This window comes from Microcaecilia unicolor, chromosome 1, assembly GCF_901765095.1.
Source record: "Microcaecilia unicolor chromosome 1, aMicUni1.1, whole genome shotgun sequence".
Classification (NCBI taxonomy): domain Eukaryota; kingdom Metazoa; phylum Chordata; class Amphibia; order Gymnophiona; family Siphonopidae; genus Microcaecilia; species Microcaecilia unicolor.
The window spans coordinates 18402697-18539818 of NC_044031.1; the positions used below are offsets into that span (position 1 = coordinate 18402697).

The following is a 137122-nucleotide window of genomic DNA, read 5'->3' on the forward strand; positions in this document are numbered from 1 at the left end:
ATAATCTATTTCAATGAGACCCATTCCTTCATCTCAGGCAGTGTACAGTCTTCACATACACTGATCCCAATAAATGTTCTTGTCAGCAAGAAGGAATTTTCTCATTGGTACATCCAACATTTTAAGGACTTGAAGAGGTCAGTCTACAATTCCAATGCTGAATGAAAAAGCAGGAACTGCCAGCTGATTAATGGCTTGTATCTTATTCCTTTATGTTAATACACTCTTCAATATCAATTTTAGTCTCCTATAAAGCAAAGTTACTTATCTATAGCAGGTGTTCTCCAAGGATAGCAGGCCAATTAGGTTTACATGTGGGTGATGGAGCCCAGTGGGGAAAATGCTACCTAGTGTAGTTTCACTTTAAGAGTTTGAGGCAATGCTCCCACCGCGCATGTGCCTTTATGCCCAAGTCATGAGTGTGGGACTAGCAGTACTATATCAAAGCTAATATTAGATCCAACTACTAGGGCAGGTGGGAGGGTATGTAAGACTAACTGGCCTGCTATCCTCAAAGAACCCTTGCTACAGGTAACTTCCCTTTCTTTGAGGAGAAGCAGGTCATAATAGTCTTACCAATGGGAATCCCTAGCTCCCAGGCTCACCAAAAACAATATGAAGACAAAAGGTACTCTCAATGCTGAGACCATAAAGTTAATTAACCTGAAACTATATTCATACGTTGTGAGGATGCAGCCTGGAACACAATAGGAGGGTGGGGTTGGATTCTAGATCTCAAACAAATTCTTCAAGACCCCGGCTGTCACGTTGGGTATTCAGCTCAAGGCAGTAATGGGATGTGAATGTGTGGACTGAAGACCACATTGCAGCCTTGCAAATCTCTTCAATAGAGGCTGATCTCAAGTGGGCTACCAATGCATCCATGGTTTGACATTATGATCCTTAACATGACCCCCTAGAGTCAGCCCAACCTGGTCATAAATAAAAGAGATGCAGTCTGCCAGCCAGTTTGAAAGTGTGTGTTTACCGATCGCTACACCCATCCTGTTGGGATCAAAAGAAACAAAAAGTTATGTTGACTGTCTATAGAGCCTAGTCCACTCCAGCTAAAAGGCCAAGGCTCACTTGAAGGCCAAGGTGTGTAGTGTGCTTTCACCAGGATGGGTATGAGGTTTGGGAATGAACATTGGCAGGACAAATAACTGGTTAAGATGGAACTCCAACACCACCTTAGGAAGTAAACTTAGGGTGGGTGTGGAGAACTACTATGTTGGGATGAAATTTCATGTAAGGCGGATCTGCTACTAGGGCCTGAAGCTCACTGACCCTGCAAGCTGAAGTAACTGCCACCAAAAAAAGATCTTCCAGGTCAAATACATCAGAGGACAGGAATCCAGTGGCTCGAAAGGGCAAGTGCATGTGGCATATAGCATGCATCTGCAAGGGGACATACATGTAGGTTGAGTTTGGGTAGACACCAATGTATACTGCCCTAAAGCCATTAATCTGAATTATTTGTACTTAGATCTTATTGAATAAATTGGGGCTTGTGGTGAAATAACATGCATTAATGGCCGTATCCTGGACGTTGGGATACAGAATAAATCTCTTGTTCTGCATTACGAGGGTCAGAAAACAGTCCAATCTCTATGGTTCTTCAGATGATAATTACAGAAGAAGCAGGAACCACATCTGTCTAGGTCAGTCAGGATCATGGTTCCCCAGTCTTGCTTGAGTTTCAGCAAAGTCTTTCCCACTAGAGGATGGAAGGATATACATACTAAGACCTGTCCCCCAATAAGGAGAAAGACATCTGACACTAGTCTGTCATGTGATCTGAGCCTGGAGCAGTACTGAGAGATCTTGTAATTCTGAGTGGCAAAAAGATCCACCCAGGGAGTACAGGCAATGCCCATGTGAGAGACCACTCATGAGGTTACATTACTCTGCTCAGTCTGTTGGCCACGCTGCTGCACTTTCCCCAAGAAGTACATGGTTCCGAGGACTATTCTGGTTCCATATGCTTATGGCCTCCTGACACAGAGGGTAGGATCCTGTACCCTTCTGCTTATTGACATAATACATTGCAACCTGACTATCCATTTGAATGAGTACAATTTGGTTGAGCAGCCGATCTCTGAAAGCCTTTAGAGAGTTCCAAATTGCCAGGAGCTCCAGGAAGTTGATCTGCAGCTGCTTCTCCTGGACTGTGAAGCCCGTCTAACTGAGCTTCCCATCCTAGGTTGGATGCATCTGCTGTCAACACCTTCTGGGGTGGAAGAATTTGCAATGGTAATCCCAAGGTCAAATTGGACTGAATTGTCCACCAGAGGAGGGATCGATCCAACTCTGGGGTGATTTGGATGATATCTGCTAGGTTCCCCTTGGCCTGATATCAGACCACTGGGAATCTAGGTCCATTGGGCAGATTTCATATGCAGATGTGGCGTGGAGGCCATGTGGCCTCCTCAGCATCTGCCAAGCTGGGACCTGCTAGCAGCTGCGAACTCGCTCAGCAATGGCAACATGAATGTCTGACCATGCCAGAGGGAGAAAGGCTCGAGCTTGAACTGTGTCTAGCAGGGCTCCTATGAATTCCAATTGCTGAACTGCTGGTAGATGGGACTTTGGGTAGCTGATGATAAACTCTAGTAAATCCAGTAACCAAATGGTTCTTCGCATTGACTCCTGAGCATTCCTCTTTGATGTGCTTTTCACCAATCAATCATCCATCCATCCAGGTAGGGAAAAACAGACTCCCAGTCTGCACAGCGATGTTGTGGCTACTGCTAGACACTTTATAAATACCTTGGGAGCTGATGCGAGGCCAAATGGCAGAACGTGGTACTGAAACTAATGTGTTCCCACCCAAAATCAAAGATACTTCTTCAGGATATGAGTAAAGGTATCCTTCAACCTGGGGATAAAGTGCCCAGAGAAACCATTCTGAACTATTCTTTCACCATATATGTATTCAGGGCCCTTAGGTTTTTTGATGGGATGCATCCCCCCTCCCCCATCATTTTCTTTGGCATAAGGAAATACATGGAATAGAATCCCTTCCCTTTTTCCCCCTGGTGAAATGGGTTTGACCACATGGACTTTGAGAAGGGCAGAGCTCCTCTATAAGTATTGCCTTGTGTGGAGAGCTGAGGCAAGATGCTCTCTGTGGGCAATTTGGAGGTTTATTTTGCCAATGCTGAGCATAACCGAGACAGACTATTTGAAGAACCCACCAATTGGAGGTTACAAGGAGCCATCTTTCTTGGTAAAAAGTCAGCCTCTCCCTAACTGGAAGATCATCCGGAATGGTTACTTTGACGGCAGCTATGTTCTCCTGGAGCCAGTCAAAACCTCATCCCCTGTTTTGACTGGGGAGCCGGCTGAGGTTTCTGCACACGCTGTTGATGAGAGCAAGCACGCTGGGGCCAGACTAAGCGTGGTGAGAAGTGTACCTACGCCTCTATGAGAGTGGTAAGATGAGGGCACAGGTGTCTGCCGGGAGAAGGTGTCAATGGTATCAGTATGTTCTTTGATCAGGTCAGTGATCTCTTCCATCTTATCCCCCAAAAGGTAATCTCCACAGCAAGTAGCATCTGCCAATCTCTGCTGGACTGCATGGTCCAAGTCAGAGATGCAGCCATGAGAGTCTGCCCATGTTATACTCTGAGTAGAAATCCTGGACGCTATATCAAAGGTGTCACAAGTGCCCCGGCCAGAAATTTATGACAGGCCTTCTGCTTCTTGGTCAACTGGCAAAGTGAGTTGGTCTGCTTCTGAGGGAGAGTATCCACCAAGTCAGGCATACTGCACACCAAGGACCACAAGTACAGGCTCATGTAGAGCTGGTATGATTGAATATGGAGATAAGAATCGAAGGCTGATACATCGTACGCCCAAATGAACCAATGTCCAAGCTTCTCTGCCTGGGGAGCTGAGGCAAAGTCCCTGGAGCTCCTGGCCCACTTGAATGTGGATTCAATCACCAAGGAGTGATGAGGCAATTATGGCCTGTCAAATCCAAGTGTACTTTGAATCTGATACGCAGTGTCAATTTTTGGGGGCATAACTGGGACAAAGGGGACTTCCAATTCTTCACCAGAACATCTCGAAGGATTCTGTGAAGAGGGCCAGTCACAGCCTCTCTAGGAGGTGAATTGTTGTCTAGAACTTAATATTTCAGCCCTGGGCTCGTCCTCCATCTCTAACTTAAATAGGGAGGGCAGTCCCCATCTCTTTTATAAAAGTGGGAAAAGAGAGACTCTGATGGAATCCCAAAGGACTCTTCCTCCGAGAAGTACCTTGGATCATCATCAGACTCCCATGAATAGTCCGAACCAGAGTTAGCAAAATATTCCGATGGGAGGGTCAAGTCCGCGCCTGCCTCGGATGAGAGGAACCATGTCCACTCCCAGAATGGAAACATTTATTTATTTATTTTAAAAGCTTATATACCATCTATAACTAGGTGGTTTCCATAAAAACATTCATAATCATAATTCTCATAATCAATAATTCAAATGCAGGTTCACCCCTGGACTTTGGCAAATCTTCCTCCACAGATGTCAAGGGAGTACCTACCTGGGCAGGTGTTGACACCAATGCCCCATGTGGCACCGGCATTGGTGACTGCACCATAGGCTGAAGGCCCTGCAAGGCAGGGAGTAGCAGGCTAGCAAAAGCACCCCTGGTGCCGATGAGATCTATGCCTGTAGAAGCCCCGCCAAGTGCTTTTGGACCATGGCCCAGATCCGTTCATCAAGGACCGACATCTGTAACGGCAGGGGCACCGAGTCAGAGACAGCCTATTGAATTATCCGTTGTGGCGGAAACTGGGTCCTGGCTACCTGGAGACCAGCGCAACAGCACCTCTTCAACAGAGGAGTGCTCCTCCTGGTGCCGATGTTTCCTGGATGTTGATGCCTTCAATGCCCTGGATCACAGTGGATGGAGCCGAGACACAGTGGATGGAGAACCACTCAATATGCATCCACTTCCAGTGTCTGAGATGGGTCTAGTAGTCATTGAGCCTAATGTTTCTGATGCCAGTGCAGACGTTAAGGCCAATAATGATGCTGTCGTTGACAATTTGGACCTGGCTCCAAAAATCTTCTCTTTTTGATCCTCTCTTTTCTGCATACCAGAGGTGTAGCGAGACTCGGTTTTGGATGGGCCCTTCAACGCACATGTGCCGCACCCTCCCCCCCCCCCCAACCACACCACACCACAAATATCTTCCCATATATTTTTTTAAGAACATAGATTTTTTTTCACCTACCCCACATCTCCTCCCTCTCCGTAGCATCCCAGAATCTGTGCTCCTGTCTCTGAACCCTGTCCCTCCCCAGTTTATTGTACAGGCGTCCTCAGTGTCTGCAGTGATTCATTCTCGCTGCTTCTGCTGGCGCCACAGGCTTCCATCTGCAGCGTCCCACCCACGCTGACATCATTACCTACTTCCTGTCTGGTGGAATGCAGCAGATGGAAGCCTGCTCAAGCAGCAAAAATGAATCTCTGCAGGTGCCAAGGATGCCTGTACTGACACCAGAGAGGGACGGGGTTCAGAGACAGAAGCGCAGATGCTGGGATTTCGTGGAGGAGAGGGGGGAAGAGAGCAGTGTGGCACTGCCGCTGGGTGGGCCTGAGCCAAGAATGGTTGGGCCTGTGCCAACCTGTAGCTACGCCACTGCTGCATATGCAAACAAAGAACACAGTTTAGAGAATCGTGGTCTGGCCCCGAACACTGGATTCACCAGGAATAGGTGTCAGCCCCAGAGATGGTCCTATTGCACTGGGTACAGTGCTTAAAGTCACTGGGAACTTTAGATGACATGGAAGAATGGCTGAAACTAAATTAAACGACTCAACGGTGAGGAAAAAAGGGGCAAGCTCACCTGAAAATATTTCGAGTCATGTCTAAGTAGGTCTTCAGAGACAAAGAAAGAAAGAACATTTTAAAATGGAGAAAAAACTCTAAGGGTACAGGAAAGGTATATTTGGTACAAAATGAAAATTATTAGGAATAAAGCCAAGAATTCCTGCGAGCGAAGGCACTAGATAAGAAGAAACCAATGTGCTGAACTTCAGATGAATGTGACCTCTCTTCACCGCAGATGAAGAAAGGCTGTTGGTCCCTTGCTTGTGACTCAGGCAGGAAGGCACCTGTGCACACGTGTTGGGAGCACTGCCTCAAACTCAAAGTGAAAATACATTAGGCAGTGTTTTCTGCACCAGGCTCTATGGATGACGTCACCCATATGTAAGGTTATTATGGCCTGCTTCTCCTCTGAGAATACTTACGTTTTCATTCACTGATTTATGCTTCGTTGTTGCTCCTTCCTCCACTCCTAGATATTTAAATACTACTTTCTGTTCAAGTTCCTTTAACTCACAGTTATCAGTCAGTCTTTCCACTGTGGATTTTTTGGTGCATTTTCAGATATGATGAACCAACGAAACTTGCATTACACTCAGAACAAGGAAAAGGATTCTTTCTGCTGTGGATTATTTTGTGCCTTTGCAGATCTGATGACCAACTGAAACTTTTATTACACTCAGTACAAATATAAGGTTTCATTCCACTGTGGATAATTTGATGCCTTTTCAGATGTGCCCGCTGAAGGAAACTTTTACCACACTCATCACAAGTAAAAGGTTTCTTTCCACTGTGGATTATATTGTGCCTTTGCAGATCTGTTAACCAACTGAAACATTTATTGCACTCAGTACATATAAAAGGTTTATTTTCACTGTGGAATCTTTGGTGAATTTTCAGATATGATGAACGAGTGAAACTTTTATTACACTTGGTACACATAAAAGGTTTCTTTCCACTGTGGGTTATTTGGTGCATTTTCAGCTGGGAGGACCAAGAAAAATTTTTACCACACTCAGTACACATATAAGGGTTATTTCCACTGTGAATCATTTGATGCCGTTTTAGCTGTGAAGGCCAAATGAAATTTTTACCACAATCTGTACATATAAAAGGTTTGTTTGTACTATGGATCAGTTGATGCCTTTTCAGCTGCGAGGCCCAAGTAAAACATTTACCACACTCAGAACATGGAAAAGGTTTCTCTCCACTGTGGCTTATTTGGTGCATTTTCAGATTTGATAACCGAGTGAAACCTTTACTACACTCAGAACATGGAAACGGTTTCTTTCCAGTATGGATTATATTTCCAGTATGTGCCTGATGTGTAATTAATGATTCGTTATGACAGAAATCTTTGCTATATTCAGTATATGGAAATGGTTTAAAATCAGCACGAATTCTCTGGTTTAATTTCAGATTTTTCTTCTGTTGTAAACTCTGTTCACACTGAGAGCATGAAATGAGTGTCTCCATAGTGTCAGTTCTCTTATCTAATAAGACATGATAATTCATATTGAAGATTATTCCACAGTTGTCACACAGAAAGAATCTGTTTTCTTTCCTCTCTCCTGGGGGAAGTTTAGAAGGCACTTGATCACTGTTACTATTTTGGAAGGGACTATCTGTTTTCAAATGTATCTGGTGCTCAGGGATGTTTGTGAGCTCCCCGTCACTTCTCTCACACTCAGTGACTCCGTCTGGTGAGCCTCCTGCAAGGTCTCTGTGGACCTTTTCTGATTCCTGCTGATGATTCATTGTGTTTATCCTCTCAATCCCATGGGAAATATTCTCATAGACATTTCCTGATTGTCTTGGGATTTGTTCCATTTCTACAGGAGGTTCTTCTCGATTCTGCTCTTGCTTCAGCTCCTGTATAACCTCATTATCTGCTGGATAGGAAAACAAGAAATTAATCATGCATTACTTCTATGGAAAACTACTATTGGTCAAGGAACAGAATTTGTGTCTATGTTCTATAGTGCATAACTGTAAGGAAGTATAAATGTTATGCATAAATGGCTGCACCTGAATTTTGGAACTCTAGTATTCTAGAATGACATCTTAGCACATTGATGCTGTTATACAATTGGCACTCTGCGTGTGGCATTGGCATACCTGATTGGAGGCATCAAGTTATAGAACTGCCCCCCATATGCAATCTGTGATGTTTAGAAAATTCCATGGATTAGCAGAGGTGTTCCTAAACTTTTCAAATATGACATTTCACATCATTAAAAGGGCTATTAGCAGAAATTTAAAGAGAAAAGCACACCCCAGTGGCCTCGTATATCTTGGAAAACAAGGTACACATCCTGAAATGTTTGTTAGTGATTTCAATTACCCCAATATGGACCGGATAAATGTTACATAAGGGAGGGTAAAATTCCTAGGCATAATAAATGATTGCTTCTGAAGCAACTGGACCAGGAACCGAAAAGAGGAAGATGGAGTACCGACCTGTGCGCCTTTCAAGAGGAGGAACAGGCACGATAGCCCCTATCCTTAGCAGGTCTCGCAAACACTGCAGAACCGCTGTCCTCTTGGCCAGCGATACACAGCGGGACTCCAGAAAAAAGTCTGTGATGGGAGAGAAGAATTCTAGTTTGTAACCTTCTCGCACCACATCGAGGACCCACTGATCCGAAGTAATTCTGGCCCACTCTGGAAGAAACAGAGAAAGCCGACCACCAATCTGCTCTCCTCCCAAGTGGACCTGTGCCCCATCATTGGGAGGCCCGAGGAGCCCCCTGATGAGAGGGGGGTCCAGCCAGACGCTTCTCGATGCGAAAGGAAGAACGCTGCCCAAAACGAGGTCACTGAAAGGCTGTGTTGGACCACCCCGGGCGATACCGTCGCGTCTCTCTGAAACGTGACCTCAAGACTCCTTTCTAGATTTTCCCCAAAAAGCAATTTCCCTCAGAAAGGCAATTTAATGAGCCGTTGCTTAGAGGCCATATCTGCGGTCCAATGATGGAGTCACAGAAGACGCCGAGAGGAAACGGTCCAGGCCATGAGTTTGGCTGAAGTACGGACCAAATCATACAAGGCATCCGCCAAGTACACCAGCCCAATATCCATCAGCGACATCTGAGGAGTTCCTGGCATATCAGACTCCGAAATCTAATTCATGACAGAATGTAGCCAACTGAGACAAGCTCTAGCCGCATAAGAACTACAAACAGAAGCTTGAAGTGTCAAAGCAGCCACCTCAAAGGCACATTTTAAAGAGACCTCTAGCCGTCTGTCTTGCATATCCTTAAGTGCCACACCACCTTCCACTGGAAGAGTAGTCTTCTTAGTGACCGCTGTCACCAGGGCATCTACCCTAGGTAGAGCAAACTGCTCTAAATGGTCCGCTGAAACCGGATACAGTCTGGCCATAGCCATGGCTACTTTCAGCCCCCCATCCGGATCCGCCCACTGGGCTGAAATCAACTCTTCAATAGCTTCATGTACCGGAAAGGCCTTAGAAGGTCATCTGGTACTAGCCATCTTGAGGTTGACCGCCTGAGAAGCTGCAAACTCAGGGTCCTCTATATTCAGGGCTTCCAGCGCCTGAGAGATAAAGGAGGACAACTCCTCCTTATGGAAAATCCTCACGGTGGAAGAGTCAGTGAGGACACCATCCTCCATGTCCTCTACCCCCATCTGCTCAGAGCAAGCCACCACGGATGAAGCTGCAGGCGACTGTATGCAGGACCCCTCCTCAGACCCCAAAGAAAGCCTAGGCTTTTTAAGGGAGGAGAAATCCTCTGGGGGAAAACCCAAAATCTCTTGGTTACCCCCAGACCCCCTGAGAGGATCAAAGGCCGAAGCTGTCGCAGCCGCGTGAGGGGGAGGGCAAGAGCCTTTTCAACAAAAACGCCTGATGGAGTAGCAAAATAAACTTTGACGAAAACCCCTCCCCCGCAACAGAGGTTGCAGCCATGGCACCTGCACCACCGCCCACAGTGCCTGACGGCCCCCCTGACTCCCCTACCAGCGGAGAAGAAGCTTTGCCCAAAACCTCTACCGGAGCCGGCTCCGTGACTGATCGCAAAATGGTGCGAGAATCGCCAGGCTCTGGGTGGGAAAGCACGCTCTCGGGGGGGGGGGGGGGGGGGGGGGGGGGGGGAACGGACACACCGCTCTGTCGAGTCCTGCCAAATCAGCGCACCCCACGCTGCAAAGGCCCGCTGCTGAAAGCCGTTTCCCGCATTGGGAACAGCGTTTTACCGCCTCCGCTGCCATCGCCCGCCCCCGAACAGGAACCCAGCAAGACTTACCCTGGACCGGGAAAGCACGGGAACTGACAGCTCAGCCGAAGAAAAAAACTCTCTGACTCCACTTCGAGGCAGGCTCAGACAAGCAGGCAACAGAAAACAGGACTCGGACAGCAGTAACACAAACCTGCTCTCAGCAAAAACACACTTCCCTGTGCTTCTGTTTCTCTTTTAAACAAATTCTATAGTTCTCTCTCTTTTTTTTTTTTAGTGAGGAGGCAGAAACAAACAGGGAAGGAAAGGAACAGCAAAAGCCTGTTCAGAGGGAATTTGAGGTGCAGCAGGGACCCAGCAACTGCGTATGCTGCCAAAGGGGACACCACCAGTCCGCCACCCCGGCTCAAACTGGCCACCAGCCCAGGAGCACCCTCAGAGGCCTTGGGCCCAGGAGCTGAAGAAAAAGCCGTCCACCACCTGCTGAGATAGAGACATACTAACTGAGGAAGGAGCTGGCCGTCTGACATCACTGCCTTTAGTTTGTTTATCTCTATCTCCACCTGCTGGTAGGTGGACTTAACCCACTAGTTCCTGGATTCATCTGCTGCAAGTGACAAGGAACATGAGTTCTAAGCCTAATAAAAAAGGGGGGCCTTTTACAGTGAAGCTGGAAGCTCATCTATGGGTGGACGCATTGCATAGAAACAGACTCCTGGTCAAACTCCAGCTTCGCAGAAAAAGGGGTTTCTCTCAGCCGATGTAAAAAGCCTAGATGATGTAAGGACCAGTGATGGACATATGTATATTATAGTGTATTATTGCTTCTTTTCCTGGTCTTGCTTGGATGTAGGACCAGTGATGTAATGATTGTTTATAGGTATTGTTTCTTTTATAATCACTGTATGTAGCTTAATCATTGTATATATATATATATATATATATATAAATCATTGTGTATCTTAGATTTAGAACCTCTAATAAAAGTCTCATTTACCTAATACGAATCCAAAAGAATCCACAGTAATTACTGAGTAGTCTGTGTCAGTGAAGCAGGCTGTAAAACCAGGGCAGAACAAGCAGGTAGGAGAAGGTATGGGCCTCTTCGAATAGCTGTTATTTATCGTCCCCCTGATAAATCCCTTTCATCCTTTCTCAGCGACTTTGACGCTTGGCTTTCCTTCTTTCATGATCCTTCCTCCCCCTCCCTCATCCTTGGCAACTTTAACATTCATGCCAATGATCCCTCCAACTCGTACGTCTCCCAGTTCCTCACCTTAACATCCTCCTTCAATCTTAAACTATGCTTCACTTCCCCTACCCACCAAAATGGTCACTGTCTTGATCTTATCTTCTCCTATAACTGCTCTCCCTCCAATTCCTTTACCTCAAATCTTCCCCTCTCTGACCATCATCTAATAACCTTCACACTTAAACTTCCTCCTGCCCAATCCTAACCAATTTATCTAGAAATCTCCAGGCCATTGACCCTACTACCCTATCCTCCAATGTCTCGAACCTCTTCTCTACCACTACACCATCCAGATCTGTCAATGATGCCGTCTCTTCCTACAATACTATTCTATCCTCTACTTTAGACACTCTTGCACCTCTCATGCCCCGTCCTATAAGATGTACCAAACCCCAACCCTGGCTAACCCCTAAAATCCGCTACCTACGTTCCTGTACCCGTTCCGCCGAACGCCTCTGGCTGAAATCTCGTGCCCTTGCTGACTTCACACACTTCAAGTTCATGTTGACCTCCTTCCAATCTGCTCTCTTGCTTGCCAAACAGGACTACTACATCCAGCTGACTAATTCTCTCGGCTCTAACCCTCGACTTCTCTTCGCCACACTAAACTCTCTCCTCAAGGTGCCACCACCCCCAACTCCCCCCTCACTATCTCCCCTGACCATAGCTGAGTTCTTCCCACGACTAGGTTCAGAAGATAAATCTTGAATTCTCTACCAAACCACCCCGCCTCTCCCTCCCCTTGTCCATTCCCCTATTTCCTCAACCCCTCCGTCCTTTTCCTCCTTTCCTGAGGTCACTGATGAAGAAACATCACATCTTCTCTCCTCCTCAAAACGAACTACTGTTCCTCTGATCCCATTCCTACCCACCTTCTTAACACCATCTCTCCTACTTTCACCCCTTTTATCTGTCATATCCTCAATCTCTCTCTTTCCACTGCGACCGTTCTTGATGCCTTCAAACATGCTGTGGTCACACCGCTCCTGAAGAAGCCTTCACTTGACCCTACCTGTCCTTCCAACTATTGACCCATCTCCCTCCTCCCCTTCCTTTCCAAGTTACTTGAACGCAGCGTCACTGCCGCTGTCTTGACTTTCTCTCATCTCATGCTGTTCTTGACCCACTCCAATCTGGCTTTCGCCCTCTTCATTCAACTGAAACTGCACTTGGCCTGTTCCTGGCCAAATCCAAAGGTCTCTATTCTATCCTCATCCTTCTCGATCTATCCGCTGCTTTTGACACTGTTGATCACAGCCTACTCCTTGAAAGGCTGTCTTCATTTGGATTCCAGGGCTCTGTTCTTTCCTGGTTCTTCTCCTACCTCTCGCTTCGCACCTTTAGTGTACACTCTGGTGGATCCTCTTCCACTTCTATCCCTCCACCAATCGGTGTACCTCAGGGTTCTATTCTCGGTCCTCTCCTCTTCTCCATCTACACTTCTTCCCTTGGCTCTCTGATATCATCCCATGGCTTTCAATACCATCTCTATGCTGATGACTCCCAAATTTACCTCTCTACCCCTGAAATCTCAACCAGCATCCAGACCAATGTTTCAGCCTGCCTATCTGATATCGCTGCCTGGATGTCTCAACATCATCTGAAACTTAACGTGGCCAAAACCGAGCTTCTCATCTTTCCCCCTAAACCTACCTCTCCTCTCCCCCCCTTTCTCTATTTCTGTGGATGGCACTCTCATTCTCCTTGTGTCATCAGCTCGTAACCTTGGGGTCATCTTTGACTCCTCTCTCTCCTTCTCTGCTCATATTCAACAGATTGCCAAAACCTGTCGTTTCTTTCTCTATAACATTAGCAAAATCCGTCCCTTCATCTCTGAGCACTCTACCAGAACCCTTATCCACACTCTTATCACCTCGTCTTGATTATTGTAACTTGCTTCTCACCGGCCTCCCTCTTAGCCATCTCTCTCCTCTTCAATCAGTCCAAAACTCTGATGCGCGGCTCATTTTCCGCCAAAGTCGCTATGCTCACATTAGCCCTCTCCTTAAGTCACTTCACTGGCTCCCTATCCGTTTCCGTATTCAGTTCAAGCTTCTCTTATTGACCTATAAGTGTATTCACTCTGCCGCTCCCCAGTACCTCTACACTCTCGTCTCTCCCTACGCCCCTCCTTGGGTACTCCACTCTGTAGATAAATCTCTCTTATCCCTCCCCTTCTCCTCTACTGCTAATTCTAGACTCCGTTCCTTTTATCTTGCTGCACCTCACGCCTGAAATAGACTTCCCGAGCCTGTACGTGTAGTCCCGTCTTTGGCCGTTTTCAAGTCCAAACTTAAAGCCCACCTCTTTACCACTGCTTTTGACTCCTAACCACTACTCACTTGCCCTATCCTTTATCCTTACCTCTTTATTCCCTTACCCTTAATTGTTCTGTCTGTTTACCTGTCTTATCTAGATTGTAAGCTCTTTGAGCAGGGACTGTCTTTTTTGTGTATGGTGTACAGCACTGCGTATGCCTTGTAGCGCTATAGAAATGCTAAATAGTAGTAGTAGTAGTAGCCTAGGTCCACCTGTCTACAGTGCACTGCGCCCACCACTATACTACTCCAGGAACCCGCATGCTGCTCTAATGGTCCTGGTTATAACATCTGAGGCTGTCATAGAAGTTGGCGAGTAATATTTTTATTCACATTTTAGAGAGGTAAGGGGGGGGGGGGGGGGTCAGTGACCACTGGGGAGTAAGGGGGTCATCCTTGATTTCCTCCAGTGGGTGTCTGATTATTTAGGGCACCTTTCTGTGCCTTGTTCTTTATAAAAACAGGCCTAGACCAAAACGTTGAAGTTTTCACCCTAGACATTTTCGTTTTCTTTCAGTATGGCTATAAAACGTCCAAGTGTTAGGCCTGCCCTAAGCCTGACATGCTCCCTTGTGATTTGGACCCACTGCAGGTGAAATGCATAGATAAACATTTGCAAAATAGGTTTCAAAAATACCAATTTGTATGTTTTGAGAAAAAATCCATCCAAATGGTGCTTTATGACACTTTTTGGACGTTTTTCTCTTTCGAAAATGAGTCCCTTAGTCTCCCAGAATTATAAGATGAATTTTATTTAGAGACACTCACAGGAGGGCTAGGAGATGAACAGAATACAAAAAAGCAACAGAATTTAACTTTTGTTATTGTTGCTGTAAGAATTGTTAATTTAAATGTTATTTACATTTATTTATTGTATGATGTAATTATTTTCTGTATTTGAATTATTATTCTGTACACTGCTTTAATACAATTGTATTAAGCGGTATATAAAATTAATAAATTCATACCACCTCCTCTTATACACAAAAAGTAGCACATATGAGTTTATCTTGTTGGGCAGACTGGATAGACCGTGCAGGACGTTTTCTGCTGTCATCTACTATGTTACTATCAGCCTTATTTTCGAAAGAGAAAGACGCCCATATTTCGACCCAAATCGGGAGATGGACGTCTTTCTCCCGTGGGCATCCAAATCGGTATAATCGAAAGCCAATTTTGCTTTTGCAGGAACGACCAAAGTTGACGGGGGCTTGTCGGAGGCGTAGTGAAGGCGGGACTGGGGCGTGGTTATCGGTCAAGGAGAGATGGGCGCCTTCAGCCAATAATGGAAAAAAAAGGTGGTTTTACCGCAATTTTGGGGCACTTTTTGTGGACCCTTTTTTTTCATGAACAAGTCCCAAAAAAGTGCCCCAACTGCCCAGCTGACCACTGGAGGGAATCGGGGATGACCTCCCTGGACTCCCCCAGTGGTCACTAACCCCCTCCCACCAAAAAAAAAGAACTTTAATAAACTTTTTTGGCAGCCTGTATGATAGCCTCAAATGTCATACCCAGCTCCATGACAGCAGTATGCAGGTCCCTGGAGCAGTTGTTAGTGGGTGCAGTGGACTTCACCCAGGTGGGCCCAAGCCCATCCCCCCCCCACCTGTTACACTTGTGCTGGTAAATGGGAGCCCTCCAAGCTACTACTACTACTACTATTTAGCATTTCTATAGCGCTACAAGGCATACGCAGCGCTGTACAAACATAGAAGAAAGACAGTCCCTGCTCAAAGAGCTTACAATCTAATAGACAAAAAATAAATAAAGTAAGCAAATCAAATCAATTAATGTGAACGGGAAGGAAGAGAGGAGGGTAGGTGGAGGCGAGTGGTTACAAGTGGTTACGAGTCAAAAGCAATGTTAAAGAGGTGGGTTTTCAGTCTAGATTTAAAGGTGGCCAAGGATGGGGCAAGACGTAGAGGCTCAGGAAGTTTATTCCAGGCGTAGGGTGCAGCGAGACAGAAGGCGCGAAGTCTGGAGTTGGCAGTAGTGGAGAAGGGAACAGATAAGAAGGATTTATCCATGGAGCGGAGTGCACGGGAAGGGGTGTAGGGAAGGACGAGTGTGGAGAGATACTGGGGAGCAGCAGAGTGAATACATTTATAGGTTAGTAGAAGAAGTTTGAACAGGATGCGAAAACGGATAGGGAGCCAGTGAAGGGTCTTGAGGAGAGGGGTAGTATGAGTAAAGCGACTCTGGTGGAAGATGAGACGGGCAGCAGAGTTTTGAACCGACTGGAGAGGGGAGAGGTGACTAAGTGGGAGGCCAGCAAGAAGCAGATTGCAGTAGTCTAAACGAGAGGTGACAAGGGTGTGGATGAGGGTTTGGTAGAGTGCTCGGAAAGAAAGGGGCGGATTTTACGGATGTTGTAAAGAAAGAAACGACAGGTCTTGGCGGTCTGCTGGATATGAGCAGAGAAGGAGAGAGAAGAGTCAAAGATGACCCCAAGGTTTCGAGCTGAGGAGACAGGGAGAATGAGAGAGCCATCAACAGAAATAGAAAACGGGGGGAGCGGGGAGGTGGGTTTGGGGCTATGGTAATGCTGTAGAGTTGTGGGCAGTGGGTTTTGGGGGGATTTGAGGGGCTCAGCACCCATAGGAAGGGAGCTATGGACTTGGGAGGTATTTTACTTTTTGTTTTTACATTTTACAAGTGCCCCCTAGGGTGCCCGGTTGGTGTCCTGGCATATGAGGAGGACCAGTGCACTACGAATCCTGGCCCCTCCCACGACCTAATGCCTTGGATTTGTTCGTTTTTGAGCTGGGCGCCTTCGGTTTCCATTATCGCTGAAAAACGATACCGCCCAGCTCAAATCCTCACAAATCCGATGCATTTGCCCCGCACAAACCGTATTATAAAAAAAAAATGGACGCCCATTTTTTTTGAAAATACGGTCTGTCCCACCTCTTCACGTACCCGTTTTCAGACATAGATGCCCATGGAGATGGGCGTTCACGTTCAATTATGCCCCTCCACGTTACTTTGTACTGTATGATTACTCTCCTGTGTTCTGTAATAGCTCCTTTTATTCTGTACAGTATTACTCATCTGTGTTTGTAATACCTTCCTCTTACTCTGAACAGTTTTTATTATTACACTAGTAAAACATGCCTGTTTCTGACACAAATGAAACAGGCGCTAGCAAGGTTATCCTTCGAGTTCTAGCTTGGCCCCCTCCCTCCTCCTTCCCCTCCGATTCCATGCCCCCCTCCCTCCCTCTCCTCCCCTCCGAGTTCCATGCCCCCCTCTCCTCCGAGTTCCAGACCCCTTCGCCTCCCTCCCTCTCTCTCCTCCCCTCCGAGTTCCAGGTCCCCCTTCCCTCTCCTCCCCTCCGAGTTCCATGCCCCCCTCTCTTCTCCGAGTTCCAGACCCTTGCGCTTCCCTCCCTCTCTCTCTCTCTGAGTGGCAGCCTGACCTGTGTTGCCCTCCCTCTTCTCCCAGTCCTCTGCCTGCCCCTCGCTTTCCTGCGTGCCGGCCTGAATTTAAAAGTTCTTACCTCGGGGTCCGGCGGCAGCAGTGAAAGTTGAGCAAGCACAGCGCTTCAGCCTGCTTTCCCTTCTGTCTCAGCTCTGCCTCTGGTCCCGCCCTTCCCGAAATAGGAAATGAGGGCGGGACCAGAGGCAGAGCTGAGACAGAAGGGAAGGCAGGCTGAAGCGCCGTGCTTGCTCAACTTTCACTGCTGCCGCCGGACCCCGAGGTAAGAACCTTTAAATTCAGGCCGGCACGCAGGAAGACAAGGGGCAGGCGGAGGACTGGGAGAAGAGGGCGGGTAACACAAGTTGGGCTGCCACTCGGAGGGGAGAGGGAAGGAGGCGCGGGGCTCTGGAACTCGGAGAAGAGAGGGGGGCATGGAGTTCAGAGAAGAGGGGGGGCCTGGAACTCGGAGGATAGGGGGGGAGGGAGGGGGGCGATTCTCCCGCGATTGTATCCTCACCTCCAACGTTCTGTGGCTGGCTGGTGCTGGTTTCTCTTCCCTCTCATTGATCCGCCCTCTGACGTCATCACGTTCAGACGCGAGGGCGGACCAATGGGAATTGTGTTACGAACCCAGGCATCCAGATGTAGAACTTTGGAGGTGCAAATTATTATATAGGATGTGTTCTGTGATATATCCTCTTACTCTGTACAGCATTATTACTAATCTATATTCTGTAATACTTCATCTTACCCTGTACAGTATTATGACTCACCTGTGTCTGAGTGAGTAACTTCTCTCTCTCTTGTCTCCTGGGGATCCCAGACATATGTTTCTTCCTCTTGTTTAATCCTTGATAACATATCAAGACTTATCTTTTCATAGCCTGTTTCCATGAATAAAAATTATTATTACATTCCTTACTTTCACAGAAAAATAGAAAGAAGTTCTCAAGGGAGAAACAAAAGATAGATCTATTACTGCCACACATCATAAAGCAGAGGGATTTGGGGGTTACTATAACTCATTTCAAGTACTCTAGTAGTGGAACAAGTCATGAGAGATTTGTTATAAAAATGTCTACCACTTAAGGAAGGGAGGGGGGCTGTGACTGTTTGAAATTGGCCATGCATATTTTCAATAAGCTGCACATTATGAAATCTCTTAATATTAGGAAATGATTTAGGAGTCTCTAGGGAGTCATCTGAAAATATGACTGTTTAGCCCTTCATCCCTCAGATGCAGATAGCGAAGATACTTACCTGTAGCAGGTATTCTCCAAGGACAGCAGGCTGATTGTTCTCACATGTGGGTTGACGTCTGAGTCAGCCCAGGAACCGGCATTTTGCAAGCAAAATATTTAAAAAATTGCCAGATTCTTCTGGCGCGCATGCGCGGACGAGTTCCCGTCCATCGCGCGTGTCCCTTCAGTTAAATGAAAAGCATATAAATAAACAAATAACAACTCCAAAGGGGAGGTGGGCGGGTTTGTGAGAACAATCAGCCTGCTGTCCTCAGAGAATACCTGCTACAGGAAAGTATCTTTGCTTTCTCAGAGGACAAGCAGGCTGCTTGTTCTCACATGTGGGGTATCCCTAGCATCTAGGCTCACTCAAAACAATGAACAGCGGTCAATTGGGCCTCGCAACGGCGAGGATGTAACAAAGACTGACCTGAAACTAAAGCAACTAACTGACAGTGCAGCCTGGAACATAACAAAAAAGGGCCTAGGGGGGTGGAGTTGGATTCTAAACAACAAACAGATTCTGCAGCACTGACTGCCCAAACCGACTGTCGCGTCGTGTATCCTGCTGAAGGCAGTAGTGAGATATGAATGTGTGGACTGATGACCACGTTGCAGGCTTTGAAAATCTCTTCAATGGAGGCTGACCTTTAGTGTATACTCTAGTGGATCCTCCTCTACTTCTATCCCACTGTCAGTTGGTGTACTTCAGGGATCTGTCCTGGTACCTCTTCTTTTATCCATCTATACTTCTTCCCTTGGTACTCTGATCTCATCCCATGGTTTTCAGTATCATCTTTACGCTGATGACTCCCAGATCTACCTCTCCACACCAGAAATCTCAGCCGAAATCCAGGCCAAAGTACCAGGCTGCCTGTCTGACATTGCTGCCTGGATGTCTCGGCGCCATCTGAAACTAAACATGACCAAGACTGAGCTTCTTATCTTTCCCCCTACACCAACCTCTCCTCCTCCCCCATTCTCTATTTCTGTGGATAACACTCTCATCCTTCCCGTCTCATCAGCTCGTAACCTTGGGGTCATCTTCGACTCCTCTCTCTCCTTCTCTGCACATATTCAACAGACTGCTAAAACCTGTCGTTTCTTTCTCTATACCAGCAAAATTCGCCCTTTCCTCTCTGAGCACACTACCAGAAACCTCATCCACACTCTTATCACCTCTCGCTTAGACTATTGCAACTTGCTTCTCACAGGTCTCCCACTTAGCCACCTCTCTCCTCTTCAATCTGTTCAAAATTCTGCTGCACGACTAATATTCCGCCAGGGTCATTATGCTCATATTAGCCCTCTCCTCAAGTCACTTCACTGGCTTCCTATCCGTTTCCGCATACAGTTCAAACTCCTCTTATTGACCTATAAGTGCATTCACTCTGCAGCTCCTCAGTACCTCTCCACTCTCATCTCTCCCTACATTCCTCCCCAGGAACTCCGTTCACTGGGTAAATCTCTCTTATCTGCACCCTTCCCCTCCACTGCTAACTCCAGACTCCGTTCTTTTTATCTTGCCTGGATTAGACTTCCTGAGCCGGTACGTCAAGCTCCATCTCTGGCCGTCTTCAAATCTAAGCTAAAAGCCCACCTTTTTGATGCTGCTTTTAACTCCTAATCCTTATTCACTTGTTCAGAACCCTTATTTTATCATCCTGACTTTAATATTCCCTTATCTCTTGTTTGTCCTGTTTGTCTGTCCTAATTAGATTGTAAGCTCTGTCGAGCAGGGACTGTCTCTTCATGTTCAAGTGTACAGCACTACGTACATCTAGTAGTGCTTTAGAAATGATAAGTAGTAGTAGTAGCTATGGAAATCTTGGCCACTCCATTCCAATCTTTAGGAAAATCCAAAACTGTACATATTTACATATGCTCCTGTCCTTTACCCATCCCGTAGTATCAGCAATAAATTCAAAGCTGCTCCTGTTCTCCTGATGTAACTCCTTCAGGCACAGACCCTTTAGGCTATCCTTCCAGCAGTGCACCTCACAGGGTTACACTCCGGTCTTGGGCAGTCTTCCCCTGTCCTGGTTCCGCTTCCAGACTGGATTCTCCTTATCCACCTGAAGCTCTATCTCCCTCTCAGTTGCCACTTATAGGGGCAGCAACTATTCCTGTACTTAATCTTGAACTTATTCCTTTCACTCCAGGAGCCCTCAATCTCCCCAAGGATCCTGGCAGGGGTACAGGCAACCAAAGACCTCTTGTACCTCTCTCCTCCAGACTCTTATTAATTTCCAAACACCACCCCTTCACAGGGAAAACCACTTTATCTCTACAACTTATTTCAACACTACTCCCTTAGGCTGGGTTTCCTCCCACCCGGGACATCCCAACTATCCAACCCACTGGCAGGGACCTCCCTCCCCCTAGGGCCTCTGGAAAAATGTATCACTGCTATTTTAGTAATACCCATATCATGGGGTATTACAGCAGCATCACTATTCAGTGTTTTGTTGCATTCTCCCACCTTCTCTCTTGCATGCAGAGAGAGCTGGCTGAGAACAGACTCCCAGATTGCAAGGCAAAACTCTTGTCCAGCACATCTGAATACATTATTTTGTCCTTGTTTGATTGCTGCATTAAAGATGATTTTGGTTTAAGAGTTCTGAGTCTTCTCATAGTGATGTTCTGTACTGTGGTTTAAGCTGCAGCCAATCACAACTTGTGAGAGAGTAGAACACTTGGTGTTATGACCAGGTATTATTTTTTCTACATGTGTGGTAATAATGAAGATTTTAGTACCGTACTGTTTATCAAATATAATGAAGGTTGATTGGGAAAACAGTGGAAACTATTATAAAGAATAAAATTATGGAACATGTAGACAAACATGGTTTAAAGGGACAGTCAGCATGGGTTCAGACAAGGAAAGTCTTGCCTCACCAATTTACTTCATTTCTTTCAAGGCATGAATAAATGTGGATAAAAGTGAGCTGGTTGATGTAGTGCATCTGGATTTTCACAAAGTTTCTGACAGAGTTCCTCTTGAGAGACTCCTGAAAAAATTAGGAAGTCATGGGATAGAAGGCAATGTCCTTCTGTGGATTAGGAATTGGTTATTGGACAGAAAGCAAAGGGTAGGGTAAAGTGAAGATACTTACCTGTAGCAGGTATTCTCCAAGGACAGCAGGCTGATTGTTCTCCCTGATGGGTCGGCGTCCACGGCGGCCCGGAACCGGCAATTTTTCCTAGCAAGAATAGGCAAAACTTTGCCAGAGCCTTCCAGAACGCAGGGCGCGTGCACTGCGCATGCGTGACCATCTTCCCGTGCAGCGTGCGCAAGTACCTGCTCAGTTAAGTCAAAAAGCAAAGAGAAGAGAACTCCAAAGGGGAGGAGGGTGGGTTTGTGAGAACAATCAACCTGCTGTCCTTGGAGAATACCTGCTACAGGTAAGTATCTTCGCTTTCTCCGAGGACAAGCAGGCTGCTTGTTCTCACTGATGGGGTATCCCTAGCACCCCAGGCTCACTTAAAACAACAAAGGTCAACTGGGCATTGCAACGGCGAGGACATAACAAACATTGACCTACGAAGTAAACATCTAACTGAAAGTGCAGCCTGGAACAGAACAAAAATGGGCCTGGGGGGTGGAGTTGGATTCTAAACCCCAAACAGATTCTGCCGGGAATCTTGCCGAAAGCAGTAATGAGATGTGAATGTGTGGACTGATGACCACGTCGCAGCCTTGCAAATGTCTTCTATAGTGGCTGACTTCAAGTGGGCCACCGACGCTGCCATGGCTCTAATACTATGAGCCGTGATATGACCCTCAAGAGTCAGCCCAGCTTGGGCATAAGTGAAGGAAATGCAATCTGCTGGCCAATTGGAAATGGTGCATTTCCCAACAGTGACTCCCCTTCTGTTGGGATCGAAAGAAACAAACATTTGGGCGGACTGTCTGAAGGGGCTTGTCCACTCCACATAAATGTAGCCAGTGCTCTCTTGCAGTCCAATGTATGCAACTGACGTTCAGCAGGGCGGCTATGAGGACGGGGAAAAAATGCTGGCAAGACAATTGACTGGTTCAGATGGAACTCTGACACCACATTCGGCAAGAACTTAGGGTGAGTACGGAGGACTACTCTGTTGTGATGGAACTTGAGATAAGAAGCAAGCACTACCAAGACTTGAAGCTCACTGATTCTATGAACTGAAGTAACAGCCACCAAGAAAATGACCTTCCAGGTCAAGTACTTCAGATGACAGGAATTCAGTGGCTCAAAAGGAGGCTTCATCAGCTGGGTGAGAACGACGTTGAGATCCCAAGACACTGGTGGAGGTTTGACAGGGGGCTTTGACAAAAGCAAACCTCTCATGACGCGAACAACTAAAGGCTGTCCATAGATAGGCTTACCCTCTACACGACAATGATAAGCACTAATTGCAACTGTAGAAGGTATTCAAGCAGGGTCTGTGTAGGACAAGAGCGAGGATCTAGGGCCTTGCTGTCACACCAGACGGCAAACCTCCTCCATTTAAAAGAGTAACACCTCTTCGTGGAATCTTTCCTGAGAGCAAGCAAGACTCGGGAGACACCCTCAGAAAGACCCAAGGAAGCGAATTCTACGCTCTCAACATCCAGGCCGTGAGAGCCAGAGACTGGAGGTTGGGATGCAGAAGTGCCCCCTCATTCTGAGTGATGAGAGTTGGAAAACACTCCAATCTCCACGGTTCCTTGGAGGACAACTCCAGAAGAAGAGGGAACCAGATCTGACACGGCCAAAAGGGAGCAATCGGAATCATGGTTCGGTGGTCTTGCTTGAGTTTCAGCAAAGTCTTCCCCACCAGAGGTATGGGAGGATATGCGTACAGAAGGCCCTTCCCCCAATGAAGGAGAAAGGCATCTGACGCTAGCCTGCCGTGGGCCTGAAGCCTGGAACAGAACTGAGGGACCTTGTGATTGATCTCAGTGGCAAAAACATCCACCAAGGGGGTGCCCCACGCTTGGAAGATCTTGCGTACTACGCTCGAGTTGCGCGACCACTCGTGAGGTTGCACTATCCTGCTCAACCTGTCGGCCAGACTGAGGGTCGGTACCTGAGATTGCCCGGTTGCACCGAGTACACTTCTTGAAGCTGCTGGGAGCTCTCGATGACATGGCCAATCGTCCAGATAAGGGAACACATGCACTCCCAATCTGCGTAGAAACGCTGCAACTACTGCCAGGCATTTTGTAAACACCCTGGGCACAGACGCGAGATCAAGGGCAGCACACAATACTGGAAGTGCTGTGCCCCCAGATGGAATTGAAGATATCTCCTGTGAGCTAGAAGTATCGGGATGTGTGTATAAGCATCCTTTAAGTCCAGAGAGCATAGCCAATCGTTTTCCTGAATCATGGGAAGAAGGATGCCCAGGGAAACCATCCTGAACTTTTCTCGGATCAGGTATTTGTTCAGGGCCCTTAGGTCTAAGATGGGACGCATCCCCCCGTTTTCTTTTGCACAAGGAAGTACCTGGAATAGAATACCAGCCCTTCTTGCCCTGGTGGAACGGGCTCGAACGCATTGGCGCTGAGAAGGGCGGAGAGTTCCTCTGCAAGTACCTGCCTGTGCTGGAAGCTGAAGGACTGAGCTCCCGGTAGGCAATTTGGAGGTCTGGAAATCAAATTGAGGGAGTATCCTAGCCAGACTATTTGGAGAACCCACCAATTGGAGGTTATGAGAGGCCACCTTTGGTGAAAAAATTTTAACCTCCCTCTGACCGGCAGATCGTCCAGCACAGACACTTTTATAGCGGCTATGCTCAGCTGGAGCCAGTCAAAAGCCCGTCCCTTGCTTTTGCTGGGGAGCTGCAGGGGCCTGTCTAGGGCTGAACAGAGAGAGACCGACAAGCAACCACTCTCCAATCGCGGAAAAGAAAAAACTGAGCAGGTACTTGCAAGCGCTGCATGGGAAGATGGCAGTGCATGCGCCCCGCGTTCTGGAAGGCTCTGGCAAAGTTTTGCTGGGAAAAATTGCTGATTCCGGGCCACCGTGGATGCCGACCCATCAGTGAGAACAAGCAGCCTGCTTGTCCTCGGAGAAATGGCCATTTTTCTCAATGAAGGAGGGTGAATAGTGGAATGCCACAGGGATCTGTACTGGGACCAGTGCTATTTATGATCTAGAAAACAGAATAATGAGTGAGATGATTACATTTGCAGATGACACAAAACTATTCAGAGTTGTCAAAACACATGCGGATTGTGAAAAATTGCAGGAAGACCTTAGGAAACGAAGACTGGGCATCCAAATGGCAGATGAAATTTAATATGGACAAATGCAAAGTGATGCACATTGGGAAGAATAATCCAAATCATAGTTACCTGATGCTAGGTCCACCTTAGGAGTCAGCACTCAAGAAAAAGATCTAGGTGTCACTGTAGACAAAATGCTGATATCTTCTGCTCAGTGTGTGGTGGTGGCCAAAAAAAGCAAACAGGATGCTAGGATTTATTAGGAAAGGAATGCAAAATAAGACCAAGAATATTATAATGCCTCTGTATCACTCCATGGTGCACCTCACCTTGAGTATTGTGTTCAATTCTGATTGCCGTATCTCAGAAAAGATATAGCGGAATTAGAAAAGGTTCAAAGAAGAGCAACCAAAATGATAAAGGGGGTGGAACTGCTCCCATAGGAGGAAAACCTAAAGAGGTCAGGGCTCTTCAGCCTGGAAAAGAAACAGCTGATTGAGGTCTATAAAATCCTGAGGAGTGTAAAACAGGTAGAAGTGGATAGATTTTTCACTCTTTCAAAAAGTAGAAAGACCAGGGGATGCTCAATGAAATTACATGGAAATACTTTTAACACAAATAGGAGGAAATATTTTTTCAATCAAAGAATAGTTAAGCTCTGGAACTCGCTGCCGGAGGATGTGGTAACAGTGGTTAGCAATCTGGATTTAAAAAAGGTTTGGACAAGTTCCTGGAGGAAAAGTCCATAGTCTGATATTGAGATGGACATGGGGGAAGCCACTGGTAGCGTGGAATGTTGCTACTAACTGGGTTTCTGGCAGGTACTTGTGACCCGGATTGGTCACTGTTGGAAGCAGGATACTGGGTTAGATGGACCACTGGTCTGACCCAGTATGGCTATTCTTATGTTCTTAATCTGCTTAAATTAATTCTGCTTGGGCATTTTATTTTGCTGACAGCATCCTGCTTGTCTTGGTTACTTCTCCCATTTCCCCTAACCTTCAGCCTTTACAATCCTACTTTTCTGTCCTGGTGGGATGGCTACATGCCTATACTTTAGTTTGAAATCCAGATAAAACTGCTCCATTTTGGAGAGAGCCGTTGCCAGAGGGATCAACATCACGTTGAAGAGGGTAGGTGATAGTGGGGAGCCCTGTGGCACACCACAGTCTGCTTTCCAGTGAGATGATAGGTTAGAGTTGGCGTGTACTTGGTAGGATCTGGATGTAAGAAAACCTCTCAGCCAGGCTAGTACGTTACCACTTGCACCAAAGTAATCTAGGAGCCACAGTAGTATGCCAGTATTGTACGCCACATTGAGCCTGCCCATGGGCGGGAATACTGTGGGATATAAATGCCATAAATAAATAAATAAATAAATAAATAAATAAATAAAACTGTTCCATTTTGAATTTCAGATCCTCATCCTAAACTGTCCCTGGTCCCCTTCGACTCTGAACTCTCATTCCAAAAGCACATTTCACAGGTCTTGAAACTGGGTTTCTTGTCCTTGTGCCACCTCTGTTCCCTGCATAGTTCAAGATGGAGGATTCATCAGCATGTTACCACCGGCATCCCAGAGGAAGACTTTTGAAACAGAAATTTCTGTAGGACGTTGGGAACTTACAGTGTATGAGCGACAGAGTTGCGAGTTGAAAATTCAGATAAGTCTGCTCCTGTTTGTTTCTCTATTTTCCAGGGTGGATTTGAGTAAATGAAGTTTAAAGATTCCTCTTCACTCAACAATTAGGAGTTCGCTTTTCTCCTCCATAAGGTGGACTCTGGCGACATAGGACATTAGTAGAGCACATTATTATTTTTGGTTGTGATTTCAGATTGCACTATATATTTATGCAGTTAATCAAAAATCTGGAGTGCCGTTTGGGGAGTGTCTCATGATGTCTAGAGCTTTTCAAGTGAGCCACTTGTGGGGCGGCCTGACTCACTGAAGTATTGCTCAGCTGTAGGTACAGCCTATACTGAACTCTCCTTCGAACGCTTTAAGACTCTCATAATATTGGGATTGACTTTTCGTTGTTTGATTACTATTTTTGTCTCTCCCTTGGGATTCCTTCAGTTGAAAAAGGGGCAAGGCACAGCAAAAATGAAGGGAAAAATCCGGCCAAAATCAAGGCCTAAAAGCGGCCGAATGACGACAAAAAAAGAAAGGAAACTTAAAACCGGGCAAAATATTTAAAAAGGGGGTTCCACAAATACGAACAAAATAAAAGATGAAAAAAATTGCCAAAAGGCACAAAAAAGCTCTCTGGACTGAGCGAAAGTGAGGAGACGGTAAAAAAAACCCCACCCTCTCCTTACCAAGGTAGAAAAAGAACTGAGGAGACCGTGTTCTCGCGGTGGGCTGGAAGGCACTCGCATATGCGTGGTGGAGCGTGTCTCGTGCTCCACAAAGTTCTACTTATGCTTTTCATAAGTCCTGGACCGGGCGACACGGGTCAGCATCACCCACTTGTGAGAATCTATAAGCCTGCTTGTCCTCAGAGAACTTTCTTATGCTGTACAATATTTATTATTCACTGTATTAAGTAATACCTCCTATTATTCTATATAGTATTATTACTCACTTGTATTCTGTGATACCTCCTCTTATTCTGTACAGTATTATTACTCACCTGTGTCTGAGTGAATAACTTTTCTCTCTCTTGAGTAGTGGGGATCCTGGATGTATGGTTCCTCTTCTTTAATCCTTGAAAATATATCATGATTGATCCTTTCATAGCCTGTTTCCGGAAATAAAAAATAACATTAGTTGTATTTTCCTTATATTCACAGAAAAATAGACAGTGGTAGTTCTCAAGGGAGAAGCATATGATGGATCTATTACATAAGAATCAGGACTGGCTCAAGGGACTGTGGCACCTTGAGCCAACATTTGTGTCAGTGCCCCCCCTCCAAGTCCGAAATCCAGTATCTCCCCTTTCACTCTTTTCCCCCTTCACCCCCCCCCCCCCCACTGATGATTAAAAGGCATCAAAATCCTTCCCTTCCTCCTACCCTGTGGATGCTGAACTGCAGGCAGAGGAAAGGGAAGAGGAAGGGAGAGATGCTAGACTGGGATTTTGGCACCTCTTATCACTGGCGCCATAGGCCAGTACCTCACCTGTTCCATAGACTGAGCCAGTCCTAATAGCCATAAAAACAGCCATAGGCACCCCGTTTAAGACACTTGGGGAGACTAAGCCTCCCCAGCCCCAAGCACTAACCTCCCCTCCCTGCCTGAGTCCATGGCAGCAAGAACAAATACGAGTGATGATCTTCCCTTCCCTGCTGCTGTCTCCCTGACTTGGAGGCTGCAAAGAAAATTAAATCATGTGTGGGGCCAGAGTCCTGAGAGTGCCACTGCTGGCTCTGCTCATTTCCCTCCTCCTCCACCCTCCCCAAAACAGAAAGTTACATCATGGGGGAGGGAGGAGGGTGACAAGCAGAACTGGTAGCGGCACACACAGGGCTCTGACCCCGTGCATTATTTAATTTCCTTTGCAGCCTCTGAGTCAGGGAGACAACGGCAGGAAAGGGAAGACCACTGTTCCTATCTGTTCTTCCCGCTGTGGACTTGGGCAGGCAGCGGCCAGATGGAGATATCATTAAGTGAAGGGGGTGGAGGGAGAAAAAGAGATGGGGCAATGAGATGATAATGAAGAATGGGACTCATGGGAGAAAAGAGAGAGAAGGACTACTGGGGGAGGAGAGAGACAGGCGATGCTAGATGAAGAGGGGGAGCGAGATAGAGGGGCAATGTTGGGTGGGGGCAAAAGAGAGAGAAACAGAGATGATCCTGGATGGCTGGGGGAGAGAGAGGGAGATTTGGTAACAGCGGTTAGTGTATCTGGGTTTAAAAAAGGTTTGGACAAATTACTGAAGGAAAAATCCATAGTCTGCTATTGAGACTTGTCCTGGGATTTGTAGTATGGAGTGTTGCCATGATTTGGGTTTCTGCCAGGTACTTGTGACCTGGCTTGGCCACTGTTTGGAAAACAGGATACTGGGCTAGATGGACCATGGGTCTGACCCAGTATGGCTACTCTTATGTTCTTATGAAAGAGAGAGAGAGGAAATCCTGGATAGCTGGGGTGGGGAAGAGAAAGAGAGAGAGGGGATCCTGAATGGCTGGGACATGGGTAGGGAGGCGGAGAGAGAGAGAGGAGATGGCATGCAAAGAGACAGGAGATTCTGGATGGAGGAAGAGGAGGAGAGGAGATGCTGCATGTTAGGGAGAGGGAAGAGAGAGAGATACAGAGAGAAGATGCTAAATGGATGGGAGGAATGAGAGATATAGACAAGAGATACTGCATGGTAGGGAGAGGTGAGAGAACAGTTAGTGAAAGCCTGAGGGAATAAGAGAAACAGAATGGGAGGACCTAGGTGAGGGAAAGAGATGGAAAGCTACAGGTACTCTGAAGACTAAACTAAGCGTGAAAAAAAATTATTTTAAAATTTAGGGTGAAAGAATGAGGAAGCCATGTTAGACCACATTAAAGTTGATAACTAAAAATAAAACGATACCAGGCTAAAACCTGGATTCCTCAGGTAAGCAAACTATCCTGATCTGAGGAAGGAGGTTTTGGCCTCTAAAAGCTAATCAAAAAATGTATTAAAGGACTTCCGGTGACGTCACGCTCTGCAATGGCGGTCTGATTGTGGAGCTCCCGTCTTCCAGCCCGAAAACGAGCTAATATAAAGAGCAAACGATCCACAAAATAAGGTGGAAGCTGCGAGAGAGTGAGGCGAAAGATCCGCGAATCGTAAGATGGCGGAAACAAAACTTAAAAAGGCAGATTTGGCGAACTTCGCTTACCGCCAACGGGAACATGCGTCAGAGATACAGGCCGGAGAGCAAGAAGGCCAAGAGAACGCATCTAGCCCGAACTCGCCGGCGAACCAGAGAGAGCGGGAAACTGAAGGTCAAAACGAGGTCCCGCCGGACAAATGGGAACAATTAAGTACATGGCTCCAGGATATAAAAAAAGAAATAAAAGAGATGCGGCAAGATTTTGCGCAACTGAGCGCGGATTTGAGGGAAGAAATCAAAGACTTGGGGAATCGAGTCAATGAGGTAGAAATGGGGCTAGAAGAACATGCAGAAACTTTAAATGAAGTAGAGAAACATGTGGCAGAACACCAATCGGATATGAAATTTCTAACGGACAAGGTGGAAGACCTTGAAAATAGAAGCCGACGCTCCAATATTAGAGTGCGAGGCCTACCGGAGCTGCCTGAATATAATAATTGTGAAAAAGTAGTGCAAGCAATAGCAGCCCAACTCCTCTCCACAGCTGACCATCCAATAGCCCCAGAAACTATCCGACTAGAACGAGCACATCGGGCGTTGGGGTCAAGAAAGGCAAATACCCCAAAAGATATTGTGGCCTGCTTCTCGGAGTTCAAAGTGAAAGAAGAAGTTATGCATCAAGCTAGAGTGGCCAGCCCAATCACATGGGAGACATATCCCATTGAACTGTTTCAAGACCTAGCAGCTACCACCTTAAAACGGCGTGGAGAATTGCGCCCGTTGACGGAGAAGCTTAGAGCAGATGGAATAAAATACAGATGGCAACATCCGTTTGCCCTAGTATTTTATAAAGAAGGCAAACAACGTAAGGTGGCATCGCTAGAAGAGGCTCATGAATATTTGGGCCAGGAAAAGATAGATAAAGCATCGACGCCAAAACCATCATCTGGATTTCAAAGAAATATCAAACAGAAGTGGCAGAGAGTCTCAAAAGGTCGTGGAAGGCTGCGGAGACAAGCGTCAGAGCAGACAATAATACCAGAGAAAGGCCCGTGAAAGAGCAACTACAATTGGAAAACAAAGATAACACATGAAGTGTTAGTAACATGATAAACTGGATCGGGCTAGAACACACTGAACAACAAAGAAGGATCAAATAAACTGAGCAGGCTGGAAAAGTAAACGGGACCGGAAGTCCACACCATTATAGGCATGATCTCGATTGCAATAGAGATATGCTTTATCAGGTTTTGGGGAAAGGAGGGAGGGGGGAGGGGGGGAGGGGGGAGGGAAAGGTGGTGTATAAGTAATGACTTATGGATTGATGTTGGGAGATAAAGTGTTCAAATGCATAACATTTAATGTGCGGGGCCTGAACTCCCCTACGAAGCGCCAATTAACATTCAAAGAAATGGTGCGCTTGAACGCAGATGTGGTACTCTTACAAGAGACACACCTGAAAAAAGGTTATGAGAAGTTAGTGTGCCATAAACGATACCCCACTATATATTTCTCATCTTGCACAAACAACTCAAAACAGAGGGGAGTGTTAATAGCGTTGTCTAGCTCACTCCCTTGGGAGGTCAATAAGGTTATAAAAGATGTAGAAGGTAGATTTTTGATAATGTTAGTATCATTGTATAATGTTCAATATACAATTGTTAATGTTTATGCACCAAACACGGGACAGGGACTGTTTGTAGAAAAAGTAGAACAGCAAATACAAAAACACCTGCAAGGTCACCTAATAATGGGTGGAGATTTTAATCTCACGATCCAACCACACTTAGATAACTCCACAGGCCAGGCAGTATATGCTAAATCAGATAGGAAAATATGGAAGAGATTCATGGCTAGATGGGGCCTAATAGATATATGGAGAAACAAACATGGACAAGAAAGAGACTACACATATTACTCTCCCCAATACAAAACATATTCTAGAATAGATGGATGGATGGGAGATGTGATAGTGGCAAATAGAACACGGGAAACATATATTGAACCTCGTACCTGGTCTGACCATGCCCCGGTGGTCCTAGAGCTAATGGCAGGGGCCCGACAGGTGGGTGTCAGATATTGGCGGATGGACGAGACGCTTCTATTGGACACTAAAAATATCCCGGTAATAGAGAAATATATTCTGGAATATCTGGAATATAATGATGTGGGAGAGATCCACCCACAATTTATATGGGAAGGACTTAAAGCAGTGCTCCGAGGGAAATTAATAGCGTTGAGAGCCCACCTGACAAAAGAGCGAGCAGTACAGGAAGATAATATTAGAACAGAATTACGACAGCTTGAACAACAACATAAAAAAGATCCCAAGGACACTAAAGAACTATCAAAAATGCAGGAACTGAGAGCAAAGCTGAATGAGTTACAGATGGCAGATTTAGCTGTCAAACTGCAAATAGCACAGCAGGAAAATTTCAAGTTTGGAGACAAAGCGGGTAGGCTATTAGCATGCAAGCTAAAAAAAATGTCTCAACGCAATTATATAGGGGGTATACAAATGGCAGAAGGGGGCTATATCTCACAACTTGAACACATACATGAAGCATTTCTTGCTCACTTCACCAATTTATATGAACCAGAACAAACTCCTGAATTGGATGAAATAGAGCAATACTTGCAAGAGGCAGAGCTACCTCAGATAGGAAGAGGGGGGTCGACTCATTTGTCCTCACCCATCACATCGGAGGAGATAGGGTGGGCAATAACAGATATGGCAAATGGCAAAGCTCCTGGCCCAGATGGGTTCCCCACAAGATTTTACAAACTATTTAGTAAACATCTTATACCAGTACTACAGAAACTATTTAATGCATTGGAAGACTTGCAGAAGCTACCAGACACCTGGAGACTGGCAGCGATAACCTTAATATTAAAACCAGGGAAAAACCCGAAATTATGCAGCTCTTATAGGCCAATATCACTCCTAAATGTGGATTATAAGATATTCACAAAAATCTTAGCCCGAAGGTTACAGAAACAACTGCCAGGGGTTATACATACAGATCAGGCGGGATTTATAGAGGGGCGCCAGACCTTTGACAATATAAGGTGTCTAATGCATGTTCTTCAACAGGTGAGAGACGACCAGACCCCGGCGGTATTGCTGTCAATAGACGCAGAAAAAGCGTTCGACCGCGTGGGCTGGTCGTTTCTATTTGCAACATTACAACGAATAGGTATCGAGGGGAGGTTTCTGAACTGGCTACGTTTGCTATATCAGACTCCAATGGCCACTATAAAGGTCAATGGGACATACACAAAAACATTTAACCTTTGGCGGGGAACCAGACAGGGCTGTGCAATGTCACCACTACTATTTGCCCTATCACTGGAACCATTGGCCAATATGATTAGGAAAGATAGAGAGGTGACAGGAGTGGTGAGGGGCTTAAGGGAACATAAACTTATGCTGTTTGCCGATGATATTCTGATGACAATCTCGAGCCCACTGAAAGCGGTAGAGAGGATAGTAGAACATTTAGCAAGATATGGACAATTATCGGGATTTAAACCCAATCTAGACAAGTCGACCTTCCTTAATCTCACGGTACCGCCTGAGGAACTGGAGGCCCTTAAGGCCGCCTTCCCTTTTGTATGGGCGACAAAATCCATACGGTATCTGGGAATACAGGTAACAACGCAAATAGAGGGACTATTTGCAGCTAACTTCCCCCAAAAAGTTGAAGAATTATTTAGCGAATTGGATAAATGGGAAGGACTTAATGTCTCCTGGAAAGGGCGTATTAATGCGATTAAAATGATGCTGCTCCCGAAATTGTTGTATTTATTCATGGCAATTCCGATCCCAATCCCCAGTAGCTTTTTTGCAAAACTCAATCGCAAAATATTCGCATATATATGGAAAAAACGCCCACCAAGAGTACGGCGAACTATGATGTACCAAACTTGGGAGAGAGGAGGAATGGGGGTACCAAATTTCTACTTATATTATCAAGCGGCACAACTACGTATTTTGGCAGAATGGTCCCCTGGAGCAGCCAAGAAATGGTTACATTGGGAAAGAGCATGGCTGGGTAGGAGAGCAATTGGGGATATTTTATGGATACCAGGAGAGGAATTAGTCCCCATAATTAAACAAATGCCCATTGGATTAAAACATCCTATGTGGACATGGTATCAAGTGAGGAAGAAGCTTTTCCCTGAGAGGAATTATTATCGGCAAACGGCTATAAGATGGGCAACAGGATTTTCACTGGGGAAATCGGAGAAGATATTTGAGATATGGGCCCAAGCAGGGTTATGCACACTGGGACAATTGTGGAAAGAAGGAAAAATGCTTCCATTTAGAGAGCTTCAGGAAGAGTATGGTTTAAAAGAAAGAGACCTCACATACTATTGTAACTTACGTAGCTTCCTTAAAAAGAAAGCGCAGGATGAGTTGGACCTAGCCGAAACAGACATGGAGATAGCTATTAGTAGAGGGGGAGGCAGGGGAGGCATAACTCGCATATACTTGGCCCTGCTGGGGCGCACCGACCCACAGGTGCGTTATCAAGCCCAGTGGGAAGATGCGTTACAGACCACATACACCAAAACAGAATGGAAAGCAAATTACAAATACTTACTTAAGCCATCATTAGCACAATCAGTGAATGAAAATGGGTTTAAAATGTTGTATTGGTGGTACTATACGCCTGAGCGCCTCCATAAAATGTACCCGGGAGTCTCGGGGCAATGTTGGAGAGATTGTGGACACAGGGGATCATTTTACCACATTTGGTGGACTTGCGAGAAAGTAAAGATATATTGGAAAGCAGTAATGGAACTGGTTAACAGCATATTACAGAACACATTTGCATGGAAAGCGGAGAACTGTCTGCTTCATTTCCGTCCAGCGTCCATTCCAAGCTGGCAACACAGACTGGCGATTCAATATTTTGTAGCTGCAAAACTAGGCTTGGCTCGAAAATGGAAGCAAGTAGAGACACCATCCTTACAGTCGGTAACCAGGAAGGTAGACTTTCTTTACCAAATGTCCAAGCTAACAGCCATGCGAAGAGGATCCGTACTATCTTTTAATAAGATATGGACGCTTTATGAACAATATAATGATTACACTCAATCACCACCTGGGTAGGGAGGGAGGGTAAGATATGGTTGATCAGAGGGGGGGAATTTAACAAATGAAAAGCAAATTGTTATTGAAATGTTGGTAGTTTGAATGCTGTTTATTTGATGACAATTTCAATAAAAAAAAAATATTAAAAAAAAAAAAAAAAATGTATTAAATTAGTCCACTAAAAAGGTATAACCTTATCTTCTATTGCAGTTTTATTTTTATGTATACATTTTTAATTTAGTGAGTGGAATGCGTACATTCTTAAATTTATATCTACTATCTTTATATTTTGCACAGTACAGAAGGAAAATGCATCACTGCTTCTAGTTCTCTATGTTACAATGTATGCAGAGTCCAACTTCTTGGGGTTTCAGTTTCTTTTTTGTGTACATGTTTCTATTGTCAGTTTTTAATTACTTGAGGTTCTATCTGTGTTCTGCATTTGTGAAAGAGGCCAGTTATTCTGATAGCATTGAATGTCTGTGTAGAATTGATCTATAGTAGTACAGTTTGTTTAGTATGTATATTAATGTTCTTGTGTTCACTGATATGTTTACAGCATTACCTTTTCCTAGGTAGGCCCTTGTTGTGTGACTTCTGGAAGTAAGTCTTATTATGGTATAGTAAAACATAGTAAACATAGTAGATGACGGCAGAAAAAGACCCTAACGGTCCATCCAGTCTGCCCAAGAAGATAAATTCATATGTGCTACTTTTTTATTTGTAGATTTCCTTTATTGGTCCTGTGTGACTTTTAGGTTTTGTTATTACTTCACATTATGCTTAATGCTAGATTTTCAATTTATAGCTCATGCCGTTCTCAATTGTAGCCCATAGCCAACAGGAAGATGCTGGACTTGGGAGCTAGGACTGACTGGGAGCCAAGTGTTAAAGTATCTCAATGCTGCTGCGAATATTGTTTTGTTTAATATATTGTATTATTGTTTTTGTTACATTTGTACCCCGCGCTTTCCCACTCATGGCAGGCTCAATGCGGCTTACATGGGGCAATGGAGGGTTAAGTGACTTGCCCAGAGTCACAAGGAGCTGCCTGTGCCTGAAGTGGGAATCGAACTCAGTTCCTCAGTTCCCCAGGACCAAAGTCCACCACCCTAACCACTAGGCCACTCCTCCACTCCAACCACTAGGCCACTCCTCCACTAGCAACATTCCGTGTAGAATCTCCAATAGTAGCAACATTCCATGTAGAATCTCCAATAGTAGCAACATTCCATGTAGAAGTCAGCCCTTGCAGATCACCAATGTGGCCGCGCAGGCTTCTGCTTCTGTGAGTCTGATGTCCTGCACATACGTGCAGGACGTCAGACTCACAGAAACAGAAGCCTGCGCAGCCTTCTACATGGAATGTTGCTAGTGGAATAGCAACATTCCATGTAGAATCTCCAATAGTAGCAACAGAATCTCCAATAGTAGCAACATTCCATGTAGAATCTCCAATAGTAGCAACAGAATCTCCAATAGTAGCAACATTCCATGTAGAAGTCAGCCCTTGCAGATCACCAATGTGGCCGCGCAGGCTTCTGCTTCTGTGAGTCTGATGTCCTGCACATACGTGCAGGACGTCAGACTCACAGAAACAGAAGCCTGCGCAGCCTTCTACATGGAATGTTGCTATTCCACTAGCAACATTCCATGTAGAAGTCGGCCCTTGCAGGCTTCTACATGGAATGTTGCTAGTGGAATAGCAACATTCCACGTAGAATCTCCAATTGTAGCAACATTCAAATCTCCAATAGTATCTATTTTATTTTTGTTACATTTGTACCCCGCGTTTTCCCACTCATGGCAGGCTCAATGCGGCTTACATGGGGCAATGGAGGGTTAAGTGACTTGCTCAGAGTCACAAGGAGCTGCCTGTGCCTGAAGTGGGAATCGAACTCAGTTCCTCAGTTCCCCAGGACCAAAGTCCACCACCCTAACCACTAGGCCACTCCTCCACTTATTTTGGTGCAGTACTTGGATTTTTTTTTTTTTTTTGCACATAACTCCCTGGAGTGTGATCAGTGTGTATAATACGATCAGATGCAGAGTTACTAGGTTGGGGGGGGGGGAGGGGGAGGGAGGGGATAGCTGTGTTCAAAAGTGCCGCCTGTCCCTTTACTGGAATGGGTATCATAAGTTCTCCTAAACAGATTTATTTTCAATTTATATTTAAAGGTCTGCACTGATACTTCTGTTCTTAGATGTAGTTGAAGACTACTCCCGAGTGCTGGTCCAACAATAACTAACAGATGAATGTAGAGTATCAGAGAAAATATGGTGCTAATTCTCTGATTTCATGAACGCAATGTACAAGTCGGTATGAAAGGTATAAATGTATGTGAAAGAAACGGAGATGAGCCTGAGTGCAAAATCTTATGTATTAAAGTCAAAATTTTGTAGGGAATTCGAGCAGAGATTGGGAGCCAGTGCTTAAGTAGGGGAGTACACCGGATGGGCTGGGATCAGCCTGGTCAATGGAAGAGTTTCCAGCTGATCTGTGAACCACTTTGGACAGTCATGCCGCACCAAGTTCATAGTTGGATTTTGAACTGTTGATAGTTTTATGATTGGACCCATCACGTAGACTGTTTCTCTAGACTTGGTTAAGATACAATCAGATCTGGAGGTACCATACTGAAGGGGATTTGTGGGGGAAGGGTAGGAAGGTGAATGCTAATGGTAAAGTTGTTGTGATTTCTTGGCTCTGTTTCTCCGCTTGGCTTAATAAAGATGATTTAATTAAAAATTAAGTAGGGGAGTGACAGTCACAGCGCCCAGCTCCAGTGATCAGTCTAACTGATGTATTCTGGATAAGCTGCAATCTTTTCATATCAGTCACATGCAAACTTGAAAATAAAGAACACAGCACTACACTTTTATGTGGTCTTAAGAGTTGCTTTGATGTAATCTGTTGCAACCAGAACCTGAGCATTTGCACTGCTCTTCTTCTGGTTTTCAATCTTGCTTCAAGAACTGAAGGAAAATCTCTCTCCGATTTGAAGAGAAGGAAGCTTGTACGGTACACAGGAAGCTCACAGGGTACCTCAGTCACCTTAAGACAGAGAGCAGAGCTGAGACCGATCTCATCATACTTGGAAATTTCAGAAGTGGTAGAGGTACAGAAAATGTGTCAAATTTCTTTTAATAAATCAGACTTTGTTCCTCTTAAGAAGATGCAGACAAAGCAATTCTTACCTAGAGAGATCAGAGTCTCATAATTGTCCTTCATCACCTCCCTGTAAAGCGCCTTCTGCCTTTCATCTAAATACCCCCACTCCTCCTGGGAGAAAGAGACAGCGATGTCCTCAAACGTCACCCGCATCTGAAAGACAAACCAGAAACACACTCAGGGACTTGCAGAGGTGCTCAGACAGCATTCTGTTTCAGCTGCCTTTATTCCCTAACATTTTGGGGATGATTTTAGAATATAGGGCATGTTTAAGACACCAGTCATTTTTTTTTTATTTGCATGAAGTTTTTATTAACTGGTAAAACATACAAGAAAGCTCACTGAGCAAAACTAACGGTGCACTATGTCATATTTTATACAGACAAACAAAAGCTCCATGTGCACCGCAATCCAACAATGTCAACATCCACATAATATCCTCAAAAAACTTCAAAATTTTGAATTTTATCATGAAAATATATCCCCACTCAATACCCTCCCACCCCCCCCCCCCCCATTCCAGGGAGAAAATGCCTTGACACATCCAACCACACACTACTCTCTCAGCTCACACTACTCACATTGAACACTAAGAATGAAAGGTTTCCAGACAGAATGCCATTTACTCTGCTGTTGCCTACGCTCTGCTAAGAGCCTCTCCATTTCACAAACATACCTCAATTTATTGAGCCATCTCGTAACTGGGGGAACCACAGACTTCTTCCAATAGGAGGCAACAACCACCCTGGCTGCACCCAATGCAGGCCTCATCAATGCCTGCTGAGCGGGTGTTAGACCCACTGCCCTTACAGAAAAAAGGAAGATTTCAGGAGCCCATGTGATTGAACACCCCACCCATCTCTCAGTGGCGTCACGAGGGCAGCTGACACCCGGGGCGGGTTGCCACTGCGCACCCCCCCCGGGTGCAGCGCGACGCACCCTCCCCCCTCCGTAGTGCAACCCCCCCCCCCCCCCGCGAGAACATACCTGGAAGGCGGTGAGGGGCGGACGGGAGGGCCAATCTGCCGAGTGCACGCCGCTGGGGGGTGTCAGCGCCTCGCTGGTTCCTTGCTCTCTCTGCCCCGGAACAGGAAGTAACCTGTTCCGGGGCAGAGAGAGCAAGGAACCGGCGAGGCGCCGACACCCCCCAGCGGCGTGCACCCGGGGCGGACCGCCCCCCCCCCCCCTTCCTACGCCACTGCCATCTCTGCAACCTACTGTGAACCGCTTTCCAGAACGCTCTGACCTTTACACAGGACCACCACACATGCCTCATTGTTCCTCTACTGCCACACCCTCTCCAACACAAACCTGAAGAAGTTGGATATATACGCTGGAGATGATCAGGTGTTAGGTACCATCTAAACAGCACTTTCACTGCATTCTCTTTGAAAGGTACATGGAGTGACACCTTCGCCGCCGTCCGTTCTATTCTCTCCCAATCAGCCTCCCCCAGGTCCATACCAAGCTCCCTCTGCCAGCTCCTTCTATGAAGGGTGTAAAGTGGGGCTAATGAAGCCGCTGGAGGATGAGAAGTTTTCACAAATCTCTTCCAAGCATAGTTTTTCCCGAGTTACTACCGATCGGACTGCTGCTGTCTTAAGAAAGTGAGACAACTGGAGATACGCAAAATCATCCTTCCCTACCACAGAATACTTTTCCGCCAAGGCAGAAAAAGACAGCAAAGAATCCGCCTCAAACACTTGGTCCCAAGTTCTCAAACCCTCACCATACCATCTTGTAAATACCCCCTTCATACTCCCAGGCAAGAATAAAGGATTAAACGCTATGGGCGATAAGCGAGATAGGGCACACTGTCTGTTTGGGAAAAGACTATCCCAGTAATAGAGTAACATGTATAGATGGGCACAATCCCTCCCCCAACGATCTGAGCAACCTCAGAAGCCACCTAAGTGCACCCAGCGGCCTCAGGCCCACCGAGTGCTGTTCCAAGTGCACCCACTGTCTATCAGGATAATCCTGATACCATTCGACTGCTGCCCGCCCTTGAGCTGCTCTATAGTACCAAGTGAATAGAGGGGCAGAACAAGGACAGTGTGAACTTTTGCAGAAGGAGCGCACTCTTCCTAGCCTTTCCACTTTCGTAGTGTGTATTTTACAAAAGGCCCAGCCTTGTGCTTTCCAAAATTTCATTCAACCCGTGCATAAAGCACATCTACATGGTGAGGCAAAAACAAAGGGAAAAAAAAACTCCCCAGAGATTTTTGCTGTTTTCTCAGCAAGCGCTTGGAATTTCAATGTGAAATTTTACAGCTTTATTTGTTGTAGTAACATAGTAGATAACGGCAGAAAAAGACCTGCACGGTCCATCCAGTCTGCCCAACAAGATAAACTCATATGTATTACGTTTTGTGTATACCCTACCTTGATTTGTACCTGTCCTCTTCAGGGCACAGACTATATAAGTTTGCCCAGCACTATCCCCGCCTCCCACCACCAGCTCTGGTACAGACTGTATAAGTCTGCCCAGCACTATCCCCGCCTCCCACCATTGGCTCTGGCACAGACCGTAGAAGTCTGGCCAGCACTATCCCCGCCTCCCAACCACCAGCCCCACCTCCCACCACCAGCTCTGCCACCCAATCTCGGCTAAGCTCCTGAGGATCTATTCCTTCTGAACAGGATTCCTTTATGTTTATCCCACGCATGTTTGAATTCCGTTACCGTTTTCATTTCCACCACCTCCCGTGGGAGAGCATTCCAAGTATCCACCACTCTCTCCGTGAAGAAATACTCCTTTCTGAAAGCACTCAATATTGTGCCCCCCCCCCCAGAACCCTTCTGATAGCAGTCAATATCAGCACCTCCCCTTGTAACTACATTTATGTGCTGACTGGAATGAGATTATCTTTAAACACAGTGAAGTTAGAGTTTTTAGCATGACCATCCAGCAATTTTCGCATGTTTGCACTGTAAAACTACCATTATTTGAAAGGGGGGGGGAGACCTCAAGGTGGGAGGGGGCCAGAGCCCGAGGTGGGGGGCACATTTTGGTCTGCCGCCCTGCTGCTCTCCACCCACTGCTGCAGCAAATACCTTGGCTGGTGGGGGACCCCAACCCCCGCTAGCTGAAGCGTTGTCCAGTGCCAGTCTCTGGCACCACTGCGTTGCCTGCTTTGCTCTGCCTTTCACGTCCTGCACGTTCCTTTTAGTGAAATTGAGCATGCTCTGTTTCACTAAAAGGAGCAGAGCATGCCAGACGTGTGGGGAAGACAGAGCAGGGCAGGCAACGTGGCAGCGCCAGAGATTGGCACTGGACAACTCTTCAGCTGGCGGGGGTTGGGGCCATCCACCAGCAAAACTAGGGGCCCACAGGAAATTTGGGGGGGCTCCAGGCCCTAATGGCCCCACCTAGCTACGCTACTGCAGCTTACTATTAATGACATCAGAGTGATGTAGACTTTTGTAAACAATAATTTGAACTTGAATAATTTGTATCTGATAATATGATAATTTCTTTAAAAGCATTTCGGATCGGAACAGCAATCAAGGGCAACATGTCAGGAGCGGTCAATATGAGAATCTAGACACTGTGAACAAGGTTTCACAGCAAACGTGATAGTTGCTGGATATCATCTCAACAGGGGCGGCCCAAGGCAATCTGCCACCCGAGGCAGAGATGAGATGCCGCACCCGCTGCTGCACGGTCTGGCATCTCCCCCCTTCACTCCTCAACCCTCTTCTTCGCATTTACCTTATTTTATTCTTTTCCAAAAAGCAACAGCAATTCCCACAGGCTGCCTTGTCGCGGTGCCACCAGCACCAGCCTCTTTGCTCTACTGAGAAAATAGGAAATTACATCAAGACGCAGGCTGCAGTAGGGAGAAGAGGCCGCTGCTGGTGGCAGGGCAGCATATGGGAATCGCTGCCGCCTTTTGGAAAAGAAAAACATAAGGTAAATGTGGGAAAGAGGGTTGAGGAGAGAAGGCGAGAGTGCCACCTAAGGGCCCTGCCTCAGTTGGCCTAATGGTAGGGCTGCCACTGAATCTCAAGAACTGGAAGCTGAGCACTGTGAAGAAAATTTGTCAGCATGTCAAAATTATGTCATATCATTAATTGTATCATTAATGATGTTATTTTACTGAATTTTAGCTCGAACAATTTTACTGCGCAAAAATCACTAGATAGTAATACTAAAATGTCAGTAACATCGACATGGCTTAAGATAATTAAATGTTGTTTAATAGTAATATGTTAGTATATAAGTACGTAAAATTTCTCATTGAAACTCAAAGCAGTTGCTGAGAAAACTGCAAAAAAATGCAAGGAGTTACATTTTTTGCCTCACCCTGTATATACAAAGAATATCCAGGTTTCCTTACTGTTCTTGAAACTGGAACTAGAATCTCTCCAGCCTCCAAAATCCACTTCTGAGGTGACTGGCTGCACAAAGCCTCTGAAAAACACAGGAAAAGCAGGTTGCAATGCCAGGGAACACAACTGAGAAAGCCTATTGGAGTGTTAGAGTGAGGCTTGGAATACATTGAGAGAAACTATTGGAGCACCAGAATGAGGCTTGAAGATAGTTAGATTGAGAACAGGAGACGGTATGAGGCTATCTAGCCCATTATATGGGTTGAAGCCACTAAGCCTAGCTTGCTGGCAGTAGGTGGAGTCACAAGTACACCCAAAACAATAACAAATGATATTGAAAGCAATAGTAAAAAGATTATTAGAAATAATGGACTGCTTATGCGTGATCCATCTATAAAAAGTCAAAAGCTGTTCCAGTTGGATAAGCAGTGCCTTAAAAGGTGGAGGACAAAAGATTTTTTAAAACTTATTTGACAACTTTTTAATTTATTTGAAAGCATTCCATATGCAGAAATAAATCTCCTATATAATAAAACGCACCTCCAATGTTCTGAAGCCGAGAAAGTGAAGCCTTGAAGCATTCCTACAACGTTCTGGAACCAAGTGTCGTCAATTGAGGAGATGGAGCATTACAGCGCACACAAATGCTTCAAGGCTTCTCTCTCTCTCTCTGATACAAACACACGCACACACACTCTGTCTGTCTCTCACTCATTATCTCTCACCCACACACATTCTCTCTCTCAAACATACACACTCCAAGGAAAGGGGGGCATGGAACACTCTGGGGAGGAGAGGGAGGGGGGCATGGAACTTGGACGGAGGGGGGGCAAGAACTCGGAGGGGAGGGAGGGGGGCTGCACCTCGGACGGAAGGGGGGCCTGGAACTCAGAGGAGAGGGAGGGAAGGAGGGGGTCATGGAACTCAGAGCCCCACACACTCACTGTCTCTCACATACACTTTCTCACACTCTCTTTCTCACACACACTCTATGACACAAACTCACACACACTCTGTCTCTCTCTCACTCACACACACACACACACTCTCTCTCTCTCTCAAACATACACACTCAGAGGAAAACCTTGCTAGCGCCCGTTTCATTTGTCTCAGAAAACGGGCCTGTTTTACTAGTAATTAAATAAAAACTGAATATCACTACAACAGCTTCAAAAATTATTGTAGATTATGGAAACAGAACTAATAAAGGCTGTATTTTGTTCTAATTTTTCTACACTGTACTATACAATACAGTAATACATGGGTGTCATGTCCCGTACCTCAACGCAAGTGGCGTCCTCAGGCTGTGCAGGGTCCCGTCGACATAGGGTTACCATATGGCTCCAGAAAAAGGAGGACAAATTGAGCCAGGCTGGGTTTTAATTCCATTGCTTTCAATGGAAGCAAAACCCGGACTGGATCAATGTGTACTCCTTTTTCTGGAGCCATATGGTAACCCTACATCGACACACACACACTTGACTGGCACAGCCCTGAGCCATGTGTGTGTAGTTCTTCTCTGGCTGCAGGCTCCTTGATTGCTTTGCTTCCATTCACCTGGCTCTGCTCTCTGTCTGCCTGGCTTCACTCCTATTGGTCTTCCGGTTCCTCCTTCCCCTGCTCTTGTCCTATGGCTGTGCTCCTTCTCCCTGCACTTTATCAGCTGAGCTCTTCCTGAACTCCAGGCTTTGGCTTCTACTTTGGTAGGAGTTACTTGCTCAGTAGTGTGCTTCTTCTCTACTTTGTTCTTCGTTGCTGACTTTGCCTGTACCTGGATTACTCTCTTGCCTGCTTCCTGCCTACTTACTTTGCCTGTACCTGGATGGAATGCCCTCCCGCGGGAGGTGGTGGTGGTGGTGATGAAAACGGTAACAGAATGCAAAAATGCGTGGGATAAACATAAAGGAATCATGTGCAGAAGGAAGGGATCCTCAGAGGTTTAGCAGAGATTGCGTGGCAGAGCCGTGGGGGGGGGGGGGGGGGGGGGCTGGTGGTTGGGAGGCGGGGCTAGTGCTGGGCAGACTTCTACGGTCTGTGCCGTGAGGATGGCAGATACTACTCAGGGCCAGGTATATACAAAGGGTAGCACATATGAGTTTATCTTGTTGGGCAGACTGGATGGACCGTGCAGGTCTTTCTCTGCCGTCATCTACTATGTTACTATGATTACTCTCTTGACCTGCTGCCTGCCTATTGACTTTACCTGTGCCTGGATTACTCTCTTGCCTGCTGCCTGCCTACTGACATTGCCTGTACCTGGATTACTCTCTTGACCTGCTGCCTGCCTGGCCGATACTTTCACCACCCTGCTTCCAGCTCCGTCTCGTAAGTCCTGCAGGCCGCCCGCACCTAGGGGCTCAACCTCTGGGGAACAGCGGTCAGCGCAGGTGAAACCTGGGGTTGTCCGGCCACCAAGCAGAACCTGGTCCGAGTACCGGGATCAGCAGCGCTCTACTTAGTACAATAATTCACAAGTCTGACAGTAAGCCAAAGCCATGAGTTCGCCGGACAATACTGACCTGTCTGAGTTGGCCCAGGTTCTTCAACAGCAGCAGGCCTAGCTAAACCATCTGTCCGGAATTCTACAGGATGTGTGTTCCCAGATGTCAACCCTTCAATCCCAACGACAGCCTCCTGCTGCGTTGTCCGGATCCATGTTACCTACTCCAGGGTTGCGGCTTCCTGAGCCTCCCCGGTTCGACAGCACCCCTTCTGCTTGCCGAGGGTTCCTCAACCAATGTCTTATGCTGTTTGAAGTGCAACCAGCAGCCTTTTCTACGGATAGACTCAAGATAACCTGTATCATCTCTCTACACTCAGGATCCGTCTTGACTTGGGCCTCTCCTCTTTGGGAGCAATGGGACCCTTTACTCACTGATCTTGGAGAATTTCTTCACCGCTTCTGGTTAGTTTTCGATGTGCCGGGACGGCCGTCGTCTGCAGCCGCAGAACTTCTACGAATTCAAGAAGGCAATTGTTCTGTTGGTGCTTATGCCGTTCGCTTTCGAACCCTAGCTTCAAAGGTAAGATGGAACCAAGCGGCCCTTACGGCCATTTTCTGGCAAGCACTCAACGACCGGATTAAAGATGAACTGGCTGGCCGGGAACTTCCGAATGCTTTGGATGCTCTGATCACCCTCTACGTCCATATCGATGTACGGTTTCAAGAAAGGTCACTGGAACGCTCTACTCAGCGCCGCTCTCAGAGACCCTCTCCTAGGACGCCGCACCCTTCTTCTCCCAAGGGTGCGGCAAGCTCTACTTCTGGAGTCCCTGAACAGCCAGTGGTTATCAGACGGCATCGTCTCTCTGAGAAGGGCTCACCATCGGGACAATCAACTTTGCCGCTACTGTGGGCAGGCCGGCCACTTCCTAAGACATTGTCCGAATAAACCAAGAAATGCCATGACCCAGGGTCACTGAAGGGGGTGGCCCTGGGTCATTTTTCACCTCTTCCAGATAATCTTGTCTCCATCCCTATTTCCCTGCGCTGGAAGGAACTCTGTATTAACACTGTGGCTTTGATTGATTCTTGGGCGGGAGGAAATTTTATTGACCCCAGTCTCCTATTCCAGCTAGGAACTCCCTTGATTGCCTGTAAACCAACGTTACAAGTGACCTCCATTCAGGGACTAACTCTACCCTACTCTATTACCCATGTCACTCTGCCATTGCAGATGCATGTCGGGATTTTACATAAGGAAGAAATTCAGCTTCTGGTTCTTCCCCGGGCCATCCATCCTGTTATTTTGGGCCTGCCCTAGTTACAACACTCACCTAATATCAACTGGACCACTAACAATATCGGCAGATTGGGGTTCCCAATGTTTTTTCTACCTGTCTCACGCCAGTGGTTCCTTCTCCAAGGACTATTACTGCCTCCCCAAGGCTCTTGCTCCCCTGTGATGCTTCCCTTCCTGTGGAATATCGTGATTTCCAAGATGTCTTCAGTGCTCAGGAGGCTGATTCCCTTCCTCCACATCGTCCTTTTGACTGCCCTATTGAATTACTTTCTGGCAAGACTCCACCTTGGGGCCGGCTGTATACCCTCTCCCGGGAGGAATCTACTGCCATGTGGGAGTACATTCAAGAAAACCTCCAAAAGGGCTTCATCAGACCCTCCTCATCTCCAGTGGGGGCAGGTTTCTTTTTTGTGACCAAGAAAGACGGCTCTCTGTGACCCTGTATCGACTACCAGGGTCTTAATGAAATAACCATTAAGAATTGGTAGCCGGTGGTGGGAGGCGGAGCTGGTGGTTGGGAGGCGGGGATAGTACTGGGCAGACTTATACGGTCTGTGCCAGAGCCGGTGGTTTGGAGGCAGGGATAGTGCTGGGCAGACTTATACGGTCTGTGCCCTGAAAATGACAGATACAAATCAAGGTAAGGTATACACAAAAAGTAGCACATATGAGTTTATCTTGTTGGGCAGACTGGATGGACCGTGCAGGTCTTTTTCTGCCGTCATCTACTATGTTACTATGAGGCTCATTTTCAAAGCACTTAGCCTCCCAAAGTTCCATAGAAACCTATGGAACTTAGCCTCCCAAAGTGCTTTGAAAATATGCCTCCAAGCTTCCCCTTATTCCGGAGCTTTTTGACCATCTACAGGGAGCGTCTATCTTTACCAAGCTGGATCTCTGAGGCGCCTACAATCTGGTCTGAATCCGCCACAGGGACGAATGGAAGACCACTTTTAATACTCATGAAGGACATTTCGAATATCTAGTTATGCCATTTGGCCTTTGCAATGCACCAGCGGTTTTTCAGAAATTCATAAACTTCATTTTTCAAGATCTTCTGTACTCCTTAGTAATAGTTTACCTGGATGATATTCTGGTTTTTTCTGCTTCTGCTCAGGACCACCCTCGTCATGTACGCATGGTTCCAGCGCCTCAGGGACTACCGTCTGTTCACCGAACTAGTGAAGTGCTCATTTCATCAATGGTCTAGTCCATTTTTGGGATATATCGTCTCTTCGGAGGGCCTCCAAATGGATCCCACCAAACTCTGAGCTATATGGGATTGGCCCATGCCCCAGGTCTCCAGGCCTTGCAACGTTTTTTGGGGTTTGCTAACTACTATCAATAATTCATCCACCAATACTCCCTCATCACTGCCCCTCTTACCCCACTGACCAGGAAGCGTGCTTATGTAAAGAACTGGACACCGGAGGCCCAAGAGGCCTTTGCCACCTTAAAGCAAGCCTTTCTGTCTGCTCCTGTTCTTTGAAGTCCGGATATCAAAAGACCATTCATCTTAGAAGTGGATGCCTCTTCTCTGGGGGCAGGGGCCGTTTTGTCTCAAACCTCAGACTCCGGCAAGCGTCACCCATTTATTTTTTCCAAAAAATTTTCTTCGGCAGAGCGTAACTACACTATTGGGGACCAGGAATTGTTAGCCCTTAAATTGGCTCTCCAAGAATGGCGATATCTCTGGAAGGGACTTTACATGCCATCACAGTGATCACCGACCACAAGAATCTTCTATACCTCCAAGATGCTAAGAGACTATACCTGCGACAGGCGCATTGGTCTACTACTACTACTTGACATTTCTAAAGCGCTACTAGGGTTACGCAGCGCTGTACAGTTTAACAAAAAGGACAGTCCCTGCTCAAAGGAGCTTACAATCTAAAGGACGAAATGACAAGTTGGTGCAGTCAAAATTTCTTGAATAGAGGTAGAGTGGTTAGGTGCCAAAGGCGACATTGAAGAGGTGGGCTTTGAGCAAGGATTTGAAGATGGGCAGGGAGGGGGCCTGGCGTATGGGCTCAGGGAGTTTATTCCAAGCATGGGGTGAGGTGAGGCAGAAAGGGCGGAGCCTGGAGTTGGCGGTGGTGGAGAAGGGTACTGAAAGGAGGGATTTGTCTAAGTTTGTACCTAAGGCAATGGAGGGTTAAGTGACTTGCCCAAGATCACAAGGAGCAGCGGTGGGATTTGAACCGGCCACCTCTGGAATGCAAGACCAGTACTCTAACCACTAGGCTACTCCTCCAATAGCTAAGAGATAAGCTATCTATAGGAATGTTTATTCTTGCCCTACTTAGGCACCACGGTGATAGAATATCTGAGGACCATAAATCTGTTTTCTGTATTCCCCCCCCCCCCCCCCCATGTTTGTATTTGTCAAGTCTTAGAATGGAATGGATTCATTACCACATCTGTGGGTAAATATAACATAACATAGTAATGTATCCATTTTGAATCTTAGTCAGGAAAGAAATGTCCCTGTTGGGATTTCATCCCTGTTAACAGGCTATTATATGCAATTCTAAAATAAATGACTAATTCATGTTGACCAGTTATAGATTTGAATTTCTTTTAAACAATGGGAATCGATAAGAGTGACTATACTCCTCTGCTTATATTTTTTTTTTTTTTGGGGGGGGGGGGGGTTGTCATAATTAATATCTGTCTAATTTCTGCTTGGTGTGGGCTAACTGGTGAATAGCATTTTCTTTTCCTTGTTTATGGGGTATAGTTGTGTTAAAACGTTTGAAACAAACACATTTTTAAAAAAGAAATATAAGTTAAACAGACTAAAGCTATGACCACAGAATTTTTAAAATCTTCTTCTTTCGTTACTCAGAAAATAGAAAATTTGGCTAATTCTTTAATGTGGTGTAATATAATTATTTTTTTACTGCAATTGACTTTATCCTAATAAATTTGAGAGTTATTTATACATCTTTATGCTGAAGTGACAGTAGTAGTAGAGAGGACATGATCCTTTCTACTGATCATAGCTTCATGACAGGAATTGTTCAAAATTTTCCCAGTTTAAAAGGCAAGCTGATGGTTCCATAATATGCCAGTTTAGATAGAAAGAGGATGCTCTATCAAAGTTATTTTCTTGATAATATATTAGTTTATTTCTTTTATATTAATTTTATTGTAAACTGCTTTGATATAGTATTATGTAACATAGTATATTAAATCTAATAAAACTGTAAACTGCAATTGTGTGAGCCAGGTATATTCACTAGAAAAATCCTGTATCTCGATAGTATTTACTATTGACAGTGCAAGGTCTTGTGAATAACAGGATGGAGTCGGTCCGGAGGGCGGTTACAAATTCAGTAAGCGGTCTTAAACAAAAAAAAAAAATATAGGGACAGGCTTATGAGCCTCAACATGTATACACTGGAAGAGAGGAGGGGGAGAGGAGATGTATAGTAACATAGTAGATGACGGCAGAAAAAGACCTGCACAGTCCATCCAGTCTGCCCAACAAGATAAACTCACATGTGCCACTTTTTATTTGTACCTGTCCTCTTCAGGGCACAGACTGTATAAGTCTGGCCAGCACTATCCCCGCCTCCCAACCACCAGCCCCGCCTCCCACCACCAGCTCTGGCACCTAAACTTGGCTAAGCTCCCAAGGATACATTCCTTCTGAACAGGATTCCTTTATGTTTATCCCACGCATGTTTGAATTGTGTTACCGTTTTCATCTCCACCACCTCCCGCGGGAGGGCATTCCAAGCATCCACCACTCTCTCCGTGAAAAAGTACTTCCTGACATTTTTCCTGAGTCTGCCCCCCTTCAATCTCATTTCATGTCCTCTCGTTCTACTGTCTTCGCATCTCCGGAAAAGATTCGTTTGTGGATTAATAACTTTCAAATATTTGAACGTCTGTATCATATCACCCCTGTTTCTCCTTTCCTCCAGAGTATACATGTTCAGGTCCGCAAGTCTCCCCTCATACGTCTTGTAACGCAAATCTCATACCATTCTCGTAGCTTTCCTTTGCACCACTTCAATTCTTTTTACATCCTTCGCAAGATGCGGCTTCCTAAACTGAACATAATACTCCAGGTGGGGCCTCACCAATGACTTGTACAGGGGCATCAACACCCCCTTTCTTCTGCTGGTCATACCTCTCTCTATAGAGCCTAGCAAAATTCTCGCTACGGCCACCGCCTTGTCACACTGTTTCGTCGCCTTCAGATCCTCAGATACTATCACCCCAAGATCCCTCTCCCCTTCCTTACCTATCAGACTCTCACCGCTTAACACATACGTCTCCCGTGGATTTCTCTTCCCTAAGTGCATCACTTTGCATTTTTTCGCATTGAATTTTAATTGCCAAAACTTAGACCATTCTTCAAGCTTCCGCAGATCCTTTTCCATGTTTTCCACTCCCTCCTGGGTGTCCAGTATGTTACAAATCTTAGTATCGTCCGCAAATAGGCAAACTTTACCTTCTAACCCTTCGGCAATGTCACTCACAAATATATTGAACAGAATCGGCCACAGCACCGATCCTTGAGGCACTCCACTACTCATCTTTCCCTCCTCCGAGCGAATTCCATTCACCACCACCTTCTGGCGTCTGTCCGTCAACCAGTTCCTAATCTAGTTCACCACTTCGGGTCCTATCTTCAGCCCATCCAGTTTATTTAAGAGCTGTGGGGAACTGTGTCAAAAGCTTTGCTGAAATCTAAGTAGATTACGTCTATAGCCCGTCCCTGATTTAATTCTCCTGTCACCCAATCAAAGAATTCAATGAGATTCATTTGGCACGATTTCCTTTTGGTAAAACCATGTTGTCTTGGCTCTTGCAACTTATTGGCGTCCAGGAAATTCACTATCTTTTCCTTCAGCATCGCTTCCATTACCTTTCCAATAACTGAAGTGAGGCTTACCGGCCTGTAGTTTCCAGCTACTTCCCTATCACCACTTTTGTGAATAGGGACCACATCCGCCATTCTCCAGTCCCTCGGAACCTCTCCCGTCTGCAAGGATTTATTAAATAAATCATTAAGAGGACCCGCCAGAACCTCCCTGAGCTCCCTCAATATCCTGGGGTGGATCCCGTCCGGTCCCATGGCTTTGTCCACCTTTAGCTTTTCAAGTTGTTCACAAACACTCTCTTCCGTGAACGGTGCTCTATCCACTTCATTCTCATTTGTACCTTTTCCAGTCCATTGCGGTCCTTCTTCAGGATTTTCTTCTGTGAAAATAGAACAAAAGTATCTATTTAGCAAATTTGCTTTTTCTTCATCATTATCTACATAGCGGTTTGCTGTATCTTTCAGTCTCACAATTCCCTTTTTAGTCATTCTCCTTTCACTAATATACCTGAAGAAATTTGTCACCCCTCCTTACATTTCTAGCCATTTGTTCTTCCGCTTGCACTTTCGCCAGATGTATCTCTCTCTTGGCTTCTTTCAGTTTCCTCCGGTATTCCTCCCCGTGTTTCTCTTCTTGAGTTTTTCTGTATTTCTGGAATGCTAACTCTTTAGCCTTTATTTTCTCTGTCACTTGCTTGGAGAACCATATTGGTTTCCTTTTTCTCTTGCTTTTATTTACTTTCCTTACATAAAGGTTTGTGGCCCTATTTATAGCTTCTTTCAGCCTGGACCACTGTTCTTCCACTTCTCGTACTTCCTCCCGGCCCACCATCTCCTTTCTTAGGTATTCTTCCATTTTACTGAAGTCAGCACTCTTGAAATCCAGGACTTTGAGTTTTGAATGGCCGCTCTCCACTTTAGCTGTTATATCAAACCAAACCGTTTGATGGTCACTGCTGCCCAGGTGGGCACCCACTTGGACATTTGACACGCTATCCCCATTTGTGAGCACCAGATCCAGCGTCGCTCTCTCCCTCGTGGATTCCCTCACCATATGTCTGAGCGAAACACTTTGGAAAGCATCCACTATCTCTCTGCTTCTTTCTGATTCCGCAGACGGAATCTTCCAATCTACATCCAGCAGATAGAAATCTCCCAGCAACAGCACCTCTCTCATTTCCCAACTTTTGAATATCTGCGATCAGGTCTTTATCTAATTCCTCCAATTGTGTCGGAGGTCTGTAGACAACACCCACGTGGACAGAGGTTCTATCCTCTCTTTTTAGGGTGATCCATATCGCTTCTTCCTTTCCCCAGGTCCCTGTCATTTCGGTCGCCGTGATATCATTTCTCACATACAGAGCTACTCCTCCACCTTTTCGACCCTCTCTATCCTTCCTAAACAGATTATAGCCTGGTATGTTTGCATCCCATTCATGGGAACCATTGAGCCATGTCTCTGTGATTGCAACAACGTCTAAGTCTGCCTCCAACATCAGGGCTTGAAGGTCATGAACTTTGTTGCCTAGACTGCGAGCATTTGTGGTCATCACTTTCCATTTACATTTCCTGGTATGTGTTTCAACATTTGTTATTTGGGTGTGCTTTTTGTCTTTGGGTACCTCCATATCTTTTTGTTCCACCTTAATTTCTTATGCTGTTTCTTCTGGCTCAGTTCTATTTTTAGGAACCTCACAGTGCTTTAATACGATAGAGACATTTAAATAGCTCAAGGGCATTAATATACAGAACTGGTGAGCCTTTTTCAACTGAAGGAAAGCTCTGAAACGAGGGGGAATACGATGAAGTTAAGAGGGAACAGGCTTAGGAGTAATCTAAGAAAGTATTATTTCACAGAAAGGGTGGTGGAAGGATGGAATGGCCTCCCGGTGGAGGTTGTGGAGTTGAGGACTGTGTCAGAATTTAAAAAGGCATGGGATAAGCATGTGGGATCGCTTAGGAAAAGGAAGAGTTAGGGTTACAGAGGATGCGCAGACTGGATGGGCCATTTGGCCTTTATGTGCCACCATGTTTCTATATCTGTGTAGCAAAATAGTATCTTTCCAGTACAGTCATTTTGTTTTGTCTGACTTTCAGTTCTGTTTGCTGTGTGTAGAATGTGTTCTCCGAGGATAAACAGGATAGATGTATACTGTGGCAAAACAGGAGGTTTTCAAGCCTGTGAATAGCCAAAATAATGTTCAAGCACCTTTCTGACCTCATTTGCAACTCTCTTTAACAGTGGCGTAGCTAGCATACTTGACACCCGAAGTCAACCTTTTATTAACACCCCCCCCCCCTCATGAAAAAATTATTTTTAGTAATAATCATGAAATGAGATAAATGGTCAGAAAAGAAACAGACAGTAAACATTTTCTTTTATTGAAACTTGCATATGTAATCATCATGCCAGACCAGTAAAAACAAAGGATTAATACTTTTTAATTACATTAAGTTTTTTTTTTTTAAAGATGTGAAAAACCTACATATTGGTCTGTTGTAGTAACAAACAACGACATTATAGTTTCTGTTTTCGAGCCATAACTTCTGCAAATTTGTCAATGACTTCATCAAAATTGATCTCCTTTGCATATTCATGTTCAATGGACAGTATAGCCAGATTTGTCAATCTATCTTCACTCATAGTTGATCGAAGAACACTTTCTATTAATTTTAATTTTGAAAAGTTTCTTTCACATGAAGCAACAGATATACATACAGTTAGGAAAAGTCTTAAACATAAGGATAAGTTTGGCACAGATTCATAAAAATCCCATTTCACAATAAATTCTAGAAATTGCAATACCGTCCATGTCTTCATTTCTTCAAGATTGATTCCAGCAGCTTTTAAATGTCTCCGCAGTCGAAAAATTTCCACTAACATTTCTTCACCAGAAACATCATCATAAATTTCAACTATATTTGGTAAAAACTTCCGAAGTTTTTCTTCTTCAGCAAAAATCAGAGAGAATGGCTGAATGATAGCAAACACTGACATTATTTGATCCACTGCTTTAGAACGAGTCTCCAATTCTTGGTGAAAAAGATCAAGGCATTCAAACATAGCCCTTTTGATTTCTTCTGGCAATGTAAGACCAGCATCTTTTGCTGTTTCTCCAGGCATTCTTCTTCGAAATGCGATTCTTTTTTCCATGGCAATGTCCATTTCCTTACATTTTGTTGTTGCATAGTTAATGGCCTTCTCCACAATTTCTGTGCGCTGATCTTCAAGGAACAATTTTAAAGCTTGCATTTTCATTGTACATTGCTCAAGACTGATTCCGGCTGTTTGCAAATATTTTTGTGTCTGATTAACCTCACCTAAAACCTCACACCAGAGAAAAAGATAACTCAGAAAAGAAAAATCGCATACAGCAGAGAGCAAAATCTGAGCTGATCCTCTTGTATCCGCATTTTCTTTTGGATCACACAGTACTTCAAAGCTAGAGATTAACTTTTCAAAATGTGTCTTTACTGCATGCACAGCTTCATAATGAGCACTCCATCTTGTCTGGGAAAGTCTTTTTACTGTTACACCTACATTCTGCAGCACTTCCCATCGATGAGTTGAGACTGAAAAGAATGAGTAAATTTCTTCCAAAGTTCCAAAAAATTTCGCACATGAAGAAATACTTCCAAAAGAGTGAACTCCGCAAAGGTTCAGAGAATGATTTGCACAAGGCACAAATAAAGACTTGGGATTAATTTCTTTGATTTTTGCCTGAACATCACCATGAATACCAACCATAGTTGCAGCGTTGTCATATCCTTGACCACAACAGAGGTTTATGTCCAGTCCATCACTATCCAGTTGTTTCAAGATCTGTTCTGTGAGTTCAGCAGCAGTCTTCCCGGCAATAGGAAAGAAGCCCAAGAATGATTCTTTTATTTCAACTTTATCATCTTCAATATGGACATATCTGATCACTTCACACATTTGATCAGAGTGTGAAACATCAGGAATGCTATCAAAAAGAATTCCAAAGTATTTTGCTTTTTTAATATCTGCCACTATTTTTTTTTTTTACATAACTTTCCAGAAGATGAATGAATTCATTTTGAATTGTGGGAGATAAGTATGAAGTCACTCTCCTTTCAGAAGAAACAGTATGGTTGATTTTTACAAAATGTTCCTTCAAAATTGGGTCATAATTTGAAAGTATTTCTATCAACTCCAAAAAATTTCCTTTGTTTGTTGAAGACATATCCTCTCTGTGTCCACGGAAAGGAAGGTTTTGTTTCGCCAAAAACATGATTACATCCAAAAGACGATATAAAATGTCTCTCCAGTGTTTTCTCTCTTTATCCATTTCCACTTGATGGATTTTATCAATAGTATTTTGGAGTTGCAGTCCCATTGCCAAGGTCTTCCATTTTTCTAAGCAGGAGAGATGTTGTTCAGATATCTCATGTTCAGAAACTTTAGGATTTAACTTCCACCATTTTTTAAAGCCAGTTATAAAAACGGATGTTCCAGCTTTTGTTTTATTATTCGCAAACAGTCTGCAGCAAAAACAAAACAATTTTTTGATTTTGAATAAGCCATCCAAGTTCTCAATACTTTTTCACCCTCTGGTAACGATTTATAAAACCATGAAGTTGTTAAGTGTCGACTGCCTCCTTTGCTCTTTTTTCCTTCTTGTTGAACTGCAGAGAAAGGTCCATCTTTATTCTGAAGAGGTTCACTTCCCCTTTTAACCAGATTAACTCTCAAGTCATCTGGAACCGGTATTGGCCAAGAAGCGATATCACAATAAAGTAAAATATCATTTGATGCCATTTCTTCAAACTCTTGTTGGTCTCTACCACTAGTGTCTCTTTCTTCTCCATTATTTCTTTTATCCTGTTGATGATGCTGACTCTTGCTATCAATTCCTTTCTCTTCCTCATTATCAGTGCTTATAGATGATGATGATTCATTGTCATCTTTCAGCCCTATGTCATCTGAATCATCTTGTTTTGTTTCTAGTATAGGTGCTTTGGATGCGACACCTTCTTCCAAATTTTCATTACCTATATGCGATGTTGAAGGCATTACATATTTCAACATAGATCCAGATATTGCTTCAATCACCTCCTCTTTTGCTTTTTAAAATTTTCTTTGTTGTGCTCCACTGAGTCGATGTCGTTTCATGTTGGTATCCCACCTCGAATTTCTTTAAGAAATTCAGAATAAATATGAACCAGTTGGTGGAATGGAGATTTCTAACCATCTATTGCTTTCATCAGGTCAGTACATAATCCTGTCCTAACATGAGGAAGGGGGTTTGGTCTCCAAAAGACTCGACTCAAACGCTGTGTTTCGGCCGCTATGCCTGCATCAGGAGTCTACAAAAAGATCACAGATATATATATGATATATAAAAAAAGGACACACACATATATATATATATATATATATACTAGTAAAAAAGGCCCGTTTCTGACAGAGATGAAACGGGCGCTAGCAAGGTTTTCCTCGGAGTGTGTATGTTTGACAAGAGTGTGTTTGACAGTGACTGTGTGTGACAGAGAGAGTGAGACTGTCTCCTCTGTCCCCTGCCCCCCATCCAGCCACTCAGCGATTCTTCTCTGTCCCCTGCTCCCCCTCCAGGCACCCAGCGATTCTCCTCTGTCCCCTGCCCCCACTGTAGCCCCCCAGAGATTCTCTCTCCCCTGCCCCCTCACCAGCCACCCAGCGATTCTCCTCTCTCCCCTGCCCCCCCTCCAGCCACCCAGCGATTCTCTTCTCTCCCCTGCCCCCCTCCAGGCACCCAGCGATTCTCTTCTCTCCCCTGCCCCCCCTCCAGGCACCCAGCGATTCTTCTCTGTCCCCTGCACCCCCCCCCCCAGCGATTCTCCTCTGTCCCCTGCCCCCCCTCCAGAAACCCAGCAATTCTCCTCTGTCCCCTGCCCCCCCCCCGTAGCCACCCAGATTCTCCTCTCTCCCCTGCCCCCCTCCAGGCACCCACCGATTCTCCGTTGCTCCTTTGAAAGCCCTGCCCATCTGTAGCCTTCCCTTCCAGTTCGTTCCCTCAGAGTCCTGCCCTCGCGGAAAGAGGAAATGATGTCAGAAGGCAGGACTCACAGGGAATGAACTAGAAGGGAAGGCTACAGACGGGCAGGGCTTTCAAAGGAGCAACGGAGAATCGGTGGGTGCCTGCAGTGGGGGGGGCAGGGGAAAGAGTAGAATTGCTGGGTGGCTACAGGGGGGGCAGGGGACAAAGGAGAATTGTGTGGCAACAACGGTCCAGGCAGGTGAGTTGGGCGTTTGTTTCAGACCGTTAATTGGCTCTTCTGTCTGTGACGTTGCGGGACAGTGAGAGCCAATGAAACAGTGAACTACAGACTTACGAACCCTACAGTGCCACAGAGTCAGATTCAGAACGTTGGAGGTGCTTTTTATTATATAGGATATGTGAAGAACAGATATATTTATAAAGATTGAAAAAAACAGTATCGATATATAATGTCAAAGAAAACAAATAATAAAAGAAAATAATTTTTAAAATAATAGAAAAAAATATAAAATAAAAAATGAAAAATAAGTACTTTGTGCACATCAGGATCCAGCAAATTGGGTCATTCTGTTTTATCTTCTCATAAACACTTTTCAGTAGACTTAAAGAGATATTCACAATAATTTATTGCATACCAGTTTTTTTGCACACAATATGCTTTATAGCTTTTTTTTTTTTTTTTTTTTTACTAATTCTTAATGTTATTATTAGCTTACATTTATGTATATGGGGTTGATGTTATAAAAAGATGCCTATGTGAAAAGTCCAAAAAAAGGTAAAATTATGTATAATCATACCTGATAATTTTCTTTCCATTAATCATAGCTGATCAATCCATAGACTGGTGGGTTGTGTCCATCTACCAGCAGGTGGAGATAGAGAGCAAACTTTTGCCTCCCTATATGTGGTCATGTGCTGCCGGAAACTCCTCAGTATGTCGATATCAAAGCTCCATCCGCAGGACTCAGCACTTAGAGAATTACACCCACGAAGGGACACTCTGCCCAGCTCACCACCGCCGAAACGGGGGAGGGGAATTAACCCAGCTCATCCCCACACAAGTGGGGGAGGGGAATCCGTCCAGCTCATCCCCGCGGAGCGGGGGAGGGACACCACACCCGCCGATGCGGGGGATCTGGCTTATCCTGCAACCGCAACCGCGGGAGGAGCTGACTGACCCTAACACCGCCGAAGCGGGAGGGGTACAAAGCTGCCCTACAGCCGCACGAAGCGGGAGGGAGTGCCGGCAGAATTTTAAGTCTCAATCCAGCCCCGTAAAACGGAGGGGAGAGGAATGCAGCAGCTCACTGTAACACAAACTCGTCTTAACTCTTGAAGAATCCAAGTGAAAAAACTTGAACACGAAGTCTTTCTGAAGTAACTGAAGACTAAACTTGAACCTGAAATGCAACCAGAATAAAAACAGTACAGATATCTGAGAGGGGCTATGGATTGATCAGCTATGATTAATGGAAAGAAAATTATCGGGTATGATTATACATAATTTTACCTTCCATATCATCAAGCTGATCAATCCATAGACTGGTGGGATGTACCGAAGCAGTACTCACCCAGGGCGGGACATTGAAATCCCTGACCTCAACACTGAAGCTCCAAACCGGGCCTCCGCCCGTGCAGCCACAGTCAAACGGTAATGCTTGGAGAATGTATGAGCCGAAGCCCAAGTTGCCGCCTTGCATATCTCTTCCAAGGAGACGGATCCGGCCTCTGCCATCGAGGCCGCCTGAGCTCTCGTGGAGTGAGCCTTCAGCTGGATAGGCGGCACCTTCCCCGCGGCCACATAAGCCGCTGCAATGGCTTCCTTGACCCATCTTGCCACTGTAGGCTTAGCAGCCTGCAGACCCTTACGAGGACCTGCAAACAGGACAAACAGATGATCCGATTTCCGGAAATCATTGGTCACTTCCAAGTATCTGATGATGACTCGTCTCACATCCAGATATTTAAGAGCAGAGTACTCCTCTGGGTAGTCCTCCCTACGAAAGGAAGGGAGACAGAGCTGCTGATTCACATGGAAGCGAGAAACAATCTTGGGCAGGAAGGAAGGCACTGTGCGAATAGTCACTCCTGCCTCAGTGAACTGCAGAAAAGGCTCTCGACATGAGAGCGCCTGGAGCTCGGGAACTCTTCTGGCTGAAGTGATAGCCACCAAAAAGACTGCTTTCAAGGTCAGGTCTTTCAGAGATGCCCTCGACAAGGGTTCAAAAGGCAGCTTCTGCAATGCTCTTAGTACCAGGTTGAGATTCCATGCAGGCACCACTGAGTGCAGAGGAGGGCGCAGGTGATTAACTCCCTTGAGAAAGCGCACCACATCTGGCTGCGAAGCCAGGGAAGCACCCTTCAGGCGGCCCCTGAAGCAAGCCAGAGCCGCTACCTGGACTTTAAGGGAACTGAGCGACAGGCCTTTCTCCAGACCTTCTTGCAGGAACGCCAACACTGAAGAAATTGGAGCAGTGAAGGGAGAAAGTGAGCCTGCTTCACACCACGCTGCAAAGATACGCCAAACCCTGGCGTAAGCAGTAGAAGTAGAGCGCTTCCTCGCTCTCAGCATAGTGGCGATGACCTTGTCTGAGAAGCCCTTCTTCCTCAGACGCTGCCGCTCAATAGCCAGGCCGTAAGACCAAAGGGGGAGGGATCCTCCATCACCACGGGACCCTGATGTAACAGGCCCTGCTCCACTGGCAGCCGCAGAGGATCGTCGACTGAGAGCCTGATCAAGTCCGCATACCAGGGACGCCTGGGCCAATCCGGACCCACCAGGATTACCCTGCCGGGATGCTTTGCCACCCGGTCTAGCACCCTGTCCAACATGGGCCAGGGCGGGAACACATAGAGAAGCTCTTGTGTCGGCCACTGTTGGAGAAGAGCATCTACTCCCAGGGATCGAGGGTCCCGTCCTCTGCTGAAAAAGCGCGGCACTTGGCAATTGGCCGATGACGCCATCAGATCTAGGCTCGGCTGGCCCCAGCGCTTCGTGATGTCCAAGAACGCCTGAGCAGATAGCTGCCACTCTCCGGGCTCCAAGGTATGGCGACTGAGAAAGTCCGCCTTGACATTCATGACTCCGGCAATGTGGGCCGCTGAAAGCTGCTCCAGGTTCGCTTCCGCCCACTGGCAAAGATTCATAGCCTCCTTGGCTAGAGGGGCGCTCTTGGTACCTCCCTGGCGGTTGACATAGGCCACAGCCGTGGCATTGTCCGACAGGACCCGTACAGGCTTCAACACCAGTACTGGGATGAACTCCAAAAGCGCCAACCGAATGGCTCTGAGTTCCAGGAGGTTGATAGACCACTTTGCCTCTGCAGGAGACCAGAGCCCCTGCGCTGTCCTTCCCAAGCAGTGGGCTCCCCAGCCCGACAACGAGGCGTCCGTCGTGACGACAATCCACTCTGGGGTCACCAGAGGCATTCCCGCAGACAACTTGTCTGTCTGCATCCACCAGCTCAGCGCCTTGCGCACTGCTGGGTCCAAGGGAAGGCGCACAGCATAATCCTCCGACATCGGAGTCCAGCGCTGCAGTAAAGAGTGTTGAAGTGGTCTCATATGAGCCCTGGCCCAGGGCACAACTTCCATCGTGGCCGTCATAGAGCCCAACAGCTGCACATAGTCCCAAGCCCGAAGGGGAGAGGCTACTAGGAACTGGTCCACCTGAGCCTGAAGTTTGACAATCCGATTGTCTGGCAGGAACACTCTGCCCACTTGGGTGTCGAATCGAACTCCCAGGTACTCCAGGGACTGAGTCGGGCGCAGCTGGCTCTTCTCCCAGTTGATGATCCATCCCAGGGAGCTCAAAAGAGCAACTACCCGGTCCACAGCTTTGCCGCACTCTGCATAAGAGGGGGCTCGGATCAACCAGTCGTCCAGATAAGGATGGACTTGTACCCCTTCCTTTCGTAGGAAGGCCGCGATGACCACCATTACTTTGGAAAAGGTCCGCGGAGCAGTAGCCAACCCGAAAGGGAGGGCTCTGAACTGGAAGTGTCGTCCCAGGACTGCAAAACGCAGAAAGCGTTGATGAGGAGGCCAGATGGGAATATGCAGGTACGCTTCCTTGATGTCCAAGGATGCCAGGAACTCTCCTGCCTTCACTGCCGCTATAACAGAGCGGAGAGTCTCCATGCGAAAGTGCCGCACTTTCAAGGCCCGATTGACCCCTTTGAGGTCGAGGATAGGCCGGACAGAACCTCCTTTCTTTGGTACCACAAAGTAAATGGAGTAACGTCCCTTGCCAAGCTGACTTTCTGGCACCGGAACGACCGCGCCCAGGCGGATCAGATTGTCCAAGGTCTGCTGCACTGCCACAGCTTTGACCGGAGACTTGCAGGGAGAGAGTACAAACCCGTCTTTTAAGGGTCGGCAGAACTCTAGTTTGTAGCCGTCTCTGATGACTTCCAGCACCCACGCGTCTGAAGTTATTGTGGTCCACTCGCCCAGAAACGAGGACAGCCGTCCTCCAATCTGCACTGGGGCGTGGACCAAGACCCCGTCATTGGGTACGAGACCCTGGGGGAGGACCGGAGGGAGCACCTCCGGGACGGCGGTCTCTGCGAAAGGAATGCTGCTTGGGGGAGAAATTCCTCTTGAAGGAAGAGGGGGCAGAGGAACCCGACCTGCCCGGGCGGTACCGACGGGCTTCCTGCAACCGTCCTCTGGAGGTACCGGGACGAGTACTAGCCCGAGCCCTGACCTCTGGTAATTTCTTGCCCTTAGATGTGCCGAGATCGGTCACGATTTTGTCCAGCTCGACCCCAAAGAGCAGCTTGCCTTTAAAAGGCAACCTAGCCAGGCGGGATTTAGAGGCGTGGTCAGCAGACCAATGTTTCAGCCAAAGCCACCGCCGCGCAGAGATTGTCTGAGCCATGCCTTTCGCTGAGGCCCTCAAGACATCATACAGCAAGTCTGCCAAATAGGCTAAGCCCGATTCCAGGGCCGGCCAATCAGCCCTCAAGGAATGATCCGAGGGGGAAGCCCACTGCACCATAGTCAGGCACGCCCTGGCCACATAGGAGCCGCAAACTGAGGCCTGCAAACTTAAAGCAGCCGCCTCAAAGGACGACCTTAAGGCCGCCTCCAATCTTCTGTCTTGGGCGTCCTTTAGGGCCGTGCCACCTTCCACCGGCAACGCCGTTTTCTTAGTCACTGTAGTGATTAACGAATCCACGGTAGGCCACAGATAGGCCTCACGTTCACTCACAGCCAAAGGATAGAGGCGGGACATAGCCCTAGCCACTTTAAGTCTCGCTTCTGGGACATCCCATTGAGCCGAAATTAAGGTGTGCATGGCATCATGCACGTGGAAGGTTCTAGGCGGGCGCTTCGTCCCCAGCATAATGGCAGAGCCAACAGGGGCTGAGGGAGAGACGTCCTCCGGAGAGGAAATCTTCAAAGTGTCCATGGCCTGTAACAACAGGTTGGGCAAATCCTCTGGGCTAAAAAGCCGCGCTGCAGAGGGGTCATCCGCTCCATCCGAGCGGGGATCCGTCTCCTCCAAGGAATCCGCAAAGGAACGTTGGGAGACCTCAGACACGCTGCCCTCATCTACATCGGAGGAGACAAATTCCTCCAAGGCCTGGGAATCAACCCGAGGGCGTTTACCTCTGGGAACCTCAACCTCTTTACCAGACGAGGGAGCAGGGGCAGCGTTGTGCATGAGGAAGGCCTGATGCAGCAGCAAAACAAACTCGGGGGAGAAACCCCCCAGACTGTGCACTTCCGCAGCCTGGGCAACAGCCCTAGACGCACCCTCAACCGGCGCTCGCAATAGCGGGGGAGAGACATGCTGCGCATCCAAAATGGCGTCCGGCGCGAAACTCTGCGAAGGAGCCGCGCGGGAAGAACGGCTCTTAACTTTAGCCGCTTCTGTGCCGTCGCCCAAATTAAGGGCGTTCATGGCATTAATGTCTCCAACCTCAAGGGCGGCCCAAGAAGAAGCCGTCCGAGCCGCGTGGCCGGCCAAGATGGCGGAGGCGAGGAGCGGGGGATGGGCGTTTATGGCGGGAAAAACCGCCACGCCGGAGGAAGGACCGGGACATTCATCGGTCACGAAACTGTCACCCAACAAGGGCGAATCAGGCTTTAAGACCCCCGCATCCCCTCTAGAAGCGCTCAAGCGACCCGGGGAGCGACCCTTTGCGCCCTCGCCCTCTGACGCCATATGCCACGAGGAGAAGAATCGGGGAACCCCCTGCCCGCTATAAAAAGGTAAAAATTACCTGCTGTCCGCTCCGAGTTGTAACGACCTGGTGTCCCAGTGAGTAGCTGCAATAGACGCTTAAATAAACGTCGAAATAAACGCCTTTAAGGACGTTCAAAAATTTTTTTTTTTTTAACGGAGCCAGCGGGAGGGGGGAGAAAAGGAGGGACCTGGCACCACCAGGTTTGCACTTGCTCAAAAGAGCCCTCAACCCCAGGCACTCAACAAAACCTAAAAATTAGGCTTGGAGGCCTAGCCAGAGCTGCTGCTGTGTGTGACCACCACCTGCTGAGATAGAGAACATACTGAGGAGTTTCCGGCAGCACATGACCACATATAGGGAGGCAAAAGTTTGCTCTCTATCTCCACCTGCTGGTAGATGGACACAACCCACCAGTCTATGGATTGATCAGCTTGATGATATGGAAGTTCCCATTTAAAATAATAGTAATCGGAAATGCAATAAAGACAATCAAAACCAGAATTCCATTCAAAATCACCATATAACAGAGATGAAATACTAAAAATATTTTGATGAAAATATCAACAGCACCTTCATATATAGAAGACATACACAGGACCCGAAATCTGTATAACTATTATTCATCATTCCTCCCCCACCACGAAAAATGTATGTTGAGGGCTTACAGTTCTAACTGAAAGTTTATCCACTCTTCTATGACTTCCATCCTAAAAAGCATTTGTTGGAAGCATGAAAGGTAACTGTGAGTTACCGTACTGAAAGGGTACTACTACTAGTACTACTAACCTCAGTAGACGGAGAGCATCTGATGACAGATGTGATTGTGAAGGACAGGTCAGGTTATGAACTGGTCTCGAATCGATAAAGTTGGTACTCTGTCTGCAACAATATTGGAACAGACTTAAAAGTGAACCCGCGGTGAGTGAGGCAGTGAACAGTAGCACGTTGCAGAAGACCGGAAGTGGAAGGTGCGCGCTGGCGCCGCGGAATAAGTAGGGAAGGGAACTCAGGAGGCAGGCCGCTCCAAACAAGAACTGACGGCGACACTGCGACACCCCCCTACTGGTTGCACTCAGGGCGGAGCGCCCCCACCGCCCCGCCCTTGCTACGCCACTGCCTATCTCTACCCCTTCCATCCACCATCTGCCTGTCTGCCCTCTCTCTCTCCCCTTCCATCCACTGTCTGCCCTTTCTCTCCCTTCCATCTACTGTCTGCCCTTTCTCTCTGCCCCTTCAATTTACCATTTGTCCGCCCTCTCCCATCCATCCAGGGTCTGCTCTCCCTCTCACTCCCCCTTCCATCCAGGATCTGTCCCCTCTCTCTCTGCCCCCTCTTTTCGCCCCAAGTTCCAGCCCCATTATCCCACCTGCCCCTAGTTCCAACCCCAGCCCACATCTCCCACCTGCCCCCTTTTTCAGCCACCAGTTTCAGCCCCACAATCCCATCAGTCCCCAGTTTCAGCCCCAGCCCTTTTCTCCCACCAGTGCCGAGCTTCAGCCCCAGCCACTTCTCCCTGTCCCCTTTTCAGCCCCCAGTTCCAGTCCCCTTCATCCACATTCCATGCATTAGGGCCCCCCCTTTCCAGCCCCAGCCCACATCTCCCACCTGCCCCCTTTTTCAGCCACCAGTTTCAGCCCCACAATCCCATCAGTCCCCAGTTTCAGCCCCAGCCCTTTTCTCCCACCAGTGCCGAGCTTCAGACCCAGCCACTTCTCCCTGTCCCCTTTTCAGCCCCCACAGTTTCAGCCCCTGCCCCTTTTCAGCCCTCAGTTCCAGTCCCCTTCATCCACATGCCTTGCATTAGGGCCCCCCCTTTTCAGCCCCAGACCCATTCTCCCACCTGCCCCAGGCATGGCCCCATTCTCCCTCCTGCCCCCTTCTCAGACCCCAGTTCCAGTCCCCTTCTCCTATCTGAGCCCCCCCTCCCCGACCCAGTCCCCTTCTCCCATCTTAGCCCCCCTCCCCTCCCCATCTGCCTACCAGCTCCGTGGACAGACGACCCTCTTCTTCTGCCACCCGTCACCTGACCCAGCCTTTAAAAAAAATCCATGAAGCGCCTCACGTCTGTCTGCTCTGCGTGTGTAAAGGAAGCAAATCGCCTCGTAGGCCAGCCTTCCCTCACTGTGTCCCGCCGTCACGGAAATAGGAAGTTACATCAGAGGGCGGGACAGTGAGGTAAGGCCGGCCGATGAGGCAATTTGCTTCCTTTATACAAGCAGAGCAGACAAGACCCGAGGCGCTGCACCGCCGCTTCACTGATTTTTTTAAAGGCTGGGTCAGGTGCCGGGTGGCAGAAGAGGGTCGTCTGTCCATGGAGCTGGTAGGCAGATGGGGACTGCGGCGCCGGCGGAGCACCCCCCCCCCCCCACCTGCTGACACCCAGGGTGGACCGCCCCCACTGCCCTGCCCTTGGTACTCCACTGCTCTTTAACTGGTTCCGTTTTTTTTTTTCTTCCTGTTAATCTATCCTATCTACTATAATAATTTGCACCTCCAACGTTCTGAAGCTGACTCCGTGGCAGACTGCAGTGAAGGGTTCATAACTCTGTAACCATCTCTCTCTGTCCCGCCCTCGTGTCAAAACGTGATGATGCTGAGGGCGGAACAGTGAGAGGGAAGGTAACACTGCAAAGCTGCCAGGCAAAGGAACGCGATGTCACAACCATGAGAGACCTATTAGAGGCAAAGAAACGGTACGACAGCAGCACAAGGAACCAACCAACGGCCTTAAAGAATCGCGCCACTCGCATGCCCACACCGACATCCTCAAAGAACTGCACCGAAGGAGGAGCAAGGGACAACTGGCATCCGACATCCCTAGAATAGCCTTCCCAAACGACGGGGATTTAAGCTCTCGGAGGAGGGGTCAGGGGAGAGAGGAGAATCGCTGGGTGGCTGGAGGGGGGGGGGGGCAGGGGAGAGAGGAGACTTGTTGGGTGGCTGGAGGGGGAGCAGGGGAGAGAGAATTGCTGGGTGGCTGGAGGGGGGGGGCAGGGAAGAGAGGACACACACTCGCACTCAGCAATCTCACTCTCTCTCTGTCACACATACACACTCGCACATTCACGCTCTCTCTCTCTCTCTCACACACACTCTCTCAAACATATACACTCCGAGGAAAACCTTGCTAGCGCCTGTTTCATTTGTGTCAGAAACGGGCCTTTTTTACTAGTCTATATGTTCCATCTTTGCATACACCTTATGCCGTCTATTAAAATGTTTTATTATGTATTGTGTTGGCATTGTAATGTAGCATATTTTGCCATACTTTGTACTGTTGTAATTGTCTATTGCTTATGCTTGACTTATTCTTGCTGTACACCGCCTTGAGTGAATTCCTTTAGAAAGGCAGTAAATAAATCCAGATCCTATATAATAATTTCCAACTCCAACGTTCTGAAGCTGACTCCCCGTGGCACTGAAGGGTTCGTAGGGTTCATGCTGCCTGTAAGCATCTGTCTCACTGTTCCGCCCTCACGTCAAAACATTATGACGTCGAGGGCTGAACACTGAGAGGGAAGGGGACGCAGCATAGTTGCCAGGCAAAGCAACGCAACGCCACAAACATGAGGGACCTATCACAGACAGAAGAACTGAACGCCAGCAGCACGAGGCACAAACCAACTCCATGACCGTGGGCCTGGACCCCACTGTCTCCCCTCTCACTCCTGAGTCACCACTGGACCCACTGTTCTCTCCCTCGCCCCTCCCGAGTTGCCACTGGAACCCATCCCTGATGGACACTTCCCGCAGCCGCAAGCCAGCCGTCCCACAGACCTCCCTCTCCTCAACCCATGCCCCCCCCCACCGACCTCTCTCCTCTCCTAGGTTGGACCCCCGACCTCTCCCTCCTCCCGTCCCGACTCACCGTTGGCCCCCCCATCCTCTCCCCCTCCCGTCCCGACTCACCGCTGGACCTGGAGGACCCCACCCTCTCACCCCCGCTCGCTCCCAAGTCGCCGCTGGACCCGCTGCTCTCTCCCTCCCCATCAGACTATCTCTGCCTAGAATCGCTGGGTGGGTGGAGGGGGGGCAGGGGAGAGAGGAGAATTGTTGGGTGGCTGGAGGGGGGGGCAAGGGAGAGAGAAGAATCAATGGGTAGCTGGAGGGGGGCAGGGGAGAGAGGAGAATTGTTGGGTGGCTGGAGGGGGGGGGGGGCAAGGGAGCGAGAAGAATCAATGGGTAGCTGGAGGGGGGCAGGGGAGAGAGGAGACACACTCGCACCCAGTCTGAATCTCTGTCTCACACACACACTCGCACATTCACTCACACTCTCTCACACACACAGTCACTCTCACACACTCTCTGAAACATACACACTCCGAGGAAAACCTTGCTAGCGCCCGTTTTGTGTCACAAACGGGTTTTTTTTTTTTTTTTTTTTTTACTAATAAATAAATAAATAAATAAATGCGAAGTCTTAAGAGAATGCGGATTGGGGGATGGGAAAGGCGGCAGATGCTCCGTTAGCGGTTCCTCCCGGTTACCATGGTAACAGCCTTCGCCCTTTCTTTTCCCGTTCTCCGAGGATGGGACGTTCCATTGGCTGAAGGGCCCCGGGGCCGAGCAGAGCCATATTTTTGGTGGGGGGGGGGAAGGCACGTGGCCCTTATAGACGGGAGCTCGTTGTGGCGCTAAACAGGCAGCCTAATACCACTACCTTGTAGCTCGCGGTTCTGTTCTCGCATGATCTCGCTCCGTTCCGTCATCACTGGTGTAGGGGGGGGGGAAGCGATTCTCTGGCCGCGCGCTCGTCCTCATTCGTCACAGTGTAAGGCTCCGCCCTCCGTGCGTCGCCTCCCGCGAGCGCTATGGTAATAACGACCGCAGGCGCCGCGCGCACAGCTCAAGCTCAACGGAATCTGCTCATCAGCTTTACTACGCGGTACAGGTACAAGACGTGTCGAGAAAGCGCCGAAAGAGAGCCGCCTCCTTTCATCATGGAAAAATAAACCCCAAACGAGCGATATCGGTTCAAAAACGAGCTCAAAAATAAGCCCAATTTTTTTTTTTTTTACATGCTGTGAAGTTTTAGCAACCGCTAAAAACACTCTTCAACGTTAAACATGTTATAGGCAAACCCAGAAAGAGGCAAAAGAAATCTTCCACAAAGAAGATGCACAATAATAGCACCAGAGTGCAAGATGACAAACACAATCTCCAGTGGATCAAGAAAAAAAAGCAGTAAAGACCCAACGCAGGCCATGTTTCGGCACTCCTGCCTTCGTTGTGTAAGAAATAAAAAGAAAATCAGTCCCTGCTGGTGCCGTACCTCCTCTCTTGCACGAGATGCCGCCACCCTTACGTTCTCTAGTGGGATGGGATCTCCTCTTTGGCTCTCTGCTATGGAACCAATGAGGACGGCCGCTATTCGGCAGCCAGCCAGGTGGATCAGGGCGCTGCCACACTTTCAGTGTAGTATCTCTCAATGCTGCTGGCCTGCCCTTCTTGGTGTGTTGTTGCTGCTGCTGCTAGTAAGTGTCTTCTCTCCGAGACCCAGCAGGACCGGGCCTGGTCCCCCCCCCCCCACGTGACCCAGTAGTCCCAGTCTGCATCCATCCCCCCCCCACATGGTCCAGCAATCTCGGCCGGCCCAGTGGTCCCGGGCTGGTTCTCTTCCCCTCCCCCCATGTGGTCCAGCGGTCCCAGTCCTCTTCCTCCCCCCTCATTCTGCTCGCCTCACCCTATGCTTGGAACAACCTTCCTGAGCCCTTACGCCAACCCCCTCCCTGCCCGTCTTCAAGTCTTTGCTTAAAGCCCACCTCTTCAATTCTGCGTTCGGCACCTAACCCTTACCGTTCAGTGAATCCAGACTGCCCCTATCGGACCGACCGTTCACTTGTCTATTAGATTGTAAGCTCTTTGAGCAGTGACTGTCTCTCTTTGTTAAATTGTACAGCGCTGCGTAACCCTAGTAGTGCTCTAGAAATGTTAAGTAGTAGTAGTTATGGTCAGATACCCCACCCCTGGGAGGTCAGACCATACTACTACTACTTAACATTTTTAGAGCGCTACTAGGGTTACGCAGCGCTGTACAGATTAACAAAAAAGGACAGTCCCTGCTCCAAGGAGCTTACAATCTAATGGGCGAAATGTCAAGTAGGGGCAGTCCAGATTTCCTGAATAGAGGTATGTGCCGAAGGTGACATTGGTGGGCTTTTAGCAAGGCTTTGAAGATGGGCAGGGAGGGGGCCTGGCGTATGGGCTCAGGGAGTTTATTCCAGGCATGGGGTGAGGCAAGGCAGAAAGGGCGGAGCCTGGAGTTGGCGGTGGTGGAGAAGGGTACTGAAAGGAGGGATTTGTCTTGAGAACGGAGGTTCCGGGTAGGAATGTAGGGGGAGATGAGGGTAGAGAGGTAAGGAGGGGCTGTAGATCGAGTGCATTTGTAGGTTAATAGGAGAAGCTTAAACTGTATGCGGTACCTGATCGGAAGCCAGTGAAGTGACTTGAGAGGGGTGATATGAGTGTACCGGTCCAGGCGGAAGATAAGACGTGCAGCAGAGTTCTGAACGGACTGAAGGGGGGATAGATGGCAAAGTGGGAGGCCAGTGAGGAGAAGGTTGCAGTAGTCAAGGCGAGAGGTAATGAGAGAGTGGATGAGAGCACGGGTGGTGTGCTCAGAGGGGAAAGGGCAAATTTTGCTGATGTTATAGAGGAAGAAGCGACAGGTCTTGGCTATCTGCGGGATATGCGCAGAGAAGGAGAGGGAGGAGTCGAAGATGACTCCGAGGTTACGGGCAGATGAGACGGGGACGATGAGGGTGTTATCAACTGAGATAGAGAGTGGAGGGAGAGGAGAAGTGGGTTTGGGAGGGAAGACAATAAGTTCGGTCTTGGCCATGTTCAGTTTCAAGTGGCGGTTGGACATCCAGGCCGCAATGTCGGATAAGCAGGCCGATACTTTAGCCTGGGTTTCTGCAGTGATGTCTGGTGTGGAGAGATAAAGCTGGGTGTCATCAGCATAAAGATGATATTGGAACCCATGAGAGGAGATTAGGGAGCCCAGGGAGGAGGTGTAGATTGAAAAAAGAAGGGGTCCAAGGACAGAACCCTGAGGAACTCCAACAGAGAGCGGGATGGGGGAACCTCCCGTGAGGTTCAGCTGTCGGCAGTCTTTTGGTGTGGGGGGGAGGAGGACAGGAGGGAAGAGATGCAATCACACAGGCTGTAAGTGACGGCATCTCTTCCCTCCCCTCCCCTCCCCTCACTGCCTGCATACTAGAGACTTGCACAGGAATGGGCTTCCCGTGGGGACGGAAGCCGTTCCTGCGGGGTTCCCATGGAAGTGTACGCTGCACTTGCACGAGCCTGTCACTTACTGAGTACCAAGTTCTTTGAATGCTGTCTCCTCCTCCTCCTTGCTTTAACAGCACAGATGCGGAAGTCTCCATTAAGGAGATGGTAGAGACACAGATGGGGATGGAATTCAAAAAGGCATGGGATGAACACAGAGAATCTCTAATTAGAAAATGGAAGTTATAAAAAACCTAAACTTAAATGGCCGCATGTGTGTGAATGTGTCGAGTGAGGCTTAGTTGGTGACTCCGGCTGTGATGAGCTAGGGCTGAGACTTGTATGGTTTGTGTCTCATATATGGCAATCTGGTTTAGGATGGGCTGGAAAGGGCTTAGACAGCAACTTTAGTGGCTGGAACATGAGGACAGTGCTGGACAAACTTTTACAGTCTGTTTCCCACAAATGAGAAGACAGGCTGCAGTGTGCTTCAACAGCAACTCCAGCAGTTGGAACATAAACATAGAGCCTGGTGGACTGCTATGGTCTGTGTCCCAGAAACACCAAAGAAAGACCTTAATCAAGTGTATAATATCACGTTCATTGTTGATTTAATTATGAATTGATAATGAGCGTGACTATTGGGCAGACTGGATCGTTCATGTTTTTATCTGCTGTTACTATTAATCCTCTCTGCGCCCAGGCTGATGTGCAGACCTCAGCTCTGACACAGGCACAAGCATCAGCTGTCACCTGACATACTGGTGCATGCATATGGCGTCCTCTCAGCACACAGTGCTAGTGAATCAGAGACAAGTCTTACATGTGTGCATCAGAGTGTTACAAATTCCAGCTTCTGTTCCTTCCTTGCCTACAGTGCTGCTGCTTGAACCCAGAGAGAGACTGAGAGAGCCAACTGGAATTTTTTTTAATGTACCATTAAATTCTTGCAGGAACGGGTGGGAACAGGTTAAATTCTTGCTGGAACAGGTGGGGATGGGTAAGATTCCAGTGGGGATAGGTAAGATTCCAGTGGGGATGGGCAGGGATGGGTAAGATTTCTTTCCCCATGCAACTCTCTAGTGCATGCCTGCCTGATCTGAGTCACAGATCAGGCATACAGCACACAGTCTGGCGGGGGAGGGGGTTTGGGATGGAAGACAAATGCAGACACACACAGCCTGTGTGACTGACTGCATCTGTCTCTCTCACACACACACACACTGTGTGCTGCATGCCTGATCGTGACTCGGCTTCCTGTTTTTTTAATCATGCGATTAATTACAAGATTAAAATGATTAATCACAATTAAAAATTTGAATCAAACTACAACCCTAAAAATTTTAAAAACAAATTAAAAGATAACAATAATACAACCACAAATGAATAAATATTAAACAGAGGACAAAACGATATAATGTACCAAAAGATACATGGAAACATATAGTACATTTTCTAAAAAAACATACCTTATTGTTCAGCTGTAAAATCTTAACTGTAAAGGAACATTACATAGCAAGTACATCAATTGACAGAGCAAATAACAAGAAGAAGCATAAGGAGTGTCAAAGCAAATGCAAGGCGCAGATAAAGAAGGCCAAAAGGAATTAGAAAAAAAGATAGCATTAGAGGCAAAAAAACATAGCAACATTTTTTTTCGGTATATTAAAAGCAGGAAGCCGGCAAAAGAATTGGTTGGGCCACTGGATGACAGGGGTAAAAGGGGCAATCAAGGAAGACAAAGACGTAGCGGAGAGATTGAATGAATTCTTTGCTTCGGTCTTCACAGAGGAAGATTTGGGTGGGATACCGGTGTCGGAAATTATATTTCAAGCGGACGAGTTGGAGAAACTTACTGACTTCACGGTAAACCTGGAGGACGTAAATGGGCAGTTCAACAAACTGAAGAGTAGCAAATCTCCTGGACCGGATGGTATTCATCCTAGAGTACTGATAGAACTGAAAAAAGAGCTTGCGGAGCTACTGCTAGTGATATGCAATTTATCCTTAAAATTGAGCGTGGTACCGGAAGATTGGAGGGTGGCCAATGTAACGCCAATTTTCAAAAAAGGTTCCAGGGGAGATCTGGGAAATTATAGACCGGTGAGTCTGACGTCGGTGCTGGGGAAAATGGTAGAGGCTATTAACAAAAACAAAATTACAGAGCACATCCAAGGACATGGATTACTGAGACCAAGTCAGCACGGCTTTTGTGTGGGGAAATCTTGTCTGACCAATTTACTTCAATTCTTTGAAGGAGTAAACAAACATGTGGACAAAGGGGAGGCGGTTGATATTGTGTATCTGGATTTTCAAAAGGCGTTTGACAAGGTACCTCATGAAAGGCTACAGAGGAAATTGGAGGGTCATGGGATAGGAGGAAAAGTCCTATTGTGGATTAAAAACTGGCTGAAGGATAGGAAACAGAGTGGGATTAAATGGGCAGTTTTCACAATGGAGAAGGGTAGCTAGTGGGGTTCCTCAGGGGTCTGTGCTAGGACCGCTGCTTATTAATATATTTATAAATGATTTAGAGATGGGAGTAACTAGCGAGGTAATTAAATTTGCTGATGACAAAGTTATTCAAAGTCGTTAACTCGCGACAGGATTGTGAAAAATTACAGAAGGACCTTACGAGACTGGGCAGCTAAATGGCAGATGACATTTAATATGAGCAAGTGCAAGGTGATGCATGTGGGAAAAAAGAACTGAAATTAAAGCTACGTCATGCAAGGTTCCACGTTAGGAGTTACGGACCAAGAAAGGGATCTGGGTGTTGTCATCGATAATACACTGAAACCTTCTGCTCAGTGTGCTGCTGCAGCTGGGAAAGCTAATAGAATGTTGGGTATTATTAGGAAAGGTATGGAAAACAGGTGTGAGGATGTTATAATGCCATTGTATCGCTTCATGGTGCGACCGCACCTTGAGTATTGTGTTCAATTCTGGTCGCCGCATCTAGAAAGATATAGTAGAATTGGAAAAGGTGCAGCGAAGGGCGACTAAAATGATAGCGGGGATGGGACGACTTCCCTATGAAGAAAGACTAAGGAGGCTAGGGCTTTTCAGTTTGGAGAAGAGACGGCTGAGGGGAGACACGATACAGTCATATAAAATAATGAGTGGAGTGGAACAGGTGGATGTGAAGCGTATGTTCACGCTTTCCAAAAATACTACTACTAGGGGGCATGCGATGAAACTACAGTGTAGTAAATTTAAAACAAATCGGAGAAAAGTTTCTTCACCCAATGCATAATTAAACTCTGGAATTTGTTGCCGGAGAACGTGGTGAAGGCGGTTAGCTTGGCAGAGTTTAAAAAGGGGTTAGACGGTTTCCTAAAGGACAAGTCCATAAAGCACTACTAAATGGACTTGGGAAAAATCCACAATTCCAGAAATAACATGTATAGAATGTTTGTACGTTTGGGAAGCTTGCCAGGTGCCCTTGGCCTGGATTGGCCGCTGTCGTGGACAGAATGCTGGGCTCGATGGACCCTTGGTCTTTTCCCTGTGTGGCATTACTTATGTAAATGTTCATTCCATCAACAAGGTAAAGCCATTCTTCCAACTGAATATATTTCTGTACATAGCACCCAATGCCACATTTAGCATAAATAAATGTATTTATTTCTTTGTTGCATTTGTATCCCACATTTTCCCACCTATCTGCAGGCTCAATGTGGCTTACATAGTACCGTGATGGCGATCGCCAATTCCGGTAAGAGTGGTCAAGTGTTAATGGTCATAGATGACAGAGTATAGAAGTATTCAAGGAGAGAGAGTTAAGTTTTGTCCAATTCTGGTAGTAGTTTCAATTGTGTTGGAGGGTTCAGATGTTTAGGTTGGATCATTCTGGTATGCCTTTGTGAACAGGTTGGTTTTTAGCGATTTCCGGAAGTTTGTTAGGTCTTGCATTGTTTTCATGACGTTTGGAAGTGCATTCCATTTTTGCGTGCTTATATAAGAGAAGCTGGATGCATATGTTGTTTTATATTTTAGTCCTTTGCAGCTGGGGTAGTGGAGATTTAGATATGTGCGTGCTGACCTTTTTGTGTTTCTGGTTGGTAGGTCTTTAAAGGTCTGCCATGTAGATTGGGGCCTCGCCGTGAATGATTTTATGAGCCAGGGTGCAGATTTTGAACGCAATTCGCTCTTCGATTGGGATCCAATGTAGTTTTTCTCGTAAGGGCTTGGCACTTTCGTATTTTGTTTTGCCAAATATGAGTCTGGCTGCGGTGTTTTGGGCAGTTTGGAGTTTTCTTCATGATTTGCTCTTTGCATCCATCATAAATTGCATTGCAGTAGTCTAGGTGACTCAGAACCATTGATTGTACCAGGCTGCGGAATATTTCCCTCGGGAAGAAAGGTTTTACTCGCTTAAATTTCCACATTGAGTGAGGTTATCAATAGAAATCAAACAAAATAAAACATGGAAAAGAAAATAAGATGATACCTTTTTTATTGGACTGTCAAAGTAATGCTTTGATGTTTCTCTCATATATTTGCTTATTTCCGATCTGAGGAAGAAGGGCAACCTTCGAAAGCTAATCAAGAAATGTATTAAGTTATGTCCAATAAAAAAGGTATCATCTTATTTTCTTTTCCATGTTTTATTTTGTTTGATTTCTATTGATAAACTTTAAGAGTGGACTAACACGGCTACCACACCTCTCTACACATTGAGTGAAACATTTTCTTTGTTGTATTTTTCGCTTGGCTCTCTAGCATGAGATTTTGGTCGATTATCACTCCAAGAATTTTTCAGGCTGTCTGAAACAGGAATGGTGTAGTCTGGGGTGTTTATGTGTGTGGGTTTTTTCGTGTTGTGTGGTGATGAGAGGATGAGGCAGTGGGTTTTTTCTGTGTTGAGTTTTAATTGAAATGTATCTGCCCATGAGTTCATGATTTGGAGGCTAAGTTTGATTTCATTTGTGATTTCTGTTAGGTCATATTTAAACGGGATGTATATCGTGACATCATCTGCGTAGATGTAGGGGTTGAGGTCTTGGTTGGATAGGGATTTGGCTAGTTGGGTCATCATTAGGTTGAAAAGGGTCGGTGATAGCGGTGATCCTTGGGGTACTCCACATTCTGGTTTCCATGGTAGTGATGTGTTCGAGTTTGCTATCACTTGGTATGTTCTTCCACTGATCTGAAGTATTCTAGTATGTTTAGTAGTATTTTATGGTTAACCATGCCGAATGCACTCGACATGTCAAATTGAAGAAGAAGTACACTCTTGCCATTTGCAACTTCTTGTTTGAATTTGGTTAGGAGAGTGATTAGTACTGTTTCGATGCTGTGGTTTGAGCGGAATCCTGATTGTGATTCGTGTAATATTGAGAATTTGTTCAGGTAGTCAGTAAGTTGCTTGGTTACCATGCTTTCCAGTAGTTTGACTACCAGGGTGATAGATGCTACCGGGCGGTAGTTGGTAATATCGTTTGCTTTTTCTTTGAGTCTTTAGGTATTGGGGTGAGTAGTATATTGGCTTTGTCCTTAGGAAAGAGTCCATGTTGTAGCAAGTAGTTTAGGTGTGAGGTGAGGTCTGCTATGAAGCGTTGCAGGGCGGATTTTATTAGGTTGTTGGGACATATGCCCAATTTACAGTGGGATTTGGCGAACCTGTTAATAGCTTGGGTGACTGTTTCAGCGTTGAGGAGTTCGAAATTTGTCCAGATTTGGTCTGCTGGGTACTCACCTAGGATTGGGTCCAGACAGTCAGTGAATTTTTCAATGTCACTGGTGTTCTGTGGTAGTGTATTGCGTAGGTTTTCAATTTTCTCGTTAAAGTATTTGGCAAGTTTGTCTGCCGATGGGGTGTTTGTGTTGGTTGTGGTAACCGGTGTGGTATCTAGTAATTCGTTGACGAGTTGGTAAAGTTTATGGGTGTCTTTGTAGTCTGGCCCTATTTTGGTTTTGTAATAAGACCTTTTGGTTTGCCTTATTGCATACTTGTATTTCCTTTGCATTTGTTTCCATGCGCTGCGTGTGTGTTCATCCTTTATTTTTATCCATGCTCGTTCAAGCCTCCTAACTTGCGTTTTTAGTTTTTTCACAGCCTGCATTAATGTAAGCAAATTGGTATACATGATGGACAGCAAAAATATAATTATTAAAACCATAAAACATGGCTGAAAGATATAGGGGCCCTTTTACAAAGCTGCAGGTGTGTGGGGGCGGCGAGTGGGCGTGTTCAGCGCTAACAACATTCATTAAAAGGTGGCCACCTTCTAGCACAGCTTTGTAAAAGGGCCTCATAAAGAGGTGAGCTCCCCTTGTATACCTGTTTCCAGCATCCACTGTATCTAAATCATTCCAGACAAATACTTCAACCTGATTGTACGCCGTCCAATGACAGGGACCTCTACCAACTTCTTTATTAATTTGCTCTAATGGTCAACTATCATATCCAGAGTGCTTTTGGGCAAACCAAGAGAAGCAGGAGTGCACACACACACAGCACTTGCAAAAAAACCATGCAGAACTAGTCAACATGTAAAATATTGTTGCAAGCTCTTAACCAGGCAAAGGATGGAGTAAGCAGTCAAAGGCTTTCCTCGGTCACCCTGACCCCTTCACCCCCTCCCAGCCATGTTAGGCAGCTAAAGACCTCTTGCAAAGACAGGTTAGAAATACATGAAGTTAGTGCAATAATATCACCTTACTTGGTTTTCCGCTTTGCTCATTTTCTGTCATGTGCAAAGAAGCAGCTAAAGAAGATGCATGAATTCAGGCACTGGGGGATGGGGGAAAGAGAAGACGACCCCTCTCACTCACCTTCAGTGCCGCTTCCACTCACCCAGTCCCATCTAACGATGTGCACGCTACCTCCCGGCTCCTGTACTAAAGGCCTTCTGACATCAGCACCATCAACATTACTGTCATCATGTCTGCCCCCAGCTGCTGCGACCTGCCATCTCTGACGTGATTTCTTGTTTCCGCATTGGAAGGTCGCAGCAGCAAAGAAGACATGAAGACAGGCCGCTGGCAGCAAATGTGATTAATTCTGCTCACATGCGCTGCCATGGGCAACAAGTCTAAAAACAGGCGAGTTCAGAAAAAAGTCCCCAAAAAAAGCAATCCACAAATTAAAAAAACAAACAAACAAACAAACTGCAAGTTCTAAAAAAAACAAGCCGAAACTCACGGGAAATAACTGAAGTTAGCAACACTGCTCTAGAGCTCACTGAAGAGCGCCTGAAGTAGCCATGGCCCGTTCTCTGATGGTGGTCCAAGTGCCGGGGATGCAGGCTCCTTTGGTGAAGTTTTTAAAGGAATAGATAATCGGATACAAGTAGTTGCTATAAAGATCATTGACCTGGAGGAAGCAGAGGATGAAATAGAGAACATTCAACAAGAAATAACTGTCTTAAACCAGTGTGTTAGCCCCTATATAACAAAGTTCTATGGGTCTTATTTAAAGGTCTTCCAAATAATCGGCCATTTGAATTAGGACGTGACTAGGATTTCTCATCAGAGCACAACTTCGCTATCTTGAATATAGGCAAAGAAGCTTGTGGCCTGGTTATAATATAACTGAGACTGGGCTCCTTATATGGCTTGATGGGCTGGAACTGTGTGATTCCACGGCAAGAAGATCCAAGGCCTTGTTCCACATGGGACCAGAAATCTTCAGGCCTCCTTGCCTATCTACAAGTCTTTCCTTACCACCTGACAGGCTCAGAGCACTAAGGTCCAGCTAGAAAAGCCAGCAGCTACCACTCCAGACAGAGAATAATCCCTCTTCTCACAGACCCCACCAGCTTCCGTGGAGCAGCACTGTCCTTTCAGCTGCTTTCCTCGCACCAAATAATACTACCACCAGACAGCAGAGCACCTATAACACCATGTAGGCACACCAGTGCATCAGTAACCGACTGGTAACTTAGATAACAAATCTGAAGAAAAGCACTCTTTACCCGCCATATTCGCTAGCAGAAAGCTGCACATAAGCCGGAACAGTTTATTAACGCAGCCAGGAAGGATTCGGGAAACATCTTACTCCATAATAAATGGCTTTGTGTTGGTAGGTTGGGTTTGGACATGGCAAAGTTGGTGTTTTTGAGAGGATCTTTTACATTTTTTCACCTTTGCACAGTGCCTGAAGCAGCATCCGAACGAGTTAAGTACTTATCCATGAATCTTCCCCATAACTGAAACAACTGTTAGCAATGCAAGACTTTTGTTGTAGCAGTGAACCCCTGACATAACCTACAATAATCATGGCATCAAGTCTTTGGCTTTGTCTATTTCTACTCCTTACTAGTTGTGGTCAATGGCCCCTTACCCAATCCTTTAACTTAGCATACAACTATATCTCCCTTCCAGCTCACCCTTACCTAATTGGGGACTGCCTACCACTAATTTGATCGATTGTGCGCAAGTTCTACCTCACCCTATTGAAGTTCTACAATGTACTTCGAACTACAAACATTTTTAAAGATACAAAAACAAACCCTGTCTAAGTTGAAAGGATCAGAGTCGATCCCTCAAACAGATACAATGTGAAAAAATGTACAATTCTTCCTCTATTCCCATTCCTTGTTACTATCTTAGATTGGCTAAAGGAACATGAGCCAGGATGCCGCTTTTTAATGGAAACTTCTTTATTTTCTGAAGAAGACCCCCAAAATTAAAGAACTATCTCCTGTGGGTTACAAACCTCTATTGATAGTTCTTATAGTCTATTACTAGGAGACATTAATGTCCATTTAGAAAACGTGTCAGATACTAGTAGGATTGATCTCTGTCATGTTCTGTCTTCTCTGAACTATGTGATACCTTACTCCTGGCCAACCCATAGTAAGGGTCACCAATTAGATCTGGTCACCTTCAGTGATAATGGAAACATGAACCCTACTATTAGATTGTCAGATGTTTGTTGGGAAGAATCATTATGGTCTGATCACTATAGATGTTCTTTTACAATTAATTGGAGCCACTATAAGAAAATATCCAACCTATAACAACAGCACGTTACATCTAGAGGGGGAATAGAAACCCAATACTTTCTGGGATGCTATACTGCTAAGATTGCCTGGATGGAATATTCAATTTGGAAAGTGACTGGACTAAAGTTGGCCTCGAGATTCTGGATGAAATAGCATCTGGCCATTCCAAAATTAAGTTGATACAAAAGAGTAGATGGTTCATTCCAGATCTGTTGATGTCACGGTTGTGCCCATGTTTCGTGCGCTCCTCGCCACCTGGTGGCCAGATCTGGTGGCTGCAATGAACTGTCTGGTTATTATCACCCGTTCAAGATTTCAGCCGAGTCCGGTCCGGATCTTCCGGGCTGCCAGACTTGCTTGTTTTGTTTGAACCTACACAGCACCCGTAGTTGCCTGGTGATTGCTGCAGCTTGAGCCTCAGCTGCTTCTGGGCTTATTAGCCATTTTGAAACTCTCTGCTTTGCCTTTGCATCTCCTAAGGCCCTGAGGTTTGTCGGTGTGCTGTGTGCCCGTCTGCCTAGTCTGGTTTTATTGTATTGATTCTTGTCTGATTTCTAGTTAGTCTGTGTGTAGTTTAGGGTTATTGTTTGTTTCTTTGTCTTGGTCCTTGGTTGTAGTTCTTTGTGTAGTTCTTAAGTTATCTGTGTTGTCTGTCTTCAGTGGCTGCTTGCAGCTTTTAGTTCTGTCTCTTGTCTGTCAAGTGTTTGTTTCCTGTTTTAGTGGCTGCTTGCAGCTTCCAGTTTCTGTCCCCTAGCTTGTCCATTCCCTGCCTTGTGTTGTATTGTCTATCTGTGAGTCCTAGCCCAGTTTCCTGCCTTGCTGCCCATGTTCATTCCTTTCCCCTCTGACCCTCAGTCCCTGTGCTGCCTAGCTGTTATCCAGTCCCAGCCCTGTCCAGTAAGTCCTGTCGGCCGCCTGCACTCAGGGGCTCAACTCCTGAGGAACGGCGGTCAAGTGCAGGTGAAGTCTCACTGTTTGTCAGAGTTCTGCCTTGCCTCTGGTGTGGGGTGGTTTTGCCTGCCGCTCCTCAGCAGTGGTCCAAGGGCTCACAACCTAGTTCCAGCTTTTGAAAACGTGACAATTGAAACTAAATGAGAATGCAGAAAACGTGAACACAAATGGAATAAAGATAAATCCAATCTATCTAGGGCCAATTGACGAGCAACAGTCCATATCTACAAAAAAGCTACAATTTTAGCCAGGAAAAAATGTTATTCGGTGATGATTCAAAACGTGGGATGTGTTACGAAACAATTGTTCTCCATTGTCAATTCACTTATTACATCTTCAAAATCTGAAGACTTTGCAAAAGAGGAACTTTCGTCTGCAAACCAATTAGCCATATACTTCTAAGGCAAGATTAATAAGCTTAGAATTAGTCTGCCATTGACAAAGATTTTGATTTAGTAGTGACCCTGTCCCCTAAAGAAGGCATCCCTGCAAACAGAGCCCAGAAAGAATTTGATATTTCACAGAGGTCTGTCTTTACCAAACTATTCTCAAAGTATGTTCCCTCTTATTGTATACTAGATAAATGCCCTTCCTATGTCCAACAACATTCCTTGCTAATGTTCACTCATGGATCGAACAGCAACTGTCACGTGGAATATTTCCTCAAAGCTTGGCCAAAATCATGATTACACCAATACAAAAAAGATCCCAACCGACCTAGACAAATTATTTATAACTATAGACCGGTGGCCTCCATTCCATTCTTTACTAAATTAATGGAGGGAATGGTGACTTTACAGCTCACTCTGTACTTGGACTTGCATGATAACCTTCCAGCATCAGCATCTCAGTCCAGATTCAGTGCACTTTTTAGCACAGAAACAGTTTTGTACTCCGTGTTGGACCATGTCTGACTACTGTTAAGTGAAGGAAAAAGTGCATTGCTAATCCAATTTGATTTATCCTCAGTGTTCGACCTAGTGGACTATACTATGGAACCTCAAGGAAATGGAAATCACAGGAAATGTTATAAAGTGGTTCAGAGGCTTCTTGGAAAGTAGGTTATACAGGGTCAAACTGAACACAGACTTATCCCTAAACTGGAGTAATAGGTGCAGGGATCCCCTCTTTCTCTGGTACTGTTTAATGTTTTTCTCTGATCACTAAGTTCTGTGTTAGACTTCTCCATTACATCTACACTGATGACATCTCATATACTTCCAATCCAATCCCATCCAATCAATTTTCAAAATTGACATAACTAGGGACCAACAATGTATCAACCTATGAGAAGAATGGGTGTATGCCCACAAGTTAAAACTTAATACAGAAAAAAATAAACTTTTATGTTTTAACTCAAAGCCAGAAGAAATCCCTAGGATGATTACCATCAATCAAGTGGACTTTACTCTTTTTCCAACCATTAAACTCCTAGTTGTTCAAATAGATTGCATTCTTTCCCTGGAGGCACAAGTTAACGCCTTGGCCAAAAAAAAATGTTTCTTCCTAATGATAAAGCTCTGTACCATTTGGAAGTACTTTGAAATCAGTCAATATGAATGGTTGGTGCATGAGCTGTTACTATCATCTCTTGAATACTGTAACTTAATATACTTGGGTTGCACAAAGACCTTACTTAAGAGACTTCAAACCATTCAAATTATGACAATCAAACTAATCTTTGGGCTATCAAAATTTGACAGTGTCTCCCTTTTTTATATCAAACTACATTGGCTACCCATTGAGGCGAGTGTGTTCGTTTAAAATGGCACACTTTCTTTTTAAAACACTACTAGGACTGGTCCCTAGCTGTTTGCTTACTCATTTCTGCTTCGCAACCTCTACCAGAACTAGGAGACAGGAAGCTGCTAATTTTTTTCACTTTCCCCTCATCTAAGGGTAAGAAGAAAGTAGTGATCTTGGATAAATCTCTTGCTGCTCAAGCAGCCAGACTTTGGAAAGATATTGCTGAAACATTTTCTCCTTCACAATCATCTATATATATAAAAGGCACCACCAACGTTCTAATGAAGCCTCCAGCCGGAAGTGTGAAGCACCAGAGATATCCGGTTTCCCCATGAGTGAAGGAAAACAGCACAGCACGAAATCCCTCTCTCTGTAACAGTGAAGGACTCAGAGCGGGAAGGGGAGAGAGACGCCCTCACTCTCTCGGTAACACAAACAAAGCACAGCAGGAAACTTAACACTGAAGAACTGGACTCAGAGGGGGGAGGGAGGGAGGGCAGAGGGCAGGGACACACACACTCCCACATGCACACTCTGAAGAAAACCTTGCTAGCCCCCATTTCATTTGCATTAGAAACGGGGCTTTTTTACTAGTATCTCATATTTCAAAAGAAGATAAAAACTTTCTTATTTAAGAAATATGTATTATAATTAGATTTCTGCTTGCCTTCAAAGCGACCATTGTTATTCTCAGAGGAATGTTCTGATCTCTATATCCCTTAAGATGTTTGTAAACTGCATAGAACTGAAAAGGTGTTAGCAAGATATAAGCTCAAATGTAATGCAAGGTAATGATCTAGTACTAATAATTTCTGTAGTGGTACTAGACGTACGCAGCATTGTACACACTACATGCAGGTACTTTCTCCCTAGCGGGCTCACAATCCAAGTTTTTGTACCTAGGGCAATGGAAGGTTAAGTGATTTGCCCAAGGTCACAAGGAGCTGCAGTGGTAATTGAAACCAGATCTCCAGGATCAAAGCCTGCTGCACTAACCATTAGGCTACTCCTCCAATCGTCAAGCATCTTTTCTACCCATTTTTACTATTTTTACTATTTTCCTGAAATAAAATCCAGTGCCATAGCGAGGGCAGTAGACACCCGGGGCGGGTTGCTGCTGCGCACCCCCTCGGGTGCAGCACGGCGCACCCTCCCCCCTCTGGAGCGCACCCTCCCCCCTCCGAAGCGCACCCCCCCACACACGGAGCGCGTACTTACATAGGAAAGCGGCGAGGGATGGGCGGGAGGGCTGAACTGCCCCGAGTGCATGTCGCTGGGAGTTGCATCGGCTCCGCTGGTTCACTGCTCTCTCTGCCCCGGAACAGGAAGTAACCTGTTCCGGGGCAGAGGGAGCAGAGAACCAGCAGAGCCGACACCCCCCCCCCCCCAGCGGCGTGCACCTGGGGCGGACCGCCCCACCGCCCCCCCCCCTTCCTACGCCACTGATAAAATCATAATTTAGTGGTGAAGGTGAATAAATCTGGGTCTTCTAAGCTTAATCAGAATTTTTGTCATTGCAGTTACTTCTTAAGTTGGCTGGTAAACCTACTTTATTAGTTTAATACTGGGTCAGTCAAAGGTCCTGTTTCCAACAGTGGCCAGTCCAGGTCTCAAAAGTGTCAAGTTTCCATGCTACTTAATCCCAAGGATAAGCAGTGGCTTTCCCCAGGTCTACCTTAACGTTTATGGAACATTCCTCCAGAGATTTGTCCAAACCTTTTTAAAACCCAGCTACATTAACTGCTTTTACCATTTGGTCTGGCAATGCGTTCCAGAGCTTAATTATACACTAAGTGAAAAAATATTTTCTTGTATTTGTTTTAAAATGTGCCACTATGTAACTTTATGGAATGTCCCCTAGTCTTTGTACCTATTGTGAGGAGGCAGGAGACTACAAAGTCCAGAATGCACTGTAGCAGCAGGGGAAGGACTCTAGGCAGGAGAGTGAGAAGCCAGGAGTTAACTGGGAAGTTGAGCCAGGTGTGAGGGGTTTTCAGGCAGCTTTATTAAAACATTGGTGGAAAGCTGGATGGTGGAGATGGAAGCGCTGGGGAAGCTCTCTGCTGAAAAGGTGACAGCTGCACTACCCTCTGAGAAGGAAAACTAAATGTTTTGTTTGGCTGTTTGAACTGTGAATGTTTGGGGAACTGCTAGTCTGAAAAGGGTTTAATTAGAAAACTCTGAGTAAATGCCTTTTGTTATGTTTGAGTTAAAGAAGAGAAATAAGCCATGAGGATTATGTTAAATGGCAACTAATAAAACCTTGAGTTATAAGAAACCTGGTGTCGGGGAACATTTGTGAATGGAAAAGAGGAGGCAGAGAACTCCCCTGTGTTTGAGGCAGAGTCCTGGTGAATTACCGAGAAGGGTAGAGCCCAGCAGTGACCGTGTGTGTGGAGGAAGCTAAGCAGCGTCAGCCCTGGCCAGGGTGACCAGTTCACAAAATGGTGGCAGTGGTGGGATCCGTCGAAGTCCCACCGGCAGATGTGAGTACCTCACCGGTGTCCGGTAAGCAGGCACGGAATTGGGGGAGGATTATGTGGAGGAGTCACGGGCTCTAGGCAGGATATCTACTCTGAGGAGCGGCACTTGGGTCCTGTGTGTTGTGTTTTTGCAGGTGGAGGCATGGATCCGAAGGAGCTGATGGCGTTTATGGCACACCATTTCCAGAAACAACAAGAGATGGCCCAGAAGTTTCTGGAGGAATCCCTGGCAGCAGCAACCTCTGCTAGACCTGTTACAGGACAGCAGTGGCGTAGCCACAGGTGGGCCTGGGTGGGCCAGGGCCCACCCACTTAGGGCTCAGGCCCATCCAACAGTAGCACATGGTAATGAAAATGCTGCTCTCCACAATACTGGCACCTTCGCATGCTCAGTTTTCAGCACATGCCTGCTGCAGACTACCAAGGTGGAGACTGGACAGAAGCATTTTCCCACCTGCTGAGATATTTTTTTTGTTGGGGTGGGGGAGAGAACATTTTGTGCCCACCCACTTCTTGTCTAGGCCCACCCAAAATCTGCTTTCTGGCTACGCCCCTGCAGGACAGGATGCAGGCCGGAGGAGCACGAGGGTATGGAGAGCCTCGCCAGGTGAATTGGCTGCCCTGGGGAAAATTGGCTCCAGGGGATGACATTGAGGACTATCTGGAAACCTTTGAGCAGGTGGCTGTGGCAGCAGAGTGGCCTCAGGAGCAGTGGGCCATACGATTGGCTCCAGCATTGGCTGGAGAGGCCTTGGCGGCGTTTCAGGGTTTGACTCCAGCTGAGGTAACTGACTATGGCCGCCTTAAAAGAGCCATCTTGAACAGCAGATAATTTTAGCCCCTGGATGTTGTTTAAATATTTTTATCAATTGATGACCACCTTCCGGACAGGTGCCATCTAAAAAATTAAAAACCAAACATAACACCTTAAAATTAATCTGAGTTTGTACTGGCAACCAATGCAGTTCTCTCAGTAAAGAAGTGATATGATCCATTCAAGATTTTTGAAATATCAATCTAGCTGCTGAATGTTGAATCATTTGAATTTTTAAAATCAGTTTAGAAGTTTAATCCTAAATATAAAGAATTGCCATAATCTAACAAAGTTAAAATTGCTAATTGCACGATTATTCTGAAGTACTATGTAAGCCACATTGAGCCTGCAAATAGGTGGGAAAATGTGGGATACAAATGTAACAAATAAATACAAATCAACATGGGAATGTCTGTTCTGCGACTTGCCCAAAAGCTCAGTGCAGATTACAATAAAAAATAAAGGAAACAATCTTCCATGGTTATACAAATTTTATAAAAGTAACAAAGGTTCACAATGTAACCCGGGTCTTGCCGCCTCCACCATTAGCTCGGTCTCTTTGGATCAGAGCACCCCACAGACCCGGGCCACAAACAGAAACACAACTTCCACCTCCAGTCTTGCCACTCGATTTCATACAGTCACACGTCACCATTCAAGCTTGGGAGTGGGATAAAGGCTGGAATAAAGATCCAGAGCAATGGGGTATGTAGTTGAGGCTTCTTGAGGGTACTCTGCCAGTCTGGGGAACAAGTGTCCTCGCTCCCATTCAAAAGAATCACATGATACTCCAAGGATTTGCTTTTTGAATGCAATCCCAATCGCCATCCAACTTTATTCATACAGCAACCCAAAATATTTACATATTTTACAGTTTCACCTGCTCTTGACCCATCCCTTCAGGCTAGTGATATAATCCAAGGCTGCTCCTGAAACTCCTGATCACAATCCAGCTCTCCTTCAGGCACAGACCTTTTAGGCTGACCCTCCTTCCAGCGACGCACTTCTCAGAGCTGCACCCTAGACTTGAACCTTCTTCCCCCTGCTCTGGTCCTTGTTTCCAGGCTGGGTTCCCCTTACCCAGAGCTCCTCACTCCTCAGTTGCCAGCTTTTAGTAATACCCATTCTAATGGGGTATTACAATGAATTAAACTTAAGGTTTAAAATGTATTAAATAAGATCTTAATAACTTTCTGAAAATTAAAGGGGCGAGGGCCAGAAGTGTGTGAGTGAAGAGTAGGTAAAGGAAGGGGGAATGGTGCGAGAGCCAGGAGCGAGCGACGAAGAGGAGGTAGAGGAAAGGAAATGGGGTGAGGGCCAGGAGCGAGCAACGAGGAGGAGGTAGAGGAAAGGAAATGGGGTGAGGGCCAGGAGCGAGCGAGGAGGAGGAGGTAGAGGAAGGGAAATGGGGCCAGGAGCGAGCAAGTGACGAGGAGGTAGAGGAAGGAGAATGGGGTGGGGCCAGGAGCAAGTGACAGAGGTAGAGAAAGGGGGAATGGGGTGAGGGCCAGTAGCAAGCAACGAGAAGGTGGAGGAAGGGGAATGGGGTGAGGAGGAAGGGGAATGGGGCGAGGAGCGAGCGACGAAGGGGTGGAAAAGGCCAAATGGGACTAGCGTGATGAGCGCGCAACGGGGAGGGCGTAGAGGAAGAAGAATGGGGGGGCGGAATAAAGGAATGGGAGTGGCAGACGAGCGTGCAATGGGAGGGTAGCGGAAGAAGAACAAGGGCAATGATGTGTAATGGGAAGACGGAGGAAGAAAACAGGAAAGGAAGGAGTTTTCGAATGTTCCTGACATCTGTTTATGTAGTAGCTCAAGATGAGCCAAATTTAAATGGAGTAGGTATTTCTCTCTCAGGAGTGCTTACAATTTAACGGGCCCTTTTACTAAAGGGTTGCCATGTGGCAACCTGGAACTACTGCCAGCCCAGTGTGGGTGCTGGGGGTAGTTCAACCCCCAGCACACACCAATGGAAAAATATTTCTGCGGGGGTTACCCGGTGGTAATCAGGCAACTTCACGCGCTGCCCGGTTTCTGCTGAATTAGTGAGGGAACCCTTATCGCCACCTCAGTGGGTGGTGGCAAGTGCTCCTCCCTGAAATGGCTGCGTGGGAAGTGCGAACTTTCCGCACAGACATTTCACTTTTTGCTGTTTTCACCTGCAGCGATAAAAGGGGCCCTGGTGCATGGCAAAAATGGCTGCCATCACTAGTGCAGGGCCCATTAGTTTGTACCTGAGACAAAGAAACGAAGTAATTTACCCAAGATCACAAGGAGCAGTAGGAGAATTTTGAATCCTGGCTTTCCTGGTTCTCAGCTCGCTGTGAGCAAGGGGAGAGTTGATGGGTGGAGGTAAAATAGAGAGGCAGAGATGAGAGAGGAGATGAACAGAATGAAGGGGGAGAAAATGGTAAAGGGGATATGAAAGAAGAGAAAGGAAGGATGAAAAGTGGGGAAAAGTGGTAGGAAAAAAGGATGATAAGGAATAGTAAGGAGAAATGGAACAGAGGGAAGAACAATGAAATCTGGAGAATGGGATCTTTGGATTTAGCTCACATTCTTTCCATCTCAATAGTAGTTTAAGGTGACATTTATGTTCTTGGAGGGTAAATTTAAAATTGGTATGAAGACCATCTACGTTTCCATGGCTTTAGCGGATAGGTAATTCTCTGAGGACAAGCAGGCTTCTGTATTCTCTCAAGTGGGTGACGCTGATTCATGTCGCCTGGTCCAGCATTTTGCCAAAGCTAAAAAGATAGCTTTGTGGAGTGCGAGCTGCGATCCACTGCACTTGCATGGGTGCCTCTCTGCTGTCCATCGCACAAGTTCCTCGGTTCTCTTTTTTTCGTGTGAGAAGAAGGTGCTGTTTTCGTCTTAAGAACATAAGCATCGCCATATGGGGACAGACCAAGGGTCCATCAAGCCCAGCACCCTGTCTCCAACAGCGGCCAAAAGAACAAACAATTTGTCCCGCCCATCCCAGAAATAGTGGATTATTTCCACGTCCATTTAACATTCAAAATCCATACCCTAGTCCACAAAATTATTCATGGTGAGGCCCCGACATACATGTTTGACCTCGTCGATTTACCAGCAAGGAATACAAAACGTTTGTCACGTACTTTCTTGAATCTCCTTTATCCCAATTGCAGAGGACTTAAATTTAAATCAATATATGCATCTAGTTTCTCCTACACTTGTACGCAACGTTGGAATGTACTGCAGAAATGCCATAAAAACAACACACGATTTGGCAGCCTTCTGGAAACTATTAAAGACTAACCTGTTCACAGAGACTTAGCAAAAGGACCCTTCTTAAAAAACAGGGCATCAGAACTGTACCAGAATTAGTTAACACTGAATTATTCTTATTTTGGTTACTTTATCACATTGTCATTATTGAACGCTTTTCACTACCCTTGATTTCAGCACCTGAAATGTATTGATTACCGATTTTATTCTAATTTATTGTGTACTCTATATACTCTGATTGGAACATTCTTCTGTATTTCTTATTCTGGAAGTGGCGATCGCCACTATGGTATTTGTAAGCTACATTGAGCCTGCAAAGAGGTGGGAAAATGTGGGATATAAATGCAGAAAATAAATGAGAAAGTTCTGTTCTTAAGAACAAAGATAGAGTTCCAGATTTTGAATAGTTTTGCATCATCTGCAAATTTGAACATCTCACTCGTCGTTCCCATTTCCAAATCATTTATAAATGTTTAAAAGAAAAACACCAGACCCAGTACAGATCCCTGCAGCACTCCACTATTCACCGTTCTCCATTGCCCATTTAACCTTATTCTCTGTTTTCTATCTTTTAATCAGTTCTCAAATCACAACCAAACATTGCCTCCTATTCCAGGGCTTTTTAATTTTCTCAGGGGTCTTTCATGAGGGAATTTGTCAAATGCTTTCTGAAGATCTAGATATAGCACATCAATTGACTCCCCTTTATCCACGTTTTTTCACGTCCTCAAAAAAATGTAGCAAATTGGTGAGGCAAGACTTCCCTTGGTTCAATTCCTGTTGACTGCCACATTAAACCATGTTTGTCTATTGCTTCATTATTTTGTTCTTTATAATAGTTTCTACCATTTTGCCTAGCAGTGACGTCAGGCTTACTAGTTTATAGTTTCCCAGATCACCCCTGGAATCCTTTTAAAAAATAGGCATTACATTGGCCACCTTTGAATCTTCAGGTACTAAGGATGATTTTAATGATAGGTTACATATTACCAATAGGAGACCTGCAGTTTCTTTTTTTGTGCTCCTTCAGCACCTTGGGTTACATAAAATCTGGTCCAGGAGATTTCCTACTCTTTAACTTGTCAATTTGGCTTTTTACATCTTACAGGTTCAAGATTTCTTTCAGTTCCTCAATATCATCACCTTTAAATACCATTTCTGGCAGAGGTAGCTCCCTTATATTCTTCTCAGTAAGCATTTTGGACTAAACTTCTATAAATAGCACCAAAGAAAAAGCACGAGTGCTATTCTGTAAATGGCGCTAAAAGTTAGGCACCGTTTATAGATTAGCACTTAGCACCAGGAACCATGACTACTTTTAGATGCAACCATTTACACCAAAGAACCCCTGGTGCAAATCCCTGCACCTAAATTAGGCACAGATCCCCTTTATTCTATAACAACATGCATAAATTAAAGGAATGCCCCTGATCCACCCATGACCCTCCCATGGCTGTGCCCCTTTTTTGGGCCCACGGGTAATTTTTATGTGCGGATCTCCTTGCCTTAGGGAACCTGATTTGTTTTGAACTCTCTGTGTAGATATACAATTTGGTATCATTGTACTTCATAATTTTCTTTAAGGTTAATCAAACGAAACTTTCCTACCATCTAAATTTGTAGAACAGTCGAATGCATCTTTACAACTAGCTCTTGTTTTTCGGTTCGGATTTCTTCCTAACAGCAATAGTAATATCTGCTTTTTTTTTTCTTTCTTTCTTAGGGTACAAGGATCCCAGTACTGTTCTTATTAATTTCTGTTTCTGTATTTCTTGAGTTTCTTTTTTGTCTCTAAAATTCTATAAAATGTATTTGAACAAAAGAGAGCTCTTGTAACTCTGCAATAGACTGTTTGAACTGTAAATTGCTTATTTATTTTATCCTCCCTTGAACTGCCTTTTTGTCCCGTACAAAGCTGAACACACTCAGATCTTTCTGTAAACCCTTTATTACCAAATAGTACTATAATGGACTTGAGTTAGAGCTGGGTCAAAGTGCGCATGTGTAGATATTATTAATACATATTTATATAGAAAGATAAATAGACATATATGTTGAAATTTTATTTTATTTAATTTAAGTATAACAAACAGAAGAACAATGGGGCTCACCACCCTCCATCAAGTTAACTCCAATTCCCAAAATTCCCCAACAACCCCAAAGCCCATACACCACGGGTTATGCACAAAGATACAAGATACATCAGGTCAAACTAACAAGATCAAAAATGTAGTAATCTACTTAGAGCATGAGGAGTCAGTCAACCAAAAACTCTCCCACACCTCCTGGAAGAGATGACCCGAGGAGGTAGAAAAATCATGCACATGGAGACGCTCCAGGTGTAGCTGCATAATCATGTAAGATCTCCATGTGAAGGGAGCATGCGGCTACAGCCAAGTCAACAAAATTGCTTTGATACCAAAAAGGAATGCCCTATGGAGAAAACTTTTAAAACTGTCTGGAATGGACAGAACAAGACCAAAGGCCTGCCAGCTAAATCCAATGACAGCGCCAAAACATATGTCCCAATGTGGCATTAGCAGTGTTGCATTTAGGGCAATGGGCATCAGACTACAATCCAACTCTATGTGCCCGGTGTGGAGAAACTTGGAGGAGGAGAACACATTTATATGTCTCTTTATGCAAGACAGGGGCCACTTTTCGATGCAGAAGTTGGACATAAATTTCCAAGAGTTCTAGAGACACAATGCACGAGAGATCCTGTGACCACAGAGAGGTCAATCTAACATAGTCAATGTCTGGAGTAGTGTCTTTAAAAAACCTGTGCTGAAATCTTAAAGGGACCAATAACTGGAAACCCAAAGTGTTAGCTTCCATTATTGTATCCTGGACATCCTTAGTCAGATCCATCCAGACCAAAGAATTCACATAAATGACGGAGTTGAAGATATGGGAATCCATGCAATGCTGAATAGAAAACTCCCACTGTAAGTCTTCAGATCACTTGTCCTCCTCATTCACAACATTCAAAATATATTTTACTCCTTGAGTTGCCCAGTAAGTGAATACACTGTGACCTTGACCTGGAGGAAAAGCCAGGTTATCACATATAGACAGATAAGGAGTCACTGCTGGAGAGAAAAGGTGACACTTTGAAAGCTATACCCACACCCTCCTAAGGGCATACAACACACCAGAAGGAAGTTTACTGCGGGCATGCAAAATGTGACTGAAACGGACCTGTGGTATCAGCTGTATTGGATAAATATATATATATATAGATAGATATGCACAAACAGATTTCTATACCTATTGCTCTCCCCATGTGGCCAGACATAGGGGTCCTTTTACTAAGGTGCACTAATGATGAATAATGGGCATCAGATCATTTAGCACATGCTAATCATTAGTGCACCTTAGTAAAATGACCCCATAGGGTTAACATGGCCCTGATAGCACATTGGATGGACAGAGCAATGAGTATTAGACAAACTGGACCACAGTGGGGATGCAAAGAGGAAGGAACGTCTCACTTTCAAGATTCTAGGATATCCATGCCCCTTTTTGCCCCCTCTAAAAATCTTAGGACCTTCCTCCCTCCTTCCCATTCCATAACCTCAATTTTCCCTCGTCTTTCCATCCCAAATTCTCTATTCCTCCCTCTTCTCTCCCCATTCCAAGATTTGTTCTTATTCTTCTCCTCTACATCCCTACACCAAAACTGCCAAACGAAGAAAATACATTAGGGGGAAGGGGAAATGGGACTTGATATACCGCCTTTCTGAGTTTTTTTGCAACTATATTCAAAGTGGTATATATTCAGGTACTTATTTTGTACCAGGGGCAATGGAGGGTTAAAGTGACTTACCCAGAGAGTTCGATTCCCGGCACAGGCAGCTCCTTGTGACTCTGGGCAAGTCACTTAACCCTCCATTGCCCCATGTAAGCCGCATTGAGCCTGCCATGAGTGGGAAAGCGCGGGGTACAAATGTAAAAAAAAAAAAAGGAGCTGTAGTAGGAATTGAACTAAGTTCCCCAGGATCAAAGTCCACTGCACTAACCACTAGGCTACTCCTCCACTCCATTATTAATAGTCAAACCATATTTGGAAAACTATTATTTTTCATACGCATCTCAATATCTACATTATTTAGTATGGAAAGTAATTTTAAATTTATGAAAATATACCATAGACTATAAGTAATCTTGGCACAGAACGTGCTACTCCTCTTGCTGCAAAATCTTGAAAAGTCTGCCACAGGATTCTGAAGACTCACAAGTGCAAATAGTCTGTCTTACATCCTAGACAGTTTATCTTAGGTAGTCATTCCCTCTTGAGGATGCTGGCACTATTTTCCATCTCCATACATTCCAGGAGTTCAGACTTCTTTCATACAAAAGGGTCCAGACGCTGAGTAAGAGCTTAACGGACGAAGTACCAGAAATGACAGGAAATCTCCTTGAAATATTTCTTTTCTGTGTGGATTGTTTGCTATCCAATTACAGAAGAAAAATAAATACATTTAGATTTGATCACACTCTGGACCTGTAATAAGTCTCATCTTGTGCAATGAGGCACTCTGCTAAAATAACCCGACTTGTAGTAAAATAACCCAACAACAGAAGCCCATATTGATAACGCCCCTCTACCCCTCACCATGTAGAGGTAGGATAGGATCCCTGAGTGAAACACCTTGTAAGCCAGGTGAGGATATTGTATTGGATCCTAAAGGCTCCTGAGTAGAGAGGTGTGGTAGCTGTGTTAGTCCACTTTTAAAGATAATCAATAGAAATAACACAAAATAAAACATGGAAAAGCAAATAAGATGATGAATTAAGTTATGTACAATAAAAAAGGTATCATCTTATTTGCTTTTCCATGTTTTATTTTGTTTTATTTCTATTGATTACCTTAAAGGATCCTGGAAATTAATGATGCTGGACACGAAGGGGAGTGATGTTGGCAAATTGATGAGCATTGGATAGGAGGCTAATAGAAGTGTTTTGTACTATGTGGAGTCTTTTTAAAGGGACAGAGGGAAGATCTGCATGCAGGATGTTGCAGAAGTCCAGTTGAAAGGTAAGAAATTTACTGATGGAGGTGGTTTTCTTGATTTTTTTTTCCAAATTTCAATACCTTTTGTGCATTTGGATATGATGAGGCTATGAAGTAAACTTGGAGGCCTATGATAGTAGCTCAGTAGATATAACCTATTTCTATGTGACCCATTCCTCCTTCACCTCCGTCAATGTATGGTCTTGACATTGATTCCTATAAATGGCCTTGTCAGCATGAACACGTTTTCTTGTAAGTACATCCAAGTCTCCAGGAATTTCCAACTGTCTTATTCCCTGATAATGTATTTATTTATTTATTTATTTATGAACATTTATACCCCACATTTTTCCACATTAAGCAGACTCAAAGTGGCTTACAATGTACAGGAATCAAATACAATTACATGAGATAGGGTGAAAGGAATGGGGCAGGAAGTAAAAAGGAAAGGGTTAGAGAGTCTAAAATGGGCTGTGGAAGACCAGATGCTGAGACGGATCAGAGTGGCTTGAACAGCTCTCGGCAAGATAATCCATAATTGGGAACTGTAGCAATACCCAGGAAGGAACAGACAGTAGGAATTTTGCTTTGATGAAATGCTGGAGCTTGTAATTAGCATCAGTCACTACAGTTGCATTTCTCGAAAATGCCTGAGGTAGATTCCTGAAGCAGAGACGGTGAGGAATGGTGAGAGCAGCCTTCAGTGGGGTGGAAATAATTCCCATCCAGGCAAGTTGAGAAAATCTTGCTGCGAGAAGAAACATCACATTTGGCAGGAAGAGAAGCGAACTGCTCGAGCAGACCACGACGGCCCTGCTCCACGGATAATGCACTTTTAAATAATAATTTTAGGGACCCTTTTACTAAGCAGTGGTAGGGCTAATACACAGGTAATGCGCACCAAATCAGCACTACTGCTGGGGCAGCACAGACGCCTAGCGGTAATTCCGAAGTTGGGATGCGCTGTTTCCCGCAGTAGAAAATAATTTTCTACTACAGGAGACATTCCCAGTGGTAATCGGCAGCTCGGCCATATGGGCATGCGCTGCATGATTACCACACGAGTAGCGAGTGAGCCCTTAATGCTAAGTCAATGGGTGGCGATAATGGCTCAGGCAGTAAATAGCCACGTGCTACTTTTAATTTTACTACATGGCCATTTACTTCCCCCATTTAAAAAGCCTTTTTTCCCCCAGCTGCGGTAAAAAAGATTACCCAGCGTGCGCCAATTTCACGCATCTATACTACCACAGGCTTCTTTTTGCCAGCTTAGTAAAAGGACCCCTTAGTCTCTTATAATACTCTTTTACTTCTCTTTTTTTCTCAGTGATTTAGGCTTAACTGTTGCTGTTTCCTCTACCCATAGATATTTAGATAATTTACGGTTCAAGTTTCTTTATCTCATAGTCATCAGTCAGTCTTTCCACTGTGGATTTTTTGGTGTATTTTCAGATATGATGAACCAATGAAACTTGCATTACACTTAGAATTTTAAAAGGATTCTCTCTAATGTGGATTATTTTGTGCCTTTGCAGATGTGATGACCAACTGAAAAGAATTCTTTCTGCTGTGGATTATTTTGTGCCTTTGCAGATCTGATGACCAACTGAAACTTTTATTGCACTCAGTACATGTGAAAGGTTTCTTTCCACTGTGGATAACTTGATGCCTGTTCAGATGTGCCCGCTGAAGGAAACTTTTACCACACTCAGAACATGAAAAAGGTTTCTTCCCACTGTGGATTATACTGTGCCTTTGCAGACCTGTTAACCAACTGAAACTTTTATTGCACTCAGTACATGTAAAATATTTCTTTCCACTGTGGATGATTTGATGCCTTTTCAGATGTGCCCGCCGAATAAAACTTTTACCACACTCAAAACATGAAAAAGGTTTCTTCCCACTGTGGATTATACTGTGCCTTTGCAGACCTGTTAACCAACTGAAACTTTTATTGCACTCAGTACATGTAAAAGGTTGCTTTCCATTGTGGATAATTTGATGCCTTTTCAGATGTGATGACCGTGTGAAACTTTTATTACACTCGCTGCATATGAAAGGTTTCTTTCCACTGTGGGTTATTTGGTGTATTTTCAGCTGTGAGGACCAGCGGAAATTTTCACCACACTCGGTACATACAAAGGGTTTCTTACCATTGTGGATTATTTGGTGGCTTTTTAGATATGATGACTGAGTGAAATTTTTACCACACTCAGTACATACACAACTTTTGTTTCCAGTATGGGTTAGTTGGTGGATTTTCAGACACGATGACCGAGTGAAACTTTTATTACACTCAATACATATAAAATGATTCTTTTCACTCTGCATTATTTGGTGCTTTTTCAGATCTGAGGACCAAGTGAAATATTTACCACATTCATTGCATGTAAAAGGTTTCATTCCACTATGACTCATTTGATGCCTTTTCAGGTGTGACTGCTGAATGAAACTTTTACCACACTCAATACATGTAAAAGGTTTCTTTAAGCTGTGGATTATTTGGTGGATTTTTAGATATGATGAACTAGTGAAACACTTATTACACTCAATACATATAAAAGGTTTGTCACCATTGTGTTTTATTTGGTGTCTTCTCAGATTTGATGACCGAGAGAAACTTTTACTACACTCAGAACATGGAAATGGTTTTTTTCCGCTACCGATCATGTTTTCAGTAGGTGTCCTTTGGTGTGTAATTAATGATTCGTTATGACAGAAACCTTTGCTATATTCAGTATATGGAAGTGGTTTAAATTCAGGTTGAATGCTCTGGTTTAATTTCAGATGTTTCTTCTGTTGTAAACTCTTTTCACACCGAGAACATGAAATGAGTGTCTCCATAGTGTCAGTTCTCTTATCTAATAAGAATTTATCATTCCTAGTGAAGTTTATTCCACAGTGGTCACACAGAAATAATTCGTTTCCTTTCCTCTCTTCTTGGGGGAGTTTAGAAGTCTCTGGATCACTGTTATTATTTTGGAAGGGCCTCTCTGCTCCAAAGTGACTCTGGTACTCAGGGATGTTTGGGAGCTCCCCGTCACTTCTCTCACACTCAGTGACTCCATCTGGTGAGCCTCCTGCAGGGTTTCTGTGGTCCTTTTCCGATTCTTGCTGATGATTCGTTCTGTTTCTCTTCTCAGTCCCCTGGGAAAAATTCTCACAGACGTTTCCCGATTGTCTTGGGATTTGTTCCATTTCTACAGGAGGTTCTTCTCGATTCTGCTCTTGCTTCAGCTCCTGTACAGCCTCATTATGTGCTGGATAGGAAAAGAAGACATAAATCATGTATTACAACTGTGGAAATCTACAATCGATCAAGGAACAGAATTTTCTGGACTCACAGAAAGGCAATTTTATAATTTGATGCCAAGTTTGTCAGAGGCACCAAAATTAGCAGATATGTTCATGAGTGCGCTCCGCATCATTCTTTAAGGTTGCATCTTTGTTCTATGGTACGTAACTGTAAGGGGGTGTAACTGTCGATGGAGCATGAGCGACAACAGGAGTGTCTCTAAGTTATGTGTGTAACTTATAAAATACTGTACGTTAAGTTCTTTGCAAGGTGCACTTAGCCGTGCCCATCTACACCGGCTATAGACTGGCATCAATGGCCTTGCCTGAATTTTGGCACGTTATATAATTGGCACATCTCGCTGGAGGCTCCAGCTTGTAGAACTGCCCCCCCCCCCCCCCCATATGACCACATGCAATCTGTAGTGTTTAGAAAATTCCACAGATTATTATAGGCGTCCCTCAACCTTTCACATAAATAATCATGGAGGACAGTTCAAATCAAAGAGTGGGCCATTAGCAGAAATTTCAAGAGTGATGCAGGAGTTTGGAGGAAGGGTCATTCAAAGGCTGCAGCAGGTCATGGCAGAGGCAGCACTGACAGCTGCCTCTCTAGCTGGCGGAGCCTTTCCTTTGCTGCATCCAGCTGTTCTGATGCAACTTCCTGTGGACAGGGCGCAGCAGAGGAAAGATTAGATTTATTTATTTTTAGTTCACCCTTATCCAGGACCCTACAGGACAGAGAGGCAGCTTTCAGTGCTGTTTCTGCCATGACCTGCTGTAGCCTTTGGATGACTCGGCAGGCAGGTGAGGAGCTTGGGTTGGGGGGGGGGGGGGGGGGAAGACATGCCAAACCCAGATGCAGGGGGGAGGGGGAAGAGATGCCAGATTCAGGCGCAGGGGTGGGCGCCACTTCCGTTGAGCTAAGTGCTGTTTGATATATAAAATCATAACACTAAGTGCTGTTCATGATTTGTTAGCCAAGTGTTATTCTATCAGGGTGTTATCTGCCGTTGGCTGCAAAGTTAAGTTTTACGTAGAGCCACACATTATGAATCATTAGGACAAGTGTTAACACACAAGCTATAATACTAAGGTTTTTTTTTCCGGGGATAGGCTGAATAGCTTAGTGTGGTCCATGTGCTGAATTTCTGTTTCAGAGCTGTACATTGTAATGTGACTCATCTGATGAGCTCTTATAGTAATTGAAGAACTGATTTTCTACCAAAGAAATTATTTTAACCTACATTAAAAATCAATAATTTAAACACTGACATTTTAACAATGGATAACAATTAATTATTAGGACTGCAGATTTAACACATTAATAACACACGTGAAAAAATTAATCACAATTAACATACAGGTCTTTATCTGCCATCATTTGTTATATTACTGCGTTATGGTAGGAGGGTACAACCAGTCGCATAATCTCAGAATAACGCAAGGACTTGAAGGGGATATAGGGAGTAATTAAACAAGCAAGATAAGGCATATTATTCAGGAATACCGCTTTGTGAGTTTAAAGGTTATCCAATGGTTAATGGGTAACCAATGTTCCTCACGAAATACAGGGGTTACGTGATCATAGGTCCTGGAATTAGTAATTCATTTTACTGCTGTATTTTGTACAATTTGTAAAGCGTTTAAGGTCAGCAACCTTAAGTCCAATTAATAACGTGTTAGAATAGTCTAACTGAGAGATGACAAAAGAATGAACTAGAACTTGTACTAACTACCCTTCTCCACTGAGAATACTGACCATTCAACCCTACTCTTTGCTTCCTATCTTTCAACCAGCTCTTAATCCATAGTAATACCCTACCTCCGATCCCATGACTCTCCAGTTTCCTCTGGAGTCTTTCATGAGGCACTTTGTCAAACGCCTTTTGAAAATCCAGATACACAATATCCACCACCCCCTCAAAAAAAATGCAGTAGATTGGTGAGGCAAGACTTCCCTTCACTAAATCCGTGCTGACTTTGTCCCATCAGCCCATGTTTTTGTACGTGCTCTGTAATTTTATTCTTGATAATAGCCTCTACCATTTTGCCCGGTACCGATGTCAGACTCACCGGTCTATAATTTCTTGGATCTCCTCTGGAACCTTTTTAAAAAATCGGCGTAACATTGGCTACCCTCCAGTCTTCCAGTACCACACTCAATTTTAGGGATAGATTGCATATTACTAACAGTAGTTCTACAAGTTCATTTTTCAGTTCTATTAATACTCTGGGATGAATACCATCAGGTCTTGGCGATTTACTACTCTTCAGTTTGCAGAACTGACCCATTACATCCTCCAAGTTTACAGAGAATTTGTTTAATTTCTCTGACTCGCCCGCTTCAAATATGCTTTCCGGCACCGGTGTCCCTCCCAAATCCTCCACTGTGAAGACCGAGGCAAAGAATTCATTTAATTTCTCCGCTGCGGCTTGGTCTTCCCTGATCGCCCCTTTAACACCATTTTCGTCGGCTCAACCAATTCTTTAGCCGGCTTCCTGCTTTTAATGTATCTAAAAAGTGAAAGCTACATACCTGAAGAAGGTATTCTCCGAGGACAGCAGGCTGATTGTTCTCACATGTGGGTGACGTCCAACGGCAGCCTCAGATCGGAGATCTTCCTAGCAACAAAACGTTTGCTAGCCCTTGCGTGCGCATGCACAACGCGAATGTGCGACCGTCTTCCTGCCCGCACGAGAGTGAGCTCTTCAGTCCAGTAAATAGCAAGACAAGGGAAAAGACAACTCCAAAGGGGAGGTGGGAAGGTTGCTGAGAACAATCAGCCTGCTGTGTCGGAGAATACCTTCTACAGGTATGTAGCTTTCGCTTTCTCCGAGGACAAGCAGGCTGCTTGTTCTCACGTGTGGGGTATCCCTAGCCCCCAGGCTCACTCAAAACAACAAATAGGGTCAATTGGGCCTCGCAACGGCGAGGACATAACTGAGATTGACCTAAAACTTATCCAACTAACTGAGAGTGCAGCCTGGAACAGAATAAAAATGGGCCTAGGGGGGTGGAGTTGGATTCTAAATCCCAAACAGATTCTGCAGCACCGACTGCCCAAACCGACTGTCGCGTCAGGTATCCTGCTGTAGGCAGTAATGAGATGTGAATGTGTGGACAGATGACCACGTCGCAGCCTTGCAAATCTCTTCGATAGTGGCTGACTTCAAGTGGGCCACTGACGCTGCCATGGCTCTAACACTATGAGGCAGATGCAGCAACCAAACGTAAAAAAATCTAAATCGTTAAAGTCCCTAAGGATTTTAAAATAACGAAAAATGCACCAAAAAAAAAGTCACACATGCTGAGATCGGTAGTGAAACGTACAATGTATCAAAGAATCACAATACACATCGTTAATCGGCCCCCAAATCATGCGCAGAGCAGCCAAGCGTTATGTTAGCTGCTCTGCGCATGCCACAAACAGTCAAAACACAGTCAAATCGCAAGCACATGGCTCCCAAATAAAAACAAAAATAAAAAAAAAGGGTCGGGAGGGGGCAAGGGCGCTCATCAGGAGCGTCCTGTACAGACGGCCTTGCCCCCCCCCCCCGCTGCTCCCCACTTTCCGCCGCTCCCCCCACCCCGAAAAAGCAAAATTCTAGCAGCCCCTGCCCCCTCCCCACTTTCCGCCGCTCCCCCCACCCCGAAAAAGCAAACTTCTAGAAGCCCCTGCCCCCCTCCCTTCCTCACTACTCTCTCACCTCAGCTCCGCCTCCCGACATCCTCCGTCCGTGCCCCGCCCCCTTTTGGGGTCGTCGCCGCCATTCCCCTCCTCCATCGGGCCCCCCTTCCTCTTACCGGGCCCGTGCAGCGCCTCTCTCCTCTGTCCGAAGGCGCTGCACGGGCAAGAAGAAAGCTGAATCAGCTGATGCCTGCCTTCGCCTAGCTTCGATAGAGCGTCTTTCTCCTCCTGGGCCCGCCCCTGTCTGACGTCAGTAACCTACGTAGGTTACTGACGTCAGACAGGGGCGGGCGCAGCAGGAGAAAGACGCGCCATCGCGAAGGCAGGCATCAGCTGATTCAGCTTTCTTCTTGCCCGTGCAGCGCCTTCGGACAGAGGAGAGAGGCGCTGCACGGGCCCGATGGAGGAGGGGAATGGCGGCGACGACCCCAAAAGGGGGCGGGGCACGGATGGAGGATGTCGGGAGGCGGAGCTGAGGTGAGAGAGTAGTGAGGAAGGGAGGGGGGCAGGGGCTTCTAGAAGTTTGCTTTTTCGGGGTGGGGGGAGCGGCGGAAAGTGGGGAGCAGCGGGGGGGGGGGCAAGGCCGTCCGTACAGGACGCTCCTGATGAGCGCCCTTGCCCCCTCCCGATCCTTTTTTATTTTTATTTTTTTATGTGTTTTCTGAGGTCCTTTGGACCAATCACAGCGCTTTTAGCTCTGCTAATGCGCTGGGATTGGCTCAAAGTTTGTTTATTTTTTCACTTAACACTTTTTCCTGCCACGGAGCTGTCCTAACGAGAGGTCCAGACCTCTCGTTAGTTTTCCTGCCTTTTTCCTGCGTAAAGGCAATCGGAAAAGGTTAGTGCATGTCGTTTCAATGGGGTTTTCACACTAATTGCTCATCTCCATTCCGTTTTCGTTAGCTGCTACTGTCGTCGGAAAATAGGCTTAAGTGCATGGAAAGGATAGGAAATTCTTCCCTGAGGGCTCATTTAACGATGAAAAACGTTTAGTGCATCTACCTCTATGAGTCATGACATGACCCTCAAGAGTCAGCCCAGCCTGGGCGTAAGTGAAGGAAATGCAGTCTGCTAGCCAATTGGATATGGTGTGTTTCCCGACAGCCAATCCCCTTCTGTTGGGATAAAAAGAAATAAACAATTGGGCGGACTGTCTGTGGGGCTTTGTCCGCTCCAGGTAGAAGGCCAATGCTCGCTTACAGTGCAATGTGTGCAGCTGACGTTCAGCAGGGCGGGTATGAGGACGGGGAAAGAATGTTGGCAAGACAATTGACTGGTTCAGATGGTACTCCGACACCACCTTCGGCAAGAACTTAGGGTGTAAGCGGAGGACTACTCTGTTATGATGAAATTTAGTATAAGGAGCATGAGCTACCAAGGCTTGAAGCTCACTGACTCTGCGAGCTGAAGTGACTACCACCAAGAAAATGACCTTCCAGGTCAAGTACTTCTGATGGCAGGAATCCAGTGGCTCAAAAGGAGGTTTCATCAGCTGGGTGAGAATAACATTGAGATCCCATGACACTGTAGGAGGTTTGATGGGGGGCTTTGACAAAAGCAAACCTCTCATGAAGCGAACAACTAAAGGCTGTCCCGAATTCGGCTTACCTTCCACACGGTAATGGTATGCACTAATCGAACTAAGATGACCCTTACAGAGTTGGTCTTAAGACCAGACTCAGACAAGTGCAGAAGGTATTCAAGCAGGGTCTGTGTAGGACACGAGCGAGGATCTAGGGCCTTGCTGTCACACCAGACAGCAAACCTCCGCCATAGAAAAGAGTAACTCTTCTTAGTGGAATCTTTTCTGGAAGCAAGCAAGACATGGGAGACACCCTCGGAGAGACCCAAGGAGGCAAAAACTGAAGTGCCCCCTCGTTCTGAGGGTCGGAAAACACTCCAATCTCCATGGTTTTCGGAGGACAACTCCAGAAGAAGAGGGAACCATATCTGACGCGGCCAAAAGGGAGCGATCAGAATCACGGTGCCTCGATCTTGCTTTAGCAAAGTCTTCCCTACCAAAGGTATGGAAGGATAAGCATACAGGAGGTCTTCCCCCCAATTGAGGAGAAAGGCATCCGATGCTAGCCTGCTGTGGGCCTGAAGTCTGGAACAGAACTGAGGGACCTTGTGGTTGACTCGAGTAGCAAAGAGATCCACCAAGGGGGTGCCCCACACTTGAAAGATCTCGCGTACCACTCTGAGCGACCACTCGTAAGGTTGCATTATCCTGCTCAACCAAGCTTGCCAGATGCCCTTGGCCTGGATTGGCCGCTGTCGTGGACAGGATGCTGGGCTCGATGGACCCTTGGTCTTTTCCCAGTATGGCATTACTTACGTACTTATGTACTAACCTGTCGGCCAGACTGTTGTTTACGCCTGCCAGATACGCGGCCTGAAGAAACATGCCGTACCGGCGAGCCCAAAGCCACATTCTGACGGCCTCCTGACACAGGGGGCGAGATCCGGTGCCCCCCTGCTTGTTGATATAATACATGGCAACCTGATTGTCTGTCTGAATTTGACTAATTTGCTGGGACAGCGGATCCCTGAAAGCCTTTAGAGCGTTCCAGACCGCTCGCAACGCCAGGAGGTTGATCTGTAAACCTTGTTCCTGGAGGGACCAACTCCCTTGGGTGTGAAGCCCATCGACATAAGCTCCCCACCCCAGGAGAGACGCATCCGTAGTCAGCACTTTTTGCGGCTGAGGAATTTGGAAGGGACGTCCCAGAGTCAAATTGGACCGAATTGTCCACAAATGCAGGGATTGGAGAAAACTCGTGGACAGCAGGACTACGTCCTCTAGGTCCCCAGCAGCTTGATACCACTGAGACGCTAGGGCCCATTGAGCTGATCTCATGTGAAGACGGGCCATGGGAGTCACATGAACTGTGGAGGCCATGTGGCCGAGCAATCTCAACATCTGCTGAGCTGTGATCTGCTGCGATGCCCGCACCCAGGAAACAAGAGACAGGAGACTGTTGGCCTTCGTTTCGGGGAGGTAGGCACGAGTCCAGCAGAGCTCCTATGAATTCTAGTTTTTGAACTGGAAGAAGATGGGACTTTGGATAATTGATCACAAACCCTAGTAGCTCCAGGAGTTGAATAGTCATCTGCATGGACTGTAGAGCTCCTGCCTTGGAGGTGTTCTTCACCAGCCAATCGTCGAGATAAGGGAACATGTGCACTCCCAGTCTGCGTAGAGACGCTGCTACGGCAGCCAGGCATTTTGTAAACACCCTGGGCGCAGAGGCGAGACCAAAGGATAGCACACAATACTGAAAATGCCGTGTTCCCAGACGGAATCGAAGATACTGTCTGTAAGCTGGCAGTATCGGGATGTGAGTGTAAGCGTCCTTTAAGTCCAGAGAGCATAGCCAATCGTTTGCCTGAATCATGGGAAGAAGGGTGCCCAGGGAAACCATCCTTAACTTTTTTCGGACCAGATATTTGTTCAGGGCCCTTAGGTCTAGGATGGGACGCATCCCCCCTGTTTTCTTTTCCACAAGGAAGTACCTGGAATAGAATCCCAACCCTTCCTGCCCCGGTGGCACGGGCTCAACCGCATTGGCGCTGAGAAGGGCGGCGAGTTCCTCTGCAAGTACCTGCTTGTGGTGGAAGCTGAAGGACTGAGCTCCCGGCGGACAATTTGGAGGTTTTGAGATCAAATTGAGGGAGTATCCTAGCCGGACTATTTGGAAAACCCACTGGTCGGAGGTTATGAGAGGCCACCTTTGGTGAAAAAATGTTAACCTCCCCCTGACCAGCAGATCGTCTGGCACGGACACTTTGATTTCGGCTATGCTCTGCTGGAGCCAGTCAAAAGCCCGTCCCTTGCTTTTGCTGGGGAGCTGCTGGGGCCTGTTGAGGCGCACGCTATTGACGGGAACGAGCGCCCTGGGGTTTAGCCTGAGCAGCAGGCTGGCGAGAGGGAGGATTGTACCTACGCTTATTAGAAGAACAGGGAACAGTCCTCCTTCCGCCATAAAACATCTACCAGTTGAGGTAGATGCTGAAGGCGTCCGGTGGGAGAATTTGTCGAAAGCAGTGTCCTGCTGGTGGAGTTGCTCTACCACCTGTTCGACCTTTTCTCCAAAAATATTATCCCCCTGGCAAGGAGCATCCGCAATCCGCTGCTGGACTCTATTCTCCAGGTCGGAGGCACGCAGCCATGAGAGTCTGCGCATCACCACATCTTGAGCAGCAGCCCTGGACGCGACATCAAAAGAATCGTAAACACCCCTGGCCAGGAATTTACGACACGCCTTCAGCTGCCTGACCACCTGCTGAAAAGGCTTGGCCTGCTCAGAAGGGAGCTTGTCCACCAACTGCCGCATTTTGTTCCGCATATGAATGCTCGTAGAGAGCTGGTATGACTGGATTTTGGAAATGGGCATTGCAGAATGATAGGCCTTCCGCCCAAAAGAATCCAAGGTTCCAGAGTCACGGCCCGGGGGCGTTGAAGCGTACTCCTTAGAACTCTTGACCTTCTTAAGGGCCAGATCCACCACACCAGAATCATGGAGCAACTGGGTCCTCATTAACTCTGGATCCCCATGGATCCGATACTGGGATTCAATTTTCTTGTGAATGTGGGGATTAGATAACGGCTTCCCCAAGTTCGCCAGCAATGTCTGTTTGAGAACATGATGCATGGGTACAGTGAACAATTCCTTAGGTGGCGAAGGATAATCCATGTGAAGTTGATCACTATTGTGAAGATGAAGCTCCCACCTCAGGATCCCAGGTCCCCCTTTCACTCAGGGTGAGCTGGTTCTTAGTATGCAAATTTTATGCAAATTAGTCTATTGCCCCTTTCTGCTCAGGGTGACCTGCTTCTCAAAAGGCAAACATAGTCAGGTCTCACCCACAAGATATTTCTCATACAAATCTTTTATTCCCGCTTCCTGGGGCACACCTCTTCCAGCTTAAAACACTTTTACAAGCTTAAACAGTTCTTCCAGCTTAAACATTTCTTCCTACTCAGTTCAATCTTCCACCTTAAGCGCCTGGACACCCAGTCCTTCCTTGTAACATACAGTTCTTATACCTGACACTCTAGGGCCTTTTTACCCCAGCCAGCTTCCTTGCTTTGCACACCTCCTCTCTCCCTCACACTCTGGTGGGGTCTTAAGTGGTTAATGGCCAAACAGGACCCAGCCCATAACCTGTCGCACCTGTTTCCACCCCCAGGACTCTCCCCGGTCCTAGCGACCTCCAGCTATACATCCCCTTACTGGCTCCCTTTAGTGACTCACCCAGCCCTTCTCCCTGGACATTTTAGGGGAACAGCGCCCTCTAGGGGCCTAACCAGGGTAGGACAGCCTCTTCCTTCTCACATCCAAAAGCTCAAACATCTCAGCCCTTGGCTCATCCTCTGTAACCACAGGGAAGGGAATGGCCGTAGACATTTCTCGGACAAAGGCCGTGAAAGACAGACTCTTGGGAGGAGAAAGCTGCCTCTCAGGAGAGGGAGTAGGATCAGAGGGGAGACCACAAGACTCCTCGTCAGAGAAATATCTCATGTCCTCCTCTGCTTTCCACGAGGCCTCACCATCGGTATCGGACACCAGTTCGTGAACTTCAGTCCGAAGCCGGGCCCATCTCGACTCTGTGGAAACCTGGCCACGGTGGGTACGCCGAGAGGAAGACTCCCGCACCGGTGGCGATGAAGTTCCCTCCATCGATGTCGTCGGGGAATCAGCCTGGGAGGCCGCCGAGGCAGGTACCGCAAGCGGTACCAGAGACCTCACCACGGGCGAGGAGCCAGCCGCCGCCTCTCTCAACGGCACCGGCGACGCAAGCACCCCTGGTACCGGAGCGGACGGACGTAGCAGCTCTTCCAGGATCCCTGGAAGGATGGCCCGGAGGCTCTCGTTCAGAGCGGCTGTTGAGGAAGGCAGGTACAGGCGACGAGCTCAGAATCTGCCTGGGGCGCGGAGGCGGTACCAGGCTGTCCGGAGCACAGCGCATCGACACCTCTTGTATGGAGAGCGAGCAGTCCTCCCGGCGTCGACAGCAGGTGCCGAATCCTTCGGCGTCCCGGAGCTCTTGGTACCGTGATGGGAAGGCGACCGATGACGATGCTTCTTTGCCTTCGCACGAAGCACATCACCAGTATCTCCTGGTACCGAAGAGGAGGACGTTGAATTATTATTATTTATTGCATTTGTATCCCACATTTTCCCACCTATTTGCAGGCTCAATGTGGCTTACAGAGTTCTGTTATGGCATTGTCATTTCAGAATATCATATACATTTATTGATGAGAGCAGGTTAAGTAAAGGGAGATGAAAGATTTAAGAGAGTAGTAAAGAGGGTAAATGATCAAGTCTAGGATGGGTTGGTGAATCTAAACGCCTCCTCGGGGCCGGGTCCAAAACAGGTCGATCCCAGGGGGCCTGTACCACAGGAGCCCTCGAGGCAGGCGGAGACCTACTCGAGGGCTCACCGCTACCAGCAGGGGAATGGACAGCCCTCACCTGCGCTCCTGATGACAATGCACCCTCCGACGACATCGATACCTCCGATGACCTCGGTACCACGAGCGTTGAAGTACCGGATGAGGCCCCGAACAAAAGGTTCCACTGAGCCAATCTCGCTGCCTGGGTCCTCTTCTTCAACAGAAGACAGAGAGTGTAGGTTTGGGGACGATGACCAGCCCCCAGGCACTGAAGACACGAAACGTGCCTATCAGTGAGCAAAATCGTCCGGCTGCACCACGTGCACTTCTTGAAGCCGCTGGCAGGCTTCGATGACATGGGCGGAAAAATCACGCCGGCGAAATCAAAATTCGCGATGATGCCAAAAAGAGAGCACCAAAAACAGGGAAAAACCCGTACGGGCGGCCGAAAAGGCTGCTTCCGACGAATGAAAGAAAACAGGAAAAAACTAAAAAATAGAGGAAAAGGTTTTTTTTTTTACAAGAACACGAACGGAATACTTTCCGAACACTTTCCGAAAGGATAAAAGCGACGAAAAATGCGCGAGGGGTGTCCTTGAGGCATAGAATGACCGTAAACAGTCGTCTTGAGCCGAGGAAAAAAGAAGGCTGAAGAGCACGCTCTCGTGCGGGCGGGAACACGGTCGCACATGCACGTCGTGCATGTGCACGCGAGGGCTAGCAAACGTTTGTTGCTAGGAAGATCTCCGATCTGAGGCTGCCGTTAGACGTCACCCATATGTGAGAACAAGCAGCCTGCTTGTTCTCGGAGAAAATTTTTTACTATGTATTTTCGTTTCTAAGGCTAACTTTTTCTCAAAGTCCTTTTTTGCCCTCCTTATCTCCGCTTTGCATTTGGCTTGGCATTCCTTATGTTTTATCTTGTTACCTTCAGTCGGTTCTCTTCTCCACTTTCTGAATGATTGTTTTTTGGCTCTAATGACTTCCTTTACCTTACTGTTTAGCTACGCCAGTCTGACGTTTGGTCTTTTTTCCCCTTTTTCTAATACATGGAATAATATTTGTCCTGTACCTCCAGGATGGTGTTTTTAAACAGCATCCTCGCCTGATACAAGTTTTTTACCCTGCGAGCTGCACCTTTCAGTCTTTTTTTCACCGTTTTTCTCATTTTGTCGTAATCACCTTTTCTAAAGTTAAACGTTAGTGTATTTGATTTCCTAAGTTCACTTACTTCAATGCCAATATCAAAACTGATCATATTATGATCACTGTTATCAAGCGGCCCTAGCACCGTTACCCCCCCACACCAGATCATGAGCTCCAGTAATGACTAAGTCTAGTATTTTTCCTTCTCTTGTGGGCTCCTGAACCAGCTGTTCCATGAAGCTGTCCTTGATTTCATCAAGAAATTTCACCTCCCTAGCATGTGGATAATTGAAATCACCCATTAATATTACATTGGCCAATCTATTCGCTTCCCTAATTTCCTTTGACATTGCTGCGTCCATCCGCTTGTCCTGGCCAGGCAGACGGTAGTACACTCCTATCACCGTCCTTTCCCCCTTTTCATGTGGAATTTCAATCCATAAAGATTCCAATAGGGGTTTTGTCTCCTGCCATATTTGCAGCCTATCTGAGTCAAGGTTCTCATTTACATACAGTGCTACCCCTCCTCTTATCCTATTCACCCTATCGCTAAGATATAATTTGTAGCCCGGTATGACTGTGTCCCATTGGTTATCTTCCATCCACCAGGTCTCAGAGATGCCAATAATATCCAATTTTTCATTGTGTGCAATGTACTCCAGCTCTCCCATCTTAAGTCTCAGGCTGCCTCAGTCCTGCCCTCATATTGTCATCTTAAGACAGAGGGCAGGGCCGAGACAGATCCTGAACACACCTGGAAGTTTCAGAAGTGGAGGAGGTACAGAAAATATCTCAAAGTTCTTTTAACAAATCAGATGCTGTTCCTCTTAAGAAGATGCAATTCTTACCGAGGGAGATTAGGGTCTCATAATTCTCCTTCATCACTTCTCTGTAAAGTTCCTTCTGCCCTTTATCTAAATACTCCCACTCCTCTTGGGAGAAAGAGACAGCGATGTCCTCAAACGTCACCCGCATCTGAAATACAAACCAGAAACACAGAAGGCATTAGCTTTCAACTAGATTTATTCCCCTCACAGTTTGGAGATGGATGTGCCCTTTACAGGTGTAAAATGCCAAGCTGCATGTGGAAACGGACATACAAGAACAAGCACAGGTGGTGTTCTTGTCAGTTTTTCCTGTCAAAAATAAAGCTTGCATCCTGGAGACGAACGTATGGCTGAGTGGATGTTGTCAGAGAGTGTTTCAGCTTCCTAGACCATGGGATGATTTTCCAAAGGCTGCTGAGCAGAGATGGTGTCCATCTATCACACAAGGGAAGAAGTGTCTTCAGCAGAAGACCAGCTAACCTGGCGGGCTTCAAACTAGAATCATTGGGACTAGGTGATCAAAGGGTCCAGGTAAATAAAAGCTCTCTGGTAAGTGAAACATTAAATTTATTTATTTATTTATTTATTTGTTGCTTATATCCCACATTTTCCCACTCGTGCAGGCTCAATGTGGCTTACAGTAAGTTAAATAAAAGTACAAACTTAAAGGTTATGCAAGCATCTAACAGAGTGAACTAGATAGGGAAGGGGACAAAGGATACATTAATCAACATTGTAAGTTGAGGAGTAAGTCTTAGCAAAGAGGAATGTCTTTAACAACTTCTTAAAAAGGCCATGGTCTTCTTGAGTTTTAAGGTGATGAGGTTTTCAACCCAGTCGTCTGGGAACACCTAGCCAATCGGGGTTTTCAGGATCCTGAACTTGGCATTTTCTCACAGGCCCAGCTATATCTAAAACTAGATCTGGCAGATGCACATTCCAAAAACTGACACATTGCAATCAATAAATAGAAAATAAAAATTTTTTCTACCTTTTTTAGTCTAGTCATTTTATTTTTCTTATTGTGTTGGTTTCTGCTTTCCTCTTCCTTCTCTAAACTGTCTCACCAGTGTCCTTATCCATTTGGCACTTTTTACTCTCCATGTCCACCATTCATCTTTTCTCTGTATCCCTATCTAGCCCTGTCCAACATAACTGTTCTATGTCCCTATTTCCTCCCACCTCCCATGTGCCAGCATCATTCTCTTTCTTTCTTCCCTCCTGTCTCCCTTTCCCGACCAGTAACTCTCCCTCTCTCTTTCCTCCCTCTGTACCCCCCAAGGGTCCAGCAAGTGTTCCTCTCTCTTTCCTCGCTCCTGTTCTGTCTCTACTTTGCAGAACCAGCACCTCTCCCTCTCATCTCCCCCCCCTCAAGTTCAGCACCTCTTTCCCTTTCTGCGCCCTTTCTTTCTCACCCCCCTCATTGGATCTATCTGTTCCCTACTTGACCTCCTGTCCAGCACCGCTCTTCCTCCTTGCCCCCCCCCGATGCAGTACCTCTCTCCCTCCTTGACCCCCCCCCAATACAGTGCCTCTCTCCCTCCTTGGTCTCCCCCTGATGCAGCGCCTCTCCCTCATTGACTCCGCTGATGCAGTGCCTCTCTCCCTCCTTGTCCCCCCGATGCAGCGCCTCTCTCCCTCCTTGGTCCCCCCCTCGCTGCAGCACCTCTCTCCCTCCTTGGTCTCCCCCTGATGCAGCGCCTCTCTCCCTCCTTGGTCTCCCCATGATGCAGCGCCTCTCCCTCATTGCCCCCGTAGATGCAGTGCCTCGATCCCTCCTTGCCCTCTCCGATGTAGCTCTTCTCTCCCTCCTTGCTCCCCCCTCTTCCTCCTTGCACCCCCCTCCCGATGATGCAGCATCTCTCTCCCTCCTTGTCCCCCTGATGCAGTGCCTCTCTCCCTCCATGGTCTCCTTCCCCGATGCAGCACCTCTCCCTCCTTGCCCTCGCTGATACAAGTCCTCTCTCCCTCCTTGCCCCCATCGATGCAGCACCTCTCTCCCTCCATGTCCCCCCAATGCAGCACCTTTCTCTCTCTCCTTGCCCCACCCCCCGATGCAGCGCCTCGCTCTCTCCTTGGTCACCCCCATTGCAGTGCCTCTCTCTCTCCTTGGTCACCCCCAATGCAGCACCTCTCCCTCCTTGCCCCTGCCAATGTAGCACCTCTCTCCCTCCTGGTCCCCCCAAAGCAGCATCTCTCTCCCTCTTTGCCCCTGATGCAGCACCTCTCTCTCTCTCTCTCCTTCCTTGCCCCCCTCCGATGCAGCACCTCTCCCCCTCTTTGGCCCCCCGCCCTCCTGCAATTCTGTACCTCTCTTTCCTGGCAGTGTCAGCAATAGCAGGCTGCTTTAACCAATCCCAGGGGGTCTTCTTTCAGCCATGTCCCACCCTTTCTGAAGTGAATTCCTGTTTCCTTGAGGGTGGGACATGGGCAAAGGAAGGTCCTTGGGATTGACTGTTGAGGTGGGGAAATACCCAAAGGAATTGTTAGTTGTTTGGAAACATCTGGGAGACGAAAAGCAGTGGTGAAAATTAAAAGGACATATTTTAAGGGCCACAGCCCTTTTTGTTATGAAAGTGAATACAAGTAAGAGAAAAAAAGGCTACTTTGGTTCTCAAAACTAGTAGCTGAAAAGTTAAGGGAAAAGAGGTTTGCCTTCTTAAAATACAACAGATCTCCAAAAGAGGAAGCAGGAAATAATATCTGAAAAAGGTAAGAGAACCTGGTAACATGGTAACATAGTAAATGACGGCAGAAAAAGACCTGAACGGTCCATCCAGTCTGCCCAACAAGATAAACTCATTTTACATGGTATGTGATACTTTATATGTATACCTGAGTTTGATTTGTCCTTGCTTTTCTCAGGGCACAGACTGTTAAAGTAGTCGGGACAGCTAAGATGCAAACTGAAGAAAAAAGTAACCAAGAAGATAATGGGAGCACAGGACATTTTCTAGATATGTTAGTGATAGGAGGAAGTGCTAAGGCGGCATTGTGAGGCTCCACTGTGAAGGGAAGGCGAAATTGCTTAACAAATATTTCTATTCTGTGTTCAAATATAAATGAAAGAGAGAGAGTCCAAAGCATAGAAAGCCAAGTCAACCAAAAGAAGCACAAAGGGCCTCCAAGCATAGGTTGGCATTCAAAGTTTACTGAAGGACCCAACACGGGCCAAGTGATCAGCAGAACTGTGTCAGGTTATCAACGTAATTGTTAAAATCAGGATATTGCCTTCTGTTCCTTCAAAAATCAGTGGGTAATACCAACACCTACAAAGATTAAAACGACGTAGTCAATTGGCCTAGCAAGACAGACTAACGACTTGACATTTTAGACTTGCCAACGTTTTCTACTTAGTTGTGAAACTGGCTACATTGTTTTATCCTTCTATGTGTTTGTATTACCCAGTGATTTCTGAAGGAACAGAGGACAATATCCCGATTGTAACAAGCTAACCACTCCTGAAGCAGGTGTTCTGCCAAAATACAGCCCGTGTCGGGTCCTTTAATAAACTTTGGATGCCAGCCTTTTCTTGGAGGTTCTTTGTGGTTTTTTTTGCTCAACTATGTTCAAATGTATCGGGAAGCATGTGAGGGATGCCTATGACCACCCAGGAATATAGGATCCTCCTACAGATTAACATCTCTCATGGCCCATTCGAGAGTTACCCAGAGATCAAACTTTACAAAATAAGAGTCAGCAGCTTCTCTCTCCCACACAACCTTCTCACTGAGGAGGCATTAACCCTTTCTGAGGAGGAACTCCTTTCTGTCTGCTGAACTAGCCATCTCCTCCTCCTCTTGGCCCAGTCAGTGGACTAAACTAGCACCCCAAACACAACCTGTGGTTCCTTTCAGGCAAGGACACAGATTAGGGCTTGGAAGGGCTCAAAGCAAAACTTGAAGGTACTGATGAACAGGTCACTCAAGATTTTTTCTGTTATAAATTAATCTCAGGCTGTAAACGTTTTTCATGCATCACAACTTAATCTGGCCTTACAGACACTCTGGGAAGCTGCACTTGTGTAGAGGAGCAGAGAGTCAGTTCTGTAGGCTGTTTCCACTATTGTTCCCCTATTGGGAGGGAGTGGGAAGGAGAGAGGACCTCAGACATGGATGCAAGACCACCTGCTGAAATCGTAACTCGGTAGAGAACTGGAGCTGCGCGGGGTCTGCCATGCCTGAGAGTAGATATGTAGCTTTCATGAACTTTCCCATTTCTCTCACAAAGGCCCTGATGCTCAAAAGAACAGACGGGCGCTAGAGGCCATGAGTGCCATACTAGTGCCTGCATTTACCCTCTCAGAATGTTCAGAGGGGTCTAGCGCGGGAAACAACAATCATGCCAGGCATTAGCATGCAAATGTAGTCAAGCTCATGTAAATGAGGCCATTTTATATTCCTCCCCAATGCTCAGAAAAGAGCCCTCTCCTACAAGAACCTTCTCCTACAAGAGCACGCAACTCTGGAACGCACTGCCACGCGGCCTGAGAGCAGTCTATGAGTTGACAGACTTCCGCAAACGATTGAAGACCTATCTCTTTGACAAAACATACCGCAAGGATCAAAACATATAAATCCCATATACATCATAACAATGCCTCAAGATATTACCCCACGTACTCCACGTCCCCGTACTCTCTCCCATTCAATATCTACCCACAGATAAAAACTGTCTACCCCATCGTTCACTTGCTATTATTCGATCAGCGTAGTAATTCCCCTACACCATATCCTTTAGTTTCTACGCCCCAAAGGCGACTGATCTGACTCTGTCTTCCTTAACTATTCACAATGTAACCCATAATCGTAATGTAAGAAACTGTATTTCCATCATTTACAATGTATTGTAAGCCACACTGAGCCCGCAAATAGGTGGGAAAATGTGGGATACAAATGCAGTTAAATAAATAAATAAAACTGCCTTACCGCTGCAAAAGCCAGGTCGGAACAGGCATTAGGGTGTTGGAAGAGGGGATTTCTCAAGGTTCTCATGCTTCTCTCATGAATTGTTCTGCAAATTCTGCTGGTTTTGATTGCTTTTTGGAAGCAGAAGGAAGCCCGTGCAAGCCCTTAAGCGGCTGGTTGTGAGAAACAGCAGACCCATGCGAAAGCACACATTGGCGTCTGCTTCCTGTGTCTGAATTTAAAATGGCCATGCTAAAAAGAAAATTAAAAACGCCCAGTGACAGCACAGAAACAGACACCAATGTGTGCTTCACGTTCAGGTTTTACCAGGCGTATGCACACAGGAGATGAGCTTACCGCAAAACTCTTCTGCTCATGTGCAAAGCACAATCCTCTCACAGAACTCCCTAATGCTCAAAGCTATGAGCGCACCTATATCTGTATCTCACTAGAGTTGAGCATTAGGGCGTTGTTCTGCACTGTTCTGGTGGTATTTTTACGATGCTATTCAGAACAGCGCTGAAGTTTTGAGCATCGGGGCCAGAGAGAGAAAGAGAGAGAAATAAGGAGCTCAGCATGTTTTATTTATTTATTTTATATTTATTTGTTACATTTGTATCCCACATTTTCCCACCTATTTGCAGGCTCAATGTGGCTTACATAGTACCGGAGAGACTTTGAAGTCTCCGGTGAACAAATACAAGGTAATGTTGTGAAAGGATAGAGTTCATGTAGCACTGTCACATTAGGGAGTCGTACAATGGAAGAGTTGAGTAACGTCCATTACGTACTTGAGTTTTGTTGTGTAGCAGAGTTCAGGCATTTAGTTGGGTCGGTAGGGTATGCCTTTTGGAACAGGTTAGTCTTTAGTGATTTCCGGAAGTTTAGGTAGTTGTACGTCGTTTTACAACACACAGGCCACAGCTGAATCTGGGGAACCTCTCTAACTTTGCTTTTGGCTGGGAGCTAAACCTCCACAGATTCCGCCCACCCACTCGGCTCTACGAATAACACACCAGTAAAGGAGGGGAGATCCTCTACTCCCCTCCACCAAGGCCTACATTCAGAAGTGCATCCTGAAAATTACCGCTCTGCTGCCAGTCTGAACACACGGCCTCTGGATAGTCGAAGAAAGGAAATCATCCTTTCCTCAGGATGGTATGGGTGTATTCTCCCACCTGTTTCTGCTGGAACAAACACTGCAGAGTTCTTCTGATATCTTGAGGTTAGGAAGCAACTTCCCATCTAATTAAACCACTTTCAGGGGAAGGAGGAAAATAGCAGTGGGGAAAGGGGAGAGGGGAGAACAACTCGGACTGCTCAACTATCACGAGTATCATTTAAAGTTGCTTTATGCTTTTTGGGGTTTTGGTTTTTTTTTAGCTTAAAACCTCAAGTGACCTACTCAGTGTTGCTACCGCTATGGCTTTTTCCAATAGATCTACTGTTGACCCATTTATGTTTCTACCTGCTTCAAAAGGGAATCTACTGGTTTTCCTTAAATGTTGTGTTTTCCCTACATTTTTTGGGTGCTGGTAAATGGAATCCGCTTGGAGGAAAGGACGGTGAGCAGTGGAGTTCCTCAGGGGTCAGTGCTGGGGCCTATTTTGTTTAATATATTTGTGGGAGATATTGCTGAAGGGTTGGGAGGAAAGGTTTGCCTTTTTGTGGATGACACGAAAATAGCCAATGGATTTGGAAGGAGTAGAAATGATAAGTGATCTCTGAATGTTAGAAGAATGGTCAAGGGTCTGGCAGTTAAAATTTAATTACACTGCCACAGGGGAATTTTTACTTTACCCGGAGTGCAAATATACTCAATATATAATGCTTTAAAGCACTCCTTGCAAACATATATTCTGTTTAACAATTTTTTATTTTATTTTTTATGTGTACTCACACCCAATAATAAACAGTTTATTGCAGAACTCCTTTCATGCGTCCAGCACACGTTCACAATCATTCAAATTTCCACCTTACTCCCTTTCAATCATATCATTCAATACTAAACCAACATTGTTGCCTGTCAACTGTTACACATATAGTCTGTCCAAGATCTTAAATGCTCTCATCTGAGTCAATTAAACGCATAAAAAGCCTCGCAAGACTCTATGCATAGTCTCTCAAAGATACAAAGTTGACCGTATCCTCTGTGCAACAGTGTTCCAAAAGAGGCCGTTACGGCTAACAAAATGAAGGGTAATTGGGTGAAAGTACTATAACTTCCTTTCCCCAATAAAATGGCTGTTCATCACCAAACAATGCTGCTTTGGATGGAATGAAAGCTACTGGAATAACCATTCAAGTTCATTCACTATCTCTTCCTTAGCGCTTACTGGTCCTCAATGCGAGACCGCATTTCAGTATAACCTTCTTCAGGGGAACCAATCATACACTCTGTGAATAAACATATAACAACTTCTAACATACACATATATTTTACCAAATAAACTTATCATTGTTAATCCCTCTTTACATTACTCTAGGCTGCTTACCATCAGGATTGCTATCCCCGACCGGGTTACCGGATGTTACATCAGAACGTTATGCCGTGCTAAACCATGCACGGTTTAAATATCCCTACAGACTCTGCCCCTTACACGATGTCATATGATATTACAGCCACTCAACCTCAAGATTTAAACCCCGAGGGGCTACAGTATTCCACTGGACAATATACCGTTGTTCTAAATTTAATAGTTGAGTGGTGACATCTCCTCCCTGTTGTGGAGGTGTAATTTGTATTAATGCCAAACATCTGAGATCATCAATATTGTGATTTTGACTTATCCAATGGGACACAACCGAGGGTTGTCTTTTTTTGATTCCTCAGATTACTAATATGTTCTGCCAACCTATTTTTCAATTTCCTTTTAGTATGGACAATGTAGTACTTCAAACAGGAACATATAATACAGTATACCTTTTTGTATGTTTAAGAGCTGGAACCTTTTCAGGGCCTCAGATGCTGGGCAGCATCATACTGTAAGTTTAAAATGTCCTATTTTTTTTCTACTTATTTTTTGGGCAGCAGTCTGTGTTTCTCCTGAAACCTTGGTGGTGACAGTGGGTGTGAGTGAGCTTTTGCAGAAGGAGTACCCTCTTCCTAGTCTTTCCATTTTGGCAGTGTGTATTTTACAAAAGGCCCAGCCTTGTGCTTTTATTTTATATTTAAAGCTAATTAAACCTGTGCATAAAACACATTTTACTTGGAAGGCACAATTATGAGTAAACCCATTATTCTACTCAATGTTTACGCTCCAAATGATCCTGGTTTTTCCCATTCATTAATTTCTAGAAACATTTCCTACTCTTCAAATACAGGAGATTTTAATTTTCCATTAGATCCATTTATCGGTAGAACATCAAATTGTCACCCTACGAAACTGAAATCCAGACAGACCCCTTTTCACCTGCCGTTGGCAGGAACATGGCTGGTCTGATCTCTTGCAACTTTTACACCTAGTGGACAAAGAATATTCCTTCTACTCCTCTCCACATCTTACATATTCCAGGTTAGACTATTTCTTTGGTGCTAAGGACATTGTTCCCCTCCTCAAATCTACCAAGATTCATGATATTAATGTGTCAGATCACGCAGCTGTGTCAAGCGTCCTGAACTGGTCTCCTGAGACTTCATCTCATCACTCTTGGAGATTGAATCCCACACTTCTGTCTGATAACAACTTTATAGATCATATCAAGGCTGTATCGGAAGACTTTTTGCATCGTAATAGTACCTCAGACTTGCAATACTGTACTATCTGAGAATCATATACAGCTTGGTTAATGGGGGTGGAGGAAAGGGGGGGGGAACTGTAAAAAAAATTGTACAACTGTAAGATTGTATAATAGTTTGAGTTTCTTTGCTGACATTCTGTATTTGTGTTTTTCCTTGGAAACTATACCTGCTAACTCTTTTTTTTTTTGTTACATTTGTACCCCGCGCTTTCCCACTCATGGCAGGCTCAATGCAGCTTACATATTGTATACAGGTACTTATTTGTACCTGGGGCAATGGAGGGTTAAGTGACTTGCCCAGAGTCACAAGGAGCTGCCTGTGCCTGAAGTGGGAATCGAACTCAGTTCCTTAGTTCCCCAGGACCAAAGTCCACCACTCTAACCACTAGGCCACTCCTACACTCTTGTTATCATCTCTCTATATAAAACGCACCACCAACGTTCTGAAGCCTCACTTTTCCAACGTTCTAAATGTGAGGCGCCAGAGATCAATTTTTCATCCATGACTGTCTGCCCCGCCCACACGTCAAACGTGATGACCTCGTGGGCGGAGCAATGACACTCACAGACCGTGCAGCACGTCTGATTGGCTGAGTTGGGTGAAGCCAAGGATGACGTCGCCAGCACAGCTGCTCCACAAAAAAACAAGGAAAGGGGGAGGAGTACGCGTGTTTCCCTACTCCTCCCCCTGCCTAGGAATTCATGCAACTCAGCACCCCCCCTTCCGATACAAACACTAAACAAAACTCCCCCCCCCAATGCATCGGCACCTTTTTTTGCCCGCCCCGCGCCCCCCCCCCCCCCCCGCGACACTCCGGCCAAGTCCTGCACTTAGTTTTTTTTTTTAACACTCACAACGCGCGAACGATGCAGCCGGCAGCGATTGAAAGAGGCTGTCTGGGCTGGCAGGCGTCTGCGTCGGAGCTTCCCTCACACTCTGCGAGTCCCGCGAAACAGGAAGTTGTAACAACGAAGGCGGGACTCGCAGAGGGTGAGGGAAGCTCCGACGCAGACGCCAGCCCAGACAGCCTCTTTCAATCGCTGCCGGCTGCATCGTTCGCACGTTCTGAGTCTTAAAAAAAAAAAACTAAGTGCAGGACTCGCCCGGAGTGTCGCGGGGAGGGGGGGAGGATTGGGGAGAGAAAGAGGGAAACCAACAGAGGGAAGGATTGGGGAGAGAGGGAAACCAACAGCGGGAAGGATTGGGGAAAGAGGGAAACCAACAGAGGGAAGGATTGGGGAGAGAGAGAAAGAGGGAAACCAACAGAGGGAAGGATTGGGGAGAGAGGGAAAGAGGGAAACCAACAGAGGGAAGGATTGGGGAAAGAGGGAAACCAACAGAGGGAAGGATTGGGGAGAGAGAGAAAGAGGGAAAACAACAGAGGGAAGGATTGGGGAGAGAGAGAAAGAGGGAAAACAACAGAGGGAAGGATTGGGGAGCGAGAGAAAGAGGGAAACCAACAGAGAGAAGGATTGGGGAGAGAGAGAAAGAGGGAAACCAACAGAGGGAAGGATTGGGGAGAGAGAGAAGAGGGAAACCAACAGAGGGAAGGATTGGGGAGAGAGAGAAAGAGGGAAACCAACAGAGGGAAGGATTGGGGAGAGAGAGAAAGAGGGAAAACAACAGAGGGAAGGATTGGAGAGAGAGAGAAAGAGGGAAACCAACAGAGGGAAGGATTGGGGAGCGAGAGAAAGAGGGAAAACAACAGGGAAGGATTGGGGAGAGAGAGAAAGAGGGAAAACAACAGAGGGAAGGATTGGGGAGAGAGAGAGAGGGAAAACAACAGAGGGAAGGATTGGGGAGAGAGAGAAAAAGGGAAAACAACAGAGGGAAGGATTGGGGAGAGAGGGAAAACAGAGGGAAGGATTGGGGAGAGAGAGGGGAAAACAGATGGAAGGATGGGGGAGGAGAGGGAAAAACAGATGGAAGGATGGGGAGAGAGAGAAAGAGGGAAACCAACAGAGGGAAGGATTGGGGAGAGAGAGGGGAAAACAGATGGAAGGATGGGGAGAGAGGGAAAAACAGATGGAAGGATGGGGAGGAGAGAGGGAAAAACAGATGGAAGGATTGGGGAGAGAGGGGAAAAACAGATGGAAGGATGGGGAAAGAGAGAGGGAAAACAGATGGAAGGATTGGGGAGAGAGGGGAAAAACAGATGGAAGGATGGGGAGAGAGAGAAAGAGGGAAACCAACAGAGGGAAGGATTGGGGAGAGAGAGGGGAAAACAGATGGAAGGATGGGGAGAGAGGGAAAACAGATGGAAGGATTGGGCAGAGAGGGGAAAAAACAGAGGGAAGGATTGGGGAGAGAGAGAAAGAGGGAAACCAACAGAGGGAAGGATTGGGGAGAGAGAGAGAAAGAGGGAAAACAACAGAGGGAAGGATTGGGGAGCGAGAGAAAGAGGGAAACCAACAGAGAGAAGGATTGGGGAGAGAGAGAAAGAGGGAAACCAACAGAGGGAAGGATTGGGGAGAGAGAGAAAGAGGGAAAACAACAGAGGGAAGGATTGGGGAGAGAGGGAAAGAGGAAAACAAACAGAGGGAAGGATTGGGGAGAGAGGGAAAGAGGGAAACCAACAGAGGGAAGGATTGGGGAGAGAGGGAAACCAACAGAGGGAAGGATTGGGGAGAGAGGGAAAGAGGGAAACCAACAGAGGGAAGGATTGGGGAGAGAGAGGGAAACCAACAGAGGGAAGGATTGGGGAGAGAGGGGAAAAACAGATGGAAGGATTGGGGAGAGAGGGGAAAAACAGATGGAAGGATGGGGAGAGAGAGGGAAAACAGATGGAAGGATGGGGAGAGAGGGGAAAAACAGATGGAAGGATGGGGAGAGAGAGGGAAAACACAGATGGAAGGATTGGGGAGAGAGGAAAAAACATGGAAGGATGGGGAGAGAGAGGGAAAACAGATGGAAGGATGGGGAGAGAGAGGGGGAAAAACAGATGGAAGGATGGGGAGAGAGAGGGAAAACGGAAGGATGGGGAGAGAAAGAGGGAAGACGCTGGATGGAAGAATGCAGAAAGAAATAGGGGAGACACTGGAAGGATGGAGAGAGAAAGCAGAGCTGCTGGAAGGAAAAGGGGAATAGAGAAAGACTGGAGAATAAGAGGAAGGGGCATGGGGAGAACAAGGGTGAGGAAAAGATGAAAAGCCACAGGTAGATGAAGGAAATTAAAGAATGGATAGTAAAAATGAATTAAATCTGGGCAGAGAGAGAGCCTGAAAAATATTGAAGAAAGCAAAGAAAAACGAGACAAAAATGACAAATGGAACAGAAGACTTAAGCGAAAACAAAGGAAAGCAGAATCACAGACTGGGACCAATATGCAAAGAAAAACAGTCACCAGACAACAAAGGTAGAAAAAAATCATTTTATTTTCATTTTAGTGTTTGTAATATGTCCAATTTGAGAATTTACATTGGCTGTCTTATTTTGCACTGGGTATACTGGAGCTGTAAGAGCTTACAGAGATTATTTATCATGAAAAAAAAAAAACACGTTATTTTTTTCTCCTATAGTACTATAATATCTCTCTATATAAAACGCACCTCCAACGTTCTAATGAAGCCTCTGTTAGCCAACATTCTAAGTGAAGGGGGTGAGATCGCATTGTGTCTGCCCCGCCCACGCGTCAAACGTGATGACGTCGAGGGCGGAGCAATAACACTCAACCAATCGCATCGCTCGGCAGCGAAGCGTCAGGGAAGGAGGCGGTGCTCTCGACGTCTAGCCTTACCTTCGCTGTGTTCCGCCTTCTTCTGACGTCAAGGATGACGTCAAAAGAAGGCGGAACACAGCGAAGGGAAACCTAGACGTCGGGAGCACCGCCTCCTTCCCTGACGCTTCGCTGCCGGAACCGCCACGGAGGTAAATTTAAAAACAAGAAAAAAAAAAAAACATGTTGGGGGGAGAGAAGAGGGTGGCCACTAAAGTACAACAATGGCAGCGGGAGGGCAGGGGAAAAACGACAGCATGGATGCGAAGGGGGGGGGGGGGGAGAAGAGGGCGGGCCAGGCTGGGACATGGGAGAGAGAGTAGCATGGATGCGAGGGGGGGTCATGGAAGGGAGAGAGGGGACTTGCTCGAAAAGGATGAATGCAGGCGGCAGGGGACAGAGGAGCATGGATGGCCATGGATTGGGAGGGGAGGGCTCAGGGAGAGAGGGGAATTGCTGGAAAGGGATGAATGGAGGAGGCAGGGGACAGAGGAGCATGGATGGGCATGGATTTGGAGGGCAGGGCTCAGGGAGAGAGGGCAATTGCTGGAAAGGGATAAATGCAGGGGACAGATGGGCATGGATGGATATGGATTGCAGGGCAGGCCTCAAGGAGAGAGGGGAATTGCTGGATAGGGATGAATGGAGGGGCCAGGTGACAAAGGAGCATGGATGGCCATGGATTGGAAGGGCAGGACTCAGGAAGAGGGGAATTGCTGGATAGGGATGAATGGAGGGCACAGATGGGCATGGATGCATATGGATTGCAGGGCAGGCCTCAGGCAGAGAGGGGAATTGCTGGATAGGGATGAATGGAGGGGCCAGGTGACAGAGGAGCATGGATTGGAAGGGCAGGACTCAGGAAGAGGGGAATTGCTGGATAGGGATGAATGGAGGGCACAGATGGGCATGGATGGATATGGATTGCAGGGCAGGCCTCAGGCAGAGAGGGGAATTGCTGGATAGGGATGAATGGAGGGGCCAGGTGACAGAGGAGCATGGATTGGAAGGGCAGGACTCAGGGAGAGGGGAATTGCTGGATAGGGATGAATGGAGGGGACAGATGGGCATGGATGGATATGGATTGCAGGACAGGCCTCAGGGACAGATGGGAATTGCTGGATAGGGATGAATGGAGGGGGCAGGTGACAGAGGAACATGGATGGGCATGGATTGGGAGGGCAGGGCTCAGGGAGAGAGGGGAATTGCTGGAAAAGGATGAATGGAGGGGGCAGGGCACAGATGGGCATGGATTGGGAGGGCAGGGCTCACACTCTCTCTCTCATATACAATGTCTTTCTGACTCTCACTCTCACACACTCTATCTCACACTGTATCACATTCACTCTCTATGTGCCACACACTCACTCACACTCTCGCTTGGTCTCATACACTCACTCTCACAGAGAATCTGTGTCTCACACACACTCTCTCTCTCGCCCACACACACACACTCTCTCTCACACTGTGTCTCACATACACACTTGCACACACTCTCATTCTCACACACACACTCTGTCACAAACACACTCACACCCACACTCACTCTCTCTCTCACACACTCACACTTTCACTCTGACTCTCAAACAGTCACTCTCACATACACTCTCCCAAACATACACACTCCGAGGAAAACCTTGCTAGCGCCCGTTTCATTTGTGTCAGAAACGGGCCTTTTTTACTAGTTTTTCAATAAAAAAAGATTTAAACATGAAGCTTGGTTAAGGGGCATGTCAATAAGCTACAGTGCTTTCAGAAGAAGAGACAAAGTCTGGAACTAACAACTCTGGAAAAAGAAATCCACGAATTAGAGTCTGCTTTATTCCAGAAACACGATGCCAAATCCTTCTTCCAATTATATAAACTCAAATTTAAATATAATCACATTTTTAGTCAAATAGCAACTGCCATACATTTCAAGCAGAGCACCTAACAAAACTGGTAAACTTCTACTACTACTTATTTCTGTAGCGCTACTAGATGTATGCAGCGCTGTACACTTGAACATGAAGAGACAATCCCTGCTTGACAGAGCTTACAATCCAATTAGGACAGACAACCAGGACAAATAAGAAATAAGGGAATTACTAAGATGGGAATAACATATGGGTACTGAACAAGTGAGTAAAGGTTAGGAGTTAAAAGCAGCATCAAAAAGGTGGGCTTTTAGCCTAGATTTGATGACAGCCAGAGATGGAGCTTGACGTACCAGCTCAGGAAGTCTATTCCAGGCATATTTATTTATTTATTTGCAGCATTTGTATCCCCCATTTTCCCCACACATTAGCAGGCTCAATGTGGCTTACAAGTCACCGTATTTGGGAGCTCCAATACGGTCAATGTTAAACAAATACAAATAGAATCAAGGTAAGGGAAGGTAGGGGTAAATGGGAACAATAAATGACAAAGATATAAGAAATAACATTGTCTTTTAAATCAGTGCAGAGTTGAGGTTGCTAATCAGAAACAGCAGGGTAGGCCTTACAAAACAGATAGGTCTTCAAAGTTCGCCTGAATTGTAGATGGTCATGTATCGTTTTCACTGCTTTTGGTAATGCATTCCACATTTGCGTACTTAAATAGGTGAAATTGGACGCTTAGGTTGTCTTATATTTAAGGCCAATGCAATTAGGATAGTGAAGATTCATATAGGTACGAGATGAGCTGATACTATTCCTGGCTGGTAGATCAATTAGGCCAATCATATAACCAGGGGCAACACCATAGAGTATCTTGTGAACTAGATATATGCATATGGTGCAGCAAGATAAAAGGAACGGAGTATGGAGTTAGCGGTGGAGAAGGGCGCAAACTTCTGGCTAACTGTCTTAAAGGAAGAAGAATTAAAGAACAAATCTTCGGAATTAAGACTTCCTCTGGCTCTCTATTGACTTCATCTTCTGATATCTTAAATGCCTTCAAGACTTTCTACTCCAATTTATATTCTGAAGAATCCACTGCCTCAGATGACGCTATTAATATGTTTTTACAATCAGTGAACCTTCCTCGTTTCTACTCTCCTGCTATCCCTTGGCGAAGACATTAAACCGGAAGAAATACTCTTGGCTATCAAATCACCTAGCCCTGATGGATTATCAGCAGAATTTTTTAAAGTCTTTTACTCCATTACTTGTACCTAAATTGAACTTTTATTTTCAAGATCTCATATCTAACAATTCTTATTTGGGCCGCTTCTTAGAAGCTACTGTTGTTGTCCTACTAAAACCTAATCGCAACCCACAACTGGTTTAGAATTACCACCCTATTTCCTTGTTAAATTTAGACTACAAGATTTTTGCTAAATTACTGGTCACTAGGCTGGAACAAGTAACAGCTTCTCTCATACATCCAAACCAAGCTGGTTTGGGCCAGACAACACTAGAATTTTTTGCCATCATCTCCACTTCGCCCGATCTAGGTCAGATCCTATCATGGCAGTTGCCATAGATGCAGAGAAGGCCTTCGATCAGGTGGAATGGAGATATATGTTTTGTGTCACTTTGGGTTCCCTGACACTTTTATTCAAAAGATTCGCCTTCTATGTTCCTCCCCCTCAGCAAACATTTTTGCAAATGGAGAGCTGTCGGACTCCTATATATTACTTGTAGGAACCTGACAGGGCTGTCCCATCTCTCCATTATTATTTAATCTAGCCTTGGAGCCCCTTCTAGCCAAAATTCAGACAAGATCCGTATTACTGGTATTCAATTTAAGCACTTGAGTTTAAATTATCAGCTTATGCTGATGACATCTTATTATACCTATCTAATCCTCAATAGTCATTATCTACCCTCATTCAAATAGTCGCAATCTATTCTTTCATCTCTGGTTATAAAGTAAATTGGGATAAGACTGAAATTATGTCACTTAATGATCTTTGTATCCCATTTACCATTCCCAATTACCCATTTAAATGGGCTACTTCCCCTACTAAATACCTGGGTGTCTATTTTGAAAGAGAACGTACCTCCTCAGCGACGATCAACATGGATAAAGTTATAGATAAGGTAAATCATGCCCTAGCCCCTTGGTCACCACTCCACCTCTCAAGGTGGGGCCGTCTGGCAGAAACCCAAACTGTGGCAACACTCTATACTACGAATCCCAGGGCAAGCAGTTGCTTCCCATGTCTGTCAATAGCAGATTATGGACTTTTCCTCCAGGAATTTGTCCAAACCTTTTTAAAACCCAGATACACTAACCGCTGTTACCACATCCTCCGGCAAAGAGTTCTACTGGAGGATTCTGCATAAATTGTGTCAAATTGAATATCCTAGAGAGATAGTGATTTTATATTTCAAGATAATGACTGGACCTCCTTTTGGAATATTACTTTCAATGCATCTAGATCTACAAATGGTACTTAATCTATGTTTCTTCTAATGCATAGAGCTATTTGGACCCCTGTCAGATCCCACCTATTTAATCCTTCCCTATCAAACAAGTGATGGTCTTGTGAAAAAGACTTAGAGGGGCATAATCGAACCCAAGTTTTCCTGAGGACGTCCTCGCAGAATGTATATGATAGTGACGCGGAGGGGCATTTTCAAAAGGGACGTCCAAGTTTCGATTTGGACGTCCTTGCATAACGTCCCAACCAGGGGCAGGGAAACCAGTATTATTGAAACAAGATGGGCGGCCATCTTTCATTTTGATAATACAGTCAGGGACACCCAATTCTCAACATTTAGGTCGACCTTAGAGATGGTCATCCCCGGTTTTCAGTGATAAAGGAAACCGAGGACGCCCATCTCAGAAACGGACCAAATCCAAGCCATTTGGTTGTGGGAGGAGCCAGCATTCGCATTCGTAGTGCACTGGTCCCCCTCATATGCCAGGACACCAACCGGGCACCCTAGGGGGCACTGCAGTGGACTTCAGAAAAAGCTCCCAAGTGCATAGATCCCTTGTGGAGGAGTAGCCTAGTGGTTAGTGCAGTGGACTTTGATCCTGGGGAACTGAGTTCGATTCCCACTGCAGCTCCTTGTGACTCTGGGCAAGTCACTTAACCCTCCATTGCCCCTGGTACAAAAATAAGTATCTGAATATATGTAAACCGCTTTGAATGTAGTTGCAAAAACCTCAGAAAGGTGGTATATCAAGTCCCATTTCCCTTACCTTGTGTGCTGAGCCCCCCAACCCACTCCCCACAACTGTACACCACTACCATAGCCCTTAGAGATGAAGGGGGGCACCTACATGTGGGTACAGTGGGTTAGTAGTGGGTTTTGGAGGGCTCACATTTTACACCACAAATGTAACAGGTGGGGGGGGGGGGGGGGGATGGGCCTCGGTCCGCCTGCCTGAAGTGCACTGCAGTACCCACTAAAACTGTTCCAGGGACCTGCATACTGCTGTCATGGAGCTGGGTATGATATTTGAGGCTGGCATAGAAGCTGGAAAAAATATTTTAACTTTTTTTTAGGGTGGGAGGGGGTTAGTGACCACTGGGGGAGTAAGGGGAGGTCATCCCCAATTCCCTCCGGTGGTCATCTGGTCATTTAGCGCACATTTTTGTGGCTTGATCGTAACAAAAAAAAGGACCAAGTAAAGTCATCCAAGTGTTCGTCAGGGACACCCTTCTTTTTTTCCATTATTGGCCGAGGATGCCCATGTGTTAAGCACGCCCCAGTCCCGCCTTCGCTATGCTTCCGACACGCCCCCAGGAACTTTGGTCGTCCCCACGACAGAAAGCAGTTGGGGACGCCCAAAATCGGCTTTCGATTATGCCGATTTGGGCGAACCTGTTTGAAGGATGCCCTTCTTCCGATTTGTGTCAAAAGATGGGCGCCCTTCTCTTTTGAAAATAAGCCTGTTAGGTTCCCTGACACATATGTTTGTGCAGCACTGCATACGCCTTGTAGTGCTATAGAAATGCTAAATAGTAGTAGTAAATTTTTTATTTGAATATGCTCACCTTCAGACGTACTGGACCTCAATCTGGGATATCATTAATAGAATCCTTCCTATAAAGTGTGATTTACCACTATCACCGATCCTCTTCAACCTCATAATGACTCCACTAGCCAAGACCCTATCCACCCAAGGCCTCAATCCATTTATCTATGTTGATGACGTTACATTATACATCCCATACAAACATGATCTGGCGGAAATCACCAACGAAATCAAGCTAAGCCTAAACATCATGAACTCATAGACAAATGCATTCTAACTAAAACTCAATACAGAAAAAACACACTGTCTCATCCCAATACAATACATACAAACCCACAAACATTAACACCCCAGGATGCACTCTCCCTGTCTCAGACAGCCTGAAAATTCTCGGAGTAACAATCGACCGTAACCTATCACTAGAGACCCAAGCGAAATCCACCGTAAAGAAAATGTTTCTCTCAATGTGGAAACTCAAACGCATAAAACTATTCTTCCTAAGGGAAATATTTTGTAGCCTGGTACAGTTCATGGTACTAAGCCACGCAGATTACTGTAATGGAATCTATGAGGGATGCAAGGATCAAATCATAAAGAAACTTCAGACCGCCCAAAACTCAGCAGCCAGGCTTATATTTGGAAAAACACGTTTTGACAGCGCCAAACCACTCAAAGAAAAATTGCCCTGGTTATCATTCAACGAACGCATCACTTTCAAAATCTGCATGACTGTTCATAAAATTGTTTATGGCGAGGCACCGGGATACATGACAGACCTCATCGACCTGCCAACCAGAAACACTACAAAATCTGCACGATCATACCTAAACCTCCACTACCCAAGCAACAAAGGACTCAAATACAAATCCACCTATGCAACCAGTTTTTTCTACCTAAGCGCACAACTATGGAACGCATTGCCAAAAGCAATAAAAACTACGCTCGACCACCTAAATTTTCGGAAAGCACTAAAGATAGACCTGTTCAGAAGAGAATACCCCACCGACCCAACATAAAAATACCTGGAGGCATATTTTCAAAGCACTTTGGGAGGCTAAGTTCCATAGGTTTCTATGGAACTTTGGGAAGCTAAGTGCTTTGAAAATGAGCCTCCTGGTCACTTGCGACACAATGTAACCAAAGCCCGAAACGGACATTACCTGACTCTTCTTCCCCCTTTCCCCCCTCTAAGTTCCCCCCAACTGTTCCTACCATACATGTACCTCATTCTACTACAATATCACTTTGTATTCATTCATACTATGTATCTGTTCAGACCATAATCGGCTAACGCCGTTAACGGTTATATGTAAGCCACATTGAGCCTGCAAAAGGTGGGAAAATGTGGGATACAAATGTAACAAATAAATACATAAATAAATGTACAGCTTAACGATGTCATATTGAAATTTCTTTGTTTTCAAGATTTGTTAACACACTCTGAATGCTTATTACTGGATTCCTTGTTATCTCTTACTTTAAAAATTGTTCTAAAATCATGGAAGAATGTATCTACTATTCATTCAATATTCACTACCTATCATTTTTAAGCATATCTAGCTAAGAAATCCAATAAGATACATAAATTCTTTGTCCAGTATCTGACTATATCATATGTGTAATGTGTATCACAATGTCAAGGCTTTCAGTTTGCTGATCTACACTGCTATTTCTTGTTCTCTTTTGTATTTTGCAAAATCTTTGAATAAAGAAACTTAGAATTAAAAAACAAAACAAAACACATACATCTATATACAAAGGATATTCAGGTTTCCTTACTGTCCTTGAAACATCTGGAATCAGCATCTCTTCAGGCTCCAAGCTCCACCTCTGAGGTGGCTGCACAAAGCCTCTGAAACACACACAAGAAGCAGGTAGCAATGCCAGAATGAGGCTTGGACAGCATTAAGATGTGCTGGAGGTTTATTCATCCAACCTCCTTGATTCAAAACGATGTGTATTCCATTCTCCTCCCTGTGCGTTCCAATCCTCATTTTCATGCTCCAGTAGCCTCTCAGAGCTTTGCAAGCCTATTCTGGTGCTCCAGTAGTCTGTGTTCCAAGCCTCATTTTCATGCTCCAGTAGCCTTTCTCAGTGTATTCCAAGTCTCACTTTGGCTTCACCATTTCTTCTTTCTATATGTTTCAGAGGCTTTGTGCAGTAACAGCTGAAGTGGTGTTTGGCAAGATGCTAGTTCCAGACGTTTCAAGAACAGTAATAAGACCTAGATTTTATTTGTGTACAGATTTGTATTATGCACAAGTTTACTTGGCTTTAAGTTTGTCTGTACCTCTGTTGTATGCGGTGCAGGTGGACAGATAGCTCCAGAGTCACACAAAATCCTGATTGAACGCAATAGAAAAACCCCCAACTCCCAAAAAGAGCTACACCAAGGTCATAATTCAACCACAAATGTAGAAACCCAAAGCTGACAGACTGCTTAAAATAAAACAACTTAACCATTGTGAGTACAGTGGGTCTCCATTCCTTACTGCAGTGGTTCCCGCATGCCCACAGTACTACTACTACTACTACTTAACATTTCTAGAGCGCTACTAGGGTTACGCAGCGCTATACAGTTTAACAAAGAAGGACAGTCCCTGCTCAAACAAACACCACACAGCACTGGGTTCCTCTATTACCCAAAAAATCCCAAGTCATTTGTCTTTTTTTTTTTTTTACATTATAGTAACAAAGTAGATGACAGCAGAAAAAGACCTGCACGGTCCATCTAGTCTGCCCAACAATTTAAACTCATATGTGCTACTTCATGTGTGCTACTTCATGTGTATACCTGACCTTGATTTGTTTCTGCCATTTTCAGGGCACAGACCGTAGAGGTCTGCCCAGAACAAGGCCCACCTCCCCCCACCGGCTCTGCCACCCAATCTCGGCTAAGTATTAAATTTTCAAAGAATTATAAATCATAGAGAAATCATTGAACATAACAGGGAACAGTAAATTCAAAACAGCAGCAACACATTAAGTACAGCAGAAATAAAGGAGAAAGTGCATAAACTGGAAACATCAAGATGATCTGTCAACAATGTTCAGGTACTTAGTTAATGCAGACCATTTTTCAGGAACCTTAGAGGAAAAAGTAGGTTTTTTAGCAATGTACAGTTCAAATTTGTATGTAGACTAAATTTGATTCCACCAGTGATCATTTCTAAAGCGCTACTAGACGTACGCAGCGCTGTACACTTGAACATGAAGAGACAGCCCCTGCTCAACGGAGCTTACAATCTAATTAGGACAGACAAACAGGACAAATAAGAGATAACGGAATTACTATGAATGATAAAACATGGGTACTGAAAGCCCACCTCTTTAACATTGCTTTTGACTCGTAACCACTTGTAACCACTTGCCTCCACCTACCCTCCTCTCTTCCTTCCCGTTCACATTAATTGATTTGATTTGCTTACTTTATTTATTTTTTGTCTATTAGATTGTAAGCTCTTTGATTTGGGCATGCCTAACACTTGGACGTCCTTGACCCATAATCGAAAAAAAGGAGGACGTCCCTGACGAACACTTGGACGTTTTCACCCAGACCTGTTTTTCTTACGACTAAGGCACAAAAAGGTGCCCGAAATGATCAGATGACCACCGGAGAAAATCGGGGATAACCTCCCGTTACTCCCCCAGTGGTCACTAACCCCCTCCCACCCTCAAAAAACATCTTTAAAAATATTTCGTGCCAGCCTCAGATGTCATATTCGGGTCCATGACAGCAGTATGCAGGTCCCTGGAGCAGTTTTAGTGGGTGAGTGCACTTCAGACAGGCGGACCCAGCACCACCCCCCACCTGTTACATTTGTGGAGGAAACAGCGAGCCCTCCAAAACCCACCACAAACCCAATGTACCCACATCTAGGTGCCCCCCCCTTCACCCGTAAGGGCTATGTTAGTGGTGTACAGTTGTGGGTAGTGGGTTTTGGGGGACAGCACACAAGATAAGGGAGCTATGTACCTGGGAGCAATTTATGAAGTCCACTGCAGTGCCCCCTAGGGTGCCCGGTTGGGGTCCTGGCATGTCAGGGGGACCTGTGCACTACAAATGCTGGCTCCTCCCATGACCAAATGGCTTGCATTTGGTCGTTCCGGAGATGGACGTCTTTGGTTTCGAAAATCGCCAAAAGTCAGAAACGTCCATGTCTAGGGACGTCCAAATCTAGGGACAGAGAAATTTAAGGATTTGGATGTCCCTGACATTATTTTCGAAATGAAAGATGGACACCCATTTTGTTTTGAAATTACGGGTTTCCCCGCCCCTGGATTGGGACGTTTTGCAAAGACGTCCAAATCGAAACTTGGACGTCCCTTTCGAAAATGCCCTCCGCGTCACTATCATATAGAGGAAGGGATAACCACATGCTCAGAACTCCATAAAGTTCACAATCACAATCTGAGGCTTATCAGATCTCATCATTGCATATGGATAGACTTCCATCATTTCAGGGACAACAAACCCCAGCAGACATCGACTTATCTACCCTATGTACAATCAGAAAGCCCGACAAAATGATTGTTAGCTTCATTCTATACATATAGCTACATCCCCAAAGCCCAAACATACATTATGCAGCTTTAGAGGTAAAAGCTCTCCAAAATTGACCATAACACAATAGTGGTGAGAGGTGCTGAAGCACCAGAATGAAGGCTTGGAATACATTGAGGAACTCTATTGGAGCATCAGAATTAAGGTTTGGAATACACTGAGAGAGACTGTATTGGAGAAACAGAATGAAGGAATGGAATGCACTGAGAGAGAGAGACAGAACACCAGATTGAGGTTTGCAACCTGCTGCCACAAAATCTTTTCCCACAGCTGGCCTTGAAAACTAACCCAATTAAGTCGGAAACCCACCCAACTGGCAACACTGTTCAGATGCATGAAGTGAAGTTAAAAATACATGAGTTTGCATGGAGGTCATGGACAAAAAGAGATACAATGATAAAGATCAGAAAAAATGCAGGAGGAAAGCAAAAATGGGAGGTAAAAAAGAAAAGGAATGGAGGGAAAGATGAAGAGAGGAAAAGATGGAGGAGACATGAAGCCAGGGAACAAAGAGATATTAAACTATATTGCTTCTAGAAACATAGAAACATGATGGCAGATAAAGGCCATATGACCCATGCAGTCTGCAACCCCTAATTCTTCCTGTTCTGAAGCGAGCCCACATGCTTATCCCATGCCTTTTTAATGTCTGGAACAGTCCTCGACTCCACCACCTCCACTGGGAGGCCATTCCACACCTCCACCACCTGTGTGGAGGAGTAGCCTAGTGGTTAGTGCAGCAAACTTTGATCCTGGGAACTGGGTTCAATTCCCACTACGTCTCCTTGTGACTGTGGGCAAGTCACTTAACCCTCCATTGCCCCTGGTACAAAATAAGTACACGTATATATGTAAACCACTTTTAGTTGCAAAATACCACAGAAAGGTGGTATATCAAGCAGGGCCGTGCCTAGGGTCTCTGGCGCCCCCCTGCAGACTATCAGTTGGCGCCCCCCCCCCCATGAAAATGATCACTCATCACTTGCCACACTGACAGGAATTGTCAGCAATATTCTTAGAAACAAATTGCTATACATTGCAAAATAAGATAGCAGATGTAAATTCTCAAAGTGGACATATTCCAAACACTAAAATGAAAATAACATGATTTTTTCTACCTTTGTTGTCTGGTGACTTTCTTTTTCTGATCATGCTGTCCCAGTATCCGATTTTGCTGCTATCTGTCCTCTTAACTCCGTTTCCAGGGCTTCCTTTCCTCCTTTCTTCTTCATTTCTGGTCCTCAGCTTCTGCCTATTTTCTTCATCCATGTGCAGTTTTTCTCCTCTCTTCCTTTTCCCTCATTTCATCTCCTTCATCTCTCTTCCCTCCCCTCTATGTCCAGCAATTTCTCCTCTCTCCCTGAGCCCTGCCCTCCCATCCATGCTCCTCTGTCCCCTGCCCCCTCCATTCATTTCTATCCAGCAATTCCTCTCTCTCCCTGAGCCCTGCCCTCCCATCCATGCTCCTCTGTCCCCTCCATTCATCCCTATCCAGCAATTCCCCTCTCTCCCTGAGCCCTGCCCTCCCATCCATGCTCCTCTGTCCCCTCCATTCATCCCTATCCAGCAATTCCCCTCTCTCCCTTCCATGAACCCTGCCCTCGCATTCATGCTCCTCTCTCCCCTGCCCTCCCACTCCTATGTCCCAACTGCCCGCCCTCTTCCCCCCCCCCCAACATACATAGTAACATAGTAGATGACGGCAGAAAAAGACCTGCACGGTCCATCCAGTCTGCCCAACAAGATAAACTCATATGTGCTACTTTTTGTGTATACCTGACCTTGATTTGCATCTGCCATTTTCATGGAGCGTCTCGCACTATTTTTAAGATTGCTTGCTACAAGCTCTGGACCAACGATGCCGACCCGCGTTACCCATCTGTGAGAAGTACAGGCCTGCTTGTCCTGGGAGAAAAACTATTCCTTAAACTCCTTTGCCAAGTGAGCACAGTAATTAAAAAATAAGCTCTCTCCTTCTCCTTAACTGTTCTCACAGCTCCAGAACAGCTAAACAGCAAAAATGGCTTTACAATGTTAGAGTAACAGTATAGGAACTAGGTACACTCCAAGTGCCGTATATCATCTCATTAGAAAAGAGGCTAAAACTCATATGGCAGATAGATGCTCAATCCCTGTCCCTCCATCCAATGCTGTTTCCTATTATAGAAACCCCTAAAAAAGAGAGAAGAACGCACTCGAACACCCACACAGTCAACACTCAACTCCACGCTCAGGAACACCCCCATACAGACAACACAGTGACCGTCTTCTGATCCCTCTCACTTTTCTCTCCTTGTTTTTCAGCAATTTCAGCAATAAGTATTACCTCAGTCCTCAGCTGGCTGATTGCAGAACCGGGTTAGCATTCCCTTCTTGGATCTTCTCAGCTATAGAATGTAAAACTGTCTTCTTTTTTTTTTCTTTTAAATTTACCTCCGTCCGGCAGCACAGGCGCAGCGTCAGTGAAGGAGGTGGCGCTCCCGACGTGCCTACTGTCTAGCCTTCCCTTCGCTCAGTGTCCCGCCTTCTTCTGATGTCACTTCCTTGATGTCAGAAGAAGGTGGAACACTGAGCAAAAGAAAGGCTAGACACGTCGGGAGCGCCGCCTCCTTCACTGACGCTGTGCTGCCGGACGGAGGTAAATTTAAAAGGATTAAAAAAAGGAAAAGGATCTTGCGGGAGAGAAGAGGGAGGGCAGTTGGGCAATGGGAGCGGGAGGACGAGGTAAGCATGGTGCGGTGGCGCCCCCCAGAGGACGGCGCCCCCCTGCCGTGCTTACCCCACTTACCTTGTTGGCAAGGCCCTGATATCAAGTCCCTTTCCCCTTCCCTTTCTGTGAAATAATACTTCCTTAGGTTATTCCTAAGTCTATTCCCTCTTAACCTTGTCATATGCCCCCCTCATTCCAGAGCTCTCCTTCATTTGAAAAAGGCTCTCTTCCTGTACATAAATGCCCTTGAGATATTTAAACGTTTCTATCATGTCTCTTCTCTCCCTCCTCTCTTCCAGCGTTTACATACTACTACTACTACTTATCATTTCTATAGCGCTACTAGACATATGCACTGCTGTACACTATATTGCAATCTCTTTTCTTACTTTCACATAAAGCATTATGGACCTCAGTTAAACAAAATAAGGTGGATTCTACATCTTCAAATTTGTGCTGGTCTTGTAATGGAGATATAGGTACATTAGAGCATATGTGTTTTTCTTGCCCAGATCTTCAGGATTTCTGGTCATCAGTTTGGGACAGAATTTGTGCTATCTTTCATTTGAATCTCCCTCTTTCATTCCATATTATAGTTTTTCGTTCTGCAGGGTTGAAACAAGCAGGAATTAAATGTAACTATAAATTATTTGATGCACTATTAGCGGTAGCAATCTCTACTATTATAAAAAATTGGAAAAATCATAACCTGGTTTCTTTTTGCTTTTGGTGGGTACGACTTTTAAATATGAAAAAATACTAGCTGAACGTACCAATTCTTTACTGGTATTTCATAAAACGTGGGAACAAGTAGCCAAATTTTGTCAAATTTCAACTGTGAAGTAACTCTTTGATAAGTAAAGCTGTCTGTTTTGTTCTTCTTTAACCGTCTGTAATGGCATTCTATATTTAAGGATATTGCATTGTATAGAACTTTTTAAGACATCCTGGTTAGGACTGTGTTTCTTTTGTTTATTTGTATACTAGCCTTTAAGCCCGTAAAAACGGGCTATTATAGGAAGGGGGGGTTGAAAGGCCCGCCCCCGCCGCCGAGTTCGCCGCTGCCCCTCCCCCTCCGAATTCGCACGCCCCCCCCCCGAGCCGTCACCACCCACCTTCCACCCGGCCGGGCCCTCGCTCCGCTATTGAAACAGCGAGGGTCCGGGAACGCAGCACTGAGCTCTGCTGAGCTGCCGATGTCGGCCTTCCTTCTTCTTCTCTGCCTGTCCCGCCCTCGTGTGACGTAACATCGTCAAGGGCGGGACAGAGGCAGAGAAGAAGAAGGAAGGGCGATGTCGGCAGCTCAGCAGATCTCGGTGCTGCGTTCCCGGACCCTCGCTGTTTCAATAGTGGAGCGAGGGCCCGACCAGGTAGAAGGTGTGTGGCGGCGGCGACTTGGGTGGGAGGAGCGTTAGACGGCGGTGTCCCTCCCTCAGAAATGCGCAGTACAGACCCTCTCTGTTCCGCCCCCCGTCATCACATATTGACGCGGGGGCGGGGCAGAGGTCTCTACTGCGCATTTGCGAGTGAGTACGACACTCGCCTTTTATATATATTGATTTTTTGAAAACTTAGTAAATACATTTGAACTAAAAAAAACTAGGAGAAAGAGAAGAGGGGGGATAGTAGAAAAAAGAAGTCAGGAGGGTATGAGGGAGCAGAGAAGGATGGAGAAAAGAGATGATAACTGGAGGAGATAAATCGTGAGGGATGGTAGAAGGATGCAGGCATTAAGGTGTTTGAAGAGAGGATTTCTCATGGTTCTTTCTTTAAAATCTGTTGGTTTTTCTTTCATTTTGAAGCAGAAGGATGCCCGTGCAAGCCCTTAAGTACCAGTAGTGATAAACAAATGTGCGCAAGTCCGAGCAAACCCGAAAGTGAAAACACATATTGATGCCCATTTCCTGTATTTAAGTATGTCTTTGAAGTAAAAAAAAACAAACAAACAAACTTGAAAAGCTTATATTTAAAGGTGCAGAAAACAGAGGCCAATGTGTGCTTCACGTTCAGGTCTGCCTGGCACAGGAGCTGAGCTTACTGCAAAACTCTGCTGCGCATGCGCCATGCACGTTCCCCCCCTTGCTTTTGCTTTAACAGTGCATAAATAATTTGCATACCATATCCTTTGAGCATTGGCAAGCTAACTTTGGCCCTCATGATCAAACCCCGGCGCTATTTTAGATAGCGCTCTAGAAATAGCGCTGTTCCAACGCCGTAGTAACACAGTGTAGCATTATGGCATGATCAGAACTTAATACAGGCAAAAATATGTAGCGGTTTAGCGGCGCTAATCTCTGTAGACAGCGTAGTCAAATGAAGCTAAGTAGCCAGGACGCATGCGCACTAATGTAACGCGTGAACAGCACGCATGTGCGTAGGGGGTGGTTGTCGTTTTGTCATAAAGTGTGTTAAACCGTAAAACATTGGTTGTCCATTTATCGCGGTGGGTATGTATTTTTGTCTCCTTTATAGGGGCTGCATTTTATTTTAAATTTATTTTACATGTAATTTACAATCATGCATAGGATCCAACTGTTCAAAATTAATGGGGTGTGCTAAGCCCAGTGGAAATAACCCCTCCCTGGACACATACAAAGAATGCGATAGCAGGCAAGCACTACCGATATACCACCATCACACATCTCAAAAAAGAAAATTTAACAAAAGCAGTACAAAAAAATACCTCCCCAACCCGGAACAATGCGTGCTCTGATGTTATCACCTTGCACTTCCGGCCTATGTGGAGGAAAGAAGAGGAAATTACCTTTTTCGGGGGTGGGGTGGGGTGGGGTTCTGATGGGACCTGCCTCACAAGAACGCCAGCTAGGACCTGGCGTTATTCTGCGGCGCTGTTTCGCAGCATAGCACCGTTCGACAACTCTGTTCATGAGGCGCTAGTTTTTGATCATCCGGGAGGAATAGAAAAGGAGCTCATTTACATGAGATTGATTACATTTTAATGTCATGTGCGCTAGTGCCTGGCGCGCTTGCAGTTTACGGCGGTAATCACGTTGATCATCCCACGTTGTTAAAAGCGTGCGCAAAAACAGCGATAATGGGCTTGCGTGCTCGCGTTGACTTTTGATCATGAGGGCCTTTCTGCACTGTTCCGGCGGTATGTTTCTGCACTGTTGGTTTATTGCAGGAGTTCCGAGCATCTGGGCACCAGTCACCAGTGCT

At 46.0% G+C, this 137122-nt stretch overlaps 2 protein-coding genes across 4 annotated transcripts; both read right to left on the bottom strand.

Annotated features, from left to right (window-relative positions):
* Positions 1-5354: 5354 nt before the first annotated feature.
* On the bottom strand, positions 5355-67300 carry LOC115463494 (gastrula zinc finger protein XlCGF26.1-like). 2 transcript variants are annotated; one of them, XM_030194053.1, is made up of 6 exons: positions 67255-67300; positions 41826-41899; positions 37509-37635; positions 27093-27200; positions 17799-17909; positions 5355-7728 (listed from the first exon to the last, which is right to left on the bottom strand). In XM_030194053.1, the coding sequence occupies exons 1-6, from the start codon at positions 67280-67282 to the stop codon at positions 6359-6361; spliced, it is 1818 nt and encodes a 605-aa protein (XP_030049913.1). In that variant the 5' UTR covers positions 67283-67300; the 3' UTR covers positions 5355-6358. The 2 variants fall into 2 exon arrangements, with proteins under 2 accessions (XP_030049913.1, XP_030049922.1); XM_030194062.1 differs by lacking the exon at positions 67255-67300 and having other exon boundaries at positions 41792-41893.
* Positions 67301-94184: 26884 nt separating this feature from the next.
* Positions 94185-128555, bottom strand: LOC115463447 (gastrula zinc finger protein XlCGF26.1-like). 2 transcript variants are annotated; one of them, XM_030193960.1, is made up of 3 exons: positions 128448-128555; positions 108428-108554; positions 94185-96304 (listed from the first exon to the last, which is right to left on the bottom strand). In XM_030193960.1, the coding sequence occupies exons 1-3, from the start codon at positions 128472-128474 to the stop codon at positions 94551-94553; spliced, it is 1908 nt and encodes a 635-aa protein (XP_030049820.1). In that variant the 5' UTR covers positions 128475-128555; the 3' UTR covers positions 94185-94550. The 2 variants fall into 2 exon arrangements, with proteins under 2 accessions (XP_030049820.1, XP_030049811.1); XM_030193951.1 differs by having other exon boundaries at positions 128415-128555.
* Positions 128556-137122: the final 8567 nt, after the last annotated feature.

Excerpts from the sequence above, each read along its gene's own strand:
- LOC115463447 (XM_030193951.1), bottom strand. The coding sequence starts at position 128,474 with ATGCTGATTCCAGATGTTTCAAGGACAGTAAGGAAACCTGAATATCCT. Across the intron at positions 108,555-128,414 it reads AATATCCTTTGTATATAGAT|ATGCGGGTGACGTTTGAGGA; the intron begins GTATGTGTTTTG and ends TTTGTATTTCAG. Across the intron at positions 96,305-108,427 it reads TGAGACCCTAATCTCCCTCG|CACATAATGAGGCTGTACAG; the intron begins GTAAGAATTGCA and ends TTTCCTATCCAG.
- LOC115463494 (XM_030194053.1), bottom strand. The coding sequence starts at position 67,282 with ATGCGAGAACAGAACCGCGAGCTACAAG. Across the intron at positions 37,636-41,825 it reads TAGTTCCAGTTTCAAGAACA|ATGCGGGTGACGTTTGAGGA; the intron begins GTAAGGAAACCT and ends TTTGTCTTTCAG. Across the intron at positions 7,729-17,798 it reads AGTTACTCACTCAGACACAG|CAGATAATGAGGTTATACAG; the intron begins GTGAGTCATAAT and ends TTTCCTATCCAG.